The following is a 133,055-nucleotide window of genomic DNA, read 5'->3' on the forward strand; positions in this document are numbered from 1 at the left end:
AACCGAACTGATTGGCAACATACGTAATAGGAACTGGGATATTAAAACTTATATATGATATATATTAAATGCAAAAACAGTCAAATTCTACTGATTTTAATGATAACCTTAAATAAGAAAGATCTCTTAACTTTCATAACGATCTTAATTCAATACCGGAATGTGGTGTTTATTCATGTTATTGCCATCTAAAATAGTTCTTTCGATTTTCTCTGACGACATAAAAATTTTAAATAAATTTAAGTTTATCTTCAAAATGAACTGTTAATATATCATTCCAAAGACTCTTTACAATACCCAAAATCAGCAAAAAACCTCTTTCTGGCAAGTTAATTTACTCATATCCAGAAAAAGGCACAAACCAGATGTGTTAATTTGACTGTAATTTCTTTTCAAGTTTTTCAATGAATGTGCTTTCAGATCGAACGTGACATATTAGGAGTGGCTGAAAACGAGTTACAACCGCTTATTTGACCGCTTACACGTGTCCGATATTGATCGTGTTTTTACTTATAAATGAGTGTATGTAATATACAATAATAACTGGAGGCTATAACCCCACGCGTTGAGAATTGACAGACTTTTTCTTGAAATATAGCTGGAACAAATATATAAAATATAAAAAAAAAACAAGTAAGGAAGGGCTAAGTTCGGGTGTCACTGAACATTTTATACTCTCGCAATTTATTTATTTAATTTTATTTATATAATATAATACACAATTTGACCCACATATTTGTCGTATAAATGGTATAAAGTCCATTGCAAGTGGGAAACCCTAATATTAGGTATATGCGAGCTAGGTAAGGTTATGACCCGATTGCGCTCATTTTTCGCACGGAGGCAAATTATTAAAAGGAAATTATTCCCTCTGAATTTCTTCAAAATATCTGAGAAACTTACTTATATTTTCGTTAAAAAATGTGTTAGAAGCACTGAAGTCCTCATGTTGGATATATGGGGCCTTAAAAACTTATGATCCGATTTCGACGATTTTTAGAAGGGCGATGCCACACTATAAATACAGAATTTGTGCAAAGTTCTGTTCCGATGTCTTCCCTAGTGCATGATTTATATATTTGTAAAGTAAACGATTCAGATCGACTTCACAGTTCTGCTATATAGGCAGTGGCGTGGTTGTGAACAGATTTGGCATATTTTCACAACATATCATTGGGATTTTAAGATATAGTTTTTGACCCATAAGTGGACGGAGCAATACCCATTTAAAATGTTGGTGGACCTTCTTCATAATGAAATTTAAGGTTTCTGGTGTTTTCCCTTACTGAATTAAAACATTTTTGGTAGTTTTAGGTTATGTTACCTTTGTATGGGAGATGAGCGTGGTTATAATCCGATTTCCTCCATTTTTGGACTATATAAGGTAGTACCTAAAAGAAACGACTTTGGAGATATATACAAAAAAACTTAATAGGGGGCGGGGCCACTCCTACTTCCTCAAAACAAATTACATCCACATATTCCCCTTCATAGTGCGACCCTTTGTTCCAAATTTTACTTTCATAGCTAAATTTCTTGATTAGTTATGGCACTTTATGTGTTTTCGATTTTCGCCATTTTGTGGGCGTGGCAGGATTTTGACTATCTTTGAAAACAACCTTCCTATGGTGCCAAGAAATACTTGTTTGACTGACGGATGGACGGACAGACGGACAGACAGACATACATAACTCTATATCTAACTCGTTTAGTTTTGGGTGTTACATACAACCGTTATGTGAGCAAAACTATTACACTCTCCGTAGCAACTTTGTTGCAAGAGTACAAAAATTAAAGAAACAATTGATTTCGAAGAGTTTATATAAAGTAGTACATTACAAAAGGCGTGGCCTTCAACAGAAGATTCCAAGACCGAGCTAATCCCGTAGGAATAATAATATGTAGATATCGCTATGATAATCAAAGTTTACTTAAGTTATAAATCATAAACACTTATCCAATCTGTTGACACACTTAGAGAAAATATTCAACCTGAACAAATTTAAGTATTTTATATTGGAAAAAATATATATCAACACTTAAGTACTTCTGCTATTTAATATATCATATATATAACTAAAAGTACGCTATTCTTAATCTAATGACCAAAAACCTCTTGTAAACAAATATTAATAAACAATTCACGTAATTCCTCTTCTTCCGTTGTTAATTTTGCACTTCAGTACACGCTCCGCTAAGCCATAAGTAATATCTGACGGATTATAGCCCAAAGTTCAATTGCCGATTGAGGTTAAAACGATAAAAGCGAATAAAAACTTCAACAGCGAGCGACAGTATTGTCTAGAAAGCACTGATTCATTAACTTATATCTATTATTCTTTTAATTATACTACTTGTAGCGCAAGTTTAATAACAATTAATTTTGACTTTCGTTAGTGAGGCTGACATTTTCACAATTGTATATATCATATATAAATTTCAATAATTTTTAGTGTCTATAGCTAGCATCAAATAAGAAACTATTTTTTTCAAAATTTTTTAAAGATACAACCTGAACCTTCTGGAAGTGCATAATTGCGTAGCGAATTTGCGAATTCAACCGTTTGTCAATAAAACACTTATTCAAAAGCAATGACAGTTCAATCGGTCACAACTTGTTTACTTGTGCCCGCCAAATGATTGCATTCATTCAACTCAATTTCTATAAATTTGTAAAGAGCGTGAATCGGTATTTTTGTATTATACTTTACCTTGCAATTTGGTGACTTTATGATTTTTGTTTAATGAACATGCTTATTTCATAAAGATTTTGTAAAGATACATACGTGCTTATGTATATATATTTATATGTATGAACCCTTTATATTTGAAAAAGTTTATTGACCACAAAATTTAGATTATAATAAAGATTATTTTATTTTTACTGAATTTCAGGCTTGTGAGACGAGTACCTTCAAGGTTCTTTAATGTCATCATGATTGAATGTTGAATGAGTTGATATTTCTATTAATCGCACTTGTTTTTTTTTTTTTTTTTGTTTGTTAAGGGGTTAGGGGTAGTCAGAGTAACGAAAAAATGAGAATTTTCAGTATTTTTTTTGCTATTAAATCATGTTATTTTACAAAAATAATAATATGGCATTATTACACAATGTTTTGACTTTCCAAAGTTATATCTAGTTGTTTGTGTTGACCCAGTACAAAAAACAGGTCCTTGCGGTGACAATTATAAAACCTTCATCTAAAATCAATCGCATAAGAAAAATTAGTTTAATAAATAATTAATTCTGGGCCTGATAGAAGCTTTTTGATTTTTCAAAAATTAACAAAATTGCGGCCTCAGGAATTTTTTTCTAGATTTTAAAGAAAAAATCAACAGTTAATTGGTCATAAAAAATTTTTGAAAAAAACTTCGATCAGGCCCAGGATTTTTATATATTCAAGAAGCCAGAATTATATATCTCATTAAAATCTACTGTCGAATAAGTCGAAAAATAACTATTGGATCAACTTCAAATTTTCAGAGAATTTTTTTAAGATATTATACTTAACGGAAATGCAAAAACAAAAAAAATAGATTTTTTGAGAATCCTGTCGAGCTAACCCCTTAAATAATATTTTTTTTTAACTTATATTTTGTCAGATGTGTATGAAAGGTAAAGTGTCTTATTAATATCAGACGGACATTGCAACAAGTCATTTATTACATCAAATCTTCATTTCATTGTCAGGAAATTTATGTGGTTAAATCTTAACAATCTTGGTTCATATGTCTATGTGGGGACACCAGCTTCTATCTATCTCGCTGGTAACCAACACACGATCTGTTATTATCGACTTAATGCCAGCTGTGTTGGAAAAATTCGATCAACAGGAGGTCATACTGTGTGGAGGAATAGTCCACAAGTAAAAGTCTAAAGTCAAAATATTCTCCATTCCATTAAAATGTTTGTGTTTCTGTTTAAATATATACCTGGTATACAAAGGAACACAATAAAACTCCGTTAGATTTTCAATATAATTTTATTTTTTTTTTATTTCATAATTTTGCCAATTGTCATTCCTACCCGATTTCGTGATTTATTTTATAATTTCTTGCCGTACACTTCCGTTCACATACAATTTACAATAGCTCTAACTATGCAGCACCTTAGCGCTCATTACATTATCTAGTAGCATAAACTCATACAGTGTGCCTTCATATATGTATGTATGTAATCATAATCGCAATCCACGCAATTTGTGTTTTATTTACCACAAACGATTACTAAAACTTATTCACTTAATTAGTGGCTACAACTGAAATGAAATCATTTGCATTCACATATAATTCGAAATAAAATTACAATACAAGCGCTTATGCAATGTAATTATCACTGCATTACAATAATTATCTCTCATTATTACTTTACAGCTTGATTCTGTGGTTTTCGAATGCAGTTATGTACAAACTTATATAGGAACAGATTACAAAACAAAAATCATATTTTGTGGCAACCTTCACAACTTGTAATTACACCGTTACTTTATTAGTAATCAACTCTTTCATTACTTTGTAATGTCATTCAAAGCAATTGTAATTCATTAAGCGTTACATTACTGCTTCTTTATGTTAAAGATTACCAAATTGCACACATGCCTTCATACTACTTTCCACTCTTCAACCCACAAGGTGCTTGCTTACCCCTTTTAGCTTTATCTAAATTCAATTCTTTCCACACCATTTTCATAATTCTTCATTTTTCCGTTATTTCTACTGAGGAATGTTCGTCTGTTTTTGTTTTTTGTTACAATAACAATATTAATTTTCAAAAAGTGCAAATTATAAATTTCGTATTAAATTACTATTTAACAATAACCAGTTTTGTTGGGTTTTTGCTGTACATTTTTTTATCAACAAATATCTCTTATTGCTGTTATTGTTGCTATGCGGGTTTCGTTTCGTTTCGTTTTGTTTTTTTCTTTTATTCGGCTATTGCGCCTATGCCAGTTGATAACTATCGTCACAACATATCTATGTACGTATGTTTGTATGTGTTTTATCTTTATCATTAGTTATTACAACTAGGCGGTGTCTCTTTGAACTTCTTGAAGCTGGGAACTGCCAAAAAATCGTTATTTTTTCTGGCGCTCGATCTCCACTGTTTTTCATGTTGCATAAATTATAATTACATTTATTTACAAGTTGTGTAGATACAATTTTTTTTCACTTTTTTATATGAAAAAATATTTTAGTGATCTTTTTTTTTTTTAATTCTTCACTATGCGTTTTTTGTTTCTCTTCTGTGAATTGTTTTTTTGTTTTGTTATGAAAAATGTATGCTGTCTGCTCTTTGTCGTATTGTCATAGTGACTTTTTTTCATTTTCTGCCTTCAATTTTAGTCATATGATAACTTATACATATGTACTATATATATACATATGTATGTATTTGCTTGTTTACTTGCATCCCATATGACACTCTGTGCGCTTATTTTGGTTGATTTTCCAAATCATACCAAAAAATTTTTGTGTACTTCCATCGAAAATGAAGTAGTCTTAATTGAATACAACAAAGTTCAACTAAGGTTAAATACATACATGTGTGCATATGTTCATGTATGTGTGTGTGAGAATAGGTTGGCGCGAAATTTACCAAATAAATATAAAATTATGTAAAAAATTTGAAGACTTTTGACATATTGTACCTTGTGTTAAATTTTTACATATGTTTTTCGTTTTAATGAGTTTTTTTTATAATTTTAATTAAATTTACAATTTATATTTTGTTAAATTTTATTATATTTAATTTTTTTATATTCACTATTTTTTATTTATTTTTTTAATTTGTGTAGTTAAATTTTATTTTCATAACTTTTCCTTGTTGTTAATTTTCAATTTATGTTAACTCAATTAATTTATTTTTTTCGTTTCAAAATATATTAAAAAATTTAAAATTTTTTTTTATTATTTATTCCAAAAAAAATGTATTATATTCTCTCATAATTTTTATTGATTCAAATATATATTTAATATATATTGTTTTATTGATTTATAATCAATATAATATTGTTGTAATTTTTGGTTATTTCATTTATTTTTATTTCATTGTGCTTTAATTCAATAATATTTAATTGTTTTAATTTAATTAATTTTATTTTATTTTATTTTAATTTATTTTATTTTTTTATTTAATTTAATTTTATTTTATTTCCTTTTATTTTATTTTATTTTAATTTATTTTATTTTATTTTGTTTAATTTTATTTTATTTTATTTCCTTTTATTTTATTTTATTTTATTTTAATTTATTTTATTTTATTTTATTTTGTTTTATTTTATTTCATTTTATTTTATTTCATTTTATTTTATTTTGTTTTATTTTATTTTAATTTATTTCATTTTATTTTCTTTTATTTTATTTCATTTCATTTTATTTTATTTTATTTTATTTTATTTTATTTTATTTTATTTTATTTTATTTTATTTTATTTTATTTTATTTTATTTTATTTTATTTTATTTTATTTTATTTTATTTTACTTTATTTTACTTTATTTTATTTTATATTATACTATATTACTTTATTTTATTTATTTTTTATTTAATTTCAATTCTAAATTATTTTAATTTATTTTATTTTTTAATTTTATTTAATTTAATTTTATTTTTATTTTTCAAATTATTCTTCTCATTTCAACGCCCAACTAGCACTTTCTAATAAACACAACCGTAGAAAGAATTTCAAAAACAATATTTGCATAACCCAAAAACAAAAGCAAATAAACATCACCACACACACCTCTTTTAGTGAAATCAAAAATGAAAAAAGAAAGAAACGAGAACTTGTTTTTAATATTTTTCTATAAATATGCATTTGTTTGCCAATTTATTTATGCAATTGTGTATTTTAAAGTATTTATATATATTTATAAATTTAAAACTAGTCACAAAGCCAAAGTTGTTTCAACATTGATCAACAATTTGTTGCTTTCATGAGTTTTTCAACTTAAATTTGTAGTTAAATTTTTAGATATTATTTATTATAAGTATAGGTATGCATTTTTATTTTAGATTTACGTAAACATTTATATTATATGTATCATTGTGTATATAAATATGTGTAGTAAAACAAAAGTATAACTGGGGTTAACATAAACAGTTAAACGTAGTAAAACATTTAATTCGAAATAAAAAAGAAATTTTGAATTTTCATAAACATAAAATTTTGCTTAAACGAAAAAAGAATTAAAAATCAAAATAGTGATACAATTATATAATATATATGTATTATTAACTAACAAACTAACACTATAGATAGCTATGGATGCGCATTTTTACAATTGTATGAATGTATGTGTGTGAACATTTCTTCTCTTGATGATGAATGAAATAAAAGGAGGTCGTTAAGTGACGAGTCAATATATAGTATGCATATGTATATAAGTATTTTTGTTTAATTTTTCGCTATTTAACTCAATGCTTTTTTAATATATTTTTAGATTTTCTTTGCTACAAAGTAAAACGGCATTAACTAAACTTTTTTAGTAGTATTATTTATTTTAATGTCTATGCTTTGCACAAGTTTTAAAAATGTGTATAATTCATTTGTGTTTCTTTTTTCGTTTGTTTTTTCTTTATCTTTGAAATCTACTTGAACGTACATATACAGATTTTTCTTTTCTTTAAAGCAGTTTTATGCAGTTGTCTTTTGGCTGCTAATTATAAACAAAATTAGATAGTCTAAAAAGAAGTTCTAAGGCAACATAAAACTAAATAAAAATACGTTTTTGTGCCAAATCTTAAAATGTTTAAAATTCGCATTTGCTTTCGTTTCACTAGCAGGAATATTGAAAACGAATTTCTTAAACAAAAGAAAACAAAAAATAGTGCAATTTACAATTATTTCACTACATTATGTAATTAATTAAAATAATTTTAGTTTCTTTTTTTTAAGGCTAAAAATTAAATCAACAAATATACATAGCTAGTGACAACTGTTTGCTTAAGTTGTTTGTTTTTTTGTTGTTGTTGCTGCTTTTGCTACTACTTTCCTATTATTTATCTACAACTTTTGCGGCCAAACTCGTCACATCACTCACTGCATGCCTTGGAGGGCTGACCTGCGGCCTTCCCCATCTCTCACACGTCACGCTGCACTACTACTACTATTACTATTTCATATGTATATTATATAATGCGCACAGCACAATTGCGCTCTCCATCCTTGTGTGTCCTGTTTTTGAATAATATACTCGTACATATATCTATCACTTTGTTGCTTTCACCACTGAGTTTGCGCGTAAAACGTCATGTCATGTGATTGCTGCTGCTGCTGTAACGTAGTATTGTTCTCTTCTTTGTTGTTGGTGTTGTTGTTTTTACATCACACTACTACTACTGTTGTTGTTGTTTGCATTTTGTGACGGTTGTCACATTTATATGAATTATCTTTACTATTGTTGCTGTTGTTGTTGGCGTGCGTTAGCGTTAGCTTAATTCACGTACAAATTGTATACATACATACAAATGATATTTCGTTTGCTCTTAGTAGGAGGGTGGGGGTTGTCGCACTGGTAGCTTGCGCTCGCTTTCATTTCTAAATTGGCTTACTTACATACTCCTTTGTAATGTTGTTGTTGTAATGGCTTATTGCTTCTATTTTGTTTTTTTTTACTTCGTTTGGACGACATTGTCCTCCCGACACGCTACCGCCGCAACAAGCGCCGCACCACGTCCAGAACCATCCTCGGACAACATCAGATCGAAGCTAATGTCTGGCTTTATCAGTTCTGTGATTTTCTCCACCATCAGCGTGTGGAATTTCGGATGGAAACGATATACGCTGCCGTCAACGCCCACAGTCACCTGTTTCTCGTCCATTTTGTTGATGAGCGTCGCAATACCGCAGGATACCAAATGCGCAGCACGCTTTGAGACACATTCGCAGACATAACGGACATTGGCGCAATCCTCATCGGTGGCGTCGTTCAAGCCCAACTCGTCCAACACCATGCGGCAGTTGGTGAAGTTGTTCGGTTCGTCAGCTTCGATTTCTGAGACATACTTTGTGAAGAATTGACCGCGTGTCATTAGCACATCGGAATCTTGTCCCTTGAACAGTATGCCTGCCTTGACCAGTTTAACTATCACCAAACGTACCAATTCACCCATGTACATGCCAGAGATCATTTTCTCGAATAGCTGTCTGCCCGGATTGATGGAGTGTCTGTCGATTTCATCATCGAATTCGGTGCGCAGGAAGTTCAACATACCGTTATTGCCCAAAGCGCCCCACTCGGTGTTGATGAGCATATGTGATTTGCCATTGTCAGCGCCTTCGAACATATCACATTCCTCGACACGCTCCACATAGCAAGCATTGGAACCGGTACCGACAATCAAACCAATTTTGCAATTATGATTTTTCCAGGCGCACGACATCAGTGTACCGGTGGTATCGTTGAGAATTGCACAGATCTCAATTTGTACATCACCACGTCGCGCAATGGCGTCCTTCAATAGTTGCACAACATCTTCACCCACAACACCGGAACAATTGAAACCCTTCGTCCATGTCGACAAATGACCTTTAGTAAGGCCAAGCTGTTGCAGTGGGAAGGAGAAGGTGAAACCCAATGGCAAGCGCTCCTTATATACATTATGCTCGGACATGAAACTGGCCAAACATTCGGCGATGTGATCGAACAGCTGCTGACCAGTACCGATCATGATGTGTTGTGGTATAGCGTAAATGCGCGATTCCATTTGGAAATCATGTTCCTCCTTCAAATGGATGAGCAGTACACGGAAATTGGTGCCGCCAAGGTCGAGTGCCAGGAATTTGCCACGCTCATTGCCATTGGGCAAATCCTGTACGTACGTTATGAAGCACTTGACATCGGCTTTGGCGTGTGTATCCTTGTTGAGGCCGCGTTTAATCTCGTGCAGGATGCGATAATTCAATTCCCTAATCTGTTCGTCCGTCAATATTAATTGCTGACATAACTCGTGAACCATTTTGTGTTTTTCCGCGGCACTAGCGTTAGCGTATGGTGGCGGTGGTGTTTGTGGCTGTGCTTGCTGCTGCTGAAGTTGCTGTAGCTGCTGCGCAGATGCCGATTTGTATGCGAAACTGGATGTAACATTGGCGACGCCGCCAACTGCGCCGTTACCGATTTGGCCACTAACGCGTACGTTGTCTGTCTCGTCCGCTGACTGTGCACTACCGCCACACTTGCAGGCGACGCAATGACCGTTGTTTTGGCTGTTGCTCAGGTTGCTGCTGCAACCGTCGAATTGTTGTTGTTGCTGACTGTTGTTGCTGCTGCACGAAAGCTTACCGCTAACGTTGCAGTCGGTGCCGCGACAGCAGCCATTGACAATTGCGCCACTGCCATTGCTGCTATTAATAGCGAGACTCTGCATTGCACCATTCAAATCTTTCTCCATCTCTGTCGATTTGCTTAGCTTTTGCACTACGAGGTATCTAGTGTTGTATGTGTTCTACACAATTCAATACAATACGCTTCCGCGTTTAGTTCAATGCAATTTGTGTAGATATGCTGCTTTTTCGCAAATATCTCTAGTACGTAATAGTTGCTTGCTCTCAAAGCTTTGGGTGACTTTGAAATTGTACTTTTTTTGTTTTAGTCCGTCTTTTTTTGTTGTTTTTGTTTTTACAAAGACCTGCGCGCTACCGTAGGGTGTGTGTATGTGCGTAGGTTTGTGTATTGAGTAAGCTATATACACTAAGTGGCTTTTTTTTGCAATATGTTGCTACTGTTTCTCTTGTGTAACTCTCCTACGCTGCAAAAGTTTTTTTCAAAGCTTTCTACTTTCTATTTTCCGCTTGCACTCTGCACTTATTGCAATTCTTTGTGTGAATTCTTTTTGTAGTTTTCGTAATACACACTTTGCTATTGGCTGTCTGTCTGTTTTGTTGACTTTTGTTTTGCTCAAAATGCACTCACGAAAATGCAGAAACAAATTGAACACAACCAAAAAAATGCACGAATCACAATTATCAAATTCGACGTCGTCGTTACAATGCTAAATGCACACGTTGCTATTGTTGTTTATTGGCAAAAAAAATGCTAATTAATGCTTAATGATCACCGTTAGTGATGTGCAGTTTCAGTTTTATATTAAAGTTTAACTTGGAACTCGAAAGTATTCTTTACTTTATGAGAATTTTGTATTTATATTTCCTTTGACTTGTTTGGTTTGTACGATTTTTGTATTTCACAATTTCCCGCTCGACCAACCGTCGTCTTTAAGCGTTCGCCTCGGAATCAATTCAGTTTGTTGGTTGAATAACCGTTTCAGTTTCGTTTTCACAGCTCACAGCTCGTAGCGGCGGCTCCGTTGTTGAGTTTGAAGGAACCTTGAAGGTCAAAATTGACAATTAGTTAGTTGTATGTACAGAGCGCGTATGAAACGTACAAAATGTATGAGAGTACAAAAATGCCTAATATACATACAGACATATGCTTACTTATATAAGTACTACTGTTTATTAATATGTATATATGTGTGTGTGTGTGTATAAGTTATGGAAGAGAGCGCAGAAATAAAATATATGGAAAAAATTATACATATATAACCACTAACAACAACAACGAAAAACAGCAAAAACGTTAATAATAGATTTCTCATTTCGCTGGAGCAAGAAAAATTTGAGCGCCGAGAGCATTCGAGTACGCATGAGTCAGCATTCTTCCAAATAAAAAGTGGGCAAATACACGCCAATCGCTGTGTGAGCGCATACTGGACTTTTGTATATATAAATATCCATATACCCACCTTTAATACACCGCACTACTTGCCAACACCACAGCGCCAAGTTAATGAGCACATGCGAGTACTCGTATTGTTTTGCGTACTCGCTAACTCGTGTGTCCGTGCTTTGCGTGTAAATGGTAAATACATATACATATATACATATGCATATAGTATTTGCAACACACGTGCTTACATTCATATATTGTGTGGTATGTCTTGGTATTGGTGCCCAGTTTGGAGGCACGTTTGTTACGCTCTCCAATAAAAACACTTGGTTATGCTCCGCATTTGTTCATTTTTTTCATGTTCCACGCTTGACATCATTTTGCTCTTTTCGTACAGTTTACTTCTGGTATACCAGTTAGTTTGTTGTTGGTTTTCCCACTTTTTTGGTATTTGCTCCCCTTTCGGAGGCACTCTCTCTCTCTCTCTCTTTTGTGCGCTCTCAATGTGGGCACGGTTCTGACTAATTCATGATATGTACTCCCTTCTCGTTAACGCAACTCACACGTGTTATCTTGAAGTCCAAACTACAGAACTACGGTGTTGCTGTCTGTCGTCAACCCATAAAAAAGTGTTAACTAAATCGTTGAGGTGACTCTTTGCTGCCATAAGTAGTAAATAATGCTAGTTGTTTATGGATGTGACGCTTTTTTATTGATGTCTGTACTGCCTAGGTATATGTATGTATGTATATAATTATTCTAGCGGATCGGATCATGTATTGTTTCAGTATTTACAGCGAATGAATTCGAAAAAAACTACACTGAGAGCAAATTTTGTAAGCGAGGAGTTGAAACTCTCGAGGATTCACATCTTCGCTGTACTCCCAGATAATATTTCAATATTACCGATGGAAATGGTTCGAAATCGGTAACTACCACGCCTACTACGCATGTAATACAATTTTGAAGTCCATCTGATTCGTTCACCTTGCAATATATACAGCAAGAACCAGTGATGATATCGGAACATAACTGCAAAAATACTGAATTTCTAGTGTGACATCGTCCATATAAAAATCTTCGAAATCAGGCTATAACTTTTTAAGGCCCCAGATATCGAACATGAGGACCTAAGCCCTTGTGGTTAATTTTTTTTTCGAAAATTTTAGTAAATCCCTTTTTTTCAAAAAATGGGGGAAATTGGGTCATAACTAGTTTTCAAAAATACGGTGGTCTTTATATCGTATATGTATACGGTTAATATGTGAGATGTCTTAGCAAAATTAAGTGAGCGAATAGTCTTGGTTATAAAGTAGCTTAAATATTAAAATGAGTGAAATTGCACTATATATGCTGATTTTCGTTATACTAGTGGCTCAAATTGTGTGTTATCTTAATAAAACCATAACAATAAATTACGAGAGTATAAAATGTTCGGTTACACCCGAACTTAACCCTTCCTTTCTTGGTTTCATTTATGTATATTTTCCTACTTTTTAGAATGTACAATTATTTTTTCCCGTGCATCGCATGTTGCATGCTTGGAATGCGGTACAGGTAGTTATTTATGTGACACTCAGCCATACATATTCATCAAGCAAAGGGGATTTTTAGTCAAAGCAAGTTGGGTGGTATTGTTCGCGCTGTAAGGTAGCTGAAAAGAAGTTGAAGTTGTGATGAAAAAATCCCCTGTTTTATTTCACAGCATACATATATTATTCCCAGAAATGGGGCTCGCCTACATGGCTTTGTAATACTAAGTGTTCAGAAATGTTAAAAGCACTTAACACATACATATGTACATACTTATAATTGCATTTGCTTGCACAACTGTAGATGGGTTTGCACAAGATAACAATGCGCGTAGACACACCCACGTGCAAGCTGAGGTGAGTACAAGAGTAGGAGTATATATGTAAATAAGTATGTATAAAGGTAAGGTGCGCTTTTTGCCGCTACCACAGCATGAATAAATCGTACGTGCCACCGCTCAGCTGCAGAATATACATACATCAATACAGGTTGAGGTACTAAATGTCGATCAATGTTTGATTTATGTCAGTGTCATAAAACAGGTAAACAAACAGACCAAAAATATTCAGGTGTCTGTATATGTATGTATGTACATCTGCAACCATTCAACCAAGTGCACGGACCGCCAATGACGAAACGTTCATGAGAGTTCGTACAGTTGCTTATTCATTGTTCGATCGTTTCAATTTTGAAAACCGCAATACAAAGCATTCTATTTTGGAATATTACACAAACTTTGTTTGCGGTATACGTACATTTGTATATTTCTTAAGTACATACGTACATTTGTATTCGTATGTATGCCTTATGCCCCCTGAAGGCTCTACGTAAAGCTCGTGCGTACGCGATATTGCACTCGTAAGCACAAAATAATTAATGTATGCAGAAAACCAGCCGCCAAATACATATCTACATATGTATGTATAAGTATACTCACTATAGTGATATATAGTACAAGTATACTCATTCAGTATACTGAGTATGAATTTTTTGTATTTTTGTTTTTGTATGGATAAGTTTACGTTTGTTGTATGTATGTATATGCATGTAAAGGGTGATTTTTTAAGAGCTTGATAACTTTTAAAAAAAAAAAAACGCATAAAATTTGCAAAATCTCATCGGTTCTTTATTTGAAACGTTAGATTGGTTCATGACATTTACTTTTTGAAGATAATTTCATTTAAATGTTGACCGCGGCTGCGTCTTAGGTGGTCCATTCGGAAAGTCCAATTTTGGGCAACTTTTTCGAGCATTTCGGCCGGAATAGCCCGAATTTCTTCGGAAATGTTGTCTTCCAAAGCTGGAATAGTTGCTGGCTTATTTCTGTAGACTTTAGACTTGACGTAGCCCCACAAAAAATAGTCTAAAGGCGTTAAATCGCATGATCTTGGTGGCCAACTTACGGGTCCATTTCTTGAGATGAATTGTTCTCCGAAGTTTTCCCTCAAAATGGCCATAGAATCGCGAGCTGTGTGGCATGTAGCGCCATCTTGTTGAAACCACATGTCAACCAAGTTCAGTTCTTCCATTTTTGGCAACAAAAAGTTTGTTAGCATCGAACGATAGCGATCGCCATTCACCGTAACGTTGCGTCCAACAGCATCTTTGAAAAAATACGGTCCAATGATTCCACCAGCGTACAAACCACACCAAACAGTGCATTTTTCGGGATGCATGGGCAGTTCTTGAACGGCTTCTGGTTGCTCTTCACCCCAAATGCGGCAATTTTGCTTATTTACGTAGCCATTCAACCAGAAATGAGCCTCATCGCTGAACAAAATTTGTCGATAAAAAATTTCGAACCGAACACTGATTTTGGTAATAAAATTCAATGATTTGCAAGCGTTGCTCGTTAGTAAGTCTATTCATGATGAAATGTCAAAGCATACTGAGCATCTTTCTCTTTGACACCATGTCTGAAATCCCACGTGATCTGTCAAATACTAATGCATGAAAATCCTAACCTCAAAAAAATCACCCGTTATGTTAGTTTGTATGAGTTAATTCCTGTGTGTGTTTACCGCATTCGTAGAAATTAATCTGCAGCTGAACAATTCAATTTCACGCGAAATCAAAAAGCTTGTAGTAACCAATTTTATTTAATAATTTATTTTGCTTATTTTTACACATTAAACTCGCTAAACGTAACGTCACGCGGTACATTTCTTTTATATACAATCGCTCATACGCCAACTTTTTTGGCAATTTGCTGACGTTCAAATTACGCTGAACGTTCAACGAAATTTTTTTGAGACACATACACACATATAAATATGTAGATACATACATACTTACTTATGTTTGTTTTTTATTTTATTTTTTATTATTATTTTTCAGTATACGCAGTGGCCTTTAGCACTCCAACTTGTTCCCGCCTCAAAGGTATTTTCGCACACAAATACATACATACACATAAGTATAATATTATATATCATAAAAGAGTATGTATGTCTGTGTGGTACACGCCTTTTGCATACAAACTAATGCGCACTACACAATTTTTATAATTTTTTACTTAAAAACCTTAAAAAGTTTGCATATTTACCGATACTCCTAGGCAAAACATACATAGTAAACATGTGTGTGTTTGTATGTATACTAAAAATAGGTTCGATCGCAGACGACTTAAAAAGCATACAAATAAATATTTTCGCAACTGTGTATACGATTTGCGTAAAACGTGCTATCACATCGCATATACAGCTCGCAGCGTTTAATGCCTTGACTGGGCGGGTAGCTACGCGGTATCTACATAGGTGCCTGGCTGAATGGAATTTATATTATAAAGGGTGATTTTTTAAGAGCTTGATAACTTTTTTAAAAAAAAAAACGCATAAAATTTGCAAAATCTCATCGGTTCTTTATTTGAAACGTTAGATTGGTTCATGACATTTACTTTTTGAAGATAATTTCATTTAAATGTTGACCGCGGCTGCGTCTTAGGTGGTCCATTCGGAAAGTCCAATTTTGGGCAACTTTTTCGAGCATTTCGGCCGGAATAGCCCGAATTTCTTCGGAAATGTTGTCTTCCAAAGCTGGAATAGTTGCTGGCTTATTTCTGTAGACTTTAGACTTGACGTAGCCCCACAAAAAATAGTCTAAAGGCGTTAAATCGCATGATCTTGGTGGCCAACTTACGGGTCCATTTCTTGAGATGAATTGTTCTCCGAAGTTTTCCCTCAAAATGGCCATAGAATCGCGAGCTGTGTGGCATGTAGCGCCATCTTGTTGAAACCACATGTCAACCAAGTTCAGTTCTTCCATTTTTGGCAACAAAAAGTTTGTTAGCATCGAACGATAGCGATCGCCATTCACCGTAACGTTGCGTCCAACAGCATCTTTGAAAAAATACGGTCCAATGATTCCACCAGCGTACAAACCACACCAAACAGTGCATTTTTCGGGATGCATGGGCAGTTCTTGAACGGCTTCTGGTTGCTCTTCACCCCAAATGCGGCAATTTTGCTTATTTACGTAGCCATTCAACCAGAAATGAGCCTCATCGCTGAACAAAATTTGTCGATAAACACATTTCGAACCGAACACTGATTTTGGTAATAAAATTCAATGATTTGCAAGCGTTGCTCGTTAGTAAGTCTATTCATGATGAAATGTCAAAGCATACTGAGCATCTTTCTCTTTGACACCATGTCTGAAATCCCACGTGATCTGTCAAATACTAATGCATGAAAATCCTAACCTCAAAAAAATCACCCGTTACTATATGTATGTATGTATGTATGTAGATATAAATATGTCTGTGTATTGTCGGTGATTTTGTTGTGCAGACGCATGTGTGCGTGTGTGACAGGTTTTCATTACACGTGTGTGCCATACCCCTACATTAGTATGTGTAGTTGACAGTTTTCAATAAATATGTATGTGACATTTCGGTGGGCGTTTTGCCTTTCAAATACGCTAAGCGCTCTGGTATGATGCTCAACTTGCCTCCAACAAGGCAATTTTGTTTTATAGCAGTATTTTTATGCACTTGGATGAACTGGTTCGTTTGTAATTAGTTTGGGACTAGTTCCAAACAGACTAACTATATTTATGTCTTTATTTCTTGTTTTTGGATGTATTCTTATAACTATTTCTGTAAAATCTATATGTATTTTCAACGATACCCCATAAACATTGAGGTGTCAGTTAAATGAGCATGCAAGTAGGGGGTTCTGAGATCTCAAATTTGTTTCTCAATAACTCTCTCTTTCAATTTTTTTTAGTTTTACTCTACCTAATAAAACTATAGTTCTCAATTTAATCTCAAATCTTATGTAAAGATCGTAATACTGAAATAAAATAGTAAAAATGTATAGAATATTACAAATATTTATAGAATTCTGTTAGATATCAACTTCAGCACTAAAAAATAGCACAAAACTGTTCTTCATCGTTTGTTGAGTACACGTCAAATTATCATTATGACGTCGGTTAGATGTTGATCTCAGCACAAAATTTTCATTATTGTGAAATAGCGTGAAATTAAAACGCATAATGACTTTAAATTGACCTAAACATGAAAGTGCCTATTACATAAAGTACTCAAATCGGTTGGAAGCTATATAGGTGGCTTTTCATCATTGGCGGGTTACTCCAATAAATGCCCTATTTATCTCACTTGTTTGGGTAAAGCATATAATCTATATCTGAGGTACCTTTCAGCATTAAAAAAAATCGCCAGATGTGCTGCCAATGCGTTAAAAGTGAGATAATTTTCAAGTGTAAATTTTAACATTTTCGCTGATAAGGTATGAGGTAGTATACATATGAATCATAATTGTAAGATAAGTGGAAAGAAATGCAAAGGAAGTTTGATAAATAAATACATATACATACATACATAAACATGTACTTATATAAATTTATATACTCTACCAATTCTACCAATTGTGTTATTGGCTGTATTAAAAGCATTTCATGATTAGAACACATTAAAAACCCAAGTATATTGTTCACTGCCCAATTTTTCTTCATTATTGTTAACTTATCGCTCAATCAGTCAGTCTCATTAAAGAAAGTGCATACAAATGTATGTACATTTGTTCCTATTTAGTTGTGTGTTTAAATGCACAAGAGCTTCAGACATACATACAATCTGAGATATATATATATGTAAGTAAAATCACATACATACATACATATAAATATATGTAATGTTATCAGCAACAAGCAGGAAATGACACTCAAAATTTTAGTTAATATTTGTATGTACTTTTGTCTCAGCATTTAAACAATCCTCCATCGACTTTGTACCACAGTGGTGGTGAAAAAATTAAAGACAATTGTAAGAAATGAATAAATAAACAAAAAATTTAATTTGGAAAAATAATTAAAATTTAAAAATTATTTTTTTTTTTTAATTTTTCTTTCCTTTCTTATTATAAATAGACCTGCAATATGAAAATACATTGAAAACTTTATTGAAATCAAAAACTATGAACATGACTAATATCTATTCTTCTGCATCTGTATACAGAAAATCTTTAATATATTTTTTTATTAGGTCAACAACTTTGCCATTTTCCAATAGATATCTCTAGGGTCAAGCACTGCTCGATTAAGTGGATTTTTTTTTTGTATATCGATTTGGACATTTGTGCCAACATTAACCCATCAAAATATTTGTAGAGATCTGTTTGCATCCCAAACTTATTCTCAACTGAAAATGTCACTTTTTGAGCCGAATTCTAGACGTTTGCGGGAATGTCTCTAGGGTCAAGCACTGGTCGATTAAATCGTTTTATATCGATCTTGAACATTTGTGTCAACTTTCACCCAACAAAATATTTGTAGAGATCTGTTTGCATCTCAAATTTATTCTCAACTGAAAATGTCACTTTTTGAACCGCATTCTCGACATTTGCAGGAAATTTTGTTTTTCTTTTTTAATTCTTTCTTTTAATTAATAAAAAGTGCGGCTGAAGCTCATCGACATTTGCAACCGTTTTTATACAAAAAAAGCCTTAAATTTACAAAAAACGGCGGAAGCACAGTTGTAGATCTAATATTATTTTTTTGTATTTTTGAAGTAAAAAATCCATACAGTTTCCTTTGGATTTTATCTTGTATGTATGTATGTGATTGGCGTTGCAACCGTTTTGCCGGTTATAGCCGAATCGACGATAGTGCGCCACCTGTCTCTCTCCTTCGCAGTTCGGCGCCAGTTGGAGATCCCAAGTGTAACCAGGTCGCTCTCCACCTGGTCCCTCCAACGGAGTGGAGGCCTTCCCCTTCCTCGGCTTCCTCCGGCGGGTACTGCATCGAACACTTTCAGGGCTGGAGTGTTTTCGTCCATTCGGACAACATGACCTAGCCAGCGTAGCCGCTGTCTTTTTATTCGCTGAACTATGTCAATGTCGTCGTATAACTCGTACAGCTCATCGTTCCATCGTCTGCGGTATTCGCCGTTGCCAATGTTCTGAGGACCATAAATCTTGCGCAAAATTTTCCTCTCGAAAACTCCTAGTGTCGTCTCATCTGATGTTGACATCGTCCAAGCTTCTGCACCGTAAAGCAGGACGGGAATGATAAGCGACTTGTAGAGCTTGATTTTGGTTCGTCGAGAGAGGACTTTACTGTTCAATTGCCTACTCAGTCCAAAGTAGCACCTGTTGGCAAGAGTTATTCTGCGCTGGATTTCGAGGCTGACATTGTTCGTGTTGTTGATGCTGGTTCCCAGGTATACGAAATTATCTACGACCTCGAAGTTATGACTGTCAACAGTGACGTGGGAGCCAAGACGCGAATGCGCCGACTGTTTGTTTGATGACAGGAGATATTTCGTCTTGTCCTCATTCACCTCCAGACCCATTCGCTTCGCCTCCTTATCCATGCGGGAAAAAGCAGAACAAACGGCGCGGTTGTTGCTTCCGATGATATCAATATCATCGGCGTACGCCAGGAGCTGTACACTCTTGTAGAAGATTGTACCTTCTCGGTTCAATTATTATCTTAACCCAAGAAAATGAATATTGCGTGATCATCTGTTACTCAACGTGTTAATAGCATAATTTTAATAAAACGAGTTTTATTTAGCCGATATTGCTTCTTCAGCAGGTTTCTAATATTATGCAAATAAATTTTCAAAAACATTAACAGATACTCAGTAGACTTATCAGACAACTTTTATAAATTTTTTTGTTTTTATAATATTTCGTTTCTCAGAATTAATTAGATTACTGAGAAGTGTTTCTTTGAGATGTTAGACATGCTAATTAGCCATTTTCAATAAACATTTTAGTTCAAAATACTAAAAGACAAATACTCTCAATTTTAGTTTTGAATACGAAATCGGAAATTAAACTTGTATTTATAATAACTCGTTCCTTCACATATGTTAAAGACTGTATAAAACACAAGGCATGTAAATATGTATATAAGAACACAAATTGAAATACATATATATATAGAAAGACATATTTATATATATATATATATATATATGTGTACCGACTACTATGCGATTAAGTTCTGCTATTGACAATATATTCGATTGAAGAAATTTAATAGCGAACTATTCATTAATTTTCTATACACTCACATATGTAAATACTCACATAAATAAGTAAATATGTAAATGTCGATGTATGTAATTCTTGGTTTTATCGCCTATAACTGAGAACGGCACCACATTTTTTGTTGTTGTCATTGTTGTAGACGCATGAAAACCACGCGGTAAGAAATTAGAAATATGTGGACACACCTTCCCTCACGCCGAATGGGCCTTGCATAGCACAATCCTAATTTAATTTCTCTCTCCATACTGGAGGCAGCATGCTTTCGAGTACGTGGGCACTTACTTTAATAGTATAATATACACACTTTCATATGCATGTATGTATATGTGTGTGTGTGTTTATTTATGTAAATATATGTATATATATTGAAGTTATTTTTAGAATCCTAGAAGTAGCAAATAGCAGCCACCTACACAAAATTTGCAGCTGAGCTGCGCCCAAAAACCAACAACGACTACATTCCTAACTGCCATAAGATTGTAGACACAATACACATACATATATTTATATGTATATAGTGGGAGTTGATGACGGCGTAGCTTTGCAGCATTTTCGCACAGTTTTCCGACTTTTTTTTGCTTTTCTCTAGCGTATTTATGTGACATTCTTGTCCAACTTTGCTTCGAGACGCTCTCAGCTTACGCTCTAGGCATCCGTTCTGAGCGTGGTATAACGTCAGTTTTATTGGGAATTACACAACAGCCGATGTGGCGCTTTGATAGGACTGCATACCAGCACAAATTCAAGCTCCTGGCGCAACATGTTTATATACTTTTTATAATGCAAAGCTGTGGTATGTATGTATGTATGTATGTATGTAAATACCAGTTATAGCTGTATTAAATATGCAAAGCTGCTTGCTTTCAGTGGAAATATGTAGATGTAGGAACCTGTCGCTGACTTGTAATTTGCAAATGCGACGGCGCAAATCAGGCATATATACATATCTACATATGAAATTTACTCACTGCCGTGTAATTTTCTGCCGTTGCTCTGCAGCGCTGTAACGCGACAAACAGCATTTAGCTATCATACTGACGTCTGTGCCAGTTCGCAGATACATACATATGTAGATACATACATATCTACATATGTAGGTATATAGTGTATCCATGGCTTATTCGTACTATATCTGCTATACGCTCTCACATTCTCTTTGCCTACCTGTACAAGCGCACATACTCTGCTGTTGCGGCATCTGGTTTTACTTGGTTTACTCCAAGTATTTTTTCTTTGTACTCCCTCTGCACCACCACCACTACTCACAACTCACAACTCACTTATTGACTTATTGTTGCTGTTGTTACAGCTGCTATTTATTGCTTTGCACATTTTGCCGCGCTCTGTCACAACATACAATGCTGTAGTTGTTGCCCCTAATATGTACATATAGTTTAGTGTTGTTGTTGTTGTCGTTCGCTGCTTTCATGCCTATTTATCTACCTTTCTGTCAGTACCACCACCAGCACCACCGACCGCACTTCGGTTATCATGACTACAACATTTTTCACTAAATCCAGTTAAGGGGGCTCGCCTCAAAATGCTGGAGGTTGGTCTGACGTCGTCTGCACGAGTGTGCGCACTGAGTGCTTCTATGGATATGTAGGTATGTGTGCAAAAATGTGCGGTTGGCTGTGTGTATTTAGATGGCTGGGTGACTTTTAAGGTATACATACAGAATTTTTGTAATATACATATACATATATGTATGTATGTGTGTTGGAATATAAACATCTGTGTTAAATATGGAAAATAATTGATTTTTTTTTTCGTTTTTGAGGTTAAACGTGTACGCTACAGCGGACTTTGGTCAGTATATATATTTTGCTATATGGTTTTATATACATATGTACATATATATCTGTATATAGTATAATATATAATATATCAAAAATATGCACTTTACAGTTGTTGTTTTTGGCTTCTTGTCATGCACTTTATCAACACGCTGCTTGCAGCGATTGTAGCTTACTTGATACTTTTGCAACTCGAACTCACAGTGCATTTTGTTGATATTTTTATTTCTTATCTATAGTCACGCATGACTTAAGACGTCTTTATATAGATGCATACATACATATGTACATAAATATGTACTCGCTTGCCTGCAACTAGTACTCCTGCTATATACTATTGACCAGTTGCTGCATAATCTTTATTTTTTTCCAAATTGTTGTTGTTGTTGCTGTTATTATTGCAGCCGTATCTAATGACGTCGTTCGTTTTAGCTGCGCGCCAACAGAAAGTGGGCTCGTTCGCTGCTGCTGCCGTCGCTTGCATTCTGCTTCTTCGGCTGCACTTTTAATATGCACAAGCGGGTCAACGAAGAGCACATGCAATGGGCGCGGCGGCGGTAATGGAAGTTTATAGGGGAAAAGTACCGAGAAGCGCTTATCGATTGTGCGCGCAAAACACTTGCATACAAATTTATAAATATGTATGTATGTATTTACATATAAAATACTTTGTATTTTCATTACGCATTCCTATCATGTAGTTATGAATCAGTCAAAAGAGTCCAAGGGAAAATCCAATATTTCAAAAATTTTCAGTCATTTCATCATCGTTTTGTGTGATTTGGAATTTTTTTTGGAAAAGTGGAATATTAAGCGAGTCAGTTTGATGAAATATTTTATTCTGAAGCAAAATATTTAATTTTTTATTAATCAAAAATAATAATTTTTTAATAATTGCTTTAATACGAGTATTTAAGTGATTTACTTATATATGAGACAATACTAATGATGGAATATTTTCAAAATATTCTACAGCACATCTCTCTTACATGTAATTTTTCCATCCCAATTGCCGGGTTTATCAACTCACGTGGCTAACTTCTATGACGCACGTTTATTTATGTATGTCCACGTGTATTTATAAACAATCATGTAAGCAGACCTTCCAATATTTACGATTATTAAGCACCAAACACATACATACAACCGTACATTTGTACTTGTTTGCGTTTTGACAAGCCTGTGGAAGGCACGTCATTACACCCACACGACTCAAGACCCGCATCTCTTGTGCTTGTCGACTACGTCGAATAACATTGTCGTTAAAGTACCATTGTTTTGTGCATTGGTCCGTTGCCAAAAAGAAGAGTTTTTTTGTGGCAAAAAATAAAAATTTCCGCTAAATTTTAATTTATCGCATGCAAAAAACATCAGACGTTCTGCTTGTTTCAAAATGTATTTTTAACTAAAAAATGTCGCTAACCGACCTACGCAATTTCATGTGGCAATTCAAAATGCGCTGACGTAAATTTGTTGTATGTATATATGTATACACAAATGTATGTAGTGGGGTTTATGTAGTTGGGCGGCTAAAATGATTAGCGGGAAAAAATGCGCAGCACTTTTCATTATACAACTGAGTAGTTGTTGTTTTTTTTATCTATTGACGCTTTAGCGAAATTAAAAAGCAATAGTTATAAAATATAGTATTTCGTTTGCTTACGAGTTGATGAGCATCTGCACTGTGTGAAGAATTTGCTTTGATATTTGTATCTACTTTGGGTTTTGTTGCTACTTGGCGCCTGGTTGACGTAAACGAGTTCGTTTGTATTGGCATTAAAATAGCAGTTTTTACTTTGCTATTGTAGCAAATTAATGTGTTTTAATATATGTATTTGTTTAACCGGTAATCTTGGCGTATAGTGTTTTATGCTATTTTTGAGTTAATGACTTTTGAATTCTTAATTCTTTTAAATTAATTTTATAGTTCTCTATAAGAGCAGCACTTTCCAAATGCACATTTTTTAAATATTTTAAATTTTTTTTGTTTATTAAAAAAATCTATTAACTTGTTTATTTATGACTGAAATATATAACTAAAAAGTCGGAAAGTGGTATTAAGTTGTCTAAGATTTTTTTATATACTATATTTATTTACTGAATGAGCTTGTCTGCAATATTTGCATATTTTGAAAATTACACATAAAAAAATTATGCAAACATTTTAAAGTTATTTTTAAACCATGAAAAAAATATATATATACATAATATAAATGAGTACATATATAAAATGTGCATAATATAGCAATTAATAAATGAGTCTGTCATTTCAAATTCTAAAGTCCAAATTAATCATTCAATAATAACATATGTATATATGTTTGGCAATGATTTACTCAAACAAGAAAGAAAAATAATGTACATACACATGTATATAGAAAACATATTATTTACTGTTTTTTAGAATTAATGCAAATTTTATTTTATTTTAATTTTTTTATTTATTTTATTTTATTTTATTTTATTTTGTTTTGTTTTATTTTATTTTATTTATTTTATTTAATTTTTTTTTATTTTATTTGTTTTATTTTATTTTATTTTAATTTGTTTTATTTTATTTTATTTAATTTTATTTAATTTAATTTTATTTTGTTTTATTTTATTTTATTTTGTTTTATTTTATTTTATTTTATTTATTTTATTTTATTTGTTTTATTTTTATTTTATTTTATTTTGTTTTCTTTTATTTTATTTTAATTTATTTATTTATTTTATTTTATTTTATTTGTTTTATTTTATTTTGTTTTATTTTATTGTATTTTTAATTTAATTATATCTAAATTGCAAAAAATAATACAAAAAAAAAATAAAATAAACAAGATTTAAGATCGCATTTTTTTTATGAAAAAAGTTATGTCTCAGTTACTCTGTAAGCTATTTTTTTAATCACTTACTACCTACACAAGATTCTACCAAAAAAAAATTATAAAAATAATCAGAAAGATATATGTATGTAATTTTTTTTATAAAAATTTAACAATAAATGGAGAATTTTTGATTTTTTAAATATAAAAGCAAATAAATAACAATTTATTCAGTACAGTATCAGTTCAAATAATTTATGAGTATTAAAATTAATTTCCAATTTCACTATTTTATCACATTTTAATTTAAAAAAATTTAAATTAATTTTTTATTATATTATTTTATTATTTATTTACAGTGATCAATCAATCACTTTCATGCCTTCATCTTCAATAATTCGGTAAGTCTTCACTCAATTTTTTATATTTTTTTTTTTTATATTTTATCACAAAAACGCCAGCATGGCAAAAGCTTAAATTAATTTACTACATTTTTTTTAACTTTTCTGAAACACTAAAAATTGTCTGCTATGTGCTTTATTACTGTATCTAATCCCCTGAGCCTACTTAACTTACTATTTAAATATTCCAATGTGGAAAGTTTCTATGTAATAAATACCTCATACGTTATACATATGTATGTATGTATAAGCGAACTTATATACATATATATTTGTACGTATTAAAGTCATGGAGAATATGTAAAACAAACTCACTAGTGTCTACATGTTTTTAACTTGACCTTTAAACGACCAGTTTTGTTTATACACAACAACAAAATCCATACTCGATGAATATGTGTAGATAGTACATACATACATATATTTATAATCTATTTAGTGGTTATTATTTATGTATCGATAAGGTAAAAGAGATGGAAAAAAGTTGATTGAAGATATTTTTTGTATATGGTATGTATGTATGTATATACTTTTGTTTATTTGGAAAATGTTGGCTTTAAAAAATTTTGGAAATATGAATTAATTTTGACAACACCAATATGAAAAGAAACAATATTAATGCAAATTTTTTTTTTTATTTAGAACAAATTTCGCTCAATTTTTGTTTATTAAATTTTCACATAAATATTTGTGGACCCAATTATCTGGCCACCACTGTCTTTCGTATAGTTCTAAATAATTTCCCTAAATTTTTCTTTAAAAAATTTCACATCAAAATTTATAGACCCAATTTCCTCCCCACCACTGTCTTCCGAACAGGTATTAGGGCCATTAATGCGTATCCATAGGTGTTTGATTAAGTAAAAAAATAGAAAAAAAGCAAATAGAAAACAAAAGCGAGTATTCGAATTGTATTTTCGCATAGCGAAATGGGCGATTTCTAATAGGTTGTGTTGCATGAATTTGCATATGCTATATGCGTATGATGTCTGTATGTAAATTGTACACTCGTTTGTATAATAAATAGAACACGTAAAAGTACTTACTTTTCAATTTACTCAGGAACTATATACATATAGTATATTCGTATATGGAGAATTGTGTAATTTTCGCAAATTCACTTGCTTTTATTTGCCTTATCGGTCGCTGAAAGTCAACCAAGTTGATCACTTGCGCGTATTAAACTAAATAAATCAATTATGGCTGTTGACAGGATGCACACATGCGCGTAATTTCTACTTATTGTCACGCAGTATTTGAGATTACTGTACAAGAATCAATATCAATATTTGCGTAAACCGTTTGTGGCTATTCAATTCACTTCTGTTTATTGTTGAATGTCTTATTTTTTATACCATTATCAAGTCAATTAAATGTGAAGGCGCTTAAGTAATGGTAAACTGCTTTTCCAATAACCTTTTGTGGTGCTGAAGGGCGCGAGTTTGGTATACCAACTAGTAAGCACAATTTATAGTCTTACTTATTAATATATTATATATAAAAATATACACTAGATTTCTTTTATTTAAATTTTATTTAAAAAATGCACTTTTCTTGTATCACCTAGTGTGTTCTTCCAGATATTGTCCCTCTGCAAATGATGTGTCAAAATGTCGACGCGCTTTTTATATTTCAGAAAAATTTGTATAAAACACAAAGTAATAAAAAAATGCGCGAAAAAAATAAGTCGAATAAGAAATGTGTATTCTTAAAATCAAGCAATGACACTGATAATATTATACATATGAACGTGCCTAGTAGATAGTCCTCTGCTATATACAAAATAGACACCAGTACATTGTCATGAATATAATATAATATAGAATATTGAAACGCCAGTCAACAAGTTCACAGATTCATGTGACTCCACATGGAAAGCGCTGATGTGTACTGAACGCGCGAAAAATGCGCGCAACAAAACGAAAATGTGGGATGGCCAAGCAGCAGTTCGCGGGAGAAAATAAAAATTTTCCTACATATAGCTTTCTGCTGTGCACATGTCTTTTTTTATTATTTTTAAATTTTCCGTTTGCTTGACGCACACACCCATCCGCCCACCTACTATTCGTACATGTGCATTTATTGGCATATTTTGCGAAAACAACCAGATCTAATGTGTATTATCATAAATAGAAACCCTTGGCCACAAAAAAATAGAACCGTCTCCCAAGTGGTCTCCAAAGATGTTTTCAAATCTTAATTTAGAATTATAAATATTTATAAAATACGTTGAATCGTCTGTCTTAAAACACAATTAGACTACGAAGGAGAGTGAAATTATGGACCGATTCCAATCATTTTGGTATCAAAGCTTTCCCGAACTCTCCAGTTTTATCACTTATTATCATCTCATCTCTACATATCGAGTAGCCTAATATGTATGAGACCTTAACCTAAAAAAAATTAGAAGTGTAGCCTCGAGAATGTTGTCAGTTTAGCAACTTCAAGTATTTCCTCAGTTTTTTTGTTTTTGATTGCACTGGTTTGTGGGCGTGTCGATTCTAACAGATATTTTGCAATTTTACTCAAATTCTCTCATAAAAAGATAGAAGGATCATTATAGAAATTTGGTAGTATTGAAAAGAATAATCGATATAAAAGTAGTATATTGAAATTTAGAGTGGTTATCGATATATTACAAACGGATTATTGTAATCCAAAATAAAAAATTAGCTGAATGTCTTTTGACAGGGAACAAATATGATCAAGGAAAAGTTTGTGAAACTGGCTCAGTGATTTTTAAGCTTAGAAATTCGGCGAATGTATGATCCAACCACTATATCTTCATAATCTATATTGATTTTTCAAATGTAAACAATATTTTTTCATATCTATTTCACGAGTTTGAGAAACATTTTTTGGACAATACAAATCATTTTTATTAGAAAACAAATTATAATTTTAATGTAATCTTCAGAATTTATAAAATTGTTAGTTTTTTTAAATGTTTTTGTCTCACGCACTTTTTCATTCGAGGAACATTTTAATTAAATTGTCTAACCTCATTCAAGAGACTGTGGAACAACACTGAGCCGAAATCATTCAGTATTCAACTAACAAGCGCTTGTTTAAAGAAAATATATTAGAATTTGTATAAAATATTTAAAATAAAATAAAAAAATATGAATGGCGAGTTGATAATCCTCCGTTTTCCAAGTTTTTTATGCAGCATGTGATCTCGTACACGTACATTTACATGCATATATTCTATACTCATACATACTCATGCTTGAATGCAACAATAAATTGTCCTTCTCTCAACTCGACCGTGCTGAAGTAAATATTATTGTATTTTCGCGGTGATAATCAGCTGATTATTATACACGCCCCTTTATTTCTCTCCACATACATACAACAAGTCATAAATACATAACACTACTTGCACACAATGATATGTACTATATGTACTTATACATTTGTATTTGCATTTGTACTAGACGAGCCCATCAATTTTCAACAATAAGATTTTGCTAAATTGTTTATAGTATTTTTTTTGTTTTAGTTTTTTTTTAATTTATAGAACAGATCGAGCATTGCCAGATTTAATGGATTTTAAAACAGCACATAAAAATATTGATCCTAAAATTTTTTATTCAGCTCATATTTTCTTCAAACAGTGTTTCAAATGATTGAGAGATTCCCAATTGTGACATTCGTCTGCTAGTTAGTTAAGCTGAATTGTTTAGATCTAGAACTTTCACCTGAATGTGATCGAATTTGGGTAGAAATACCTTCGACGAACCAACCGAACTGGTCTGCATTTAAATTAGCCGACTTAAGCCATTTATGAAAGACTCCAAGCAATTTGTCGATGCGTGACCAGAGGATCAGCATCCTTAACTGTCCAAGTGCCACCTCAAAAGTATGGATCATCAGACGTAACCTAACCTTATTCTGAACATCATACATAGTTTCGAACCCATTCCTTTGAACATTAGATTTTAACAAATTTTTTAATATTTTTTTTACAATTCACCCAAGACTAAGGGTTTCTGAATGTGCCATCCTTGTGTCAATACATCCCAATATTATGTATGTATAGCCTAATCTTTCCTTCGCAGTTCGGCGCCAGTTGGAGATCCCAAGTGTAACCAGGTCGCTTTCCACCTGGTCCTTCCAACGGAGTGGAGGCCTTCCCCTTCCTCGGCTTCCTCCGGCGACAACACGACCTAGCCAGCGTAGGTCGCTAACTATTCGCTGAACTATATACAATGTCGTCGTATAACTCGTACTATTATACTCAGACGATTAATTAATAATAGTTTCTATTGACTTAAAAAATTTCTTGTTACAGAATACGAGGAGTTATTGCTTACAAAGGAAGTGATAATGGTTGTTCCTAACAGTTTTCAAAACTTATCTTACAGTTCCGGTTGTGAGGATACAGTTTATATAAAAGATATAAAAAACAAAAAATATCCAGTTTATTTTCAAAATTTAGTAGTAATTCTTATTTCGGTGTGGCATTACCGGACTTTGGGGTTATTTAGGCCACAAATTAAAAATAAATAACCTTGATTGAGGACATTATCATCTATTATTGTTAATTTCAAACATATGTATATGTATGACGACAGAGATTATTCCATATCTATATACACAAGTTTGTATTTATCAATAACACGCCTCGTTTTTATTTTTAACGCTAAAATTTATTTATCAGCTGGACTATGATCAGCGTTTGTACGAGCCCCCAAGCACAGAGCATCACAACTCATTGATACAATATTATACTCGAAATTCTTTAACCCAGCGCATGTTTCTAAAGTATTACTCAGGGGATTTTTAATAAAATGACGATGAATTATTTCATCAAGATTTAATTTCTATAACAAAACATACAGAGGGCATCTAATCACAAAACTAGGTGAAATTGACTGTCTTCACATTTAATCCCCACTGACGTCTTTTTGTGGGGTTTTTTTCAAGAGCATAGAGTATTCTAGTAATCCTCTGACTATTGACAACATTTATGCCGAAGTTATCCGCTCGAGATGATCTAACATTTACTGAAACATGCTGCAATACGAGCTCAAGAGCTGAGTTGTCTTCATTGAATTTATAAAATTTGTTTTGGAAATCAGGGTGTGGGTATAAAAATTACAAAACAAGTACAAAAACATAATTTAATAAATAATCGTTTATCAGCTAATTATTGTATATGTAATTACAAATACAAAGAAAGCGATTCGCAACATTTCAGTTGGGTCAATATTAATCTAGAAGAACATCCGTTTCTTCTGCGTAAACAGATTTTTACTGTAATAATTATGATTATTATTGCGTATTTTTTTTAACAAAAATTCATAGCTTTTCCAATAAGCAAGTACACATGCGCGAATAAATCTATAAAACTATTCAATAAACCCTGACCCGCAAGAATATGTCGATATGTTGTTGAACTGTACTGAACAGATACTCGTAGTCTTGTCTTTAGTCGAGTGCTTGTCTTTAGTAAATCAAAATATGGTGGTCACTTTCAAAATGCTTATCTTCATGTGGCTTTCCAGTATAATTCGAATTTAACTAGCTGATACTGTTTTTTGCCAATTATTTTTGTTAGAATCTCTTTTTAAAGCCAGTTCATCGGATCACATCACTAAATACATACCATTATCATGTCTTGTTATCACCAGTCGTGTGCCTTGGGTGACCTTCGAAATACAGAGTTTTTGAATTGTCACTGGGAGCCACTAATTAAGATTTTAAAAATTTACGATTCAAATCCAACAGAAAATGATAACGGGCAGGCGAAATGTTGCGTTGATCTTTCATCATTGAGAAGTACGCCATAGATTTCATTGCATATGTACAGTTAGACATATGTATATTCCGCCATAAGCGCTATTAACCTGGACCCCAGCGATTTCTAGAAAAATAAAGCATAATGCTATCAGTAGTTCTTCCCACCGAACACAAAATCACATGACAATAAGCGTGCACTATAAGATTTGTTATTGCAGATATATTCGTAAAATAATGTATGCATGCTAGGACTAGAGAGTACGGTAATAGATACAGGTTTAAGGATGTAGTACTCAGATTTCCTCTTATGAAGTATTGAGCCTCGCTATCCAATGGCGTGACTAATGTATATTTCATTATCTCCCTAAATTTCTGTCAAATCGGAGTCGTAGTTTCGTTTTGACCGCATTTGAAAGCGAGTGTATCCGCGGATTTTAGAGAAATTTAAAACGGGGAACATCTGTCGGTGAATCGGACTTTGAATGATGATGACGGTGACAGTTTTCCATGACGACCATCACAAATTGGTTTAATGAGTGTCAATGTGAAAACGGCTAGTACTTAACAATCGATCCACGTCCACGGTATCGTATTGTCAGCCAATTGACAGGCTGAGACAACTCTGAGTAGACAACTCTGAGTAGACAACTCAAAAGACCGCTGGGATGATATCCTGTATCGAATATGGGACATGGGAAAGCGGTGGACCCGATTTCCCTCGCGATTTCAGAACAACATGCGGAACCATCAGACCAATTGCCATCAGTGTTTGATGTTGTTTATGCACAATCCAAAGGAAATTGACGACGAAAGGGACATGGATACACTGATACAAACCAGAGAACCGTAAACACCGAAACCGAAAACAAGTGCTCTTTCGCCATTAAACCCACCAGCACACACTTCCGGAGCCTTTGGAAACCAAAATGTCCCACCTTAATGCAACAATAAACGAATTGTCGTGCGACTAGTCTCAAGCTCGGTCCCAATAAAATAAGTGATAACATTAACTAACTGAATGTAATGTTTTTGCAATTGTTGTTGTGCATGCACATTGACAAATGATCTACAAAGTGCAGCAATGAATCTGATGATCCTCACGAAATGAAAATTGTAGGGGGCGATAATGTTATGAACGCTGATAAGACTACCATTGATCTTCCGGTAATATACTTGACAGATGAGCTTGAACGTTTTGGCCTTCCGATAATCGAAATACATACGTATCATTATATAACTCAGACTATAGCCTTAATTTGCTAATCCAGACGAATGTTGTTGGTTTGAACCATCTCAAAACAGGATCTTAGTTTGTGATATCGTTTTGTGGAGGAATTTATTCCAAATTATGCCCAGTTTTGCTTGCCCAACACCAAAGTAGCTTCGGAATGTAGAGCATTTAAATGGATCTAGTGAGATGGTATACCTCAGACTTATGAAGTAATCATCAAGCCGCAAAATCACGCTGCACCGCTATGGACGGGAACAAGGAGAATGCCTATAAATAAGCTTTATAAATCACATAACTCCGAGCAACGTTAGTGTAAAAATGATCTTCCCGGAAAACTTCTAATAAAATAACTTCTAATAAAATAAGGTATACATGAATCTAGTCCATATCTGTTGAGGTACCGTTACCTAAGTAGTAACTGAGCTCAGCTTGTCATAGCATTATTAAATACGTTGGCAACTCTTTATAAATTGTTTATTTCACTGTGAATATCACGGAACTAGAAGAGGAATCTCTGCTCAGCTGTTTTTTGATTGGACGCGATTCACACGTGTGTGATAAGTAAAGTCCAGAGTTATTTTTGCCAACAATTGTTTTAAACTTTTGTTGAAATGGGTGACAAAATTAATATAGACAACAAGAGGTATGATGATGCCGACGATTACGAACCAACAGACTCTGAGGCTGAGTACGGTGAAGAGGATAAAGAATTGTTGCGCCAAGTTCGACAAGGGCGCCGCCGTAAAGATGAAAGCAATGAAAAGGAGCTAATGGCTTTCGATGAAAGTGACGATGATGATGATAATGACGACGATGAGGATGATGTGGGCGCTTCAATGCGCGACAGTGACATAGAGGGCGCAGAGAGTGATGATGATTTGCCCGATACAACAGACTGGGGCGATAAGAGTCGCAATTATTACAATACAGATTTCGTGGATCCCGATTATGATACATACACTGCGGAACAAGAGGAGATGGCCAAGGAAGAAGAGGAGGAAGCGAAAAAAATACAGATGCGCTTAGCGAAACAAATGAAAGAGGAGGACTTTTTACTGGATGATGCACTAATTCATGCCGTGAAACCTAAGGAAAAAAAGCTAAAAGTGGAAACAGTGGCGGAAGAGCCAATTCAAGTCAAAGCTAATCTTTCTGGCATCACAAAGCGCGATAAATTACGGTTATTCCAAGAAGATTCACCAGAATTCGCACCACTTGTGGAGGATTTCGAGACATATGTGAAAGAAGTGGAAGAGATTATAGCACCGGTTATGCTATATGTGCGTGAAAATAAAGTGCCAAAGATACCTGCTTTACAATTTGCAGAACTTTATCAAAATATAGCATTAAGTTATTGTTCTAATGTGGCATTTTATTTGCTTTTGAAAGGTAAACGTACCGCTGTGCGCAACCACCCAGTTACAAAACGTTTACTACAATTGAAAAAACTCATTAAACAGCTGCAAGATAAATACGATAATATCATACGGCCACAACTGGAGGCGTTATTGGAGCGAATTGTCGATGGTGACAAATTCCAAGTGCTGGATGTGAAGGATAACGCTGACAGAACTAAATCGAAGAAGAAGTCAAAGTTGGGTATCATCGACAAATATGATGAGAAAATTAAAGTCGATGGCATACCACAGGCAGCCGAGGAATCAGCAGAAGACGACGACGAAGAAGCTAATGAAGATGAAGATATGGAACTTACTGAAGCGGATCCATATGCAGATGAGGATACGCGACGCGGCATCACATACCAAATTGCCAAGAACAAAGGTCTCACACCCGCACGCAAAAAAGAGCTGCGCAATCCACGTGTCAAGCATCGCAACAAGTTCCGCAAGGCTTTGGTGCGACGCAAGGGTGCAGTGCGCACCGTACGCAAGGAAACGAAACGTTATGGTGGCGAAATATCCGGTATCAAAGCGACCGTCAGCAAGAGTGTCAAATTCAAAGTATAATAAGTGGAAGAATTATATTTTTATTTTAACAATTTTTATGAGTAACGAATCCATAGTCCCGACTAATTCAAAACACAATGTGGTTCATACAAAAAATATATATTACCTTTTATTTCGTGTTACGGAAGGAAGGACAAAAAGTAAACAAAGACTAATACATTATTATGTTGTTGTATTGTTTGTTAAATATTTACGAACTAATCACTATTTAATTCACATGAGGAGGGCAGGTAAACGCCACCACTTTAAAATAATATCAGTAGTGGCCGAAATACCAAAAATCAATGAAAAGACGCACTTATTTGAGCAATAATTTGCGGAAGTCCTCATTTGTTTTTGAAAGCGATGCGCCATTTGTAGCTTTGCTAGATGCTGCGCTGGTTGCGTTACTATCTTGCGTAGCGGTAAATTTTTTGCGCACCACTGTTGGTATAAGCGACATGCGTGGCTTTTGCTCGAAGGCTTTATTTTGTTTTTTATTTATGCCAAGCAGCTTACTTGCCGTAATGACTGTAGATGTAGCAGGTTTTGGAGGCGGTGCTGAGATTGCCACGGTAATCTGTAAATTGTAAAAAATTAATACAACAACATTATTGCTTATGTGTTAGCTTACAATATGCGAACGCAACTCCAGTTGATCGGTGGCAAGTACAGCCTTGCCTGCTGCCGATTCATCTTGATATTCGATATAAGCGATATTTTTGAATTTACCACTTCTGCAAATGGGGGGAGTTAAACTATAGATGTACAACAAAAAATAACTAATTATAACCCACTTGTGATATACTAAACGCACATCGCGCAGCTTGCCAAATGCGCCAAACATCTGCTCCAGCTCTTCCTTTGTGGTGTCAGAGGGTAAACTTTTTACGAAGAGTTTCCTGGGTTCTACATCATCTGTAAAATTATAAAAGTTGTTGTTGTTCATGAGACTTATTTTGCTCTAAACATTGTTATTTTATACCAACCTACCCGAATATTTGAATTTCTGTCGTTTTTCTTTGTCACGCAGAACACTGGATATGAACAACGGCCGTCCATTAACAGATATTCTATCCATAGCCAAAGCTTTCTCGACTTCAAACTGCAATAAAACCATAAATTGTTGAATTTATTATTAAAGAAAATACAACTTTGCTTATTTACCGCGCTTTCCAGTTCTACATAACCAAACCCACGACTTTTGCCATTCGCAGAGCGTATAAGTTGCACATTTACAATTTTCAAATTCGGCAAATTGGCACGTATGTCATCTTCCTTTAAACTAAAATTCATATTCTACGTTATTATGTTGATCTTACAAAGAGTATTCTCTGTGAGTTTTACCTGTAATCCAAATTGCTAAGAAATATGCGCAAATGATCTTTGGTCAAATCGATTTCTTGATTTTCATGCTCTTTAAATGTGCCGGTTTCCATACGTTTTGGTCCAGGTACATCGGTACTAACACCACCACCACCACCTCCACCCTTGCCAGTAGGTTTTACAACTTTCTTTAGTGTTTCCGACTTCGCTTTCTTCTCCGGCGCTGTGAACTCCGTCGCAGCAATGTTCTTCCGCTTTGAGCCTCTATTAGCTTTATTAGCTGCCGTTGAATCAGTTTTAATGGGTGAATTTTCTGTTCGATACTGTGTCTTGAATTCAGCACATTCTTTTATACAGTTAGTAAGCGTTTTGCTTGTGCCATTGCAACGTTCGAAACGTTCCCAAGCTGAAACAATTACCATTGGATCGTCAAGTCCCGGTGAATGCAAGGCTTTGCGATACAATCTATGAAAAAAATACAAATGTTTAGTACAAAATATGAATATTGAATATTCCAGAAAAAAACCTACTTTCTCGTGGCTTCCAAATCACGTCGCAACTCTAGTTGCGCAAATTCGATCCACAATCCTGAGCGTGTGGCATTGTCGGCACTTTCTGTTTTATTTGAAATAAAAACAGTTATGTTTCAGTTGTTTAAATTAGTTCAAAAATTAATAAACAAACCCATTGCTGTTGTCCAAAGCTCTTTTCCACGTTTGGGGTCCTCTAACGGTCCATATTCCAAACGACCCCATAGCTGTAAGATCTCACAATTGCAATCCGCCAACACACCCCATTGTTGACCGAGTATAGTCCATGCTAAATTGAAATTTTTACGTAGAATGTCGCACTGTGAGATTAAAAAATGGAACATAAATTGAATTGACAATAAAAAGTATAAATTAAGCGGTAACGCACCTCATCATCATGCTCGTAGTTTGTGTGCCGTCGCAAATACGTTAAATACTCCATCCAGACAGTAACAGCCGGCTCGGCTTGCTGAAAGCCAGCAATCATAGCGTTTTCCAAAACTTCCTGCACCTCCTCGCGCGATTTATCCAACTGTTCCAGCAGTAGCATATGTTTAACATACAACTTCTCCGCCCATGGACAATTGCGTAGTGCACGCTTATTAACATCAACTGCTGTCTGGCGGAAAACGGGTAAATCTTGTAATTCTTCTGGTCGCCCGTATGCATCACGATATATGAGAAAGTCGATGTATGTCAACCAACAATCAATATTTAAACAACACGCGGCCACCATACGCTCATAAACGGTTTGTAGCACATTTTCATCAAGAAACTTATCCGATTCTTTGATATAGTTTATAAAGACCTCGGCACGTTCGCGATAGCACTTAACATCTATTGCTTTGAGTTTATGTTCGAAAGGTAAAATTTGGTGTTGATGCTCTTTTGCTTTGAAATAATTTTTATCTAACAAATCCCAACTTATTTCATGCGTAATGTGTTCTTTGTTCTTTTCATAAAAGACTTTGAATTCAATGTAACTCTCTTCCATATTGAAAAGCGGATATTTCAATTCTTGCAGATAACTTTTGATGTACGCCTCTTGCTTTGCTTCCGCGCTATACAAAAAAATTAATATTATTACAATATTATTCACACATATACAATCATAAAAAAATGTTTAACCTCATAGCAGCATGATTCGATAAATATTCCCGATATAGTTTGAAGAACAGTTGACCCTCAAGACAATGTAAACCATAAGTACCCAATAATTCCAACCATATTTTCTCGGGTTCAGCACAACGTGGTGCTAATGAAGCAAACTCTAAAGCAATGGCGGTCGCTAAAAAAAATTATGAAATTTTAGAAAAATTTTAAAATCACTTAATTATCTACTTACAATAATAATCTGCCAATGCTTTGCGGAAGAGGCCTTCAACAAATTCTATTTCCTTGGGAGACAGTGCTACATTCATTTCAATGCTTAAATATTTTAACCACAATTCTTGTGATAACGGATAAACTGCGGAGAAACGACTGTATGCTGCTCTGATGATATCTAGATCATCTGTGGTACTGAAAAAAACAAAACTATTTTTAATATAACATTCATAAAATTATTTTAAAGCTATTTACTGTGCTAATTCACATAGTTGTATATATTTATCGTATGCATATATGTGTACATCCAACTCCTTGCATAACTTTTTATATGCCGAAAGTGCATTCTCCGCCACATCCATTTCATTGTCATCGTCGTCATCATCACTGTCCTCACTGAGTCCATCTTCCATTTTTTGCCCAACGGCTGCTTCGGCTGGCTCAGCTAATACTATATCCTCATCACTTAAACCGGCATCATCAATACCGACTGTGCCGTCTTGTAGCTGCGCAGCTTCATTCATAAGTGAATCCTCGTCAGTGAGTATTGCTGCTGGTGGAGCTAAAGTACCAATTGCTGGTTGTACTTTTGTACGCACTGCATCATACTCATCATCGGATTTGAGTAAAGCTTCCTCCTAAAATATAAAATAAAATGATAACAAAATAATGTCTGTAAAATATTGTGAAATAATGTAGATTTATGTGGTTACTTCTGCTTCATCTATTTCTCCTATTTCTGCAATACGCTCTTTAGCCTTTGTTTGTGCATTTTCATTGCTTACACTCATTTTGTCCAAAATATCTATATTTTTATGAAAAAATCTCTTCCAATTGAAAATCAACACAAATCGCTAGACAAAAAATATTATATTCTTCTTCTTCCCACAAATTTGAAAACATTCACAAACAACGTGGATTGGGACTTTTCTATTGCTTTGTGGGTGGTATTCGTAAAAAATGTACAAATCAGATTTACTAATGTGGGGAATACATGTAAATATATGTATATATATATATAAATAATTACTGAAGTCTGATTTTAATTAAGTTTAAATTAAATATAAATAATAATTTAAACGTCTTCCTTGTTTATTTGTTCAACGTAAACATTTTTAATCGCAGCTGACAATCGAAATTTCCATGCACTTTCAATTTATGCTATTCATCCTGAAATATTTAATTTAAAAGTGCTAATCCCACTTTTTCAATAAATTTAAAGAAATAAGTGTTTAGATTCACTTGCACCGAGTCTTACCATTTTATTTTCCATCTGAAAAATTCAATATTATATTCTTTGCTTTATCACAAATAAATATTGAAACTGCAATTAATAAATTGATTTTTTATTATAAAACTCACGAGATACCAAACCGAAGGCGATCTAAAGCCAACTATAGCGTATTATTTTGAGACTGTTGTTTATATTTATCCGCAAACTACGGAAAATAAATAACTGTTCCTTGAATTAAGTTAAATATTTTCTTTAATAAATACCGTAACCAATGACAAAGTCCTATTTTCTTTTTGTTATTATATATTCTATTATTATTGCTAAAAATTATTATTGTTTTGACTCACAAATTCGTTTTATTTATCGCTACTTTTTGCTATTTCAATGCCCCTCTGTAATTTAAGCTTGGTTTTAACGATAATAAAATGTTTTTTCCATGTTGCTTTTTAAATAGAAATGCAAATTATTTATCTCATTGTCATTTTTATTTATCAATTTATCATATAAATATAATGGTTTTACAATGTTTCGTTAAATTTTTAATGTCATACCAGATGCATTTTACATTCTTTTAAAATTACAATAATATGTTGTTATAAATATTTAAAATTTCATTTTTTTTAGTTTTCACATACATTATAAACATTTGTCTCACTTAGCTTTAGCCATTTTTGACATTTTATACTCCAACTCCATTTCATCAGCTCCTGAAAAACGATCGATCCTACGTCCATTTCTTATAAATACAAATGTGGGCATACAAGATACTCTATAGTCATGCGCCACATTGCTACACTTATCCACGTCCACTTTCAGCACCACTGCTTTGTCCTTATATTTACGCGATAGCGCTCTGACTTTGGGTTCAATACTCTTGCAGGGACCACACCAGCTAGCCGTGAAATCGACAACCACCAAACGGCCGCCAGCGGCCGACAATTGTCTATCAAAATCAGCATTATTTCGGACAGTGTGCAACATTTTTGTTTTGTTTATTGAAAATCGAAAGTTTAGAGATAAAATAATTTATAATAAAAGAAAACTTGTACAATACGATACGAAATTACAATAAAAAATACCAGTCTCTTAACAATCTAACTGGGACGTCTTAACACTTTGTGAGCTTTACATAAAGTAAACTCACATTTAGATGTGTCAATCTAAAATGCATACGCTTTGTGACTTAACGGTTTTATTTACTTATTTGTGTGTAGATATGTATATAAATACAACAATTGTTTAATTAGCACGCTCACTTTAACTGTATCGTGTCCTGTTAAGGCAAGACTTCATGATCCTATTGCCAATGTTGTCGTAAATGTTATTTTAAGTGATTACAGTTGAACTTCCCTAATTCGAATCACCACAATTCACATCAAAAAAAAACTTCGAGTTAGAAATACTCCGAGTTACGGAAGGTGATTTGTATGAAATTTGATTTATATTGTCAATTCAAGAGTTCGAGTTATGGAAGACTATAGAAGTTCGAGTTACAGAAGTTCAACTGTAGTTGAAAAAAAGACTTGTTTGCATGTACCTCAAAGCTATTATGGATCTACCGGTACAATTTTAAAAGTTTAATTTAGTTGTTTTTGCAACATAACCCTTTAAAAACATTTTTCTAAAAAAATTGGATTTTAATAACAATAACAATAATGTGCTACAACATTTGTTTATGTTGAATTTACCTACTCCACTTACTGGTATATTTAGCAAATATAGAGGAGCTTCCATACATATGTACATATATTATGACCCCGGTTTTGAACAAGGGCCCATTAAAATATTTCATTTCAATCATGAATAAAACTAGAGTCTCTCTGTCATATACGTTCATATGTATGTACATTCATTTATGTATTGGCATATTTATTTATTTAAAAATTATCGAAATAAAATTTTAAAATTGCGTAGATTTTATTATCAATTATCTTTTGAGTTGAAAATAAATAAAATTGAAATGTCTGCTGGACAAACGCCCACTACTACGGCACCAGCTCCATCAACGGCAGCAGCTCCACCTGCAACCTCTGCAAATCGGACACCGGCAACGACCCCTGCAAATCGGACACCAGCAACAACCCCTGGAAATCGGTCACCAGCAAATGCACCTAACATAAATCTACCCACTTCTATGCAACCAGGACCAGTACCAGCACCAGTACCCACAGTTACCCCGCCTAGCGTAAACGTAAATGAATTAATAACAATTACCGAAGTTGCTACCTACGATAATCTCTTGAAAGACGTTGGAAATAAATTTCTATTGCTTGAGTTTTATGCGCCCTGGTGTGGCGCTTGTATGTTAATCAATAGTAAACTCATCGAACTTGCCACAACATATAGTGGAAAATTGATCATAGCGAAGGTTAACATAGACGAATGCGAACAAGTGGCTATAGATAACAATGTCAGTATGATGCCTTCATTTATATTGTTAAAGGACAGTCAAGTATTGGAAAATTTTGCTGGAAGCAATGAAGCGAAGTTAATGAGCGTTATACAAAAGCATTTAGGAGACCCATCAAATGGCGATAATGGCACAACAACAGCTGGTTCATCACAACCAAGGATAACACATACAGCACAAAGTACGCCAACATAAACGTAGGGGCATAATTTTGTTTAAATCGTCGTTGATAATAATAATGTTGTACATTTCATGTAATTCAAATTTTCTTTGACCAAACTACACTTTGCTGAAAGAAAATAAAAATTGCTCTTTCAATTCTCAACCACACTGTTGAGATTTTACTGTTAAAGGCCTGAAAATATTGAAAATAATAAAAAAATTTCTGTCTTCTCATTACTTCAAACAAAAATTGTGTGAAAAATAATTCAATTTGACAGTACTACGTTTCACGCCTCGAAATCATGGTGTATATTATACAAAATAAAGAAGACCTCGACAAGAAGCTCGAGGAAGCCGTAAGCTCCGGCCAGTTGGTGGTCATTGACTTTTTTGCAAACTGGTGTGGACCATGCAAGATAATAAGTCCAAAACTAGAAGAGTTGGCCACGCAATATGCGGAAAAGGCGATTGTGTTGAAGGTCAATGTGGATGATTGTGAAGATATTGCGCTCGAATACAATGTCACTAGCATGCCAACATTCGTTTTTATCAAGGATAATCATGTTATTGATGTATTCGTAGGCGGTAACTCCGAGAAACTTGTCAAGAATATGGAAAAGTATGTAGGTGAACCGATACCGGTCGAGAATATGCCAGAAATTGTTGAAACCGAACAAATAGTGGAGGAAGAGCCAGTTCTTGACTAAGGATTTAATCATATTAGATTTGTTTTCCTGAAATCAATATACTTATGATGTTTTAAATTAAATTACTTACCACAGAAATTTTATTTGAGTAGTTAAACATACATACATATTTGTTTATACATTCCTCTGCACTTTATTGCCAGCAGAAATATGGTACATTTCAATGTACTATATAAATTCAGGTTAATCAAAGATTTACACTCACACGCCATTGCGCATATATTAAATTATATAATTTATAGAAGTATATTGGAATATAAATTAAAAGTACTATTGAGGAAAAGTAAATTTAAAACAATTCATTAGCAGAGTTATGTTTTGTTCACATCTATTATATTCCATTATGTTCAAATTCCAAGTATTAGCAAAATTAATACACATAGTCGCGCCCTATGTGTGCGAGTAGCCATTATGAACACTAGTGCTAAACTAAATTTAAATATATAGATCGTGAAGTAACCCTCAAGCCTGTGATTGGTTTTTCACTTTTTGGCAAATGTGATTTTCATAGCATGTGAAGGTGTTATTTTGAAACCTTGCAGCGCTTCTTTGGCAGCGTTACTTTGCAATTCGGTAGCAAATTCAACGAACGCAATATCATGACGATTTGGCACCAAACGCACCTCTTTGAAGCCAGGGAATTGATTGAATAACATAGAAAGCATCATTTCATTTGTTTCCTCCGGCAAATTGGTGAGGAAAAGAATTTGATTAGGTGGCTGTTCAGTTTGTGTATTAGGATTCGTGTTTTCAGCATTTGAAGCCTTCTTCTTCTTATCCCTGCAAAATGAAAACAAACATTCATATATATCATAAATAATTTTTCTATCAAGAAAATAGTACGTCTACTCACTTTTTATCCTCAGTAGCTTGTGCCGGCTTTGGTGGTTTAACCTTCTTTGGACGCTCTTTGAATGTACCCTTTATTTTCGCCACAATGTCACTGTCGGTCTTAGAATAAGCTATGCGCATTGGTTTGTCGTAAAATGGAAATCCTTGCATAGTTCGTAGCGCATTCGACGCACTTCCGATTTCTTTAAAAATCACAAATGCCTGACCACGCATTTTGAGCGTTTTTAGCGCCACTATATCTAGAATTTGTCCAAATTGTGAGAAAATGGCGTACAGTGACTTCTTCAGTTCTTCCTTCTTAATCTTTTCATTAAGATTATTAATATAAATAGTTTGATTTGGACGAACATCCATTTTTATAAAAGTTTAATTAGAAATTATTAAACAAATTGTGGAAAACGTTGCTAATACGAAAAACTAAAAATCCTAATTTTGACGTTCTCTTTTGTTAGCGGTAGCGTTTTATGTTAGTGTTTGTGTATTAACAGAAAACAGTGTTGCTTGTTATAATAAAATTTTGGGTAAAAATATGACACTTTCTCTGAAAAATAAGGTTATTGAATTGAAAATATATTATTTTAATATATCATCTCGAATAATGAACTATTTTTAGTTTATAACTAAGAAACTATATTTTCAAATGTTGTAAATGCATGAACATGATTTGACTACCGGAAAACTAAAATATTTCCATCCTGCGCTTTTACCCGCAACGCATTCACAATAGTAGCCAAAAAATCTTGTACAATTTATTTTAATTTGCGTTCAAGTATGTGTGTATATGCATCACTGCAATCTTTTTATTTTTTGTTGTTCAATTACTTTGCTTTTCGTTCTTTCTTTTATAATTTTTAACCAATTTTAGATTTTCTGTTAGTTTTGTAAAAAATTGAGTGAAAAAACAATAAATAAGAAAATTTTACAAAAGTTTTAAATTGGTGTATTGGCATTTTAATGCTATAAAACAACAAAATGTCGAAAAATAAATCACATTCAATGGCGACCGGAGAAACAAATTTAATCGAAGTGAAATCAAAGGTGAACCAGTGAAATGCATGAAAAGAAAATAATTACTATCTACAGTCAATGAAGATTGGAAATATTAATTATAGCATATTAATTAAATAATTAACTTAGTTGGAGAATTCCGATTATATAAAAAGTAGAGATATTTGGTTATTGACATTGGTTGAGCAGACATGGTATCGTAGGTGATTCATAATAGACCCATTGCCAACTTTCATACCGCTACCGTCGCTAATCCCATAAATGCCTATTAACTAAGCGAGCGCGGCTAGGTACGTTGCAACATGCCTCAATTATGCTTGACATTACATATCTGTAAATACACTGCATACGCATGACGTTTACTATTATCTATGATTGCCTTTACGAAGACGCAACAGGCGTCCACACACTTATGGGTGTAGTTCGATATTTATTTCAAATTATTCTTATGAACATTAAAGCCGCAAATTGAAAATGTATTTATAGGCCTTGTGCCTATAGCCAAAATGGGTGCACAATAGCATGTTAAACGTGACCTCGATTGTGTAAAGCCATTTTCATTAATGCACTTGTACCGACAATATAGAATCCATTACCATAGTATGTGCTACATATTAGGCGTGTAACTGCGTTTGTTGAGGGAGTGTTTCGTTAATTTACATTACTAATTAATTTATTCATTGTGCGCATTCCACGAATTCCTTAAAGGGCTATACCCCAACATTGTTTTTTTATACACGCATTTTTGTTGCTTTTTTCCAACTTTTATACTGCTCGAAAATTCTTTAAAGATACTCATAAAACATACATACTTGTATGTATATTATTACTTTGTTAGTTTGATGCCGAATTCCGTCGCTGGAGCTTTAAACGGCATGGCGACTTGCAAAATTTTGAAGATTTCTCAGCGCTTATTGAGAAATTGCATAGACTGCACACAATACAATTCATTATTTTATACATTGACCCACGTGATAACGATCTGTTGCCAATTAATAATGATGACAACTTTGGTAGAGCGTTGAAAATTGCCAGACCTTTGTTGCGCATCATTGTCCAACGTAAAGGTAAGTACACAAAGTTATTTGCTTTTTACATATATTTTATTAAATGTTTCGTCTGGCTCCAGATGATTTGGAAGAGTTCCCCGGTTTTGGCACAATGAAACCACGTAATAATCTAATCAGCAGTATACTGGGACAAACTCCTGTGAAAACAAAACTACCAACAATATCGATACCGCATGATTTCCGTCAAGTATCGGCTATAATTGATGTTGATATTGTACCAGAGACACATCGTCGTGTGCGTTTACTGAAGTATGGTAGCGATAAGCCATTGGGATTTTACATAAGGTAAGTTATTAATTTTTTTTTAATGGATCGTGGTACTTGCACAAGCGTTGCATATCGCGCTGTGACTATCGAAATACTATTATCACACATTTAAAACACACAGAGATGGTACGTCTGTGCGCGTAACTGCAAACGGTTTAGAGAAACAACCTGGCATTTTCATATCGCGACTCGTGCCTGGTGGTCTTGCTGAGAGCACTGGACTTTTGGCCGTCAACGATGAGGTTATAGAAGTGAATGGCATTGAAGTGGCTGGTAAAACACTGGATCAGGTATGTTTTAATTTCTATTGAATTTCAACTGGCAGTAAATTTTAAAAACCTATGCTTTAGGTCACCGACATGATGGTGGCAAATAGTTCTAATCTAATAATTACGGTGAAACCGGCAAATCAGCGTACACTTACCTCACCACGTCGCGGTTCATTCTCACGCAACAGTCAATTATCGAGCGGTTCACATCATACCAATCAAACTAATACATCGGATGAAAATGAACAGGATGAGCAAGATGAAATCGTCGATTTGACCGGCGTAACACTGGATGATCACAACAATGTTGCTGCGCAGCCACAACAACAATCGACGGTACCTTCACCGGCACTGATAATTACGTCGCAACATCACCAAACGGCATCAACAGCTTCAACAATTGTCGGCGGCGGTGGTGGTGAGTCCAAAGACGGTGTACTACATCTTTGAATCGCAAAGTAAAGTAATTAAAAAAAGAAAAAAGAATGACGCAAAAAGACAAAGTTGTTATGGCAAAGGACAAGCGTTAGCTTCAGTTCGAACAAAGCGGAAATGCAAACAAAAAAAAACTAAATATTTTGCAAAAATTTCCGAGTCTATAAAAATCTAAGCAATCTTAGGCATAACAAAAAGACACATATACACATACACACAAATTTTCATATGCTTCACGTTAAATTTTATTTCTACATACTTAAATAGTACTTTATTTAATTATAAATTAATGTGTAAAGTGTTGTGTTATGAATGCGTTTGACGTTTACGTCGGTATTGTTTCTCCAAATTTATTGTTTACAAATTATATACATACATACATGTACGTCAACGCATTTTAACTGAACATACTGTATTATTAGGTACATATACACATTTACATATTTACATATCTGCGTATGCATTGTTAATAATTTTTAATCATGTTTTATTGTAGTGGTCGTCCTGCTTATTTTCATATACACATTTACTTACATACAGTTAAATTTAGTGTTAAATTGTCTGTTACGCGTACAATGTGTTTTTTGGTAAAAATTAAATGCTCGTATCTATTCCGACAGTGTTAACAATGCAGCTACACGGACATTCTCACATTCCAAGAAAAAAAAACAAGAATTTTGTGTTTTTATGTAATTTGTGCAAAAACTTTTTTGTTTGCACTGTATGTATGAGTTTTGATGAGTTACACGAAATTCCAATTTTGTTGCTGTTCCATTAAATTTCGAAAAAAAAACAAGTTACTTGAAGTGGTTTAATACATAAAATGTAACCAATTTAGGAAGGCAAAACAAAAAAAAAAAATACAAATTAATTTAACGTCACTGCTAATTTGAAGCCTATACTCAATTTACATGTAAACGATCAATTGTGATGTGTGAAAAATGGTCACAAAAGAAGGTTAAAAATAATACTACTTTTTTTTACAATTTTAAGAAGTGAAATATAGTGAAAATATGCTAATCGGTACTATAGTACATCAAACGAGTTTTAAAGTAACCAAAAGTCGGTTTATTCTGTGCGTGAGTTGTTTTGTAAGATACTTCCATTAAAAAAAAACTTTGCTCAATCTTAAAATCTATAAATAAAAAAAATTCTCAAGTTTTTAGAAATACATTTATGTGTAAAATCAAATCAAATTTTTTTAATTCAAAAATATTAAAAACTCAATGGCCTTCAAATTAGCTAACATAATTAGCAACTAGTGTATTCAAAAAAAAAAAAAAAATAGAAAAGAAAAAAACAAAAAACGTACTAAGCGTAAAACATCAATTTGCATGTGTCTTATAGTCTATTAGTAAACTAAAGTACTTATACACAATATACTATACGTCCTATATAAATATATACACAAACATACCAGTATATAACAACTAAGACAGTTCAGTCCTATTTTATGCTCGTCCACTAGTAGTTAGTTACATACGTACATACATACATACAAATACGACTTTTTAAACTTACCCAAATCTATTGCATACCGAACTATTGCAGTTGTCAAATATTTTAGCGTAAATAGCAAACCACTCAAAAGACTTGTCGATTTATGCCTTCATAGTTAATGTTTTTTACCGCAAGAAAAACAATTTACCTTGTTAGATAAAATGAAAAATTATGCAAATTTCGTAAGACACACATTTTAGAAATATTTATTTAAAATTTTGCGCTTAAAAATTGTCGAAAGTCGAATAATGGTTAAACGAAAACAAAAAAAATATTCCTTATGAAATACAAACACATTTTATACATACATAAATACACAACTATATAGAATATAGTTCTACAAAATGCATTTAAGCGGCAAGTGGAATTGTATTTTTTTTTTTGTTTAATAAAGCCCCGTGGTGGCAACAAATATTGACTTGACGCTGGTGTTTTATTAAAAAAAAAACTTAAATTTTAAAATTTGAAATTTGTGTTGGTTATTATTTTCGTGTTGTGGGTTTTAATATACATAAATAATTATTATACATATTTTATACTATATCAGATTTTTATTTTTATATTAATTAATTTTTTATTTTTTTTTAATATTTTTTTTAAATATATTTTTTTTCAATATTTTTTTTTAATATTTTTTTTTAAATATTTTTTCATTATTTCAATTTTTTTATATCTTTTTTTCATTTAATTTATTATTTTTCTATTTTGTTCTTTTCTTAATTAATTTTTTTTTAATTTAATTTACAGCTAGCAAGCTTTCCGTTGATTATTTATAAACTGTTTTTTACTACTCATAAATAATTATTATACTTATTTTATTTTATTTTATATTTTTTTTTAATTTATATATATTTAAAATTTTTTTTTTAATATTTTTAAATTTATTTATATTTTTTAAATTCATTTGTTTAAATTTATTTTTATTTTTTAAATTTATTTATTTTTATATAATTTTTTCATTTAATTTTTTTTAAATTAAATTTTTAATATTTGTTTTTATAATAAGAATTTTTTTTTTAATTTCGTATTTATTTTTTTCTTTTAATTTACAGCTGTTAAAGCTTTCGGTTGATTATTCATTTTTTCTCCCTTTTTTTCTATTTAATAATATTTTCTCATTTTATTTATCAACTTTATGATGAAAAAGTAGATAACCTCAAATGCACTAACGAGTGAGCATCCCATAAATATGCCAATAACTCCACCAATGTTTGCTATAAAAAAAAATAAAAATAAAATAATATTAATTTAAATCATTATTAAAACAAAAATATATCATTTTGCAAACTAGAAAATAATTGTTTATAAAAAATGTTCGTTCCTTTCAATTATTCTCTAACGTAAATCGTGTTTTTTAAATACTTACATAATATTTCATACCAAGTGTAGAGTGAGCGTTTTGAAAATAGTACCGCGTACAAAGAATCAAAATAGATTTTCACAATACTCAGATCTTCCGTTTCTTTTATCAAAGTGATTCTAAAAACAATAATTATATATAAAAAATCGTATAAGTGATTCTATCAAATCAACTTACAACGAATCATAAGTATAATTAAATTTGTCGTCACTTCCTTGCCTTCCAATTAACTTAATAAATGCTACATTCTCTGGTCTTTGATAGACATCTCTTAGTAAGTTCGTTAGTCTACGAAAATTGTAAAAATTAAAATTACACAATGGCAAACAATGTGCACATTGCAGTGAACGATTTGACACAGTACGATGTTCGAGCAGGCTGTATGTGTTGAGAGTAACTGTAAAAAAATAATAATTTATTAAAAAAATTACAATTATTGCTTTGTTTAACGCCCACCTCGATTCCGATACAAACATTCTAAATGTGCCAGTGTACAGTAGGTGAAATTATTTTCACTACGTCCGAGAAAATCCGATGGTATATAATACGGTACGCAACCACAAAGGCGTAACATGCCATGCGCCTTACAACGTGTCATACATTTATCGGTGCTGTAATTTTCATCTTCACTATCGACATTTTCGCCAAAGAGAAAACAAAGTCTACGCTTGACATCGTACAATCTCATCTCGCTGGTCGCCGTTTGCGAGAAGACACTCAAACGTAAATCAATCGCGCCACCTCGTGGTATAAACGCTTCTTGCACTGTGCCACCAATCGAACTGTCGGGGAAATCACCGAAATTGAAAAATTGCATAGTAAAACCGGCAAAACTGCGATCCGTAAAGAAGTAATCTGCTTTGGAGGTGTTTAAAAGTAACGTGAGCCCTTGTTCAACACCGATACCTTCTATATACTTGAGACCATCGGTACTTTGTGGAATAAATAAATAGTTGTTGTAAATTAAAAAGAAACAAAAATCAATTACGTATGTCTTACGTTCTCTTTTTGGAGTTTCTGATATAATTGAAGGTACAACAGAAACCACTCGCCGTGAAGTGTTTTTCAATAAGTTGACTGCATTCTTGTATCTCACCTACCCAACGACACTTTAGTATCAAATCCTCACACCTGGGCGTTAGCTGTTGGATTATTTAATAAATAAGTATGGGATTGTTTAACAAATAAATATATTAACTAATTTCCCCTGCCTTCACTAAAGTGTCCTTAATTTTGATGTTATATTTGTCTAAAAATTCGCGTTGAAAGGACGCAGCTTCTTTGAAGTCCACTGAGCCAGTATCAAACAGGCCACCGAATAATTTCATTTTCTGCAATAGTAGTTGTTGTGATATTTGGAAACCGGATTTGTTGCGTCTTAAATGATTGCATTTGAGTTTAAATAAGTATTAATATTATATTTTAACAATTTAAATGTTGCTAGTGCTCAACTTACAGTTCCTCTACAAAAGCATTTACCGCGCTGCGACTAAATTTGTTGACACTGCACACAGCCACTGCAGAAAATGGTACTTTCTCAATGCTATATTGATTGGACTCCAAGGTGGTTACAGTCGGTTGTTCCAAAATATTTCGTACGCTTACAAATGTTACATACAAAGCGCTGATAATGCCAGCCATAAGGAAGCAGGACCAAAATATTCTAATTTGTGCGAGGGAAAATGTTTATAAATTATTTTTTTAAATATCTTTCTTTAATTTACCTTTGATATTTCCTGTGGCTTATAAAATGTAGTAAATGGAATCCGCTAAGGCTGGTGTTTTTCAAATATTCCATAATTGTCGCTTTGAAAGCAAGACAAAATACGCTTACTACTTTTAGCATTCTGCTCCAACAATATTTTTGGATTATTTTACGATCAAAACTTTCTGATTTATGAAAGTTTCAGCATTGTACCTTTTATATTTTATAGGCTAGCATTTTATGCCGTTAAAAGTGGGCGTTTAGCTAACGTTGTTAGTAACTTGTTAGCGCCAGTTAACTTGTGTTTTCGAAGATACAACTTATTGATTAGATCGTATTTGAGACCCCCACTACCATAGGTAAATAAGCACATATACGAATTAAATTGAGATTTGATTTATTGAAAACAGAAAAATAAAGTATTCATTTTCGTCAACATAAAAATAATTTTTGGATATTATATTATAAATTAACGAATTCTATCACCATTTAAATTCATATTCTTCATTTCAATTTAATTCATATTTCTTCATTATGACTTATTATCAATAATTCCATCGTTATTTTTGAATTATTTGTCAATGGTTTCCTCATTTAACGCATTGCCTTGCTGGTTTTCCTTGTCAGTAATATTCACATTTTGCAACATGGCACATATTGTACTTGCTGTAGGTCTATCTTCTGCAACTTCGTTTGTACAACAATAAAATATCTCCATAATTATATTGTATTCATCGGTTAATTGAAATGTTTGCGGTAGTGGTGGGCGCGTACCACATGCAGCCTCGCAAAGTTCCGCCTTTTCTAATTCCATACTAATGCTTTCATCGGCGTTATCGCCTATATCTAATGTATGTGGTGGCACTAATGCAATTGTTTCGTATATTATTAAGCCAAAGCTAAAAATATCTGCTTTACAATCGATGATTTCCAGTTCATCCATTATTTCGGGCGCAGACCAAAGATTTGTACCTGTAAGTACAAAGTAGGTGCAATGATTAGAGTATATTGCAATAACAAATTATATTATGCTTACCAACATAACGTAAATGTGGATTTTTCGTGAAATCAATCAAACCATGTTCGTCCATTGGTAAGCTTACACCAAAATCGCATAGTTTACATATTTCGAAATCGCCTTTCACCAATACATTAAACGATTTCAGGTCACCATGTAATAACTTAGCTTGCGTGTGTAAATAATCTAACGCACTAGTTATATCTCTAATCATTTGTAGTGTATGCTTGGCTGGTAAAGGTCCCAACTCATCCTCATTACGATCTTCTAATATAGTACCAAGTGAAGTTTTACAGCATTCCAGTGCTAATGTCTCAACGCCATCTGAGTTTTTAATTATACCACGAAATCCTACAATATTAGGATGTGATAGTTTTCTGCAAAGATTTATGTTTTAATGTAAAGATGTTAAATTTTATGGGCAATCGTAACGGAATACCTTAAAATTTCTGCTTCTTCATGAATCCTCGAATTGAATAGCGTAGCGTGTTCATTATTACGTGTTCTTTGAGAGACCCGCTTCACAGCCCAAGGTGAACGCATTTCACCGTGTTTAGGTGAACGTTCCAATTTATAAACATTTACACCAGTTCCATATCCAAGATTCTTCATAAATGGCGATGGCGGTATGCGCAAAGGTGTACTAAACTTTTGCACGTTTTGCAAGTGCATGCTACGTGTCTCCCGACGTGGCGTATTCATATTTTTTTGTTAAACAACTCAAAAATTAAACAAAATAATATTTATTCTTGAAATAAAAGTTCAATTTAACTTTTGTTCTTTAACTTCTGTTGGTTTTAATTTTGAAGTTTGTTAAAATATTGCCGCCGCCATTTGATTTGTGTTGCGTTGCCATATTTTTAAGATACACACAATTATTAACGTTTTGAGCTGGCACCACTATTACCAATCTATTACATTTAAGCATCCCATCAACTGTCAAATTTGACGTTCTTTGCAGCCTGCAAGCAAGAAAGAAATCGGCGAGCTATTGTATTTACGTAATTTGTTTATAAAATATTTCAAATTGGTGCAAATATATTAATTTTATTCATATAACAGTAAGGCGACCACCAAAACGACAGTATGGGTAATGCTTATGCACGTGCCATTAAGCCGGATGTGACGCCCGGTCCAGATTGTGTGCCCTCATTCGACCCAATGTTGGGTTTCGAATCGCGCAAGGAGCGTGTCATGATTGCGACAGTCGAAGAGATGGAATCTGCAAAACTGCCACTTGAAGATCGCGACTACTGTGCACACAAGTTGCTCAAATATCGTGCTTGCCGTGCCGATACCTTCCCGTTTGTATATAAATGTCATCATGAGAAACATGACTATCTGACATGCGAATACGAGGACTACGTGTTGCGTATGAAGGAATTTGAACGGGAGCGAAGATTGCTCGAACGTCAAAAGCAGATCGAGAAACAGAATGCTTAGAATTAGGATATTAAATGCTTAAACCAATTTTATTAAACAAATGTGGTTGCAGTTGACGATTTCGGGTATATATGCGTATATACAGTGGAATACAGTTCGTTAAAATATAATTTGTAATGGTTTTCTTTTTATAGTTCTGCTGTCACTAAACTGCATGGACCGCTATAAAATAATTGCACAGTGTCACATACAATTTTCAAGCAAATAGTCAATGAAAATATATTCTATAAATAAAGCGGAACTAAATAAACGACGAAAGTTAAGGTATATATTTTTTTTTATTCTTAAAAGTTCGTGTAGTAAAATTCATTACTACTTTGCTATAAACAAAAGTGTGTTAAATTAGGGACTTCATCGAGGCTTTAGTCTTTTTGCTAAATTTGATTTTCTTCTTTTTCGGTTGCTCTTTAGGCTCACTTGTCTCTACGGGATCTTCCAAACGTTTGATACCGCTATAGTAGCAAAAAAGTAATTTTTATTATTAACAATATTGTTGCAATAATTTTGTAAAATCTCTACCTTTTAACGGATATAAGCTTCGTTTTGCCATCATTATTTGTCAATGCCTTCGACCAGTCCTCATCCGTGCCTTTAATGGCGAATTCTTTTAAGCTTTCCATTTTGAGCTTTTTCAGTTCCTCCTTCTGCTTCTTCGACAACTGTTGTGCGGTTTCTTCCAATTCATCATTGAGTGACAGCGATACTGGCACAAAATCTTCGCCGCGATTCAACTGTGTCGCGCTCTTCATGTTGCTCTCGATGTGACCTTCGATAACAGCGAGCAGATATTTGGAAGTCTTTTTCAGCATATCGTAGAATTTAGCCAAAATCTGATTGCCGGGCATATTCAACTCTGCAGCTATAGCGTCCACTGTTTTGCCCTGCACGCCAATTGCGAGTAGTATGGCCTATTAAAAGTAACGAGTGACTTTAAACGTTGTGATTTTGTTTATAAACAGTAGTTGCTTTTCTCTCACCTTTTGTAAAGTGTCTATTTGCAGTTCTTGCAGTTTGCCTTGGAAATACAAGTAACTGATGTCACTCACCAAATCCAATATCAAACGATATTCGATTTGATTGCGCGAATACGCCTCCAAGCGTTCAATATCATGTGGCAGGAAGTAAACATCAAGCGTGTGTTTATCGAGTGCTGTAATATGACAATTTTTTTGTAGTAGAAAATTTGGTTATAAACTGCATTGTTGCAATTACCTTTGTGTTCCAGCTTTGCCCACTTGTTATCTATAATGGATAGTGCTAGACTTGTAGTGAATTCACGGAAAGTTTTGCTCAAAAGCTTAATGATGCGCCGTCTAAAGTCATTGAAGTACAGACTCAACCATTCGGCGCATTTCTTCTCTTGTGTTGCACCAGATTTATCCAGTGTGTGCAGCATAATGCAAGAATGCTCGCCAGTAAGATCGTTGGCTTTTTGACTGTGTGAGAGTAAACGTTTTTTTTAAATGCTTAAATTCATTTAAATGTAGAAATTACCTAACATAAACTGGCACGAAACCCAAGTTTTTCCAAAATTTGAGCAGCTCTTGTGTTAAACCATAAGATGTGCCCAGGTAATCGATATGTTCCGGCACGCGTTCACTCAAGCGTTTCAGTAAGGTGGGGATTTTACGACGTGGGCGTATTTGCTCTTTCAGCAGACCCAATTGCTCTTCTTCAACTTCTTCGATGCCTTTAAAATTTTGTAGAAATTTTTTGTAGAAATATTTTATTTTTTTTAATGTGACTCACCATTAGCATTTTGCGCATCTTGTGGATTTTCACTTAAATCCGTAAATTTACGCTGATAATAATCACGCAGCAGTTTTATTGCACGTTTGCCGTAACCCATCTGTACATTAAAAAAAAAATAAAAATAAAAACGTTTAAAATATAATTTTCTACTAAAATAGAAAACAGCTTACCCTTTGATAGTTGGGATGTGTCGCGATTCGTACCACACGTACGCCAGATAATTTGGGGAAATCTCGATCACCGAACTGTTCCGAAACATTCCATGGTATCAGATCGCCGCTAGCCTTCTTGCCGCGTCCCAAGGAATCAGTTATGGTTTGTGAAGAAATTTCACCCTCCAATGCTACTTGCACTACAACAAGTATCTCAGGCAGCTGATCCTTGCGTTGAATGGGTCCGAGTAGACAGAATAGATGATGCGCCGGCGCATCACTCATCATTTGTAGATCATTAGGACTGTTTTTATAATGTGAAGCTACATAGATGGAGACCAGTCGATGCAGAAAAGACTCTGCGGCCTTATGATAAGAGAACAATGCATCGCGATCGATGTAATAGAGTTCGCACACATCAGGTGTGGGACAACCCGAACTAATATTGGGCACGGTTGTGGCATCCAGACATAACAAATTGATCAACCATGCTTCGATATCATCGCCCTCGCTATAACGAATGGATTCCTCGAGTTTAATCTGAAAAATTACGAAAATATTAGTTTTGCGTTGTGTTCGATTTTTATTTTGAACACACTGGTGGCGGTGCATTATTATCCTTCTGTAATTGTGACATCAATTTTAAGCTCAGCGAACGTCCGGTGCCCTCATAACCGTTAATGGTTGATGCCATGAATATCAAATAGGGGCCCATCATCTTCTTTACCAAAGGCAGCGGTATGGCAGCAGCTTCGTCAATCACCAAAAGATCAGCTGCGTTTAAAAGATGTGTGTCGGTGGGTGCGATGTACTGTATGGTCTGGCGATTGGAACGTGTAATATTTATGCGTATAATCGCTTTCTTGTAATCCGGATTTGTGGAACGTATAATGGTGTAATCTGCGTGCTCTTGATATTCCAGCGCGTCGAAACCCTTCAGCACGAATTCGAACAAAGTAATCAAATTCTCCGGATGCGGCGATGTTACGTACACGTTAACGTAACCGAATGCTACTGCAGCGGCAATAGAGAGACCCATAGCAGCGGACTTACCACGACCTCTGGCGGCAGTCAGCGTGGTGGGTGGCCTACGTGAAAGTGTTTAAATTAAGGTTTTGTAAACGAAAATAGCTTAATTTACTTACTTCAATTGCTTCTCGGCCAAAGCTTCGATGAACTGTGCCACAGCACGTGCTTGGTCGTATGTACGACATTGATTTACCAGCGGTCCAGCGGGTGGAGTATCACGTAAACTTTCCTTCAAATCTTGCAACATTTCAGTGTTTTCCGATTTGCCAATATCAGCGGGCTACAATTGAATTAAATAAGTTAATCAAAATAAATAAACAAACGGTAATTGTTATATTACATTGACGGGATCCACATTGATGGTTTTCGAACTCAACGGTAGGACTGTCAAGTCATCATTTACAACCAGACAACGTTTACAATCAGCTAACGAGAGTATTAAGCGTTCATTGAAACGACAAGTGACAGTTTGATGTGCTTCGGTGCGAAAACGTTTATGCACATCCATGCTCATTGTGTACAACTGCTTCAGCGATTGCAGCGTTTTCAGCAGCAATATAATCATACCGCCTCCTTCAACTGTTTCCACTGTGCGCGCCAGTAAATTGGGTGTAAGCGCTTCAAAATCCTGTAATACACATACGCCATAAGTGCGACCCAAGACCGCATGTGTCTCCGAATAGTAGCGTCCATGTATTGTAGTGGACACACGAAATGTATCGAACATATCCGCATCGTTAACATCAATTTTGCCAGCCGCAATCTTTTTAGCGCGCTTACGTCCATGGCTAAATAGAAAAGAATGAGCACACGTCTTCGAATTTATATATGTATTATGCACAAACTTACTTAGAAATAGCATCATCTTTGTTTTTGTAACACCATAGCACTGTGGGACGTGCTTTCACAGTAGATTTCGTTAAAATATCATAGAGTATCGGCACTTGATCACGTCCTTTATCACCGATTATGATAAACATTGTACGATGGCCCAACTTGACGCCATTTTCGATCATAACGCGTATGCGATTGTCAATCTTCTTTTTAACCATTTTTGCAAGAGTTTAGTTTAGCTTTAAATTATATTTGAAAATATAAACTTTTGTACAATAAAAGCAATGCCGAACGAACACACGTGCGTTGTCTTGAAATGTGACAGTCTACCGTGTTTGTTTTGATACGTGTGTTTACCGCAGTCGTTGTTTTGCTCAGCGGCAATGACAGATTACCAGATTTTGATATGAAATATGCGTATATCTAATAATTATACGGCAACACTATATAAACAAAACAGCTGATTTTCATTCATGCGGTAAAATACAAATTAAATTTATTTAATATAAAATATTTTTATTTTATGCATAACATTATATACATTGCAGTAACTAGTATAAGCCTTTAAATTTACTTCTTTCGTTCGTATTTAAACTGATACACTGGTGGCGCATCCTTAGTGCCTTTCCTAATTTTTTTGGGTTTCAGTAAACGCGCCTGCTTCAGCACACGCTGTATTTGTAGCTTCTGCTGTGCCACCGCCAATTCCTTTTCACGCTCAATACGTTTGGTGAGCTCCTGATATGACTGCTTTTTCAAAGAATTAGCTTTTCTTATTTCCTGTAAAATATATTAATATTAATACTGCTGATTACATGTGACATTATTTTTTACTAACCTGTGGCGTAAGTTCAGGTAATTTCATGTTGTCCAAATCCTGTATGCGTGGACGATTCGTTTTACGCTCCAATAAACTTGGATGTGTCTCAAGCCGCTGTGCCAATTCCATTTTGCTCAGATCCTGTGCAACAATTTCTCCATCCTTGTTCTCGTCAAAGAATGTATGCTTATTCGTCACTGTGTTGGCAAAATCAATCATATGCAGTTGTGATTGGAGTCGCTGTATTTTTTTCGTTTCCATTGTACGCTTCATAGTCACGTATTGTGTATCTTGTGTTTCCATCAGCGCTTTCTGCACTTTGCTATGTTCATCGGGTTCTTTTTCCTTCTCCTGATGCACACCATCTGCAAGCTTTGAGTTAATCATATGATGATAGAATTCATCGGGATTCTTATTCAGCGCCCGCTTGTGTAGCAACTTTAATGTGCGTTCCTTGTAGTGCTCATTGTTTGCGCGTTTCTTGTAGTCTTTTTTCTTTTCCAACAAACCAAGATGTTTGCGTGCCTCTGGCTGGTGTCGCTCGCGATGCACCTTTTGGTTGCTCTTGGATGCTTTTTTCCAAGAGGACATTGTGATTATTTAATTTAAAATACAAAAATAAATATTAGAATCACAATCCAAGCACTTGTAAAATACGAAAACACATGTGGAAGAGAGATGTTATTGAAATGTCAGAGAAATGTCAAAGCAGTAAATGTAGTAGAATGAAATTCAATAATGGCACATTTTTACCGTTTGAAATGACAGATTTCGCATTTGTGTGGGAGAAAAACTACGCGTCTTTTTAGTAATTCGTCGCGGTTTTAGTAAAACGTCGCGTTTTAATTGTTAAATTGTACGGTAGTGCTATTAAAGTTATTAAATCGATGCTTAAAGTAGTTCTAATGTAAAATATCAAAGAAATGTCGCGAAGTATTATATTGTTCAAAAGGAATTCAATGTGCAAATGAAGATTGTAGTGGGCCACTCAGAAAACATTGCAAAGCTTCCGGTTGCAATTATGATGAAAGTAAATGTATGTGCATTACAACCGCCGCAGCTTCATCAATGACTTAAATAGTATAAGCTGGCCAGTATTGGCCTTAAAAATATCTGATATAAATTCCAAAATTAAAATGCGCATAACCAAATAAGCATGCATACAAATATTAAATGAGAAATTGAAAAAATGAAGATGTACTAAAAAATGGAATGTATTTCTGTTTGTGTGCTTGTGAATTTCCAGCATAACCAAATAACCGGACATACACACGTGAAGAGAAAAAGGGAAGATGTGAAACCAAAAATAACTGTAAATCAGAGTGCACTTGTGTTTGTACGTTTGTGAACGACGAAGTGCAAGGAAATGTCAAAAATTATAATGTAGTAGAATGCAATGCAATAATGGCGCATTTTTACCGTTTGAAATGACAGTTTTCGCATTTGTGTGGGAGAATTCTACGCGTCTTTTTAGTAATTCGTCGCGGTTTTAGTAAAACGTCGCGTTTTAATTGTTAAATTGTACGGTAGTGCTATTAAAGTTATTAAATCGGTGCTTAAAGTATTTTTAATGTAAAATGTCAAAGAAAATTCGTGAAGTATTACATTGTTCAAAGGGAATTCAATGTGCAAATGAAGATTGTAGTGGGCCACTCACAAAACATAGCAAAGCTTCCGGTTGCAATTATGATGAAGGAAAATGTGCATTACAACCGCCGCAGCTTCAGCTTGACTTAAATAGTATATCCTGGCCAGTATTGGCCCTCTACTTGATGATGGACAAGATTTCTTCAGCATATTTGGTGTTTTACTACAAATACATATGTATTGTGGAATACAATTTGATCAGTGCTAAGTGTGAAATATACGCATATAACTGCCGATGGCTGCGATAATCGTTAAAAATATCTGATATAAATTCCAAAATTAAAATGCGCATAACCAAATAGCCATTTATACAAATATAAAATATGAAATTGAAGAAATGAAGATGTACTGAAAAAATGGAATGTATTTTTGTTTGTGTGTTTGTGAATGTGAGAAATTACATGCATAACCAAATAACCGGACACGTGAAGAGAAAAATGGAAGATGTGAAATCAAAAATAACTATAAATCAGAGTGCACTTGTGGTTGTACGTTTGTGAACGACGAAAAGCAAGGAAATGTCAAAAATTGTAAATTGTAAAAGATTCTCGCGCGTTTTAATTCTTATTTCCTATGGGAAATGCGGTCGTGTATTGTTGCTGTGATTATTCCGTGGACTTCCATTCGTTATTTTCTTCTGTTCTGTCTATTGTGAATCGCGAATAACTGAAAATTGAACAAAACTCGTATGTGCAGTTAACAAAATGCGCATGTCCAAGCGTGAATAAATATCGGAACATTGACAAAGTATTGAATGGTTAAATATAAAACGGTGTAATCAAAATTCAATTGAAGTGAATATAATTATAATTTTTGCAAAAAACTGTACGTACTTTCATGTGCAAAGACATTAATGGTGAATCACTGGAAGAAGTTTGACACTGAATTTTGTAGCTGTTTGAAAGGTATGTACATATATGTAGATATTTGATTAGTTTTAGTTTTAATTTGTTTACATAAACATGTGTATAATTAATTCAAATAAATTGAAATAGCTCATTTAATACCGGAATTTAATACTGGTAAAATCTCTGTTTGCGGAAATGCTTAGTTGATACCTGTCACACTGCATACATTTCCTTTCCTTTGCAATACATGCTTGCTAAGTGTCGATAATACAGTGTGAAAGTACTAGAATCGAATTGTCGATAATGTAGTATTTAAGATCTTAAAGGGTTAGGCGGGTTTAACATATGTAAAATTTAGGAATTTTTTTTTTGTCTTATTAAATTGCTGAATTGTGAAAAATATTATTCCAAAAAGTGTAAATTAATGCGAGTAAATTTAAAAAAAAATATACACTTTGGAAGTTCCGCCCAACAAGGCACGTCAGATAGAATATAAAATTCATAATTTACATCAAAACTTTTGTTTTCGTGTTAATATACGATGGAAATTTAACCAAGAAAGAGAGTTTTTTTTGTTAAAAATCTGTCAAAAATAACAATTTTAGTATAAACATTTTTCCTTCGTTCATTAACTAGGTTTATTCATGTACTATCGAAATATTGTTGGTATAATGAACCAATAATGAGTTATGATTTCCAAGGCAAGGGCATTTTGTTGGACACGTCTTGAGGTACCAACGTTTGAGGAATTTTTAGATAAAAATTTCACAAAATTATTTTTAAATATGTATCTTCAATATACTAAATTGATTACATGAAATACCTTTTGTTAAAAAAATTGTGAAAATACCCTTATTTTCAGCCCCTCTTTAATTTACGCAGGAATTTAAATTCAATACTTTACGATATTAGAAAATTTAGTAGATGTATTTATTTATTTTTCTTAAAACTAGTTTTTTAAGGCTTTTAAAGGTAGAAAAAGGTTTCGTTAAATATTAGTAGTGCTCTGTTGCATCTTTATATTATAAATTGTAAAAATTCTTTCTTATCTGATTTTGCAGGTTGCGCGTCTTTATAATTAAAAAAGAAGAAAGAAAGGTATGTACACATTAAAGTCAAAGAAATTTTAATTTTGTTAATTTATATTAAAATAATTTATTTAATATTGCTTATTTATAATTAATACATTCTAATGTTTTTGACTAAAAGTACACACCTATTACTAAGGATGAACTTAAGTTGTACTCTCATCATATCTACCATTAGGAATACGATTTTTACCAAATATATGATTTATTTTTTTTGTGGTTGGAATAAATGCCATTTCCTACTATATGTTTGTACTATTTTTTTCAGATTTTCTCTTTGTCACACTAGATTTGATTTTCCTTTTTATTTCTGAAATTACATCCAAAGAGCTTTATTTAAGGGAGGGGTCTGGGTTTCAGCGCAAAAAAAAACACTTTTTTGTGATTTTTTATCTCAAATATCGATTAAGCAATTTTATTCAAACCTTCTATACATTATTGATCATAGTCTTGACTATGTTCTGTTCATGCAAAAATATTAAACCATTAGCCCGTGAGAGAGCTTCCCCTAGGACGTTTTGGAAAAAAAAGACAATTTGCGGTGTTCACTGTAACTCGGCCGGAAATTATCCGAAAATCAAAAACCATAAAAATTTAGTTAAATTATAAACAAATCTTCCCCCCAACGTTCTCTGATTATTATTTTTTTTATTTAAAAATTTTTGGCGGCCATCTATCTAAGTGTGAACCGTTATTTTCGACTAAAATTTCCGCCATTTTCAGGGTGGGAAACACCCTTAATGTTAAAAAAAAATTTACTAAACGTAAGGGGGAGGTATTTTATGTGAAGAAAATGTATACCAAGTTTGAAATGAATCGGTCGAGTAGTTTTCAAATGGCAGTGAATACGGACTTCAAAAAAGTAGTTTTGAGAAAAACGCGTTTAAAGCCGTAGCTGTTAGAATTAGAGCGTTAAAGGCCCCGAGACTAATTCAACAATAACTTCAAAAATATTGCTTAGATCGGATTAAAATTTTGGGGACATATTCTTGAAATGTTAAAGAATAAGATAAAACAAAAAAAATCGATTTTTCGAAAGTGAAAACCCATACCCCTCCCTTAAGCATTTTCCTTAGTTGGGTATAGTTTTAGGCTATATCAGTGTATCCTTTGAAAAGTGTTATATCTCTTTTTGTAGTTGTATTGTCTATAGTCTTAAATCACATTACTTTTAGTGAAACGGCCATACAAGATTTTGGGGATCAAATAATTATTTGCGGTTTGAAGCGTTCGGTTACATGCTTCTAAAAAAGTTTTAAAAGTCATGAGTTTAGATTTTTGAATTCTTATTTGTTGTTTACTCTGTGCTCTCATATGGTAAATTTGTATAATCGTAAACTTTATAAGCAGCTGATGAGTTTATTAATAATTAATCCCCTGTAACTATGTGAATATGGGTCGCAGGTGGGTACCCACTCACATCAGCAAATCATCACACGATTGAACTGTTCTTACATTTGTTTGAATGTCACATTCTGACTTATATATTTATTTTCCGAGCACACTTTTATGATTCATAAGCTATCATTAAACTGTCCCCCAACATTAGCGCATAATTACATGTTTCTTTTATCCGTCTATGGAGTCAATACTCCAACTTAAGTATAATGTTTCCAATCCAAGTGCATTCGTACCTAATGCCATAATTATGGCTTTCACAGCAAATAGTAGAGTAGAGAATTGGATAACAGAAGAAGAACAGCTATAACCAATATTTATGTAATTGAGTGCCAAGTGCGCCGCTTATTATTTAACAAAAAGCATAAATCAGTTCAACTGTTTGAGTGATGAACTGAACTGAAGGTGCGAAGGCACTTTGTTGTCTGCAGCATAACTGCAAGTGACTGACGCGTGGCAGTCGCCTTTGGGTTGGTAATTGTTCTAGGCTACGCGCTTGTGGGTTTACACTTAGATGAATTGAGATGTTGCCGTTGCTGAGCGTACTTTGCCTAAATTGCGCGGCAACCGTAGATTGCCAGTCCACAGGGAGTGCTCTAGCATCGTCGTCGCGTTCGAGTGCTTGCTGTGATTGCGAAATTTCGATAACAAATGCGGTGAACGGGTGTCGAGCTAGCATACTATTTCCGCCTAGTCATATCAGCCCCCGCCCGCCCATTCATGTCAAGGCATTGATGCAGATGACATGTCGCTAATCTCTCTAGCATGTTGGAGTACTGACTATTTCACATGCCAGCGCTTTGGCGGGTGCTTTTGGTGTAGCATTCGTTGATGTTGCACTACTCTTATCGGGTGACACGTGTCCGGCACGTGACTCATGGCTTGCCAACATGCAACACGTGCAACGCACTACAGTGCAGCGATTGCTATGCTCCTGCGTTGGCAATGCGGTCGTCAGCCGCCTCACTCGGCTGCTGGTGGCATGACAAGCAGGAAAAGCGTTGACATTGCATTACCTTCTGCTGTTACCTTTTAAAGTCTGCCAGTATGCCTTGCTCCGTGTCCTTGCTGTCATTTGAGCTGTGCGTGAAACGAAAATGCCATTGCAATGCAGCTTCGTGGCGCACGAGCACGCACACGCTCGCTGGCTCGACACAAAACGGATGTGGGCGTACACTTCCGCCCAACTCTTTTTCAAACATTTATTAGCCTCCTCACACACACACACACACACACACAATAAATCATAATTTTGTACTGCATTTACGAGTATTGGGTTTGAGGTCTGAATGTAGAAAAACTGCAACTGTCAGCAGCGTGTTAGTGGGTGTGGTACTCTTGTTGTTTGCGCCTAATTCGCATGCATAGAAATTATGTGATTACGCGGCTAATCAGCAACAAGCGTGCGAAATGAAAGCAACTAATAAATTTTATTTCAAAATAAGCCTTGATTATACCGCTAAGTGTTCTATTCCACAGCGACATATGGTTAACAACTATAAAAGCACTAAATTCCATAAATGCGAAAATAAGCAATAAATCAGTGTAAAATGTTCCTATGAATTTGAAAATTTAGTTAGCGTCCAAATTAGTAGCGAATATTCAGCTTGTGGTGGACTTCAAGCTACCTCGAACCTCGGGTGAAAAATCTGCTGTGCCTTATTTACAGTATATTAATGTTCTGAAATTATCGAAAATTTTCGTATTTTGAAAAAAATATTTCTTCATTTGTCTATATTAATGTTGTCGCCTTCAAAATAGTCGTCGAAAACCTTCTCAAACTCGAGTTTTGGGATTCCTTTATAGATCTATTAGGTCTTTCTCTTATGCTTGTATAACGACGGACCTTTAAGGGGATACATGGGTTTCGTGGCTTAAAAAAACGATTTTTTGTTTTTTGGCTTATTATTATTCTACAATATCTCAAGATTATTGTCCTAAATTTTCGAGTCGATCCGAATAATAGTGTCGGAGATACAGTCTTTGGAAGATGTGCGCTCCAAGTCAAGTCAAGTTACTAAAAACTTTAAACGCGTTTTTCTCGCAATTGTGTTTTCAAAGACGGTTGGCAAATTTTATCGAAAACTACTAAACCGATCTTGATGAAATTTTGAACAGGTGTTCGAGATACAATTTACTCGTGCTTGAACGAAGGATTTTATTTTTTTCAGTTACAACAATTTAAAATAAAATACAAAATGTGAAGCAAATTTGACAGACATTTTTATTTTTTTGGAAGAATGTCTGCCAAAATTCCAATTTTCAGTATTTTTGTTTCTCCTATGTGCAAGCACGAGTTTATGGTTTTACCTAGAACACTTATTTTTGTTTTTTTCATTTTGGATGATCCTGTCAGGAGTTATGCTGACAACACGGACGCACCTTTTTTCCGAGGGGTCAGCGGAAATGACGTCACAATGGAGGAATTTTAATTTTTTTTTTGAAAATTTCAGAATTTTTTTTTAAATATATATCTATAAGACAGAAAAAAGTTTGATTTAATTAAATAATTTTTTTACATAGAAAAAAACCCCTTAAGTAATGTCTAGCCAATTTGGAGGCTGAGACATCGTTACAGTATTTATTTCTGTCAAGAATTTACGAGCAAGCAACAAAGTGTGAATTTTTCGATATTTTTTGAACACATTTTAATTAAAATGAAAAATTAGGCGATTGTTTCGAAGTTTATTGGTCATAATATAGGTGAATATTTAAAGATTTTTTTTACAAAAGTATTTTGAAAAATAACGGAGTTATGTGGTGTGCCAAAAAAAAAGTTCCCCAACTGCTGACATGATTCCGGCCTGATAAGTAGCTGAAACAAAAAAATTCAAAAAGTTTATTGAAGTTGAAGGAATTTCCTATACAATGACCTACGGTTTTTAAAAAATATCAAGAATTAACAAAATGGCGTAGTTATGAAAAAAATGTCGTTCTTTAGATAAAAAGATGATCGTTTTTAATGCCAAATTGACAATTTTCAATCAAAAAGATCGTAGGTCATTGTATAGTAAATATATTTAAGAAAACTCTGTTTCAATTTGAAGTCGAGCGGCAAATTTCGAGTTCAGTTACAATGTCAGCAATTTTGCAAAATATCGTTTCGAGAAAAACGTTTTTAAAGTTTCAACTATAGAGGTTTATACCTCGAGCGGTCGCTCTTTAGAACGCTGACATTCAAAATCTATTCAAGATACAACCATATTTTTGAGAGTATAAAGCAAAATATAAAAAAATCGATTTTTTGAAAGTGTCACACTGGTATAGCCCCTTAAAACATGGCTACTACAGATAAAGTAACCAATGAATACGGCTGAAAATGTTATCGTACATCACGCGCAAGTATATTAACATTATAAAAAAATAATAATTGGACTCTCCAAATTTGTAGAATTTTATATTTTACAATTCCCGATATTTTTTGAACACACCATTTTTTATTTCTCTCATATCATATAAAATCCCTATCATTCGTACAGCGCTTAATTTTAGCATTGCATGCCATTTCCTCTCAGTCAGTCTTTTTGATAAGGATTTCTATCGGTTCTCTGATTTACTAATAAAATTGTGCGGTTGAATGTCAACTGTACATTAGTGTCAATATTAGAAACCATTTGTTTTTGTTTGAAGCTTTGGGTTTAACGGTTTTATGCTAATGATGATGATAGTTTTTTCCTTCCTTACCAAATCATATCAGTGAAAGCCTTTATGATTAACTCAGCCTCGGTTGCTGCTTAAGACCAAGCCTTGACGGCAAACCGCTCAGAAATTGAGATTTCGTTGCTTCACAACTTCAGGTTTTACCAGAAAATGATTGATAGTTGTAATTAGCCTAACTCAATGCCTACATTTTTATGAAGTTTTGATAGTCCTCGAAGCCAAGTCGTCGAGCTCGTCTTAGACTTTTTCCTTTAAAGTTAGATTTGACAACGCATATGGTCAGTAATCTGGAGTATATATAACACAGCCCGACAAAATTAAAAAAAAATGTTTGCTTCTTTGAATTTATCAACTGATTCTAGTTAATTTGGGCGCGTTAAATTCAAATCTGTAATCAGTTTGTCTCTATCAGCTCTAGTTTTCATGATATAGCTTTTTTATACCCTCAGCTTAACTTATGACCTGAAAAAAAAAATTCGGTAAAAAATATTTCCCTTAAAATTAGCAACTGATTCTAGTACGCTGAATTAAAATCTGTAATCAGTTTGTCTCTATCTTACTTTTTATTATTTTTTCAGGTCATAAGTTAAGTGGATGGTATAAAAAAGCTATATCATGAAAACTAGAGCTTTTTTTGTGAACTCATGTTTGTTACTAAGAATTTAGTAGTAGGTATAAGCTACTAGTTCAGTTATTCTCGCACGCATAAGTTATTTTTCATCAACCTTATCCTCCAGACGTTCCCCAGATTGATAATTTTGCTTATTTCAAATGTTTTTCTCATTTACCTTGCCAATTGTCGATGAAACACAACCTTAAAGCCTTTCTTTTGCATACAGAATACCCAAGATATCATTAAATTACTCAAATATATTTTTTTTTATATCTAATCAGATTATTTGTATATTTTATCCTACATTCGATCTTACTCTCTACCACTGTAAGCAAATACGTACTCATACACGCAAATATTTTTCTGCGATTTTTCATGCTCGAAAGTTCATTACGCGCGACAATTGGAATTGGCTCTCGAATTACAATAATGCCAACACACGTAGGTACTAAAACTCACACACTCACACACACAGATACACAAATGTGGGTAGCTTTGCATCCCATTGCATCAGTTTGCAATTCAATACCCCATAACAGACCGCAATCAACTCGCCAATCTCCACACAATTCTCACACTGCTTAGCATGTGGCAATCACGTTTCGCGTGACAATTCCCTCCACTCTGGCCACAGGTGTGTATGCATGTGTGCATTTGTATGTGTATGCGGTTGCGCGTGTAATCGCATAAAAGTGATAAAAGCATATGACACCATTTCGTTAGAAAATATGCATAAAATAGATTGTTGTGTTGACATTTCCGCCAAAGCATATCAAAATGAACGCTTCAACACACACACACACACACACACACACATACAATCATACATACATATGTACATATAACCACACAACCTACATTCGTTCACTCCTTAAAAAACAAGCTATCATAATAATAACAACAACACGTTAATAATAACAACCCTAATCGGACTTGTTACGGTTGTGGCGCGACGTCATCGCCGTTTGATCGTCAACCGTGTACATAATCGGGGTTGATTAAGGTGATTGTAAGTTTGTTAAATTGATGGTGCCACCTAGGACAATTGTTAGCGGTAAACTGAAACTTTAAATCATGCGAAACAACTAGCAATTAAAAAATTAAACGAGAGGGGAAAATTGTTGAAACTACTGCACTCGTGCGCAACGTGCATTTAGTGCGGCATGTGGGACTTATAGAAGGAAAGTACGTGGTTTAGGAGAATGTTGAGTTGTAAATCCAGGATGTGTTTATATAGAAGTTATAGAATACAAGTTCCGCTCAAAATTCTAACCTGTGTCTTTGAGATAAGTTTCCGATAGTTAAACATTATTTAAAGTTGTGTCGAATATATCTAGATTTTCTGCTCACGAAAATTGAAAATTAAAGTAGTTAAAGAAAGTCTTAATGGTATGATTATCTCATAAAATCTTTGGGGTATCCAATATCCTTCATCTTTCTCAAATATTTCGAGTTGGTCGTGCATCGTATACTTACAAAACTGATTTTCCGTCCATTCAAACGATCTGTGATACATGTACATATAAAAGGTTTTTCAATAAGAAAAAAAAGCTAAATAAAACAATATCAATGGAATTCTTTATTTCTTTGAAAGTACGTTCGATGTCATTACGTATGGAACTCGATTTCTTTTGCATGACCATCACGGACATGCTTGCAAAAGTCGAGACGCTTTCGTGAAATAACGCGTTCACCAAATTTGGTTTTCAATAAATCGATTGTGACATTCGCTGGTGGCTTGTCACACCTTCCTTTTGGAACCACATATTGTCCAAGTCCATATCATCCACTTCGGACCAAAAATATTCGGTTATAATTGAGCGGTAGCGATTCCCATTCACAGTAACGTGCCGGTCTTTATCATCACGGAAGAACTACGGCCCAATGACGCCGCCTGCCCATAAACCGCACCAATTTTTACGGGATACAATGAAGACTCATGGAGTACGTGTGTGTTTTGCTTATTCACGAAGCCATTTGGCCAGAAATCAGCCTCATTATAAATTGGACGTAGCGCTTTTAAAGTTGAGGCCACTGACTCCGAATTTCGGTAGTAAATTTTAATAATTTCGACTCGTTCTTGGATCGTATATCTTTCCATGATGAAAAGGCGTCGTTTGCTGTCCCTATCGGCCTACTTTTGTAGCATCTCTCGAATTTTGTTGAGGCCATCAAGTTTATATTGGATAGAATACATAAAGACCCATAATTATTTCCTACATCCTTTTCCATGATCGTTCTATGAGCTGATTATCGGATTTAGAAGTCTTATGGTTTTTTTAGTTCGATACAAGAGCTTTCGAGTAATTCTTTGGTTGAATTTCTAAACCAAAGTTGTTTTTGATGTCAATGTTGGTTTAAAGATAGATCAAATCGAAATTATGATAACCAACAGTACCATGAGTGCCAAAACGCGAGGTCTCTGACGGGGTCTCGGAGGATAAAAGATAATTCATCTAACCTTCAGCCACCATAAGGTCTATTCACCGTGGTTTGCTATCTAATTTAGCGATGACGATCCTATCTCCGGAGTTTTTTGAACTAATGGATGAGAAATTGTATGGTATCATATAAAATGGTAGAAAATTTATAAAATTTTGAAGACTAGCCTCTATATTTTCTTCTTAAATACATCAAACTATAAAATATATAAACTATTCTTCTACTCATCTTCCCAACTGGTAGCTAAATAAACCGCTCTCCTCTGCTGTAGCGTGTCAAAAAACATGTCACAAACTATTGGCTTTGTAATGCAAATTGAAACGGCTTGAAAATTCACACTACCTTAACAGGCGACGAGGGTACCTTACATTTAGCTTACATTCATTTACATTTCTACTGTTTTTTTGTATTGTTGTTGTTGTATTTTTTATGCTTTTATACGCTGATGGCACCTCAATGAGGTACCACTTAAACTGACAATCTGCATTCAAATTGTTGTTTAACAACACGTTTTGACTGCGACAATAAATGCTTTTGGGCGCGTGAGCGAAAAAAACACAGTGAATATGTCATACGTGCGCACAATAAATTGCCAACAAGCAAGCAAGGACAATTTCTTTAGGGTTGACACAGGCAAAGTAGAGCGAGTAGCAAGTCAGAAAAAAAGGGTTCCACTGCATTTCATTTAGTGTTATCAAGCACATTTTTCATGTGCGCTACCGTTTATATTGTACAACCCCCTCATGTGGCTCACTTGTAACTAATATACATATAGGTATTGTATAGGGTGGTTCGTATGGATTGAATATTATTTTTTTTAACAATTTTGAAAAAAAAAATTAAATTTCATATTTACTAACGAAATCATTCTGCAAGATAGCCAAAGTTCCAGATCATATAAGAGACCCAAAACGGCATATGATGATGTCAAAAAATATTGAGACCTCCACCCATTACTCCTAACAAATATGGATTTTTTATACAAATATTGATATGGTTCTCTTTAAAAAGGTTTACTCTTTCGAAAAAACCATATTAGCAATTTTATTATTTTATTCTTTAAAAAGTAATAATTTTCGGACCACCCTGTAAGTCCTACAAGCAAGTGCGTGTGGTATACTCACAAAGGTACTCTAGTATTTATACAAGTTAACTGTTCAAGTGTTTTGCAACAGTTGCTGTAGTAGTTGTTGCTGATAGCCGGTTATGTGGTGGCTGACAACCCCTAAATTTACCTTAAAACTCTCAAATGCACAATTTATCATTTGGCAACGATGAGCTGCGATTACGAATTTGACAAGCGCATCTCGCACGATGCCACTGACATATGTACTCTTATGTGCGAATGAAATATATGTCTCTACATAAATATAAGGTTGCTATGATGCATAGAATTTAAATGTGCCCATTCGTGTGTCTGGCTGTCAGGCTGCCGTGCCTGTCAATCCTTTGAATTGTTGCTACATATGTATGTATATACGCCCAACGCCACTAAATTGTCCCTTCGTCCTTGTGAGTCTCAGTCAGTTTTCGTACGTTTGTACTGCTTTCTCTCGTAAATCTGTATCAGATGTGACCCAATGGTGTAGTTGTGTATATTTTTTATGACCAACGCTGGTACCATTACCAAACCATTACATTTTGCCTCTTGTTTTATATTCCTCTCGATTCGGGTAGGGGATTTTCCTTTTCATGTTTTTCGTGCTTGTTTTACTTTTTATTACATTGTGTAGAATTTTTCCTCATTTTGGTTTTCATGGTTCATAATTTTGATTTCATTCAATGTTCAAGTTCATTTAGAAAATAAAAAATCATGAAGGGTTAACTAACTAATATCTTTCACATATGTATGTACATGGGTGTGTGTTGCAACTGCAAGCCAAATGTGACAGGTTGTGCATATTGTTGCAATAAATTGTTATTGCTTAGCAATTTGTTGCCTCACTTCGTCGTATGCTGCAACATCTGCTTGGATATGGGTGAATTTGTAAGCAGAAGGCAAGGTCGTTTCAGTTATTGTCAAGGAACAAGTGTAAAGCTATGTGTATACAATTTTAAGCATGGTTGGGGTTAAGTCTAATGTTTCTGGAATTTCAAAAGGATTTTATAGACATTATAAGGCGTGGAATCTGTATTATTATTTGTATACTTTATTTCCTTTTTATTATTTCAACGCTGAGCATTTTTATTGTTGTAATATATAAAAACCATACACTTAATGGCCTTCTCGAGTATGTAAAACAGGGAGGAATAGAAGCTAGGCCTTGATAAAGGTGTTGTGTAGTACAAGTCACTTCTTTAGTGAGCAACAACCTAACGTTTTGTAAAAAGAAGGAATTTGTTGCAAGAGTTTCGCTTATTGCGTTTTGATTAGTCTTATTTGTCTTTCGTAATCCTGATTGTTCCTTGTTGTTGTTGTTGTAGCGACAGAAATCATTCATCATAATATTTTAAAGAAAGCTTTAAATTTTATAGTCTGTTTCCACAATGTAAACCCGACTGTCGCGGGATCGTTCAATGTCTCCGCTTCCGGCTAAGACATGGAAACTCACAAACCAAAAAGCAATAATTACACCACACAAATATTAGTTTGTCACGTCCCCTTCGACCAAAGTTCGCTGTTCCGTCTCGAAAAAAAAAAACAGAAGTAAACGGTGTAAAGCCTCGTACCGAGACGTAGTTGTTCATTGGGAAGAGCGGATTCAACAACACAATTGTAGTTTTCGACGAAAAATAAATAGGGACGCTTTTGCATATAAAAATAATTTCTAATTTTGAGGGATAATGGATGTCCCAAAATTCGAACCGTGGGCTGCTGGAGTTAATGATCGAGCTATTGGTACCAAAATACGACCTTTTTAGAATATAAATATTAACTGTAGTATAATATTTGGATTTTGTTTTATGTGTCTTAGGTTTTATCACTTCGACTAGTCGTTAAATAGTTCTGCTAGAGTTTCAGTGTTTTAAATACATCAAACTATAAAATATATAAACTATTCTTCTACTCATCTTCCCAACTGGTAGCTAAATAAACCGCTCTCCTCTGCTGTAGCGTGTCAAAAAACATGTCACAAACTATTGGCTTTGTAATGCAAATTGAAACGGCTTGAAAATTCACACTACCTTAACAGGCGACGAGGGTACCTTACATTTAGCTTACATTCATTTACATTTCTACTGTTTTTTTGTATTGTTGTTGTTGTATTTTTTATGCTTTTATACGCTGATGGCACCTCAATGAGGTACCACTTAAACTGACAATCTGCATTCAAATTGTTGTTTAACAACACGTTTTGACTGCGACAATAAATGCTTTTGGGCGCGTGAGCGAAAAAAACACAGTGAATATGTCATACGTGCGCACAATAAATTGCCAACAAGCAAGCAAGGACAATTTCTTTAGGGTTGACACAGGCAAAGTAGAGCGAGTAGCAAGTCAGAAAAAAAGGGTTCCACTGCATTTCATTTAGTGTTATCAAGCACATTTTTCATGTGCGCTACCGTTTATATTGTACAACCCCCTCATGTGGCTCACTTGTAACTAATATACATATAGGTATTGTATAGGGTGGTTCGTATGGATTGAATATTATTTTTTTTAACAATTTTGAAAAAAAAAATTAAATTTCATATTTACTAACGAAATCATTCTGCAAGATAGCCAAAGTTCCAGATCATATAAGAGACCCAAAACGGCATATGATGATGTCAAAAAATATTGAGACCTCCACCCATTACTCCTAACAAATATGGATTTTTTATACAAATATTGATATGGTTCTCTTTAAAAAGGTTTACTCTTTCGAAAAAACCATATTAGCAATTTTATTATTTTATTCTTTAAAAAGTAATAATTTTCGGACCACCCTGTAAGTCCTACAAGCAAGTGCGTGTGGTATACTCACAAAGGTACTCTAGTATTTATACAAGTTAACTGTTCAAGTGTTTTGCAACAGTTGCTGTAGTAGTTGTTGCTGATAGCCGGTTATGTGGTGGCTGACAACCCCTAAATTTACCTTAAAACTCTCAAATGCACAATTTATCATTTGGCAACGATGAGCTGCGATTACGAATTTGACAAGCGCATCTCGCACGATGCCACTGACATATGTACTCTTATGTGCGAATGAAATATATGTCTCTACATAAATATAAGGTTGCTATGATGCATAGAATTTAAATGTGCCCATTCGTGTGTCTGGCTGTCAGGCTGCCGTGCCTGTCAATCCTTTGAATTGTTGCTACATATGTATGTATATACGCCCAACGCCACTAAATTGTCCCTTCGTCCTTGTGAGTCTCAGTCAGTTTTCGTACGTTTGTACTGCTTTCTCTCGTAAATCTGTATCAGATGTGACCCAATGGTGTAGTTGTGTATATTTTTTATGACCAACGCTGGTACCATTACCAAACCATTACATTTTGCCTCTTGTTTTATATTCCTCTCGATTCGGGTAGGGGATTTTCCTTTTCATGTTTTTCGTGCTTGTTTTACTTTTTATTACATTGTGTAGAATTTTTCCTCATTTTGGTTTTCATGGTTCATAATTTTGATTTCATTCAATGTTCAAGTTCATTTAGAAAATAAAAAATCATGAAGGGTTAACTAACTAATATCTTTCACATATGTATGTACATGGGTGTGTGTTGCAACTGCAAGCCAAATGTGACAGGTTGTGCATATTGTTGCAATAAATTGTTATTGCTTAGCAATTTGTTGCCTCACTTCGTCGTATGCTGCAACATCTGCTTGGATATGGGTGAATTTGTAAGCAGAAGGCAAGGTCGTTTCAGTTATTGTCAAGGAACAAGTGTAAAGCTATGTGTATACAATTTTAAGCATGGTTGGGGTTAAGTCTAATGTTTCTGGAATTTCAAAAGGATTTTATAGACATTATAAGGCGTGGAATCTGTATTATTATTTGTATACTTTATTTCCTTTTTGTTATTTCAACGCTGAGCATTTTTATTGTTGTAATATATAAAAACCATACACTTAATGGCCTTCTCGAGTATGTAAAACAGGGAGGAATAGAAGCTAGGCCTTGATAAAGGTGTTGTGTAGTACAAGTCACTTCTTTAGTGAGCAACAACCTAACGTTTTGTAAAAAGAAGGAATTTGTTGCAAGAGTTTCGCTTATTGCGTTTTGATTAGTCTTATTTGTCTTTCGTAATCCTGATTGTTCCTTGTTGTTGTTGTTGTAGCGACAGAAATCATTCATCATAATATTTTAAAGAAAGCTTTAAATTTTATAGTCTGTTTCCACAATGTAAACCCGACTGTCGCGGGATCGTTCAATGTCTCCGCTTCCGGCTAAGACATGGAAACTCACAAACCAAAAAGCAATAATTACACCACACAAATATTAGTTTGTCACGTCCCCTTCGACCAAAGTTCGCTGTTCCGTCTCGAAAAAAAAAAACAGAAGTAAACGGTGTAAAGCCTCGTACCGAGACGTAGTTGTTCATTGGGAAGAGCGGATTCAACAACACAATTGTAGTTTTCGACGAAAAATAAATAGGGACGCTTTTGCATATAAAAATAATTTCTAATTTTGAGGGATAATGGATGTCCCAAAATTCGAACCGTGGGCTGCTGGAGTTAATGATCGAGCTATTGGTACCAAAATACGACCTTTTTAGAATATAAATATTAACTGTAGTATAATATTTGGATTTTGTTTTATGTGTCTTAGGTTTTATCACTTCGACTAGTCGTTAAATAGTTCTGCTAGAGTTTCAGTGTTTTAGTCAATGGGTCTCAATTTCTGTTGTTCATAATTTTGACATAGATACGGCAATAGAAATGTAAGAGGGTGTATAAATACTTTCAAGATGTGGAGGCGAGCATAGGAAGTGGCATCGATACTAAGATTCTTCACAAAGTCCGATACACCAGGCGCAGAAATATGAGCGGTTAATTGTTTTTATTCTCTTGGATGATAGATTGTGTTCTCTTCTTACTCTCTGCTTATCGTATTGAATAAATTTACTGCGGTAGAGAGGTATGTTTGACTAAAATCTAATCCGCTTGATTTAACTTATTTACTGGTGGTTTTAAAATCAGAAATAAATATCTTGCACTAAAACTTATAATTAAGGGTACCATGTGACACTTTCAAAAAAGCGATTTATTAGCTTTTTCGATAGTTTACACTTTCAAAAATATCGTGTGTAATCGGTAAGGTTGTATGTTAAATCGTTTTTTTAATGACAGCGTTGTAAAGAGCGATCGCGATCAGGTATAAACCGCTATAATTGTAATTTTAAACGCGTTTTTTTTTTCAAAAGTATTTTTTTTTTTCAAAATTGCTGACATCATAACTTAGCGAGAAATTGACTGATCGATTTCAATTTGAAACTGAATATTCCTGATTATATTTACTATACAATGTCTTCCGATCTTTTTGATTGGTTTAAAATTGTCAATTTGGCATTAAAAAACTACCTTTTTTTGTTCAGCACATTAATTTTCATTTTGTTAATTTTTCAATTTTTTCAAAAATCGTAGGCCATTGTACAGGAAATATATTAAACTTTAATAACGTTTTTGATTTTTGTTTTTACCTACTTATCCGGCCGGAATCATGTAAACAGTTGGGGAACTTTTTTTTTGCATAAATTCGTTATTTTTCAATATTAAAAAGAAAAAAAAAAATATAGCTGAAATACACCTTATTATGTCCAAAAAACTTCGAAACATTTGATAGAGTACTTCCTATAATAAAAATTCGCGAAAATCGGCTAATTTTTCATGGGTCACACAGTCCCTTAAGGTAGACACCTTTCTATTTATAATTTAATTTTATACTGTTTCCCAATTCTTTGTTACAAGATTTATGCAATGCATATCTAATTCTATTGCCAATTCAAGAGTTCCAGTTATGGTGAACTTCGAGTTAGGGAAGTTTAAATTATGGAAGGAAATTTAGATGAAATTCGATTTCTAAACAAAATTGATTTCTAAATTTCCAAAGCAAAAGTTTGAGTTATGGAGATCTTCGAGTTATAGAAGTTCGAGTTATGGAAGTTCCACTGTATTTACCGCTTTTCAATTTTGAAACTAAAGGTATGAATACAGTAAACAATTTGCTCTGCTTACTACTTAAAATTTGTGTTGGAGTAATAGGGGATCACTATTTGCCGAGAGGATGAGTTTTAAAGCAAGCTTATTACCGCTGACCTTTGGAATATAGCATTGAATTTGATATCGCATAGTACACTGAAGTATCTTATAAAAATTAATAGCTGACACGCATATTAGTTTTACTGTTAATTTTGTACGCAGTATTAATGCTTACAGAAGATTTTACGGTTTTCTTTGACTAACTATTCCTTAAAACAATGCCGCAAGTATTCATTCATTCATAACGAGTTCACCTAAATAATCACACATAAAAATACCTGCTTAAATATTTTACGTGATAATCAAATTTATGAACTTGAAGAAAGCAACTGCAAGCAACGATCACTACTGCCCTAAAACGCTACTATTTTACGCGTGAACTTTTCAAGTTGCGCCCTCAGCCCGCCTACGAAACATAATTATTAGGTATAAGCCAGTATTGGCCGTAAACAAAGTGTACGGTGTTAGGCTATTTCATGAATATCTATATGCCTCGCTAAGTATCTTCGTTAACCCCAAATTAGGCAACTCCACTTAATGGTGTCAAGCACAAGCTATTAAAGTAACTAAGAAAGTTATTATACTTGTATGTATAAACCAAGATGCTCAGTGATGTGATGGCACTGACGGTTGTTGCGTATTAATAATGAATGCACACTTTACCCTTGGAGAATTTTCAACTCCTCCCCGATGTGCGAACTTGGTGAATGTGTTAAGAAAAAAAAGCAACAACAACAAAAGCCAGCAACTTATTTAGCCACAAAATATGCCACAAAAACCTAATGAGCTCGAGGGGTAAATACGCGTTGAAAGCAAGTTTATGCTAATATATGTTTGTATGTGGTTATTGTTGTTGTTATTTTCGGCTTTCGCACCTTTATTGGCTGTTTAGTTGTTGTTGTTGCTTTTGCGTTATTTTTTCATAATTAACTATCTTCATGACGTTTTAAGTATAACATTGTCAACAGGCCATAAGAACAGTTGTCGCCCCTTCCACATACACACACACTCACATTCAGTCAGAGAAGCGTGCATAAATACCGTTGAGGGGGCAGGACATTTGCACACCGTGAACGCGCGACAAAACATCTGTGAACATATATGAAATTCGTCCATTCATACTTGCTGCAACAACAACAACATCAACAATCGAGGAAACAATATATAATTATTATTGCTGTAATGATTTCATAATCATATTTTGTGTGCAGGTCAACCCACCGAAAATGTCCCCCTCCTTCCCCTTAACTTCGTGTTGTTTGCAACAAATTCGATACATTCACATTGTTCACTCGTTTGTCACACACTGCTCACAGCGGGTATACGCCCCCGGGAGCTCCTGCTGTGTTTAACGAGGTTGCTGCAAGGACTGTCTGGAATACAGTGGTTACTTTTGAGAATTTTGTTAGAGTTTTTAGTTGGTATACTTGTTTTTGGAACAAGTCAGCTTCTAGCTACATATGTCAACAAACAACAGAACTTTATATGACGCTAGATTCGGATCTTCGAAACAGTGCTCATTTTTAGTAGAATGATCTTGGTGTATTATACCATCGAAAATTCAAAGAACAAGAAAGTACTCTCTCAGCGAACTGAGCTAAAATGCTTCTTGTTACAGTCGAGACAGGCGTTTAGGAAGTTTTTCTCAGGAAGATATGTATATGGAACCTGTCAGTATCGATATCATTAAATTTTTAAATTATTTTGTTCGAAAGGTACCTTTGAAGTCAACTAAATTATGGGCAACATATATTCGACAATTTGATCCATATATTCGTCCAATAGAATAACGAAAACCATCATAAATAGTACACGAGGGCTGAGGTAATTACTGAACCGATTGAAAAGTTATGGTCCGATTACGAAAATTTTTCCACAAGTTATGCCACAGATGATCTACAGTATTTGTGGAAAGTATTTTCCGCTATCTTCTTTAGTCCCTTATGTATACGTTATAAAGTGAAGGAATCAGTTGGTATTTGAGAAAAATTGAGTTATATGGGAAGCAACAAGAACAGCAAATGATGATACCAAAACAGGAAATTGGGTAAACGGAACCGATCCGACCGGAAATAGTTTGGCCGGATATGGGCATACGGAACCGGAAAGGAGGCATCAAGAACCGGACAGGGGACTATGATGCTACCGGAACCGGGAATAGAATAAAATAAATAATATTTTAAAGGAAACGGATGTTCGATATAGAGGGGACGTCGAAATGACGGATGTGGAAATTGGGGAGGAAACGTCACTTCTCCAGAAAAAGCTTAGTGACAGAAGCAGCGTCAGCTTCAAGGTTCTTGGAAAACCGTTTATATCATATCCGTCTAGGTGTCTAGAAAGTATTATGTACCGAATTTCATAGAAATCGGTCGAGTAGTTTTTGAGATATGGTTTTAGACCCATAAGTGGGCGACGCCACGTCTATTTTCCATTTTCCTTAATACCAAATTTTACTTGTATAGCTTTATTTATGGCTTAGTTATCACCCTTTAAAGGTTTTCGGGTTTCGCCATTTTGTGGGCGTACGGTCCCAAGGAATGATACACCTGCCAAGTTTCGTCAAGATATTTTATTTTTACTCAAGTTATCCGCTGCACGGAGAGACGGACGGACAGACAGACTGGATTTGTATCCGGATTTGAACTTTACTTGTCAGCCTGATCATTTTGGTTTATGATTTACAAAAACAGTTATGTGAACAAAACTATAATCTCTCTTAGCAACTTTTGTTGCGAGAGTATAAAAATTTATTTTTTTGAAAATGTCACACTAGTAGATCCTTTCTATGAAGCTTCCTCATTTAGTATTAAGGGACACACCTAGTGTAATGGCTTAAAAAAATGTGATTTTTAGGAATTTTTATTAAAAAAAAATTCTTTATCAATTATTTCAAAATTTGAAGAATATATTTATACATGTTTCAAGAATCTACAGTGAAATTTTTGAAGAAAAAAATGAAATATTTTTTAAGTTATATTCGATCTCCAACGGCGCGAAAAAAGGTACTTCACTGCTGCAGTGAATCCGGCCTTCTCCGAGGATGAAATCTAAAAAAATAAAATTCTCCTTAAACTAGATAATATTGTCTGTACAATAAGCTACCTAATGATCAAAAATTGACAATATGGCAGCGTTTTAAAAAAAATAGTCGAATTTTACCCAAAATTTTGGTCGTTTTTGGACTGCCAAAATTCGATTTTTTGATCAGATCAAAAATCGATAGTGATCGGATCATTTGTTTTTGAGTAATCACTGCAGTAAATTCGGAAAATGCTGTTTCGAGAAAAACGCGTTCAAAGATAAAATGATCATTTTCATTGTTACCGAGCGGCTGCTCTTTAAATTGCTATTACTCAAAAACTAAAAAAAAAATGATTTTTTTTTTTAAATTTCATACTAGGTGTGCCCCTTAACTTGTTTTGATAAATCTACTCATATTTTTTACCTTGCGAAAGCCTTCAATTTAAATACAGTGCAAGACCTATTCATTCAGTAAAAAATCTACCGCTAATTTCGACAGTCAATTTTTTATCGTTGTCCTGTTACCGAAGTTTTTTACGCCCCATTCATTCATCCAGCCGTCCATTGCGGGTTCCTCATTCACTAATAATAATTGCAAAAAATGGGATATGAAAAAAATTACAATTGTCACAACCGCTAAACACTAGCAGCAGCAGCAGCACAGGTCGTACCAACAATTGCAACAATGCAATGGCAGCTATTGCCACAATATATACATATTTACTTGTTCTGCTATGAACTATTCTGCCACCTTTGTTGGCCTATGCGACAGATGCGTTTCTCATTCGATTTTTAATATGCGGCCAATCTAACTGTAATTGGTTTGTTATTGTACCGCCGCCGCGGCCAAAGGCACCAGCCAAAACATGAGCATAAATATGGATCCTGCTGTTGTTCTGCACAGAGTCCCTTTCGAAAAGGGGAAGCTTGCAAGTTGGCAGTTGTTGTTATTTGTTGCCTCTTACAAAAAAGCCTCAGGAGACTATTTCTGTTTTCCATTCGCTTTGCCTTCTCTGCAGTGTTGTGTGTTGTTGTGCTTGAATTTCGCAAGGGTTCGTTCGGCCCGCCTGCTGTGAGGACGATACGAGACTGCTGCCTTCTGAACATATGCGTTCACCAGTCCATAGAGACGAATGTAGTTTGTTGTTATTGCTCAACGGCAGGGCTGTCATTTCGGTTGTTGTTATTGTAGCTGTTGATGTTAAATTTATGAAAAATGATGTTCACACTTCCTAGAAATACATTTTTAATTGTTGTTGTGGTGTGTTTTGGCTGGTAAATACGTTATGTCTACTAGCTGGTTTCCAGGCCAAACTTCATTGCGCTAAGGTGTTTATGGAGTTAATGAGGAATGAGAATAGTTGCCCCGTTGTTTTTGTTGCAGTTCTTTTCGAGGAGTATTGCTGAGGAACAGTCCGTGGCTGAATATAAAATCGAGTTCATTTGAATTAGGTGGATCAGACCAGTTTCGGTAGTCTCCGCTTGTACTGAAGATATAGAAGCTTCAACAAATTGAAAATGATTTCCTTTTTGGTGCATTGGACCAATTCAAATCTACTATCTATCTAGAAGAAAAAACGACTTAAAGTGAAGAAATGTTAAACTGTAACTTTAGTTTAAGAAACATATCTAAACTCTAGGCTTCAACTAGCTTTGAAGAATTAAATGTATGCATACATATAAGTCCTGCCATTTGTTGCTTCCCTGCCGTTTTGATTTAACACCTCACCGTGTCTAAAGGTATTTGTCAAATTGCCGATGGTTGAGTTGCGGTTACATTACCACATGATAACTGCACATAACGCATTCTCATCAACACAGGTACTTAGGCAATGAATATATACTAATTGTATAGTTGTACATGTAACATATGGTTTTGAGGCTAAACTTGTAGATTATAATCATGTCGTGGTGACTTAATGGTGATAATACGATTTATCTAAAATTATAAATATTTTAATGTTAATTTTTGATTTTGTGAGCTCCTTCATTTATCGAACCTTAAACTAAACTTCGTTGGTATGGTAATAATGCTGTTGGTTATGCAGTCAGTCTGAGCTATTCGTCTTTAATGGACCTTGAGAATCTTCTGAAAGCTTTGGGAAGAGATTTTCGGGCACAAAATTTTTACAAAATTTTCGACGTTATTGGGTTGTGACGATCTTCGTTTTAATCTAAAGTTCAAAATTCCCTTTAAATATTATTTTTCTATTCATTATACTCTCGCAACAAAAGTTGCTAAAGAGAGTATTATAGATTTGTTCACATAACGGTTGTTTGTAACATCCAAAACTAGACGAGTTAGATATAGGGTTATATATACCAAAGTGATCAGGGTGAAGGGTGGAGTTCAAATCCGAATGTCTGTCTGTCCGTCCGTCCGTCCGTCCGTCTGTGCAAGCTGTAACTTGAGTAAAAATTAAGATATCTTGATGAAACTTGGCACACTAATTTCTTGGCACCATAGGAAGGTTGCTTTCGAAAATGAATGAGTAGCTGAAACAAAAAAAGTAAAAACATTATTAAAGTTGTAGGGGTACTTCCTATACAAGGACTTACGATTTTTGAAAAATATCGAAAATTAACAAAATGGCGAAGTTTTGAAAAAGTGTCGTTTTTTAGGTTACAAAATGATAGTTTTTGTAATGCCAAATTTTAATTTATTGTATAGTAAATATATTCAAGAAAACTCAATTTTAATTTAAGGGAGATCGGTTAAATTCTCGTTAAGTTTTGATGTCAGCAATTTTGAAAAATTTCGTTTCGAGAAAAACGCGTTTAAAGCTTAACTATAGCGGTATATATTATACCTGCGGGCGGTCGCTCTTTAGAACACTGCCATTCAAAAACTACTCAAGATACGACCATAATCCCAGGAAGATTTACATTTTATCAGGCAATTTTCTTTTTTCGCTGAAAAGTAATACTTTTATAATAAATATTATTTAAATTTGAAATGCTTTCAAACAGCTGAATGTCTGCATCTACTCCTGTCGTAGTTTCGATTTGTGATTTAGTCATATAATTCTGCTGTACAGATGTCCCTTCCTTCTCAAACCACATATTATTCGTGTTTTCTGCTCTTCAGTAGATTTTATTACGAATTTTCTGCTGTGCAAACGGTAATTCTGTATCAAATCAACTCGTCTAGCGAAAATCATTCGCAATGCTGCCGTTATCTAAATTACAGATTGTGCCACCTGATTTCACCAACAAAACCACGAGTAGCACACTTGGTATGCTTTCTTCATTTGTCACACCCTAAATTTCTGCAACGCAACTGCTGCGAGCGAAATTTTGCAACTTTAGCTTTAAGTTCAACTTTAACTTGTCATTGTGAGATGTGACCAACTTCGACTGCTATCAATCAAAACACTCGAAACCCCATGAGCGTATCTCCGTCTCTTCGACTGTGTGTGTGTGTGTTTGTATAAAGTAAAGCTTTGTGTGTATTTATGCAACGTCGTATTATTGTAAGTGTGTGTATATTTTACTCTAACAAGAACAATAATACATCAACGTCAACTGAAAACAGACGAATGAGCACACACACACAGACAGACACACCCGCACGCAGAGACACTTCAAAAGTGCTCTGTTGCAAAAGGGACATAAAACCTAAGCCAAAGATTTGACATGGATCAGTAATCTAATGCCAGATTACGATTCCGCATGAGTCGATGCTCAATGTGTTGGCGTAGGTATTGAGGTTGCTTTTACTGTTAGTGTTACTGTTTGGTTTTGGTTTTGGTTTGTGTTTTAGTTATTTTGCTACTACTCTCGCTACAGCCCCTGGCCTCCTCACCCACACTTTTTCTCTCGTTCTACACACTTGCGTTGTAGACCACCTTCTACTCCACATCCTTCACGTCACTGTTGCGCTCCGAGTTCTCTGTTTCGCTGTAAGCGTGTTGTGCCTTATCGTTCATTTGGTTGGTTTTGCCGCTGTTGCTTCCACTGGGTTGACTGGTTTTGGAAATACGCTTGGTTGCTTCGGTAGTGACTGTGTGTGTGTGTGTGGTTGGGTGAGCTTTACAGTGGATCTAGCTTGCGTAGGGATGGAATAAAAATTAGAAGCTTGTACTCAACGAAGCTTGATACGAATGTAAATTGATTTTGCCATTCCCACGATTGTTGGGTCCGCGTAACTGAAATAGACCCAGACTTTTATTGGCAGGAAAACTCAACTCGACAGCATTCCTTCAAAAAGTTTGGATATCTTTTTTGCCACCTCAAGAAGAACAATAACTTCAATGTTCATTTTGCTTTGGTGTAGGTTTAGCATAAAAAGGATCCATCCGATCTTCAGCAAGGTTATCTTACTTAATCCTCTTAATTTTTTTAGGTTAGAATAGCGTTTGGTAATCATCTCCAAGTATCCAAGCGAACTTGGATATCAGATGAATATCGTCTAAAACATGACATGAGATCTCTATCTTGTTCTCTCGCTCTTGTCACAATTTTGTACCCCTTTAGGTATCACTTTCCGTTTCCTTATAATTCCTAGTTTCTTAGAATATGAATACACTTGCTTAATAAATACTAAAGAGAAGAATTGGAACCCTGAGCTATGTGCTAAGCAAGAACTTAATAGCTCTTGGTTTCCTAAGCCTCTTCTGAACCTATAAACTTCCGCTGAAATAATCCCTGTCGAATTTTATATTGATATTTTGTTTACTTCCTCCCTGAAGGCTTTTACATCAAGCATTTCTTAATTTTTTTAAGGATGGTACACTTCAGTTAGTGTAATATCGGCTAAGTGGGACCTTTAGCATCGATATTTTCCATTTCCGATTTTTGGATTTTATAATCGCTTATTTTTATCCAAAAACTCCACTGTTCCCCCATACTTTCCACACACAAAAATGTCTGACAACGCTGTAAGCTCACGGCTGAATCTGAATTAGTTGTATCGATTGCCATTGCTTGCACAATGAAAAGCTGCACAAGATAAGTTATTTATATGCGGGTATGTGTATATTTCCTTTGACGATTCGACTACGCTTGATAGACCGCAAAGCGGGCGGGTGCAGTGTGAGCGGCATAGTTTTATGAACACCAATCGAAGGTAGATAAGCTTGCCAAATATAAAAGTACATATTTGATGAAAAAATAAAAGGAAATAGAAGAGATTCATATTTATGCAATTGCTGCCGCCAATGAGCACAGAGGTAAGCGCAGCCAACACCTCTGATAGCATTTGCAAGAGACAGCCTTTGGTGCAACGAGTGGGGATTTGCAAACAGCGCTATGAATTTGTATATTTTTCAATATAACGATAGCAATAATAATATTTTTCAACAAATATATAAATGTATATGTAATTAAGTATTTGTATGTGTGTGTGCCTTCACTGTCAGCCATTCACTGTTCACCACCAGCCATCACTATAACTATAAAATATCATAGACATGTCGTTTTTGTTGTTGCCACACAAAAAAAGAAAAAACAAAAAAGTAGATGCTATAAAGCAACATCACCCATTCCACCCACAATCAAAATGGCCACAGTTCAAAGTAGCTCTTAAGCTTCTCGTCGTCGTCGTCATAGTCGTCGTCAGCGTTGCATAAAAACCTCTACTAGCGAGTCAGCACGAACGTGCCACAATGACTATAACTTGCCAAAGTGGCAGTAGTGAGTGGCCTGCGTGCCTGCTGACTGTTGATGGTTCCCAAGTCTCCAACTCGAGCACAGCACACATTCCACTACACTCGTAGCTATGTTATATAGTACTCTTGTCTTTGTTGTTGGTTGGTTGGGGTTATGGCGCAGCTTTGCTAGAAAATCATTGTTTGTTTGCCGGTACGTGACTCTGGCGTTTCGACTCGTATTTGTACAAACGTTTTCTTCCCCCAACACGTACCATCCATATTCGTTCAAATTGTTTTTGTTGTTGTTGTGTCGTTCTTTGGTCTTTTGGTTGGTTGGCTGCTTGGTTGGTTGAATTCTGTCTGATTCGTTTGGTTGTTCGATCGTTGTTGTTGCTGTTGTTGTTCTCGTCTATTTTATATTCTACGGTTGCCTGCTGCTCGCTGTCAACGCTGCCATCGCATCACAATCACAAGCTTCAACACAGCCACAAACACATTTACATATCCACTACTATACATATATACATAGGCACATCTATCTATATAGCATATACATAAGTCCTTTCGTTCGTTGCTGCCACTGACATTGGCTCAGTTTTCCAATGATAGCAAATATAAAGCTTGTTTGCCATTCTGAAATGCGCCTCCCTGCCGTACTAGCTTACTGACACTTAGTTGTTTCTTTGTATATGTCTTCTGTTTTTTTGTTGTTTTTGTTTTTTCTACTATGAATATTATTTTATTTTTTTCTTATGTGTTGCTAACATTATTTTTTGCTTTTTTTCTGTGTTGAGAATCTGCCGTGTGCGTTTGGAGTTTGCTTTGCCGGTAGAATATGATTTGATGATTCTTATGTTTATTGGAATAAATAATATTTGTCCGTATTCAAATAATATATACAGGGTGACATGTTGACGGTATTTATATATTTTTCACGGTTCATATGTTCAAAGCCTATAGTGTAAGGCCAGTCTAGGTTTTAAAAAATATCGTTATTGAGTCAAAGCACCCTTTAGGATTCTAAAAATATTTGTGGAATTGTGAAAAAAAAAAAAATGTACCATTGTGCAATTGGTAGTACATACTCCTGGTAGTCTATATACTACTGATTGTATATACTTTGTGGTAGTTCATACTCCTGGTAGTCTATATACTACTAATATTGCACATTTCTTTTAAATTTGTTCCACCCGTGCAATCAGTAGTATATATACTACCAGGAGTATGTAGCCATAAATAAAGCTATGGAAATAAAATTTGGTATGAAGGATCGCCCTATGAAGGGGCATATTTGGATGCAATTTTTTTAGTGAAGTGGGCGTGGCCCCGCCCTCAAATAGGTTTTTTTGTACATATCTCGCAAACCAATAGAGCTATATAAACTAAACTTTTTGCAGTCGTTTTTTTAGCTACTGCTTAATACAGTCCAAAAATGAAAGAAATCGAATAATAACCACGCCCACCTCCCATACAAAGGTTAGGCTGAAAATTACTAAAAGTGGGTTAACTCACTAACGAAAAACGTCAGAAACACTAAATTTCACATAAGAAATGGCAGATCGAAGCTGCACTCAGATTATTTTACAAAATGGAAAATGTGCGTGGGATCTCCCACTCATGGGTCAAAAACCATATCTCAGGAACTACTCGACAGATTTCAATGAAATTGGTATATACTAATGAAATCGGTTCACGACAACTTCCCATATAACTCAATTTTGAATTCCATCAGATTCCTTCACTTTATAAAATATACATTAGGAACAAATGAAGACAGCGAAATAAAAGTTTACATAAATACTGTATATGATCCGTGGCATCACTTGTGAAAAAATCGCCGAAATCGGACCATCGGTTTTCAAGGCCCCATATATCCAACATGAGGACCTCAGTGCTTTTAACCTAATATTAGGGGCTCCAATTTCAATGTACTTTATACTATATATGACGAATATGTGGGTCAAATTGTGTATTATATAATATTAATAAAGTCAAATAAATAAATTGCGAGAGTATAAAATGTTCGGTTACACCCGAACTTAGTCCTTCCTTACTTGTTTTATTTTGTTTTACATTATCAATATATTGATTTCAATTCTATTATTTTATTTTATCAGTTTATTATTATTATTATTATTGTTATTATTATTATTATTATTTAATAACATCATTTTTTATAAATGTATGATTAAATGTTTTTATTAAAAAAAATCCTGTTTCCATAATTGATCTAGACATAACATCGATTTTTGGGTTAATTTAATTTTAATTGATTTTCTTATTTATTTTTTTCCTTTTTACACCAAAAAACAAATTTAAACCAAAAATATCAGTTCAATTAGTAATACATATTTATATATTGTCAGGTAGGCTTCTTATAATCTATATTGTGTGTAACTGCAAATTCCATTAAGGTAATTTCCATATTTCTATATTATTTTATTATATATTTTTTTTCAATAATTATTTACTTTTTATTTTCTTTTATTAAAAATATTTTATTATTATTATTATTTTTTATTCCAAATATCTTTCTGAATTTATTGAACATCTGCCCCGATTAGAAATTTTTTTGTTTTTCCACCCGTGCCATCAGTGGTATTTACATTACCAGAAGTATGTACTACCACAAAGTATATGTATACACTACTAGGAGTATGTATATCAGCAGTTTTTCAATATTTTCCCAATCCAATAAATTTTTCCGAAATGGTCCAATTCTGACACTTATACTTCTATTTGGTGCCGAGCAATAATTTTAAGCTCTTTTATAAAATTCAGCACTTTTTCAATTTGCACATTTCTTTTGAATTTTTTTCAAGTTTTATTTTTAATTCTGGTTCGATGTTATTTGATGTTTTTATCTTTCTTCATATGTCTTCTTCGTTAAAACGAATACTTACAAATCCCCCAAATCGTTATAAGCGGTTTTCGTTAAAACGATTATTTGTTATTTCGGAAAACTTCTTCTTCTTGACTGGCGTAGACACCGCTTACGGTTATAGCCGAGTCCAAAACAGCGCGCCACGTATCCCTCCTTCTGGCAGTTTGGCGCCAATTGGTTATTCCAAGCGAAGCCAGGTCCCTCTCCACCTGGTCCTTCCATCGGAGTGGAGGTCTCCCTCTTCCTCTACTTCCACCAGCGGGTACTGCATCGAATACTTTCAGAGCTGGAGCACCTTCATCCATTCGAACAACATGTCCTAGCCAGCGTAGCCGCTGTTTATTTATTCGCTGGACTATGTCTATGTCGTCGAAAACTACTATAATTATTTTTTACAGTCAATTATATGTTTAACAAAACCTGAAAGAGATATTTTTGACTGTCTTTTCTTACACGCTGAATAAATTGAAGAAGAGATATTTAAGAAGTAGTTACCTTATAGTGATTAAAATATATGTCCGTTCCCGAATCATGTGAAATTCTTTTAGCAAAACAATGATGTGCTTTATGGTTCAAAACTTTAAGATCTCATTGATTATATATGGTATTAAAGCTCCAGAGACTTTTTATTCTTTCAATTTTCATACATCGTCATTTCTTCTCAGTAACAACTATTGGAATCAGCTTCGTTGTTTTATACTGGAGAGGTGTTTCCAGGAAACTTCCTAATCTTTTTAAATTTGGATACAATATTTTTTAGACAAACTTCTTTATCGACTATGGTTTCAGCCAAGTAAAAATGAAGTCTTTTCTGATAATCTTTACTACAGGGTGGAAAAAATTCATAATTCGATCAGTGTATCCATGTCATGAAAGTCTAATTCGATGAGAAATCCCTCAAAATGCCTACAAATGTTTTTTGGCGAGATTTGAGTATACTGAACTTACGTCTTTATTATGTTCCGACACCAATAGTTCTTACGTAAAGCCAACTGATATCTTCCACGTGATGCATTGTTGCAGAAAATAAGAATTTACGCTTCAATTGTACAAAGAGGCTAAAAAAATATCACTTCTTCGCTATATATACTTATGAATACGTATGTATTTCGTTTGCATATTCCTCGGAAAATGTTCAAAGCAACTGTTGGTTTATAAATAAGTTTGTATGAAGATAACTTTGATTCGTATACAGGGTGTACATATGTTTTTATTGTAGTGATATTGGATTGTATTTTGGGAATTGCGAGTAATGCACTAAATACATATATATGTTTATGTTACAAGAAATGAAAGAAGAGAATATGTATTTTTCAGAAAAAAATGAGAATTCCATAAAAAATACTTTAGATACTAGATATCATCAAGTCATACTAAAATATATAATTGTAAAAACTATCTCCAGATTTCCGATTCAAAGTTAAATGGAGTCAGTGAATACAAATCACTGTTTACAAAAGATTATAGGCCGAGATAAATTTTACAGCACTAGGCGGTGTAGGAATCTTATAGTTCCAATTCCGAGGGTAGTTAATGTTAAGGACTTCGCATATTTTTCAAACACCAAATAGACTTGGTTTCATTCTTTAAGCACTACCTGTTACTCTTGAATCGCATGTTAAACTATCCAGTTCTTTTAGTCCAATCCAAACTGTCATCGGATTCCTTCCCTATCTCCATTTCTAACCTCCACTTCACTTACACACCCATACTCTTGAATATCTCACAACCTTCATTTTTCTAGCATTTATTTGTGTAGCTTTTAGACGACGGACTGCTTGTTCTTGTCATTCCTTATCGCTTTGTTGAATGTGTCTCTAGGCTGTCATTTTCATTTCGATGAATATCTCGTCCAACGACGTATCGTCAACATTAAACTCATCCACAGCATTTCGCATAAATTGCAGTTGGCTACGACCTCTGCGGCCTATGCGGAGCTAAGGGCTCCTTTGGTTGTGTGGTTTCATGTTGCCACTTACATTTACGAGCTAGCGAGCGAGCCAGCAAAGCGCGTGGAAGTGAGTGTTGACGCGTGTAAGCATGTAGCTGGGAGTGGTAGTGGAGGGGGTAGTCAACATTCTCATTGGCATTCATCGTCACTACTGGTGTTCTGTAGGCATTGACTGCCAGCCTGCCAACCTGCCGCATGTCTTGCCATCTTTATTACCAACATTTCGATTGCCTTCAGCTATCGGTGTTGGCGCATCAAAAATCGGTAGCGTGATCAAAAATATTACAGCAGCGTGCAGAAAACATAATGGAATAGGTAAACAAGTAGAAAAATCGTTTTGGAAATTTTGTCGTTGCCAACCGCTAGGTGTTTGTTTATTTTTTATAGTTGGTGGTGGGGTCTGTTATTGCGTTTGGGTTTGTTATTAAGTAGTGGAAAATTTCTTAAATTCTGTAGAACTGTATTTTTTTCGTGGAAATTTATTTTTGAGGTTGTATTGCTAAATACTCCGTTACCTTTTCGTTATACCAACTTTGGTGCTCAAATATCACTCATACGACCTGACGTTTCTTTGGTAATGAAATGTAAGCTTATTTTTCAAGGAAATTGTTTTTGTTTCAAAAATAAAATAGTTTGCTCACTCTCCAGTGGCATTAAATTCTTGAATGTACTAATTGACTGAATTGGCTTCATAAGATCTACAGAAGATTCATTTGTTCTTTTTGTTATCAAATATTTTGGCAGAAACCTTCAAAGATATTCATCACTGTAGGACAAATTCGATTAAACAAGTTCAGCAAATTTAAAACTCATTTTTAATGTCTATACTGTCACCCAAAGGGTATGTTAGTTGGGGCATTGCAATCGCAACAGTTATTTTAACAATTAATTTGTAATATTTGAGAATCGGAAAGCTCACTCGTGGTCGTCGAAAAGCCAACATTGCTCAGACAGTGACAATTTGGTACGTATACGACAGCACTGGCCTTATTAGCTCAATTTCTTTCAAAAATATATATTTCTGATTTTTGATGGCCGGAAAACAGAAAAGTCTGCAGACTTTGGTTTCAAGAAAGCGTGATACCACATCGTTCTTCTTGCATTGATCTTTACTACGACAAATAAATCGATTATTTATATTCCTGGTTGTTAAAAATCAACGCTATTTCGATTTCTACTAAATTTTATCTTAAGGGGTTATATACAGTTAGAATTTTCAAAAAATCGATTTTTTTTATTTAATTTTCTTAATGTACATATATTTAAGAATGCACACAGAAAATTTCATATCGTTCCGGTGAATACAAAGTTACAAGAAATGAAAAATTTGAAAAGGCGTTTCAGAGTGCTTTTAAGTACAAGGTCCAAACTTTAAACGCGTTTTTCTCAAAATGGTGTTTTCAAAGTCGGTGACCAACATTACTCGAAAACGGCTAGACCGATTAGTCTCAAATTTTAACACGACCTTCTTAAATATATTTTTTAGTAATTAATCGTAGATTTTTTCTCTCCGATAAATATTTTTTTTTTTATAAACAATTTAAGGCCGAAATTTCGGTGAAAAATCGATTTTTTTTTTGAGAAACCGCCAGTTTGTCAAAAAATTTTATTTTGCTTATTCCTTCGATTAATTACTAGATTTAACATTATTTTAACGAAATCTGTTTGGTTTTTTAATTTCGGATGATCCAGTTCCGAGATATAGTAGTCACCGCAAAACGTCTTTTTTGAGAGGAGCTCCTGAAGATCAGCTGTAGCTCTTTTTCAAATAAATATTTTTACTAGTACTAAGTCTTAAAATACAGTTAAAAGATACCATAATATGTGTATAAATTTTTGGATCAATAAATTAAAAAGTTTTCTCAGAAAAAATTCTGGAAAATTCACTTTTTTCGGCCGTCTAACTGTATATAGCCCCTTAAAATAATACGAGCACTGTGGAAAGTGTTTCCAAACGTCTGCAGTAATGAATAGGGTTGATCCATGGGACTATGTTATTTCTTTTGGTGCATCATTCCCCCTACTTACCTCTGTTTTTGGTACCATCTTTTAAGTATTTCGATGTTATTCTTTGTAAAGGAAAATTAACTCTTGAGAAGTCACAGTCTTCTATGAACCCGCGATCCTCTCCGAATGCTTCATGGCACAGAAATAAATTGCGTTCTTAAAGAAGAAGGATAAAATCTCAAGAAATTCAAAAAAATATTGCTTCCTCCCATTCTCCCTAAAAAAATGATCTATCTCGAGTCAATTTATTCATTTATATTGTTAAAATGGAGAACCGACAATATCGTTTTTGATGAACCTAACTTCAAGTGGGAAGGCCGGATCTCATATGAGATATCATCTCCACTTTACAATTGTTCCCTTGACACCCCTAGTTTTACATAAAAAAGTCGGGTTCACCGAACTTTTCGTAAATTCTTTTTCGTCGTAAATTCTCAACTTTCGGTACTATAATAGTACAACTTGACGCACATTTCTGCGATTCTTGCGAAATGGCAACCTGTGTGAATGACAATTCGCAACCAAAGCATGGCAACAAATTTGCATACCATGTATGTTTATGTACATACACTCTTGAACACAGCCATTCAATGAAATTCTAGTTCAATGAAATGTCAGACACTGGGCAACAGCTTAGCACAGCACCGCCGCCCACTGACACGACACAAAACTGATGGCTACATCAAAGCTTGTCCAACGACCGATGCCATCATCATCAGCAGCAGCAGTGCCTGCCTTGCGTTGGCTGTCTGTCAGTTGTTTTACATTTTCGATAGTCAAAATATAAACGAAATACGAGCGTTGTGGGTACGATGAAATCCTAACAGCATCTCCCACCTACTAACCCACAACAGTGTCAGCACCCAGTACCAGCACCATAGAGTGATGGCGGAGTTTTCACTGCGCTTGAAGAGATAAATATTCAACGCATTTGTACCCAAATATTATGCTTTGTGACTGTTGCTTTAGCTGCTGTTGTTATTGTTGCTTTCATTGTTGATGCTAAAGCAAGATAGCGAAAATGTCATCCTCCTGTCAAGCTCCAGAGCTCTCGGGCTCTGGTGCACACTTACACACACGAGTACACACGAACGACTGGCAACTGGCAGTCAAAGCGTTTCAACTTCATCCCTAACGTGGGTGATTGCCGAGTTTCGAATTTGATGTCGAATGCCGTTGTCGATGGCGTTGAGTACTTTGCATAAATTTGAAATAACTTTGTAACTTTGCGTTTGGTAGCAGAAAGTATGGTAATTCTTTACTTTTTATGGCTTAGATTATCATAATTATTGTAATACTTTCCGTTGTGCAGGGTGGAGTGGGGGGCGCGCGCACAGACTGAAGCTTTGTATTGCGATTAGAAGTGGCGATTTGGTGCTGTCTGGTTGCGCTGCCATCTCCTTTGTAGGTGTGTGTGGGTTCGATGAGCAAGTAGAAGGTGGAGCATACATTGGTTGATCCACTGTTTGTCACTGCCGTTCACTTTCGTTTGGCTGATTCGCAGAACTTTTCACTCGGTGATTTGCATTTTTTATTTATTTCGCTAATACAAGTTGTTTTGGATTTGGTTGCATACGCAATCGGTGCTATAAAATGAAAGATTTTAAGCAAAAAATCACAAAATTTTAGTTGAGTCAGAGGGGGAGTAATGAGTGGGTATTAAAGTTTATTCCAAAAGTTTCTTCTGTACGTATTTCTTTTACGCGTTCTAAACCAATTGAACAATTTTTCTTATAATTTATTCCAAGGTTGATATCTAGTAAGGGGCTGTCTTGTTGGCATAGACCATAGACTTGACGTAGCCCCACCGAAAATAGTCTAACGGCTTCTTTGTCTCACTGGCACGGGAACATTTTTTAGCCTGTGTATTAAAATTGTTCCACTAGACGCTCAATTGTTGATCTGACAGGACGATTATGACGACCATAAATTGGGCATAGTGCTCTTAAAGTTGAGGTTTTAAAATTGTTCTTTGAATACATCAATTAGTAGTCCTAGTGGTTTGGCCCTATTCTAACAACTAACAGCCTATTTACACAATTTCTTAACAGACTGTCAGTTTCGAAGTGATTTGGAATATATGTCGATCGACCAACATTATGCTTTACAACATACATATTGCCATAATTTTTAATCCATTATTTTCTAATTCCATTTCAAATTTTTTAGTCTGTTCTAAATATAAATTCATATACATATCTAAAAAATCTGACACCATTCAATCAATAATATTCAATTAGTTTATATATTTACTTGATTCTTGTCTATAAGTCGTGCCAATATAGATTGAGATCCTGAGCTTATCTTGTAACACTTCCGCATTAGCGTTAACATTGCATCCATCGATATGCAGACATAGATCGAGTAACCATTTCCTCGTCCTCAGTTCAGTTCTTTCAGTAGATTGCGGATCCCCAAAACCAAGCTAATTAAGAATTTTTTAATAAGAAATAATCTAGTAGTGATGTCTTCACCCCATTCAAAAATTATTGGTAATCTCCGAAAAACGGATATATGTATGATCAACAGATGTTTCCTTTCTATGACTCTGGTACAGAAATACATCATCACTTGCTTCTCGAGTCGTCAGGTCGTTGTATCCAACCATTTTTGCTTTAATCCTAAACTGTTGGAACTGTAGACCACTAAACACATCACAGTCTCTTGTTATATTGGATAATATGATTTTAATTAGAATAACTCTTGTGAACAATTAAGAGTGTTCAGTATCAGTTGATTTTCTGTGAATGGCTCTTCGCCTTCTCTTTTATATATACACTACTAACCTAGGAAATATTAAGTATTTATAGGCTAGTATATAAGAAACACGACAATAGTCTTTCCTAAGGGTTCGATACTATTTTACTGTTGTTTGCTAGAAAGTTCAAGTATTGGAGTACTTAGGTTCTGGAGATTATTGCGAAAATGTTGCTCCCTACCCCAATTTCAAAACTGATTAAACTATATGTAAATGCCTTTGAGACGAATATCGAATAATTCTTAAATTTTTAAATATAGGTTGCCATTAAGTTGTCTAAAGCAAATGTTTTGCATTTAATGCGAATAAAGCAAGGCATATATGCACATCCACGTCAATAAAATATAAATTTGCTTATACAACCACACAAGCAAGCCATCGCCATTAAAGTGCGAATTTATGGTAAACTTGAGTCCAGTTGTCGCTCTAACGACACACGGATTTATTTCCATGCATATTTATGTAATTTTATATCTGAATATACTTAAATACGAGTATGTCAGTAAATGTGTCTGTGCACGCATATCAAGTATGCGCCTGTCATATGCGCACGTTGTGAGGCGTTCACCTGGAAGGAGTCCATTTCTTGCCTGAAAGCAAAATGGCGTTTGACTGAATGCTTTCGATGGCTCATCCGGGTGTGCTGTGTGGCAAACACAACTGTAAATACATACATGAAGATTTATGTGCGCAAGTCAGCTACTGTATGTCATTTACATACTCTATATATATGTATATCTATATGTATTTACATTCACACCTAGCTATACATATAGACACACAAGCGCTTGCATTTCATATCAGTTCATCAATGTGCTCATTGTTGTTGTTGTTGTGTATTTTAATGTCAGTTGCTGTGCGTTGATTGTGGTTTGAAGCATAAGCTTTAGCTTCTTATCAGATCATTTTATTTAAATTTCAGCTTATTGCTAAATATTTATGATTTGATTTATTACGCATAGTTAAGGTTTCCTCTTATGATGCAGATGCAAATTTTATTTTTTTTTTGTACATATCTATATGCGAGTTGATAATATAAATCATTGCGAATTGGCTGCGTAGGTGGCAGTGTGGTGGTTGTGTAGACCAATTGTGGCTTACATTAATCGGATTTAAATTCAACTTTTCACCGTTATGCAAATGAGTTGGATTTAATTTTTTGATCCAAAAAATACACGTACATACTAGATATATGAAGGTGGACGCTTAAGAAAAATTAAAAAAAAAACTCGAATGATTATAGGTGAGGTGATTTAAGAGGTTGGCTGGATGTATGTGCAGCATTCCGTGGCCTTTTGTTCGAGTTGTTTTCGTTAATTGAGTATTAACCAATTAGTTTCCTAATGTGGCTAGGAGCGTAGCATTCCCATGATCGTAGCAGGAAGACGTTTTCGTATTAATTTGTTTCTGCTTTTCTTCTATAAGCTCTCGGAAGTTTATATATCCTGGGGTTTTCTAGGAAAAAACTGGAGTTTATGAAAGCAGGAGGTTAAAGCAAGATGAGACATGGCGAAGAATGTATGAAAATACCTAGCGCTGTTTGTTGCTGAGAAGGTCCTTTGCTGATGTCTTAGTATATCTCTAATTTAATACTCGTATCAAATGTAATAAAATAAATGCTCAGGTCCGATATCTGAAGAAGGAAGAATCACACTTCAGCGCTTTCAGACTCATTTCCCAAGATGGACTCGATATTATGCTGGTCCATTGCTTAGAATCCCAACCACTAGATCGTGTATTTTATCCAGGGGATTTTTTTCAACTTAAGATTTAAAATAACCTTACAATTATATCAATACGGCAACACTCATTCTCGAAACATTCTCAGCCATGTATAAAGCTTATGTTTCAGGCCCTTAGTATCTACTTGTTTTCTTGTTAACTAATTAGGTCCTATACTTAGCATCTTGAAAAGGACCTTCTCGTTCACTTTCTGGGTTAGGATATGTTTCCATATGAACTTAGTTTTAGGGTTAAAACATAAGCTCCTTCGAGTCTTCGCTTCCTAAAAAATTCTGTCCAGATTCAACTATTGCTGTGTCAAAGCTTTACTATTCTCGTTTAACGCCTGAAACCCACGAGCCATATAGTCGCAATAACGCAACAAACCCAATTGGCTGTTCAACTCATTCAAATCATCAAACCAGTAAATTCTGCAATATGCTATGGTTTATATAATATAATAAATACGCATAGGATGTTAATGTGACCCCAATGCTTATCAAAATAATTACAAGTATATAAACATAGTATGTACTATGAACTATCACTTTCACAACAAACATATCAAACTGTATGTGCTCAAATAAATCTTTATTTTTATTTACCCGCTATTGCCGAAAGCAAATTATTGCTGCATACAAATTGATGTAGAGTATACGAAAACGTTTATGACTATGATAGATAACTCCCACGAGGTCAAATTGCTAGTTAAGAGTAACCAATTCAACAGATGTTACGAAATACTCGTAAATACTCATTGTATGTATGTGTTTTTGTGTATATATTAGTTAGGTTGAGTCTACTTCAAAGCAAATTACGGTGGTTGCTTCTGCGAATTTTGGAAGTATAACCTCAAATAGCGGTTGTGTAATACTCATCTGTGTTTTTTTCTTTAAATTATGGAAATTATTTAATAGAAAATAAGAATGAAATAAAATAAATAACTTGTATCCTCTTTACTCTTTTTACGGGTTCACAGAATATTTATTTTAGGCGCTTCCGCCGAAATCCAGAAAGCAAATTATTTGCTCCTTGTGATAAATGAGCGGTTCGATTATAATTATCGGTTTAGAATTATTACAATATTGGCTGGTTGAAATGTTAGTTCCTTTCAGACTACTAGCCACCCTCTATTTTGATTATTTTTTTCACGGTTTTGTTAGTTTAAATAAATAGTATGAATTCGGGTTTAATGACCATTTCTTTGTCTGGTATTAAGTAGTTCTTCTAAATTTTTTGGTTTTTAATTGATTAAACAGTTTAAACGCTACTTCTCAGTGATTTAAATTTACTTATGAAAAATTTAATAGACAGTTCTTCACAATTATAAACTTAAACTCGAGTTTGTTGCGATATAACATAAAAAGTAAACTCCTAGCTTCTTAAATACTTCAAATGCGAGACAGTTCTTCATAATCACCAATTTTAAAATTGAGTTGCTGCTGAATCCTAATCAAATAAAATTGTAAAATCAGGGTTTCTCAAAGGGTTAGGGGTAGTCGGAGATACAAAAAATTAGAATTAGAATTTTTGGAAATTTTTCTTTTTTATTTTACAAAAGTTTTGACTTGAAGTCACGAAAATTTGAAAAAAAAAATCATAATTTTCTAAATTATAGCTGTTTGTGTTGACCCAGTTCCAAAAAAGGTCCTTGCGGTGACAATCATAAGTCCTTAGAGATCCATCTAAAATCAATCGGATGGGAAAATTTTGTTTTATAAATATATAATTCTGGGCCGGATCGAAGCTTTTTTCTTTTTTTTTTTAGAAATTAACAAAATGGCGGCCTCAGGAAATTTTTTCTAAATTTTCGGTGAAAAAAACCAAAAAATCTTAAAAAGAATGGTCTTAAAAAATCGAAATTTTTGAAACAAAAATAGCTTCTATCAGGCCCAGGATTCTTATGTATTCCAAATGCTGTATAAAAGCTCAGCGATTTTCGAGTTACAGTTGTCATCAGTTCAAAAAACATAGTTTTGAGAATTAGGAGTGCACGAGCGCTCTATGTCTTTTGTCTAATAACTCGAAAAAGAGTTATCGGATTAACTTAAAATTTTCAGAGAAAATTTTTAAGATATTACACTTAACGCAAATTGATGTTTTTTTAATCCTGACTACCACTAACACCTTAAACTCTTCAAATCAGAGAAAGTTTTTCATAAACCCAAATCTTAAAACTCGAGTTTGTGCAGAGACATTTAAGTAGAGGTCGATAGAAGAATGCAATCCTTTATTTATCATCACGAGTTTAACGATAAACACTAATGTTTAAACTCGAGTTTGTATGGCAAGAAAAAGCACTAGGGACTTCTGAACTTAGTGGAACTACAATTCTTGAGGCTGGTAAAGATAATTATGTTTTCTTCGCTGATTATACGACCCTACTGGATTATGCCATTATTGACCTAACTTAATGAGATTAAATAATATAGTAAACATCGATTTTTTATTATTTTCCAAGCTGACAAAATTTGAAGATTCACTTGAATATCGAGACTTGAATGGATTAATTTTATAATTTGGTTATAATTTTAATGATATCAATTTTGAAACTATTTTTTCTTATTTAATTTTCTTATTGTTTATCAATTCTATAGTTTTTCAAACTGCCATGTGTGTTGTTCTTGTTCGCCCTTTTTCAACCGATAAATTGTCACGAGAGCTTCAAATTTCGCCAGTCAATGTGCACAAAGATTTCCCGCTGCTAGGCTTAAGGGTAACCCCGCGGTGCTCGGAGCGAATGTCATGCACTCTTCAAACGGTACGGCATGGCCCGCCGACAACAGCGGCGATGTTTTCGCGTCCGCGACATGTGTGCCATGCTGTTGACACTTTTTTAGGCCAACCCACTTTATATCTCTCGGCATGTTGACAAACCTATTTTATAGCGTCAGTCTGTTGCTATTTGCTAAAATCCTTTTTCCTACACCGCCTCACTCTCTGCCTCCATCACCACTGCACACCGCGCCATTGAAGTCATTATTTCACTCACTTGCTTCTGTTGCAATTTACTGTTTACAGCTTTCAACACTCCTGTTGTTGTTGTTGCTGCTGTTGTACGGCGGCCTGTCAGCGGTGCTGCAACGGGAAACGCCATGCCGTCCGCTCAGTCGCTCAGCTCATCGGAAGTAATCATTTTGCGCGAACATATGACCATGGCAGTCTAAACAAGTGCCGCAGGCATGCACCGGGTAAGGCCGTCTGTTTGCTTACTCGCAGACTGGCGCAGCAACACACCGACACACGCAGCGGCGGCGGCACAGCGAGTGGCTGTGGTATGCGCGGCCTGAACTCATTCACTTTTGTGCCACACAGACTACATATATTGCAACATGTGTGTTGTTGTTGTTGTGCAAATACTTGTATGTGTTACAGTTTGCGCTTTGTAAACTTTGTTGGTTTGGCCGCTTTCGCTTCATTCAGGGGTTGTTGTAAACAATTTTATTTGCTTATGCTGCCCTCTAGCCAGTCACTGCTGGCGCTCTTCGCAGTTGTTGTTGTTGTTGTTGCTGTTGCTGGTTGTTTTCGGTTGAAAATTTCGCCAAGGACCTGTACGGCTCATCGAACATCATCATTAAGCGCCGTTCAGAAAAAAAGCAGGGAAGCACCATAAACGCTTACACTCACACGCAAATACACACATGATAGTATAACGGTTCCATTTGCTTGCTGTGTGTTAAATTTACTGTCTACTGCACAGAGGTTTCGCCTTTTATGTCAATGCGTCAGCGGCAGGACATTTAATGCTTTATCAGGTTCCTTAAACTTGTATAGTTTTCAGTCGTTTAAATGAAGAAAGTACAACTTTAAGGTCGTGATTTAACACAATTAAAGTCTAAACCGTTAATTGGGTTTAATTATGATTGTATTATTTAGAAAATGCCATACAAGATCCAAATATGCTTAGGCATATTATAAAATCACAGAAGAGCAACGGCTTATGGACTTCAAAAATTCATCTAAAATATGTATAGAGCAGAGATGCATCTTCGCGAGTTCTTGTTTCTTTTGTCGATTAGTGCGAGACCGAAGACAGTCTAGTTTTGTTAAGGGGTTATATGTACTATATGTTGAGGGGCGGGAGAATGGGGAAATATTTGATTTTTTGTAGAGGTATGTAGCCATATTTTTATTGAATACTTGGTCTACATCTTGCGTAGTACAATATCTAATCTGTAAAATCAGCTCAAGAACATAAAAAATACTAATAATTATCACAGTTAAGCCATTTTACGCAAAATGCGTTTTTTTTTTTCAAAGAGGCTTGCCGTGACTACAACTCCAGTTCATCAGCTCAACTGGAAGCATAAAACCAAACAAATTTCGTTAGTATGGGGACTTGTGGTGTCCTTGAACGGTTCATTGAAATGAGATCGAGGACGATTTTCTCAAAAATACTACTATTTTAATCTAATGAAATGTATTTTGAAAAATTCATAACATTGATATGAAAATTTAAACGAAAAAATTAAATCGTTCAAGGACACGGCCAATAAATTACGCACAATTTAAAAAAAATTTAAATCGGTAGAAAACTCTTTCGGCAATCCAAGTTACCGCAACGACGTTTTCGGAAAAACATGATTTCGATATCATCGCTAAAGTTTCAAGTACACTTTTGTCTAGTGTAGCGGAGCAAGATGAAAAACAATATAACTTCGCATCTTCTGCTTAAATCTCTATAAAAATTTGATATAATATTCTTAGGAATATACTTTAAGATGAAAGAAAAAAAAAATTTCGTTTTTTTTCCGACTTCAACCTTAACTAATTTCAACTAATTTGTCGAATTAGAACAACATTAGCACCAGCTGAGGCTGCTTTGAGTAAATATTTTATTACTTATCTCTCATTTTATTCACTCCGAAACCGGAGAAAGTTTAGAAGAAATGTGTTTTATTGATGCCTTAAGATAAGTTTTAAGTAGGCCTCATGATATTCTGGAATGCTCAAAGTATTTCCAACCCTCAGGATCGATCTTATTTCAATATAATTTAGATCATATTAATTTCGATTAACATTTTATTTGGATGGAAGTACTAAGTTGTACTAAATTTCAGTCTCTCCGGTTATAGAAGATCCTTTTGGTAGTCCGAAGGTATCTCTTGCTTGGGTCGAAACCTTATTATCTCTGAGATGAGTGCTTAAATATCATTGAAATTGCCAAAAAAAGACAATAAAACAAACGACAATTTCCTCGTTTCGATGTCTCCAAGCATACTTTATGGCAGGCGCTGTAAAAGCCTATCAATGAATTAAAGTTTTTTTAATTGAAACTAATACTTTATTTTTCAACGGTCTTTCAACATTCCGATACCAGTACGCCAGCCTCGGGGTCTTCAAAATAGGGGTTTGATCCCATACTGACCTACTTGTTTGAGTGAAATATTTATCCAGCAAGCCACTTTTTGAGTCTGGAAAATAAGAAATATTCGCTGGGGATTAAGCCAAGATAATACGAGGGGTGGGAGACTAGTTTCTAATATAATTCTTTCAATTTATCGGTCAAATTATGTATATTATATAATCTATATGGATTATTGATGTTCAAAACCTCCAGATTCCCTGGTTTGAAGCCACACATCCTCCCTTTTCTCTATTCTCTGAAGAGTTCTATACAAGTGACGCTATGACATCGCCTTACCAATAACATTCTATCCTTCTTATTTAATTATTTATTAGTCAAATCTAATTGGTATGATCTAGAAATTTTTACATAGTTGTGGAACTCGGATTTGCAGAATTGATTCGATATTGATTTGAGGTAAACACCATTTTTTTTATCATTTGTGGAACTCTTCTCCACTATAATATAATGTATAGTCCTCATTTGTTGACACAACTTTTTCTAAGTTAGGTCCCAAGAATGATCCTAAGTAGCTGTTTTTTTCATAATTCTAAGGAAGGACATCTAAAGCCAATATTAACGTGAGTACCTGCCGACGACGGCCTTACCTCATGATGCTCAAAAACACAGCGGATCAAATCAATGCGAAGATCAGCGCCCCGAATATGCAAAGCATTATTCGGTACCAATTGGCGTGTGGAATGGACACACTAACCACCTTGGTGAGGTTCGAGGCCTATCTAAAACCTCTGCCGTACTTTGGGCAATGCAACTCCACATTGAGTAACAAAGATCACTCTCCCCGCATTCGGGTATTAAACCACAACCACCACGATACTCCCCGGTCCAGCATGAGTAGGTTGGAGCAAACTCCAAGGGCTCCTACTCCCCGTGGTACCAGAATTAAGTCTCCGGTCAGACCTCGTATCTAAGGAAGGACAGTCAGGTGGGAGTCAGAACGACTGTTTAATTGATTATATTCTGGGATGTAGATGATTAATGGAATTTTATACCGTTGGGGGTGTCGCTGCTCTTAAATTACTTAATTAAAATGTAAAATCTGGACGATTTTATTTTGACGTACATATAGACATTTGTAGACCGCGTTTAACCCCTCAAATTTGTCAAACACTGTTTAGAACTCTAAGTGATCCAATTACTATAAACAGTTTAAACAACTCTACGCAGACAGAGACAGAGAGAGAGTAAGTGACAGAAGGGCTATATAGCTGCAACAACAACAATAACAAAATAAAAAAACGCGTGACAAACGCGGTTAAATGCCAATTCGATTTTAATTATCTACACAAATGCGATTGAAGCAGCCAGCCAGTTGTCAAGAGAAAACACCGTAAACCGAATTCACCGTTGAATCTACGATTAATATCAAATTACCAGTCAACTGCACACACACACGCACACACAATTATGTATATTTATGTGTTTAGTTGAGCTAAGCTGATGCAGTGATAGCTGACAATGACACCAAAGCCAAGGGAGACAACAACAAATTAATGATGAACGAGCAGCGGCAACAATTACAACATATGTATGTAGGGGTAGACAGTCGCACCAAACAACAACAAATAAATACAATAGTTACAACTCAAATAAACATTAAATCAAAAATTCAGTTGACAATCAAATCGAATTTAGTGGAATCACACACAAACAGAGATGATACATTGGACGGGGGAGGAGGGCAGTTAAATGCTTGCTTGACTAGAGAGATGAGTGGTTGTATGTTAATGTATGTTTATATGCGTGTGTGCGAGCCGACAAAGGCCACAAACAGGCAATTTCCGACAGACGGTCAAATAAATATGGAAAACACGATCTGCACACACACACACACACACCAGAGTCAATAGAGCAAGACTAAAGTCGATATCAATGCAATGTAAACAACAAATCGAAAAGAAATAAAAATATCGACAAGATAAACTAAACAAAAAGTCATGCAGGCAGCCAGTCAGTCAGAAAAAGTCCTCGACAATGCTGCTGGTAAGGGGATGAGAGGGGTAGTTGACTGATTGCGACCTCAGCCGACCAACCAACCAACCAACCCAACTAGCTGGCTGGCTGCCTGTGCCAATGCGCTGTGTAATTAGATGATCCCAAAATCAGCCGCTAATTTTTCCGCAATTTGCTTAGTAATGCAATATAAATACAAATACAAAACATATAAATACCGCTATGTACGACAACGGGTGGGCAGCAGCAACCAGCAGGGGAAGTATAGAGATGGAGGGTTTTCGCCAGCCCAGCCAAAAACAACAAAATCGCGACCCTTACAACAGTATCACTCATATGCGCTGACCCCTGTACTCACTGCGAGCTTGTGTGTGTGTGTCAAAGCGGCTTGCGGGTAGAGAGATTGTAGTCAAATATGCCCCGGAGTGTTGCACATGTCTCTGATCAGCTTCAAAAACAAATAAGCAGCAGCAAACGCAGATGGAGAGAGGGGTGAGGAGCGCACGAGCGCAAGTGTGATGTTGGCTGAAGTTGAAGTTGAAGACAACCGGGGCGCATCCTTGTGATCCCAGCGGGAGTTTTCGACATTTCGGAAATCACTTCAACGCAACGTGAAATGTATGAAACACTGTAGAAAACACAGTAACATTGAGGGGGTATCAAGGAAGCAGAAAAAAAAAAAAAAATTATAAAAAATATGAAATGAAATTTATATGAAGAACAAGCTGGGCTCAAACGACCCACAGGCGTTAAAGCTGTTGAGAGCGTGTTGTGAGGGCGCTTGAGCGCAAACTGCCACTTTTCGTTCAACTGCTCAACTGTATGGTACTTCTATTTAATTTTTGAATGAATGCATAGCACAACAACAACAACAAAAATAATAACAGTAACAACATTTGGCTTTTGTAATGTGATTATTGAACGATTTGATTTGGCGCTAAATGCAATTTCACTTGCACAAAATATTCAAATACCCGGTCATAACATCATAACAGCAGCAGCAGGCGGTGAAGGCGTTCGCCAAGGGAAGTGTTTATGTGTGCGGGAAGGGTGTGAGCGGTTTATAAGGAAACGGAAATGTTAACAGTTACAATTTCGTATGCGTTTATGTTGGTAATTTGTGTGGTGTGGGCGGCGTTCGTTGCGTGTTTCGCTGGGTGAGTGGTTGTTTGGATGTTGACGCTGCTTAAGCAGGAAGGATGCACGCTTGTACGCATCACCATGTGTCAGGAAGTCGCTGCGGGTACACGCTTCATGTGGCAGGAAAATTGGAAATATGTTATATTTTTTTGAAATTTGACGGCGGAAATGTGCTTAGATATATTTTTTACTATACTTTCACAACATGTTGGACAGAGTAAATAATACGATTTTATGAAAGACTTCAAATCAGTCGAAATATATTTAATCCAAATTTTCAACAACACTTTCTCCTGTGTATGAATTCCTAAAAAATTACGAAACTATTTATTTGGAGGTACCAGAAACTAATTGTGTCTCGGATGACTGGTTTCTCGTTGAAATCGAAGCTTGAACCTCATTGAACCTCCATCTTGATATTTCTTAATCACCAGCTTAACTTCATTTGACTCCCAGGATTGACCTTGTTTAAGGGGTTAGGGGTTGTTGGAGACACGAAAAAAATTTAAATTTTCAGTAACTTTTTTTAAATTAAATCTTTAAGTTTGGAAATTATAATTTCCAAAGTTATAGCTGTTTGTGTTGACCCAGTTCCAAAAAAGGTCCTTTCGGTGACAATGATGAGTACTTGGAGTCTCATTTAAAATCAATCGGATAAGAAAAATTAGTTTTATAAATAGATACACCTGGGCCTGATCGAAGCTGGCGGCCTCAAGAATTTTTTTCTAGATTTTTTGGGAAAAAACAACACTTATTTGATCTTAAAAAATCGAAATTTTTGAGAAAGCAAAAATGCTTTGATCCGGCCCAGGATTATTATGTATTCTAAAAGCTGTATAAATTTCACTAAAATCTACTGAGCGGTTCTCGAGCTACAGTTGTCACCAGTTCAAAAAAAATAGTTTTGAGAAAAACGTATTTAAATTTTCACGCTCGCGTTTTAAAGTGCCCGAGCGCTCTTTGTTATTTGTCGAATAACTCGACTAAGTAATTATCGGATCAACATCAAAGTTTTAGTGAATATTTTTAAGATATTACACTTTACGAAATGCAAGAAAAAAAGCCAAAATTGATTTTTTGAAAATCCTAACCCCTTAATACATAGAATGACCTTCGACCTTACGTCTAAAGTCTAAAAATGAATTCTAGAAACTATTTATTTGGAAGTAGGTACCAGATACTAAATGTGGTGGTCTTAGTGCCTTGAGTGACTGAATTCTTGTTGAAACCGAAGGTTGAACCTCACTGGACCTCCAGCTTCATGTGTCTTTTCACTTGACTCCCAGGCCTTCCTTGACTCCTTACCTGAACTTGCTTGCCCCTTAGCTTAAGTTATTAAATAAAATTAAAATATATTTAATCAACATTAAAAAAAATATATAAATTTATTAATATTATTTTTCCTTCTATTTTTAGGTAAGAATCAAGAATTTTTATAAAAGAATTTTTATGTAAGTACTATTTTGATAAAAGACTAGTATTTAGTATTTTGCTGCATCATATCTAGTTAGTATAAAACGTTCTAATAATAAGTGTTATTCGGAATTTAGTTTTAGAAAGACATGCCACATATCTGTTTTACCACTTGAATGTAATATAATCTGTAGAAATTTAATCGTGAAACTTCTTCTGTTACTTAGTTTACTAGAATGAGTTTTTAATACTCTCATGTCTCTGAAAAGTATAAATAACCCCTTTTAATTGTAGCGCCATCCAGCGTCAGACAACAAATGAATCCAAATGATAGTGATTTAGATGACATTTAATATCCTTTTCTTATTTCACTAAATACCTAAAGTCTTGATTATATTTTAGTATATATTTATATTGAAGTTGAAGCATAAGTTCCAAGCAAACTTGCCAATATTGGTAGAATATTGATTCTTCGAAAACAGACTAAAGTCGAAGATTAAGATTGTTTCTTACTACTTATTACTATCGAGTGTTATTTTCAATAGTTGAATGAGGAAGCTGGCTAATATGGGTGGTCTTTATTTCCTTTTGATGAATTCACTTGAATTTGGATTCTAAATTTTCGAATATAACGTTGGACTACCCTCCTATTCACCACATACACAAGCATAGACATTGCAAGATAATCGACTAAAGCTAAAAACTTTCCCCAGCAAAGGATTGGTGGAGCGTAATTTTGATGGTTTACTTTTTTGTGCTGTGGCTGCGTTTTTTGTTTACTTTTCTTTGAACGTCAAATATAGCCGCGGGTGATTTTTCAAAATGCTAACGAAATGAGTTGCCCTTAAACGCACTTTCAAGTTAACTTGTAGATGGCGTAAGAAGAAGTGCGCGTAATGAGAATGATAGCTAAAAGTAAAATGATGGCGCTAAAGGTGTAACAGATAGATGGTCATAGATATGTGTCAGGTGCTTGTAACTGTCACGAACTTGATTCGTTCGCTTACAAAAGTGAAGTTTTTGCTTCTTTGGCCAGTTGGTGGGAGTGTAAGATAGCATTGCTACGCATTTTCAGTGACTACCAGAAAAAGTTGATTAAAGTTCGAAATGCTACAGCAACGTCTTTTTTGCTGCCACTTTACTGCAGCTACTTACTATGTATATTAACTTTTCGTTGCCTTGAGGTATTGCACCAGAGGGAGATTGTATTACTTCTATTACTTTTAGGAGGTGACTTGCGCGAGCTTTAAAGGGATGGTCAGTGATTAGGGAACTTGAATTCGGCGGGGCCTGGGTCAGGTGATGCCGTCGCAAACCTAACATCTCTGAAAGTATTTAGTGTTGAACTATTTGGTGGAATCAGAGAATGAGGAGTTTATCTCCTAAACAAGTGCAGTAGATTTGGGTTTCTTTTTAGTCAATACCATCGCTCCATATAACTTCTAAAAGATATTTCTGGATTAAGTAGTTGAGTCCTAGGATTGTAAAATATGATCTCCTCAGTTTTTCATAGAAATAGAAAATAAATAGAATACAAAAATACCTTCTAGTATTGAATTATATATTATGAAAATAAAGTAGTCAAACTGAGAGAAAAATTTGCTGTAATTAAACCAATATTTGACAATTTAAAAGCTTACGTAACATCTTATTTCATGATTTTTTACCCGCTTTAGTATACCAACTGGTTTAAAATACTCCAATTGGAATTTAAAATTGCTTCCACAGCTATTTCAACACACATTTTCCATTTACATACATACTTATTTATTCACGTGTTCATGTGTGCGTGTGTTTTTTGCACTCGAAAACACAATTTATATTTGTACTGTTGTAATTGTGCATTCATGTGTACTTGCCACAAATATTTGTTGAATGCATTGTTTTATTCTGGCATTTTTTGTGTTTTTTTTAACACTTAAAAAAACAGCATGCAATATTTTTTGCCACAAGTCGCGGTTTATAGCCATACACAAATTTTTTTGTCGAAAAATATTTGTTTACATTTGTGTGAGTCGTAGTGCCTTGTACCTCCGCGCTGTAGAAGCACTGTTAGTGAAGTAATTTATTATATAATTTTATAGTTGGTAAATTGTCACTATCAACAAAAAATTATATATGTATGTAAACTTTGAAACATCAGAGTAGAATCCTCTCGCTTCTTTGTTATTAAGTACTTATCGTGAAGTGCCGGGATTATCACCTCTTAATGGCTTAGGTGAGTCTACCAAACTTTGTCAATTTATTCTGAGAGTATGGAAAACTGATTCGAAGTTGTAGTCCCTAGAATCACCGTCGCCCGTAGAGGCCGCTATTTGGTTCCATATATTATTGTAAAATCTTTCTTTACCATCAAACACATGTTTAATAAAGTTTGAAAATTTAGTTTTGAGAAGAACACTTTAAAAAAAAAAATTTTATTTTTCAAGATTAATAATAGGTTTCAAGTGTAACTTCGTCATAGATATTTAGCAATTGTATTTCTCTAAGAAATTGTATTTCTCTCGAAGAACATTGTTGTTCCCGCTCTTTTGACATTTCTCTTCAGTAAGGTTTCCCATTTTATCATGGAACGATATACGATCCAACAACGATTCGAAAGTATTATTAATGTACTTGCGAAATTCGGAGTCAGTGGCCTCAACTTTAAAAGCGCAACGTCCTACGTAGCGATGAGGCTCATTTCTGGCTGAATGGTTTCGTCAATAAGCAAAATATGCGTTATTGGTCAGGCAGCAATCAACACGTCCTCCATGAGTCATCATTGCATCTCGCAAAAATTTCTGTTTGGTGCGGTTTATGGGCCGGCGGCGTCATTGGGCCGCACGGTGGGGAATCGCTACCATTCAATGATAACCGAATATTTTTAACACAAGCCACACAGCAAATGTCACAATCGATTTATTGACAACCAAGTTTGGTGAACGTGTTATCTCACGAAATGGTCCAGTAAATTGGCCGCCTCGGTCGTGCGATTTGACGCCGTTAGACTATTTCCTATGGGTCTATGGCCTGACACCAAAAATTCCCTCTGTTAATTTGGTTTGTCTATATTCTCGCATCACTATTCTCTGGTACCCTATCAACGATTTTCCATTTTATAACCCGAACGGGAGGTCCGAAGCTCTTTTTAGCTGATTTAACACTCTGTGTAAAAATTAATCTCCGATTTCGATTCCAAAATTGCTATTCAATTGTCGAACAGGAACTATGATTCGTCTAAAACTGTTAAATTTTTTATAAACGAGCTTAAACATAAAGAAAATCGGAAATATCGAATTTCAACTTAGGACTATTTTCCATAAGTGCCGATCAATTATATTCGTCCACACAAACACCCACAACCACAAACATAAACTCCACTGGCACTCTAAGTACAGATATTATTCTTGTTCGTACAAGGACTTTAACAGATCTAGCATTGCATTCCATTCCATTTCAACAGTTCGTAAGTTTCCATTCATTATGCCAGCCACGATATTCTTTTCATTATTTATCCTCACCATTGTTGCTAGTCAGTGGCTCTTAACTGGCGTTGCTTTTGTTTCGTTTCGTCGATTTGTACCGCCCGCTACAGCTTGTTTTGGCTTTGACTTCGAACACCAACACAGATGGAAACTTTCCAGCGATTTCTACAGAATACACTACTACGCTTCGTCTTGGCAAATTCAGAAGAGAAAAGTGAAGAAAAAATGATCAAAGTTGACAGATAAAAAGTGAAGCAAGTACACACTGTTACCCGCCGGAATATCTACTCGTATATATATATAAACCTTCGAACAACAAAGTGACAACACTTTACTTCGTCCGTTGCTCGGCGCACTCACTGCGCCACCAAGTAGAGTGTCCTTGCAGAATATGAATCCACCGCCGCCATGTTGCTGCCATTGCCATTGCTGTCGCCATGAAAATGTTACAACACATTCGTCAACGAAAGCTGCACGCGGATGAAATACCGTTACTCACACACACCTGCACACGAATACAGGTTTGGCGTACTTGCTTCGTGTGCCAAAGCTCTTGAGTGCTAGCAAGTCTCCCCCAATGATTTGAGTCATTCGCCGTTTGTTGGCTCGTGTCTCCACGTTGGTTGCCATTTTATTGTTGTTGTTGTTGATTTTTACCTGGTTGTGCCAGTTGTCGTGGCAATTTTTCTTGCTCCATTTCATTTCCTCTGTCATTCGTTCTGTTTCTTTCTTGACGGAGTGTATGTGTGAATAAGTATACTTTCAGCCTTTCACATTTTCCCTCCCATTAGTCAGCACCGCCTCTTCATCCAGCCATCTTCTCCTCCACGTTTTTATCTTCGCTTGCGACTTTCATTGTGGAACATTATTTATCTGTTTGCTCATCAAATGATTTAAGGAGTGCTCGTTTCCACTATACATTTTTTTGAACAACTGACTTCGAAGGACGCAGCACTAAGGGAACGGGAAGCCGGTAGAATTTCCTTTATTCAGCAACGGCATCGTTTGTATTTTCTTCTTTTTTCATATTTATTTTCGGTTTCGTGATATTTTTGTGCCAGCTGACAGCGCGTTACTGTTTGTTCTTTACTTGTAGTTATTCCTTCCGTTTTCCGTTTCTTACCCGGCTTCCTTGTCTGTCTCCGTGCGTCAGCGTGTATATTCTTTGCTTTTGCGATCTTACCTTTGTGAAAATGTTTCCTTTTGACGGTTTCCTTTTGAAATGCAATTTAAATATTTGCACAAGTACGCTTTCGAGTACTTGCGATGAGTGTCGTGAGATTGTCGTCAATTGTGTTTGGAGGCATATCTTACAGTACTATATATGTATGTACCACGTACTTGGCATGGTTGTAAGTTTCTATACGGCGCTTTAAAAATATTTCGATGTTGAAGTTAGCACTATTCTTCTTGTTTAATTGTATAACTGTCTGGTTAATTTTGGTCAAATTCCATTCGAGACAAAGTGAAGACTTCTTAAGACCTTCAACCTCCTTAATATTTTAGAAATAAAGCATACTGAAATTCATTTATCAGTTGAAATACTAGGTGAAATATCATTCAAAATGGGTCTCCACCGTTGACGACAGACCTCAATCTTTCGTACATTCTTCATTCTTTAAAATGTTGGAATGATTTTTCAAAATTGGTTCAGATTGTTGCCTTTTCCGTTTTGAATCCTAGTCGAACATTTCAAATGAACTGTTTTTACACATATCACAACGATACTTTGAGTGCAAGGTATAAAATCCTAGCTTATATCCAGTAGGTCTTAAAAATGTAAGCAGTCCTTAAAGGTCGCTGAAAGGTTTTTTGATTTCTTTGTTCTCTGTTTTAGACGTCAAGCAGCCTTGGTTTAAAACAGTTTCCAGTATAGTAATATCTTAGTGACCTATTTGAAGGGCTTCCGTACTTTTCTTCGATCAGCAATTGTAACACAAAATTAAAAAAATGCATTCCTGGAAACTAACATCGGGATCATCATCATTCTTTACTCGGCTTAGGTATAGTACTCCGAACATAAAACGTTTTTCGAGTACTGGTCGAATGCCGAACGTAAAGGGTCAGAGAGATATCTGATTGCAACCATATCTGTATTTGCGAGGAGGAGGCTTTGTCAGACCTCTTAAGTAGATAAGCTATCTTAGTAAAGAGGTTGGAAGATGTATGGCTCAATGACGCCGCCGGCCATAAACTGCACCAAACCACAATTTATGTATAGGGATACAATGGTGACCTATGGAGTACGTGTGTATTTTTGCCTGACCAATAACGCATGTTTTGCTTACTGACGAAGCCATTCAGCCTGAATGAGCCTCATCGTTGAAGATGATTTTTTGATCAAAAACAGGTTCATTTTCAAATTGTCACTCAGCCCAATTCCCGAATATACGACGATTCTGGTGGTCAAGCGGTTTCAGTTCTTGCGTCAATTTGATCTTGTAAGGATATAGGCCAAGATCTTTTCGCAAGAATCGCTACAACGACGTTGAACAACGCTTGAGAACGACGTGTGAGAGTCTGATTTGGGTGTTCCGCAATTGATCCGCTAACGACAGCAATATTCTCGGCACTACGTTTACTTCTTTGTCTCACTGGCGTGGGAGCATTTTGTACTGCGCCTGTGGATTCAAATTTTTCCACTAGACGCTCAATTGTTGATCTGACAGGACGATTATGACGACCATAAATTGGACGTAGCGTTCTTAAAGTTGAGGTCACTGACTCCGAATTTCGATAGTAAATTTTAATAATTTCGACTTATGTAGATCGACTTGGATCGTATATCTTTGCATTATGAAATTACGTCATTTGCTGTCCCTATCGATCTACTTTTGTAGGGTCCCTTTTAAAAAAATTCTTTATAATAGTCATAAGAGTGACCCCTTTTACGGCGACATTACGAAGGATTTACACCCAGTGTTGCACAACAAATACTAAAGTCTTATCAGTAAGACCAAATATCAACACTTGCTCCTTTAAATTTGAGCTTCCGTAAATCGAGTAATACAGTTTTCCAAAAAAATATATATTATTAAAAAAAATAAATTAAAGTGAGACTTTAAATGAATGCAATAAATTGCTTTCACCAGTTCGCTGCTCACCATTAAATGCTCCAAGTGAAAACTCATAAAACAAAAACCTTAACAAGTACATCACGAAAACAACAACAATAAAAAACAGCAAACTTTGCAAACTTAATTGTTGTTGGTGTTGTCATTATTGTCAGAGCCGCTACACTCGAATACACACACACTCCTGTAGGTGCATCCGGAAAAGTTCACACTGGCGGCAGAGCAACACAACAATTGCGCAGGGAAACATGAAAAAGAGAAAAAACACAAAAAACTGAAAAAAACAGAAACAAATAAATAAGAACAAAATGGCAACGCTTGTCAACGTCAAGCCAAGCCCGGTCGGGCTATGATGACTGAGCTATGGCAAAGCAAAAATGAAGCAAAGACGGGCAGAATGGAGCACCGAGAGCTTGTTATGGCCTACGTGTCGTTGAATATATACACATAGCCGCATTGCTGTCGTTGTAATGGCATTCGAGAGCATGTCCCCGAGAACATCCTTTCAACACATAGGCCAACCAAATAACAGTAACAAAAACAACGACGGACCCTCAATAGAAACACTTTGGAGCTTGGAGCGGTGGAAAGTCGAGTGTAGCCAGGGATGAAAATGAAAATTCAGTTATGAATTCATTTCGAATCGAGGTAATATGATTACCGTTATGATGCTCATCCGTTCATTGGAACACGTAGAACACACGCCATGTAACACTGGGGATTGAAGTGTTGTAAGGGCTGTGTTATTTACAATCGGTGGGTGTGAGTTTATTGGTTGGGCGCGTTATACAAGCATTTTTATCCCCGATGCTTACTTGCCGTGCGTCGTTGTGTTGTCTGTTTGCAGCTAGATTTGATGCGACAAATAAATATGGGTCCAACACTGGTGTGGGGGGATATATGAAAATGTCATGCTACAAAAAAAATATAAAAATTAAATGAAAAGTAGCAACAACAGCAAAATAACGGTAGCAGTAAAAGTGGTAACAAGCTTACAAATAACAACAATATTAAATGCAGTTAACGGGCGGACGCGTCAAAGCTCAAACGATGCAAATAAAAATTCGAGGCAGTTAAATCTCTGTCGGTCGAATTGGGCTGGAATGAAGCTCTTAGTTTAAAGTGCTTTTAAAGAGACATGCTAATTATTATATTTAATTCTCAGAGTGTCCCTCTATACAATATGTAACCATTTTTATCCATGTATAATTTGTGAATAGAAATTTTCCTGAATAATAATTATTGAATTTTCTTAATAATGACTATTTGGACCCAACCCCAAAAGTGATCAAATCGGAACTGCTTTACTACCTAGGTCTTAACACCTCTAATTCATTCGACCCGCACAGGTCCAGATGTGTAAGGGAATATGGTTAGTGGATAGATTAAGCTAATTGTCATATTTTTTTAAGGCAATGTTCCACAGCAGTCTTTTTTGTCAATAAAATTACTTGGAAACAGGTCCCACCTTGATTCTCGCTTATTCAGCGTCTAGTACTAGAGAAGGTAATGTCAAAATGTAGGCGAAAAAAATATATATTAATTGAAATTGCAATTGGCTATCATAATTACGACATTAGACTACTTTTTGTTTCACAGAAGCGATTTCCTATTTGAAGTATTACTATTTGTACACAAGACAACATTTTTACATGTATATGCAAGTACTTTCGGTTACTGGTCCCTCTTATATGTATGGTTAGAAATTTATAAATATTTGTAGGTAGTTGTCAGCCATTTTGCAATCGCAATATTCCATCATCGGACGGAAATCACAGTTGTAATTTTGTTGACAGTAATTAATGTCACTGACTGGACGAAAGAGTTCATATTGTATTGGTGGGTGGATGATAAATAGTAAACAAATATGTTTTTATTGTAGGAACTCGAGGTGACACCTTCAAATATTTAGAATAATAAATGCAGGTAACGTACATATCGAAATAATAATATCTTCGTCATATTTGCATACTTTTAGGCGTCTGAACCAATTTTAAGTGGTGCAAAGAAATCTATGACTTTTATGACCAGAAATAAAACAATAAAACGGTATGGTCTGTATAGTCGTATTAGTTCATGACTGATGAAGTAGATTATTCAAAAGCTAGTGAAATAACAAAATGTGATCATAAAAGATAATATTGTACAAGTTTAACTGATCTATGAATAACCCACTATATTTGACATTTATTGTATGTCAGATGGGGATTAGATCAATTTTGATAAAAGAAAAATAATAAAAAATTTATATGTTGAGGTGCGGGAAAATTAGGAAAACTGTGATTTTCTGTAAAGGTATGTAGATATATTTTTATTGAATACCTGGTACTTGGTACATCTTGCGTTGTACAATGTCTGATCTGTAAAATCAGCTCAAGAACATAAAATAAAATACTAATATTTGTCAAAGTTATGACATTTTATGCAAAACGCGTTAATTTTTTCAAAGAGGTTTGCCGTGATTACGATTCCATTCCGTCAGTTCAACTGCAAGTATTAAAATAAATAAATTTCTTTAGTATGAGGACTTGTGGTGTCCTTGAACGATTCATAGAAGTGAGAAACAAAATTGTCTTCAAACGGGGACGATTTTTTCAAGAAGGCTTCTTTTTCATCTGACGAAATGTATTGAAAAATTCATAACATTGGTAGGAAAATTTAGATGAAAAAATTAAATCGTTCAAGGACACGACAAATAAATTACTAACAATTTGAACAAAAAAATGGAAATTGGAAAAATCTCTCGACAATTCAAGTCACCGCAACGACGTTTTCGGAAAAACATGATTTCGAGATAATCGTCCAGTGTAACAAGATGCTAAACGCTATAACTTAGCTTCTACTGCTTAAATCTCAAAAAAAATTTTGAGATAGCATTCTTAAGAACTTAGACTTTATGGTAAAATAATAAAAAAAAAAACGTTGACCGACTTCAACATATACATATAACCACTTAAACAAACTTCTATAGAAACAATATATAACAGTGCAACTTAGTTCTGTCCTACGGCATAATTTATACATTAAGGGGGTAATCTGGTGACAAAGCAGGAATATCAAGACATTTTGCCGTAACACAAAAGTAATCAATATTTTACCAATGTTCAATGTCTTGAACGATAGGAAAGTTTAAAAAAATTTCACAAAATGGCTACTGTCTAGGGAGGTAGGAGTGCAGCCATATATAATTGTAGACCTAATAATTTACTGCTATCACGTTTCATCTTTCCGTTCAAACCACTTTTTGTTTTCGATGCTGCTTTTTTTGTCCGATATGCTTTTATTAGACATCCATTCAAGGTTTGATGCCTGATGGAATCCAAGTGCCTTGTGTTGGATCTGCGATAGGGCTGGACATTCACAGAGAACGTGGAATATTGTTTTCTTATTCCCCACTAGTTCACAGCCGCGGCAAATGTATTAGTACAGTTGTATTGGCGACTGTTTAAAAAAAAAAACGTTATCGAATTTAAAAAAATATGTAAAAATTAAATGGATGATGATACTATTTCCAACGATAGAGAAGTCTATAAAGTAGAAGTATATAAATTCTCTAAAAATTTCACGTAAACTGGTTCAATAGAATTTTTCTTCTAGAAACATATTCTTAAATTATTAAACTTTGAAAATATTAAAAAAATCAATTTTTTTATTCCTTCACCTGATTACCAACTTAGTAGTAATTGGCAAACTTAATTATCTTATAATTAAAAAAATGTCTTGTTTATGCGTATAATTATTTAATCTGTATTAATCAAGTTTGTCATTAAAAGAAAAAAGGGGAAGAAAAAAATTGTTTTTGACTGAATTCATAATTAATACAATACAAATGTAATAGTTAATGTAAATTAATTTATTTTTAATGACATTGTTAATCATCTTTGGTATATAGTCAACAGATTTGTGAAATTTTGAATGCAAATACAAAAATTTACAATAATGATCAAAATCATTAAAATATACATTGAAGTACGACAAAATATATTTAATATCCTGTCCATTTTATATGTGTGTATGTGTGCAAATATTTGGACAAATATTGCGTATGTACATTGTATGTATTCAATATATAAATACACAGTCAATATTAGCAAATACGATTTTTTGTGTATTTATACTCATTGGTTGTATTTATTTTGCCAATGTTCAATAGATAAATAAATCGCGCTTTCGCATTTGCTACACATTTACATACATAAATATTTTGGTTTGTTTACGCCGCAGATGTTTGCAGACATAAAATGTGGTTATTTGTTTAAAGATTTTTTATTTAGAATTTCATAGAGGCGCCATATAAATACGAGCGTGCAATCACAATTTGTTGTTGCAATGTTGCGATTTTATTATAAAGCTGTCATTTGTTGATATAAAATGCAAAAAATCAAATTAAAAAAATTCAAAATATATAAATATGTAGGCATGTATTTAGGCTAACTATAAAATGCTTTGCAAAACTTTCATTTGTTTTTGTTGTTGTTATTGTGTGTGTTTTTAGGAATATAAAAAATATTGTTTGCATTACTCTTTTGGGGAAAAAACCTTTGTAAGCAAAAATAATGCCAATTTTGCAATTTAATAAATTTGTCTGTGTTGTTGTTGATACTCATGTGTTGGTGTAGCAGACTAATAAAAAAAATAAAGCTCACAGGATTGCAGCTCAATTGACTGCGTTGTTTGCTAAAGTTGTTAGTGAATTTGTGCAAATATTTGCGATTTTATGCGTCGACTAGTGGAAAAAATAATAATAAAACATTTATATACAATGTATTCCATAGAACCGTGCGCCTACTCACACTGTTAATTGCTGTGTGTATTTTAATTTGCGTCACTTCAATGTTGAATATCATATGGTGCATCATAATTTAGGTTGATGTGTAGTCGTTGAATGATTCATGACATTTAAAGGGTTTTGCAAATGGACGCTACAAAAGTAGACCGATAGGGACAGCAAACGATGCCATATTTTTTCCCGATTTTTTGAGATTTCTCTTCAGTATGGTTTGACATTTCATCATGGAAAGATATACGATCCAATAACGAGTTGAAATTATTAAAAATTACTACCGAAATTCGGAGTCAACTTTAAGAGCGCTACGTCCAATTTATGATCACCATAATTGTACAGTCAGATCAACAGTGGAAAAAATTGAATCCACACAGGTATAGTCCAAAATGTTCCCGTGCTGACCCAAATCAGTCTCTCACACGTCGTTCTTAAGCGTTGGGCATCTCTGTGACGTCATTGAGGCGAATTTTGCGAAAAGATCATCCTACATTCTTACAAGATCAAACTGACGCAAGAACTGCATCCGCTTGACCACTACAATAGTCGAATGTTCGTGAAATTGGTTGAGCAACAACTTGAAAATTACCCGGATTTTCATCGAAAAATCATATTCAGCGATTAGTCTCATTTCTGGCTGACTGGCTTCGCCAATGAGCAAAATATACGTTATTGGTCAGGCCGAAAAATTACGGTTTGTTGCGGTTTATGGGCCGGCGACATCATTGGGGCGGACTTCTTCCGTGATGAACAAAACCGGCATGTTGCTGTGAATGGGATCGCTAACGCTCAATGATAACCGAATATTTTTTGGCCTGAATTGGACGATATGGACTTGGACAATATGTAGCTTCAACAGGAACTTTGATACCGCTCTTATTGAAAATCCCCTTACTAATCAATGAGTTGGGAAGACATCTTTTGGGAACTTGAATTTAGAACAATTCTAAATCTGGGGTATAGAAAATATAGAAAAAATTAACTGAGGTGTTGTTATATCATTATATCTGCCAATAATTGGTTGGTGAACAAGTTAGTGATAGTCAGTCGCTGATTTTAACGAGAAGCCGTACTGTGTCACTCTGCGAACAACATGTTTACTGTTTCTACAATAAAAATCGGCTGTATATTCGATCCCGAAATGTGATGACATTGAGTGGATATTCAGCTCTCAAGATTTGACTCACCTGACTCACTTCTAGGAAGTTATTTGAAAAGCAAAATGTAAAAACTAATATAGGTATAATTGTCGACCCCTAACCGATGCTAAATTAAGATCGTGAAGATAGATCTGTGCTACCATGTATCGAAAAAAAGATCCTTGAGCTCCTCAAAAATCTTCTCAGGCGATTGTTTTCGAACCTGTCTGGCTTGGTGGCTAAGGATATGGGGTCTAAGGTGTTTCAAACTTAGTCTCGAAAAAAGCGACAAGGTAAATAGGAAAGTCCCGAGTTGATTCCCAATTAAAAAAGTCTCTTCGGACGGCAGGCATAACTAAAATGGAAATGAAGACATCTGCACATTCCGTTTTTCCGATATTCGAATAAAATGAACTTCTACCTTCTATTTCCATAAATTTTAAGTAAATTTCTTAAAATTATTAAATATTTTAAACAACCAACGTCAAATTGCGAACTTCAGAAAAATTAACCGTTATTGCTGCTGCTGCTGCAGCAACAGTGCTGGAAGAAAATTTCGCAATGCAATTTCATGGCAAGTCATTTGATTATCTTTAAAACCTACATAGCTGAAGGGCGTGTCAGAAATATTGTATGTAGGCGGTGGATTTTGCGACGCTCAAGAGCAGGCTGAGGGCAGAAGGTCTCGCCACGGCAGAAAGGATGTCAAGCAAGGATAGCTGTTGGGTTGCAAAAAAAAGCATAACTGAAAAACAAAAATAAATTGCTGTCGCCTCAATCGAAAACAAGTCAGCGACACTCAGACATGTCAGACACTTCACAGCAACACAAAACAACAACAACAACAGCTGTATATCAGTATGTATATAGTATATTTACGTAGGTATAACGGTGCAAAATATTTATACGAAAACTGTCAATATGGCCGACAATTTGATTTCGACGTCGACACCGACACCAACACGACTTTATCGCCGTCGCAGCAAGAGCAAGTGCAACACCAACTAGCATAGTCAATAAGCATGCAATTTAAAAAAAGCAAAAATAACAACAAAATTGAACTTTAAAGTGATGCAGGAGGATGGTGATACATACAGCAGGCCATATATACAGAATATCAAATGCAACAAGTGTTTACAACAACAACAACAGCAGCAAACAACATATGACAATCAACCGCACACTACTGCTGTGTACTACTTTCTGTTGCAAGTTGGCAATCATGTTGATGTCTTCAATTCTTGTTGTTGCTTGCTATCTATCTATCACTTGGTGCTGTTGCTGGCGTCGTCGTTGATGCATCATTTGCATTAAATAAGATGAAATTCAGTGGCAGAACGAAAATGTAAATGAAAATGAAATGAAGCGCATCAGCAACAAAAACAACAACAAAAGCAGTAGCAACTACAATTATCACTACAGCATATAGGATAAAACGAAAATAACAAGTAGGGGAGTGCTAATTTCGGGTGTAGTCGAACATTATATACTTTAGCAATTTGTTTTTATCAAAGATTAGGAAATATTTTCGGGACCCTCTAATAAAAATTAGTGATTAGATGAAATTGAGAATCGATTTCAATTAGTCTGAAGGTTTGAAATAATTATAGGGTAAAATAGGGTTAAGCGAAAATATGGACCGATTTCATTTATATAACGTCTTTAAACCGATAAAGACAATTAGAAGTACTGAACCGATTCCGAAAATTTTTAGTACCCGACCCACATTATTATCACTTAATATTGTCTTCTAAATTTACCGATCTTATTCGGTATTTAAGGGCTCTAAAAGGTATAGTCCAATTTCGACCGTTTTTAGATGTTAGTTCCTCACATGAGAGGCACTATTTGTGCAAAGTCTTATTCACACATCTTCGTTGATGACTTGCATAAGCTATTGTAAAGTGAAATAATCTAAAGAGATACTGATTGGTTTCATGAGGGAGAACAGCGTGAATCTAGTCAAGTTATCGCTTGGACCACTAACTGGAAATACAGAAAGACAATTGGAAATCTTTTCCTCTCGTTTTATCTATTTCGATTAGTTTAAGAAATAAAAAAACAACCGTTAGTTGAACATACTATTTATTTTACTCTAATCAACTTATTGCTAGAGTGTAAAAAATGAAACAACAACAATAAGTATTTGTTACTGTCATAGATAGAATAGTTTATGATTTTGGGTGTTGGACCAGTATCTGATCCTTATAGTACTCTGTTTTTGCTTAAATTTTTTGTATTTTGTTTCTATTCGAAATTCGAGGGTCTAACCCACTTTGGTTTCGAAGACTTTCGGGTTAATCAGTTCAGTTCAGTACTCAAAATAGCATTTTAAATCGAGCCATTATATTGCACCAAGTCTGCTAGTTTAAAAAAAATTAACCTGTTCGCAATTATTTTTATTGTAATTCGAATAACACGAGTTCCTAGAATCACCTCATGAAAATGCCGTTTTCAAATACTAGCTCTGTATCCGCCATTTCGTATCAAAATAACAAAAATGTCTGAAAGAGTTCTCTCATCGATACTTTTTTCCTTACTTTATGAAAAAATTGTCAAAATTTTACCTTTTTGAGATCTTTATACTGGCCTAATCACTCAAATAAAAACATATACCCTTCCTTATATAAATACCAAACACCCTGTAAGAGTAGTCAAGCACTGTTGAAATTCATTTGATGTATCTGATGTGCAATAAGTCCCCTATTAAAATTGAGCACCACTGCACTTACTCTGCTTACTGCTCCTTAACCACCAACGCCCCGCACCATGGAGCATGCCATCAAAGCTGTCTTGCCAGCTTTTCGATGCATCAATGAATGAGGTAACGGTGAAGGGAAACTTAAGAAAATTATCTTGTAATTATGCGCAACGACATTAATTTCATCAACTGCAGCCGTGTGGTGGCCAGAATGTTGCAGTAAGCCAGAGCCAACGACAGCGTCACTAGCAGCAGCACACCGCAACAGCAATCCGGGTGCCGGCAACTCAATGCGGCTTTTGGCCGATTTATAGTTGGAAATGCATATGCCGGTAGGCTTCTACGGCTACTATGGCCGCTGCTGTGCGGGCCACACTGTTGTGTTGATAGTCGCCACTCATCGTTCATCATGCATTTATATCTGTATGTATGTATGCACTTGTAGTGCTTCGTTGCGAACGGTTAACCGAATTAAATGTTGAGTAACCGAAAATAATTGCGATTTCATCACCGAAATTCTTGTAGTGACATGGAGCATTCAATCAATTTACGACAAGTAACTGCTGGAATAAAATTTTGAGTAACGGCAAGTTTATACAGCAGCTTCGATATCGTATAGTATCGTATAGTATCGTATAGGTTTTGATACTTTGTATACAGCGTTTTGCTTATCAGATCGGCTACTTGCTTTCTTAATAACTCGTGAGTGAGCTCGTTAGCTTTTGAAGTGAAAAATTGTTGTTATTACTTCTTATTTCATACAGATATTATTGCATACAATTGAATTATCTGTATGATTTTGACGTGTCCAAATAAAAAGATGGGCATCATAACTCATGATTGGTTCATCTAAAAGCAAGAAACCAAGAATATTTCGATAGTATATGTATAAATCTAGTTAATGAACTAAGGAAAAAAGAAAATATTGATTTTTGATTTTTTGACAAAGTTTTAACCAAAAAACTCACTTTTTTGTCAAATTTTCGCCATATATTGGTTCGAAAAAAAATAGTTGTAGTTAAGATATAAAAAATCCTTCGTTCATTGTGTTTCGAGATAAACTCGTTTAAAGTTTTACATTCATACTGACGTGGCTTGAAGAGCCGTACTTCCAAAGCGTATATCTCTTAGAATATTGAGCATATTGCACTATTTAATAAGACAATAAATTTCTTTTTCAAATTTTGAAACTCACCTACAGCTTCTTAAGCTAGAATTGGCTCTGTATAAGCCTGCCTTGTTTACAAAGTTCAAATCGCTCGAGTTCGGGATGATTTTCGAAACGAAATAATTGCAATAAAATTCATGATCTTGCTTGTAGATTCATGGGTGGTTTAAAACAGAAACAGAAAGACACTTATTTATTTATTTGTTATATTTATTCATTCTTCCTCTTCCAAATTCGATAATTTTTTTTATTTATATGTTTTAGCGATGGATTTTTACCGAATGTCTCTAGCCTGTATCTTCGGAGATACTTAAGTTCTTGTTTACGGATTTCTTTGGCAAGAGACGAATTCTGCCTGTAGTTTTCAAAATATATTTAATATTTGTATATATTTTATAAGTCTGGCTTAACGATCTCATCAGTTTTGACTAAGAACTGCCTTCATATATTTGTTATGAACCTAAAGATCACGACTGTAATAAAAACTTTCTTAATATGGGACATTTAAATTTAAAAGGCCGTTACTTGTAGTGTTCAAAACATTTATATGAAAATCCAAATCATTTCATGTTCTCTTATGCAGTTGAAGCGTGCTCGGCTCTCTTTCTGAGATTCTTCAGTTATAGCACTTGTGCAACCTGATTTGAATGGCATTCGCGAAGAATTCTCGTTTCATTTCATCATATTTATTGTAAGGTTTTAAATTTATGAGGAAAAGTAATTTTTAAAAATTTTGAAAAGATTTCGACATAAAATAGAAAATATTTGAAGCCTCAAAGTTTTCGAGGAAATTCCTTGATTGCATGAGTCCTCATCTAAGTGAATTTCATCTTCTTCTGCTCATTGAAGCATATCACACATGCTTCTTCTGGAAAACATAAGCATGTAGTGTGATTATATATTAGCGGCAGTCAGCGTAAATAATTTAATAAATTACATTACGTTACGCCTTAATGTTACGCATCGCAGTTGTGAAAGTAGCATAAAGGGGGTGCGAAATACAGGCATATCCACAAAACTTTAAGCATATATAAGTGGGCCAAAGCGTTTATTGTGTTGCGGAGCAGTTGAGTAACATAGGTTTCCACGGCTGTTGTGGCAACAAAGCAATACCATTGTCTAGATTTCCAGCTAAATGTTTGTGTGTATTTCAGCATAATACTTTTGGTTCAATATGCCAATATTTAATGTTAATTCTGCTTGTAGTCTTACATCATAAATTTCACTCCTCCCCAAAACGGCTGCCATTCCATCATTCAAATGGATAGATTTCTGTTACATTTTTGTTAGAATATGATGCTTTAATACAGCATCATTTTACATGTAAATACACTACCTTACAATCTGATTTCATAAACCCCCAACACCTATTTACTACTCATTTATTTACCCCCAGTTTTCTCTCTTATTTCACATTGTCTTTATTTTCGATTACTTGTGCCGATAAATCGCATTAATTTCTCTTGACTAACAATTTTAGTCTGCGCTCTCCTTCGAATTGAAGTTCTCCATATTAATTGTCAATATTAAGTAACTACCGTTATATGCATATAGATATTTTTCGTAGCATACTTTTGGTAGTCATGAAAACTGTTTTTGCTTTGGTAGTGTATTATATGCTCATGTTGTTGTTGTAACATTTATTATGTCTTCGTTACAATTAATTTCCGTTCATAATTTTCTTTATCATTCCGAACATTTTATTTGCGTTATAAAATATGGAATTGTGCGAAATTTTGCGTAGTTTGCAGAAAATATTCCGGTACTTGTTTGTGTGAGGCATAGAAATAAAAAAAAAATTGGTTTTGACTAGTATATGAATTCGAACGAGAAGAGTATGAATGAGGGTAATAAAATTTTAGATTCTAGCTAATTTAGATCGATGGTATATTTGAAGTAATTTCTATTAGAATGTCATAAATATTTATGACTTACTATATTTGGATTTTTGATTGTACTAAGGTTGAATTAGTGCGGGCTTTATCAATAAAGGAAGAAACATTTAGAAAATATAGGCGCTACTCTTTCTCTTTATTTTTTTTTTGCCGAAACCACATTGAGATCAGATATTAATACTCGGCTTAAGGGGCTATACTAGTGTAACCCATAATTAGGCTATTTTTGTGATTTTTTTTTTAAGAAAGTACTCAATCGAATGTTTTGAAGTTCTTTGGACATAATAAGGTATACTTTGAACAACATTCTTAGATTTTTTCTACAAAAATCTTGAAAAATAACGGAGTTATGTGCTGTCTTGGGAGGTGCCAAAAAAAAAGTTCCCCAACTTCTGACATGATTCCGGCTGAATGAGTGGCTTAAACAAAAATATTCAAAATGGTTATTGAAGTTGAAGGTATTTCCTATACAATGACTTACGGCTTTTGAAAAATATAAAAAAAAATTAACAAAATGGTGTAGTTCTGAAAAAAATTTCGTTTGTTTAGGTAAAAATGGTCATTGTATAGTAAATATATTGAAGAATACTCAGTTTAAATTTGAAGTCGATCGGTCAATTGATGTCATAAATTTTGAGAAATGTCGTTTCGAGGAAAACGCGTTTAAAGTTACGACTATATGTAGCTGCTTATGCCTGTGAGCTTTTTAGAACGCTACCTATGTATTCCAGATACGACCCTATCGCTTTCACAGGATATTTTTGAATCTATCGAATAAGCCATAAATAAAAAAATCGTTTGTCACGAAGTTTGTAACACCCGGAAGGAAGCGTCAGAGGAGATGATCAGTATGTTGAACTTATTCGATTTAGCCATGTCCATGCAAAAAATTGGTGAGATCGGTTCACTATAGCACATTGCTGTCGTATGGAAAATTTTCGCATTTGAAGTGGCATCTTCACGAAATTTGACATGGATTACTGCTTAAGGTATTAATATAATCTCCGAAGAAATTGTTCAGATCGGTTAACTATATAACCTTAATGTTTCTAGCAAACAACCCGGCTAAAAAGATTTAGTAAAATGGTTTCTTTTTTTTACTTACTTTTTCTTACGTCTTTAGATTTGCTTAAACACATAGTTACTAAAAGAAATGCACCTGTGAAGAGTATATTAGCTTCGGTACAACCGAAGTTAACGTTTTTTCTAGTTTTAATGTCACACTGGTATATACCTCGTTTTAGATACAGTATACCAGTATAAAGATAGAACCCCATACGAGTTGTAGTTCACATTTGGGTTTGCCTGAAAAGCCTTATGCAAGAGTTTTCCTGTTTTGTATAGAAAACCGTCGTATAATTGTAAATTCGAGCGAAATACTATGTGTGTAGATATTCTGAAAAATTAGCTTTGTATCTAATTAACTTTGTAATCTAATCTAACAAATTGGTCTTCTTCTTCACATTATTGGGTTGTATAAAGTTCTTGATTTAAATAGATGTGTAGATGTAGGAAGGTTCCGATAAATTAAAGTTTACGTGTTATAGATAAAGGGCCTTCAGGTACCCAAATATGCTGCTAAAAACAACAAAAAAAGCTATAGTTCCATTCTTGCTTAAGCTCAATTTGAAAACGACAATCAACGCGGAAAAACGAGGACAATAATTAACTGATCCTTACTGTCTTTAATACAATCGCAAGTTCATTACCTCGCCTTTTGATGATTGTTTTATATAGAAGGCTCCTGGCTTCGTACCAGACGACGTTCCCCCATATGACTCTAAAATTGTCACAACCTTCTCACCATTATTCGATAAAGCGAAATTTTTATATATTTTTAATGTGTTTAACACGATTATTTAATATACTCAAGCAACTGAAGCTATCTAGGTCAATAGCCTCTAGTAAGCAGTGGCGAATTGCAGGATACTACCAATCAATTCCGGTGACAGATAGTTAAGCAACCGCAAAGCTTGCATGGGACTCCGTGTCCAATTGGTCAAATCTATCCGCCTTCAACTTGGCATTTCCACAGCTAAAGGGAGCTCTTACCAACTACTAACACTGCTCAACACACATGGTATAATTGTATAAGTGTGCGGTCGCCAACATTAAAGCGCATAAAAAAGTAAGGAAACTTTCCGCAAAAGCGCTGTCAAAAACTTGCGTTGCGTTGCGATGAGGTGTCAAAGTGACAAACGTTAATGCCGCGTGCAACAGACCGAATTACTAACTGGACGTTTCTACACATTTCATTAAATATGTATGCGCCTCGTATTTGTTGGTGTGTGGCGGTTGAAAATTCCTAGAACTGCTGAGCGCAACTACAATAGATTTGATAGCTGACAGTAAGCGCGGCGGGGGTTGTGGAATGCAACTTGCACTGTCTGCACAGTAATGACAGTGACAGTGACAGCGACAGTATAGTGGTGAGCAAATCCGATTGCGTTTAGTACGTTAGTTCGTTTTGCGGTTAGTCCCCCACACACGCATACGAACACGTAATTTCACACACGCTGAACAGGAGAGCACAGAAGCGCCCGCACCGCTGCGGTCATTGGAGACACGCAGATATTGACAGCGCGCGCTTTCCTTTTCGCAGCGCCTTGTTGTTTTTGTTTTCCAGTCTAACATTACCACATATTAGGACCATCAAATATTAACGCTAGCATGCTTGTATTCGCGCGCGCTTCTGTTGTTACGTGACGCGGTCAGCGCTGACCCTACCGCGCGGTGGGGGAAAAGGTGCTACATTGACAACCGTGATGAGTATTGCGTGTTAATAGTTAAGCATGCAACGCCATGAAAAAAATTAAAGCCAGCAGCAATGTCAGGCCGTTAGCCAGTAGCAGCGGCAATCGGAGGCGCTATGTGTCCGTACGCAGGGCGCTCGGCGCGCGCTAAATGCGCTGAATTTTTTCGTTTGCGTGCCGCGGCGCGTCGTTTAGTGTTACACAGCTCGGCGGGCAAATCATTTCGTGTCACTCATTCGATGTTTCCCCAACAAAAGAACGAACTCTAATTCATTTTCACTAGCGTCCGTATTACGCTTGGCGCGGCGGTGCGTCACTGCAGCGCTGCACTTGCGATTGCATACAGACAACTGCAGCGCCTAAGTGACGCAATGGCGCTACACCTTTTTGGACGCTTATAGACTCATTTTTTAACCGTTGCACTTCGTCTCGGACCACCACAACCCAGCGCGCTTCCTTCGCGTTGCGTGTTGAACATCCTGACTTCCATACAATTTGTTCGCATGTCTCTAATCGTTTGCTTTGACTTGATTGTTTGTTTTATCTCTGTCCTCACACATTCGAGTAATTGTTTATTGTTGTTATATCTTTTGTAACGCTCATTAAAATTATTGTTTCACCGCATTATTAGCACGAACACATTTTTTATTTAGTTTTATTTGTAATCCTTTCCTTTATCAGGCTATGCCAATGTAGGAAGAGGTTAGTAACAAAGAGTTGTTGTTAATTGAATAAAAATGTGTACAAATTATGTGAAATTGAGTTATTATTCCGTTAATTGTATGTGTGTGCGGTAGGAAATTGCAACAAGGAAAGCATATGATTTGTTCATCATTATTCATATGGGAGTTGTTCGAATTGCTATAAAGAAGTATGAAATTTGTTTGCAAATTTCATTGTTGTTTTTGTTATTCAACAAATCTCGTTTGTTGCACTAATTATATAGCGGTCTTACAAGTCTTTAATACCTCTTGCAAGTCTTCAACACCATTTACTTAGTTTGTTTGGTCTTTTGCTTCGGAATAGGTCTTCATTTTGTGGATAATTTCTTCCTTGCAATTAAATTTCTTTTCACCGATCTTTCCTTCAGGGTCTGAGAACAGGAATAATTTGATATAGATCATATAATGGGATACGGAACCAATTTCAGGCCTAATCAATGCCATTGATATCTTCTTTATATGAGAGCTCGCGCGTTATACAGTCTTTTCAGATCTCTCATATACCTTAATATTCAAGTGTGATTTGTCTAGCAAGTTGGTACATTTAGAGTATTAGCTATTTCGATAAACTTAGTTTTACGGTTTTCAAATTAGCTAGAATTGTGTTATGTTTTCAAGCTCTCTCTTTGGTGTACCGTACATTGTATTCGGCTTGTATGGAGTTTAATAAATCACTGAACGATACGAAAACAAGAAAACGCGTGCAAAACTTTGTAGTATTATGAATTTTGAAGATAAAAAGAAACTTAAGCAGGAACTATGGATCCGGAGCAAATATTTTGTTCAAGAAACCTTGCGGACTCATTAAAACTTCTAAGTTCTGTCGTCTTTTCTTATATTCCTTTTCTTCGGTTGCGGCATCAGTTAAGATTAGTCGTACTTTTTGAACGTTTGAGGCATCTATATTTTTTATGATTCCGAGTTTTCCCATTCAGCAATCCCTATATATGTAGCCTACTACTTCATTTCACCATGCAGCATCCTTCTTCTGTCGTAGACACCGCTTACGCGGTTATAGCCGAGTTCACAATAGCGCGCCATTAATTTCTCCTTTTGGCAGTTTAGAGCCAATTGGTAATACCAAGTGAAGCCAGGTCCTTTTCCACTTAGTCCTTCCAACGGAGTGGAGGTCTCCTTCTTCCTCGGCTTCCACCAGCGGGTACTGCATAGAACACTTTCAGAGCTGAAACACTTTCGTTCATTCGAACAACTTGCAGCATCCTAAGATGTTAATTTAGACAGATTTTCATCAGCTTCATACTGCATTAGTTGTTCCACAATAGTCTAAAAATACCATTCTTCTAAAAATTTCAAAACATCGCAAGTGTTCATTTTAAACGACACGTTATTACTTATAACTTATCTTACAACGGGGACGAAGGAACATATCAAATATTGGAAAAGTTTCATCCAAACTTCTTGAATTAGCAAAAGGAATTGTGAAGAATCACGAAATTCATCGCTTCATAATCGAAAAGTTACCTAGTGAATACGATATTTCCCATAAAATTGTTGTGCTTTCGTAGAATGCTTGATCTTTTGTCATTCCCCCTGGTTTTTATCCTAACAATATCTTATTTGAGCGCAGTTTTCACTCTTGTACCGAAGCTATGACCTTTAACCTCGCTTTTCCTAGTTAATTCGATGTTTTAAGATCGGACCACTATAGAATCAAGAGCTATAGTACATGATACATACATATGTATGTCGTCCTCCCCCTTAAGATGTTTTGAAAGTTAGGTTAGGTAAATGAGGACGAGCTTGAGATCAGTTCTTCAGGGTAAATAATATCTCCAACATCTTGTCTAAAACGTTGTTGCCTTTAAGCTTATGGAAGGAGTATAAACTGCTTTCCAGGCCCATATGTAAGTGCTAGTATATTAGCTCTATCCGTCCAAAATATATCGATTATTTTTACCAACAAGCTCGGATATATTCTATCGATTATAATGTTAGTAACATAGCCCTTTGGAGCTCGAGAGACTTCTACAAAATATTCACAGGCAAGTTAGCTTGTCATAAAACTTTCAAATATCAATTCTTTCTATGAGTGACTCCTATGTTCTTCTGACCTAAACAGAGATCCATTTCGTGTTTACACGTTATATATATAGGTATATAATATTATAATCCCGTGAACTAATTCCAAAGGTAACTAATTATGAGTATCAATCGTATTGTAAATCGATATATCATTTTGGAGGTGTACTTAAATACGAACATATTACCGTTACACATAAGTAACTGTACATATACGAAAACATTAACGCATATGTTCAATTGGCATTACGTGATGACAACAATCGTATGTAATATTTATATTTGTAATCCTTTTTGATCGTTCAACGCCCCAATTCGACAACTTTGACAGCTACAATAACGACAACAGCTACAATTTGACAATGACAAAGGACACAGCATGAAAATACACACACACACACACATATTTCTATACAATAAATACACATAAAGGCAGGGAAGGTGTTGCCACATACACGAACCTAAAGGGCAAGTGCATGGAGGGGAGGGTTGGAGAGGTGATTTCGTTGCTCAGCTGGATTTAATAGTTTTCATGGATTTGATGCCTTTGAAGTAATTTCGTGGTAATGTTCGCCACACAGTTGGAAAGCGCGAATGGTCATCCATAACTGTAGCAAATAAATAGGCAATGCTGCTGCTGCTGTTGTTGTTGTTATTATTGTAGTTGTTTTTGTTTTGGCTGTTATTGCAGCAATTTGTTGCACGTACGATGTTAGAGTTGCATTTGTATTGTTGTTTGTTGTTGTTGTATGTGGCATGAACATTAAATTTAATGACCGCTACCGGTGATACGAGTCCATGCCACATTGCAAACTCACACACACACATACAAACAGTTGAGCAGCGGAACACGCAAACACTGTGTGCAGGATTACGGCAGATGGACGGACAAAAGCGCTGATAAACAGACAATCAAGTGAGCAGACAGACACTGTCAGGCAATTACATACATACATATAAACACACAGCAGCAGCAATAACCAACAACAAATAGTCATATGGCAGAGCAACTGACTAGCAGCGAATTAGTTCAGAGCGCAGGCAGCGGGACACCGAACTCGGGGTAACGCCGAACGCCGGTGCAAAATGCACATTTATCAATCACAAATGTGGACACATGGAATCATCATTATCATCAGTCAGTCAGTTTATGGCATGCCGACAGCGTTGGGTTGAGCTGGGCAGGGCCGGGCCGAGCATAGCAATGCTAGACACGCTGGTGACTGGCAGTCATTTGTGCATCACCGCCAAGCATGAACACCCTTCTGATGGACAGGCAGGAAGGAAAGTGAAGGTAGATAGGCAGGCAGGCAGTCTAGCAGCCCTGGCCGGATGGCGGCAGACATTGATAGTTCGCCATTTCGGTAGAAAACCAACAATGCTGCTGCTTATTTTGTGGGCTGTAAAGGACACACAACTGGTTCACGTTGGATACATTGGAGGAGCAATACGAGTGCACTGTGGTTTATTTTTGGGTATTTATTATTTAATATTTATCAATTTGTTCAGTAGGGAGTAGCAGACGTTTTGTTTTCTCTTTATCCATTATGTTGCAATTCTGAACAATTCTTCAACGATCGTCTATGTGTGATTGTTGAAAATTATAGAATTTCTATTCATATTTATGGCTCAGCTATAGTATACTGAACTTAGCAAAATAAAAAAGTTTTTAACAAATACTTTTTTGCTGCATTATGATCGATACACTTTAAATCGTCGGATAAGTCCGAAAGATGCATTTTGGGAGCTTTAACTCTATATTCTACGATCCAACATTATGGACCTTGTCTTATGTTTTATGTCTAAGAAAGTCCTAGGGTGCCTATGGTGCATTGATTATCCATTTGACCTTTTTATCGACCAAATTCCTTTTAAAAATAAATTTTCAGCGACACTCCTCTTCTTGTTGTTGTAGCGGCAGAAAACATACCCAAAATAATTTTGAGGAAATGCTTCTGAGCAGTCAATCCTTTGCGGTATAAAACTCTGTGACCATTCCAGTTACGTAGAGCCGACTGTTGTGGGGACGGAGTAATAAGGACTTCTATTATCATGACTCATCTTAGAATATCCAGACAGACGATTATTATATAATTTTCAGTTCATATTCGTAAAAACTCTATATATTTTCCTGTGGAACACGACTGATTTTCTAACAACTTGTTGGTATCTTTCTGGAAGCATATCTTAATGATCAAATTGAGGTTGAACTTCATTTTAATGATGTTCGGAACGTTTTTAACTAGTATCAGTTACATAAAGTTTTTTTTTTTGAATTTGACTGCCGGAACCCCGTAGATTTAGGTTATTGTTGTATAGCAAACGAAATTGCTCGAAATTGCCTTGAGTTGGTTGATACGAAGCCTTTTAATGTCTATAAAATATCATCCATAGTTAGTGCTTAGATGGCCTGGTCTCTTCTAAAATCCATATGTATATTGTATTGTAAGTATATAAAGATTACAGAAACTGAATAAAGTGTACTTGAACTCCAGCTGCTCCAGCTTCAATACTTGACTAAAATCAAACATTTTTTTCGAATTACTCAACAAAAGCATTTTGAGATGATCTTGAACATTCGATTGGTTCGATATAGATCAGACCATTTAGCTTGTATTTTAAATGTTGGGTATACTTGGATTTTCGATAGATATTTTCCATCGAACGAGGGCACTTTAGGCGAACATCTGGAACGCATGAGTACCACTCGTGAAATCAGGCATTCAATCTCAACCGAATTAATAAATTTTGTATAGAAACTTTCTAATCGCGGTCTCTTCTATCAGGGGGTTTAAAACTTGTAGGAGGCTTTTCATCACGGGAGT

The 133,055-nt window shown here is 34.8% G+C and overlaps 13 protein-coding genes across 15 annotated transcripts; 5 read left to right on the plus strand and 8 right to left on the minus strand.

The window, feature by feature from the left end:
• Positions 1–8,326: 8,326 nt before the first annotated feature.
• Positions 8,327–27,241, minus strand: LOC105210635 (hexokinase type 2). Its single transcript, XM_029039220.2, has 2 exons — positions 26,768–27,241; positions 8,327–11,324 (listed from the first exon to the last, which is right to left on the minus strand). Exon 2 carries the CDS (start codon positions 10,388–10,390, stop codon positions 8,612–8,614), a length of 1,779 nt encoding a protein of 592 aa, XP_028895053.1. The 5' UTR covers positions 10,391–11,324; positions 26,768–27,241; the 3' UTR covers positions 8,327–8,611.
• Positions 27,242–33,182: 5,941 nt separating this feature from the next.
• Positions 33,183–34,754, plus strand: LOC105210633 (something about silencing protein 10). Its single transcript, XM_011181711.3, has one exon. The coding sequence runs from the start codon at positions 33,309–33,311 to the stop codon at positions 34,662–34,664; it is 1,356 nt and encodes a 451-aa protein (XP_011180013.2). The 5' UTR covers positions 33,183–33,308; the 3' UTR covers positions 34,665–34,754.
• Positions 34,748–39,242, minus strand: Sart3_1 (squamous cell carcinoma antigen recognized by T-cells 3). 2 transcript variants are annotated; one of them, XM_011181713.2, is made up of 13 exons: positions 39,084–39,242; positions 38,081–38,463; positions 37,845–38,020; positions 37,628–37,787; positions 36,888–37,560; positions 36,654–36,819; positions 36,500–36,584; positions 35,991–36,434; positions 35,811–35,928; positions 35,637–35,748; positions 35,441–35,561; positions 35,278–35,380; positions 34,748–35,223 (listed from the first exon to the last, which is right to left on the minus strand). In XM_011181713.2, exons 1-13 carry the CDS (start codon positions 39,096–39,098, stop codon positions 34,963–34,965), a joined length of 2,817 nt encoding a protein of 938 aa, XP_011180015.2. In that variant the 5' UTR covers positions 39,099–39,242; the 3' UTR covers positions 34,748–34,962. The 2 variants fall into 2 exon arrangements, with proteins under 2 accessions (XP_011180015.2, XP_011180014.2); XM_011181712.3 differs by lacking the exon at positions 39,084–39,242 and adding an exon at positions 38,539–38,712.
• A 280-nt stretch (positions 39,243–39,522) lies between these two features.
• On the minus strand, positions 39,523–40,204 carry LOC105210632 (thioredoxin-1). Its single transcript, XM_011181710.3, has one exon. The coding sequence runs from the start codon at positions 40,038–40,040 to the stop codon at positions 39,711–39,713; it is 330 nt and encodes a 109-aa protein (XP_011180012.1). The 5' UTR covers positions 40,041–40,204; the 3' UTR covers positions 39,523–39,710.
• Positions 40,205–40,646: 442 nt separating this feature from the next.
• Positions 40,647–41,794, plus strand: LOC105210630 (uncharacterized). The gene has a single exon (XM_054232297.1). It carries the CDS (start codon positions 40,897–40,899, stop codon positions 41,662–41,664), a length of 768 nt encoding a protein of 255 aa, XP_054088272.1. The 5' UTR covers positions 40,647–40,896; the 3' UTR covers positions 41,665–41,794.
• Positions 41,791–42,403, plus strand: LOC105210631 (thioredoxin-2). The gene has a single exon (XM_011181709.3). The coding sequence runs from the start codon at positions 41,934–41,936 to the stop codon at positions 42,336–42,338; it is 405 nt and encodes a 134-aa protein (XP_011180011.1). The 5' UTR covers positions 41,791–41,933; the 3' UTR covers positions 42,339–42,403.
• Positions 42,404–42,447: 44 nt separating this feature from the next.
• LOC105210629 (U1 small nuclear ribonucleoprotein A) lies at positions 42,448–43,656 on the minus strand. The gene is made up of 2 exons (XM_011181706.3): positions 43,192–43,656; positions 42,448–43,118 (listed from the first exon to the last, which is right to left on the minus strand). The coding sequence occupies exons 1-2, from the start codon at positions 43,542–43,544 to the stop codon at positions 42,821–42,823; spliced, it is 651 nt and encodes a 216-aa protein (XP_011180008.1). The 5' UTR covers positions 43,545–43,656; the 3' UTR covers positions 42,448–42,820.
• Positions 43,657–43,980: 324 nt separating this feature from the next.
• On the plus strand, positions 43,981–48,162 carry LOC105210628 (partitioning defective protein 6). Its single transcript, XM_011181705.3, has 5 exons — positions 43,981–44,228; positions 45,037–45,265; positions 45,328–45,553; positions 45,657–45,825; positions 45,886–48,162. Exons 1-5 carry the CDS (start codon positions 44,163–44,165, stop codon positions 46,252–46,254), a joined length of 1,059 nt encoding a protein of 352 aa, XP_011180007.2. The 5' UTR covers positions 43,981–44,162; the 3' UTR covers positions 46,255–48,162.
• A 548-nt stretch (positions 48,163–48,710) lies between these two features.
• LOC105210627 (uncharacterized) lies at positions 48,711–51,145 on the minus strand. The gene is made up of 7 exons (XM_054231790.1): positions 50,824–51,145; positions 50,556–50,762; positions 50,311–50,476; positions 49,556–50,195; positions 49,277–49,496; positions 49,106–49,218; positions 48,711–48,953 (listed from the first exon to the last, which is right to left on the minus strand). The coding sequence occupies exons 1-7, from the start codon at positions 50,943–50,945 to the stop codon at positions 48,841–48,843; spliced, it is 1,581 nt and encodes a 526-aa protein (XP_054087765.1). The 5' UTR covers positions 50,946–51,145; the 3' UTR covers positions 48,711–48,840.
• Positions 51,146–51,258: 113 nt separating this feature from the next.
• LOC105210625 (lymphokine-activated killer T-cell-originated protein kinase) lies at positions 51,259–52,576 on the minus strand. The gene is made up of 3 exons (XM_011181703.3): positions 52,262–52,576; positions 51,841–52,199; positions 51,259–51,776 (listed from the first exon to the last, which is right to left on the minus strand). Exons 1-3 carry the CDS (start codon positions 52,522–52,524, stop codon positions 51,376–51,378), a joined length of 1,023 nt encoding a protein of 340 aa, XP_011180005.2. The 5' UTR covers positions 52,525–52,576; the 3' UTR covers positions 51,259–51,375.
• A 106-nt stretch (positions 52,577–52,682) lies between these two features.
• Positions 52,683–53,532, plus strand: LOC105210624 (NADH dehydrogenase [ubiquinone] 1 beta subcomplex subunit 7). 2 transcript variants are annotated; one of them, XR_851646.3, is made up of 3 exons: positions 52,683–52,823; positions 52,885–53,330; positions 53,400–53,532. XR_851646.3 is itself a non-coding variant. In XM_011181702.3 (2 exons), exon 2 carries the CDS (start codon positions 52,909–52,911, stop codon positions 53,263–53,265), a length of 357 nt encoding a protein of 118 aa, XP_011180004.1. In that variant the 5' UTR covers positions 52,683–52,823; positions 52,885–52,908; the 3' UTR covers positions 53,266–53,532. The 2 variants fall into 2 exon arrangements, 1 of the variants encoding a protein (XP_011180004.1); XM_011181702.3 differs by having other exon boundaries at positions 52,885–53,532.
• Positions 53,533–53,568: 36 nt separating this feature from the next.
• Positions 53,569–57,369, minus strand: LOC105210622 (RNA cytidine acetyltransferase). The gene is made up of 11 exons (XM_011181700.3): positions 57,048–57,369; positions 56,539–56,986; positions 56,315–56,478; positions 55,768–56,257; positions 55,188–55,709; positions 55,015–55,114; positions 54,760–54,955; positions 54,478–54,701; positions 54,243–54,415; positions 53,785–54,173; positions 53,569–53,717 (listed from the first exon to the last, which is right to left on the minus strand). Exons 1-11 carry the CDS (start codon positions 57,248–57,250, stop codon positions 53,603–53,605), a joined length of 3,024 nt encoding a protein of 1,007 aa, XP_011180002.2. The 5' UTR covers positions 57,251–57,369; the 3' UTR covers positions 53,569–53,602.
• A 124-nt stretch (positions 57,370–57,493) lies between these two features.
• LOC105210623 (probable U3 small nucleolar RNA-associated protein 11) lies at positions 57,494–58,540 on the minus strand. The gene is made up of 2 exons (XM_011181701.3): positions 57,871–58,540; positions 57,494–57,812 (listed from the first exon to the last, which is right to left on the minus strand). The coding sequence occupies exons 1-2, from the start codon at positions 58,441–58,443 to the stop codon at positions 57,603–57,605; spliced, it is 783 nt and encodes a 260-aa protein (XP_011180003.2). The 5' UTR covers positions 58,444–58,540; the 3' UTR covers positions 57,494–57,602.
• Positions 58,541–133,055: the final 74,515 nt, after the last annotated feature.

The sequence above is a fragment of the Zeugodacus cucurbitae genome, chromosome 5 (assembly GCF_028554725.1).
Source record: "Zeugodacus cucurbitae isolate PBARC_wt_2022May chromosome 5, idZeuCucr1.2, whole genome shotgun sequence".
Lineage (NCBI taxonomy): Eukaryota > Metazoa > Arthropoda > Insecta > Diptera > Tephritidae > Zeugodacus > Zeugodacus cucurbitae.

Bases quoted from the DNA above. Each gene is read 5' to 3' on its own strand.
- LOC105210633 (XM_011181711.3), top strand. From the start codon at position 33,309: ATGGGTGACAAAATTAATATAGACAACAAGAGGTATGATGATGCCGAC.
- LOC105210624 (XM_011181702.3), top strand. From the start codon at position 52,909: ATGGGTAATGCTTATGCACGTGCCATTAAGCCGGATGTGACGCCCGGT.
- LOC105210629 (XM_011181706.3), bottom strand. From the start codon at position 43,544: ATGGATGTTCGTCCAAATCAAACTATTTATATTAATAATCTTAATGAA. The intron at 43,119-43,191 runs GTGAGTAGACGT...TTCATTTTGCAG, and splicing joins CAAGCTACTGAGGATAAAAA to GGATAAGAAGAAGAAGGCTT.
- LOC105210622 (XM_011181700.3), bottom strand. From the start codon at position 57,250: ATGGTTAAAAAGAAGATTGACAATCGCATACGCGTTATGATCGAAAAT. The intron at 54,702-54,759 runs GTAATTTCTACA...ACTCTCACACAG, and splicing joins TTCGTGCCAGTTTATGTTAG to TCAAAAAGCCAACGATCTTA. The intron at 53,718-53,784 runs GTAGAGATTTTA...TTGCTACTATAG, and splicing joins AAGCTTATATCCGTTAAAAG to CGGTATCAAACGTTTGGAAG.
- LOC105210628 (XM_011181705.3), top strand. From the start codon at position 44,163: ATGTCGAAAAATAAATCACATTCAATGGCGACCGGAGAAACAAATTTA. The intron at 45,266-45,327 runs GTAAGTACACAA...GTCTGGCTCCAG, and splicing joins CATCATTGTCCAACGTAAAG to ATGATTTGGAAGAGTTCCCC. The intron at 45,826-45,885 runs GTATGTTTTAAT...CCTATGCTTTAG, and splicing joins CTGGTAAAACACTGGATCAG to GTCACCGACATGATGGTGGC.
- LOC105210625 (XM_011181703.3), bottom strand. From the start codon at position 52,524: ATGAATACGCCACGTCGGGAGACACGTAGCATGCACTTGCAAAACGTG. The intron at 52,200-52,261 runs GTATTCCGTTAC...AAATCTTTGCAG, and splicing joins GAAGAAGCAGAAATTTTAAG to AAAACTATCACATCCTAATA. The intron at 51,777-51,840 runs GTAAGCATAATA...TTGTACTTACAG, and splicing joins TCCACATTTACGTTATGTTG to GTACAAATCTTTGGTCTGCG.
- LOC105210635 (XM_029039220.2), bottom strand. From the start codon at position 10,390: ATGGAGAAAGATTTGAATGGTGCAATGCAGAGTCTCGCTATTAATAGC.
- LOC105210632 (XM_011181710.3), bottom strand. From the start codon at position 40,040: ATGTTGCACACTGTCCGAAATAATGCTGATTTTGATAGACAATTGTCG.
- LOC105210631 (XM_011181709.3), top strand. From the start codon at position 41,934: ATGGTGTATATTATACAAAATAAAGAAGACCTCGACAAGAAGCTCGAG.
- Sart3_1 (XM_011181712.3), bottom strand. From the start codon at position 38,616: ATGAGTGTAAGCAATGAAAATGCACAAACAAAGGCTAAAGAGCGTATT. The intron at 35,749-35,810 runs GTAAATAAGCAA...GTTTTATTGCAG, and splicing joins ATGTAGAACTGGAAAGCGCG to TTTGAAGTCGAGAAAGCTTT. The intron at 35,562-35,636 runs GTAGGTTGGTAT...ATAATTTTACAG, and splicing joins ACAGAAATTCAAATATTCGG to ATGATGTAGAACCCAGGAAA.
- LOC105210623 (XM_011181701.3), bottom strand. From the start codon at position 58,443: ATGTCCTCTTGGAAAAAAGCATCCAAGAGCAACCAAAAGGTGCATCGC. The intron at 57,813-57,870 runs GTTAGTAAAAAA...TATATTTTACAG, and splicing joins TACCTGAACTTACGCCACAG to GAAATAAGAAAAGCTAATTC.
- LOC105210627 (XM_054231790.1), bottom strand. From the start codon at position 50,945: ATGCTAAAAGTAGTAAGCGTATTTTGTCTTGCTTTCAAAGCGACAATT. The intron at 50,763-50,823 runs GTAAATTAAAGA...CGCACAAATTAG, and splicing joins AGCCACAGGAAATATCAAAG to AATATTTTGGTCCTGCTTCC. The intron at 48,954-49,105 runs GTAAGTATTTAA...TTTTTTTTATAG, and splicing joins CACTTGGTATGAAATATTAT to CAAACATTGGTGGAGTTATT.
- LOC105210630 (XM_054232297.1), top strand. From the start codon at position 40,897: ATGTATGTACATTCATTTATGTATTGGCATATTTATTTATTTAAAAAT.